The following is a 144,179-nucleotide window of genomic DNA, read 5'->3' as shown; positions in this document are numbered from 1 at the left end:
AGACCCGTCCGGGTCCTCTTGCTCCTCCTCCTCGCACCGCAACTCCTCCTCCGTCAGGCGGTGTACGTGGAGGGCGTAAGGTCCTTTGGCACACTTGTGCCGGGTAAAGGTGACCTCGTCCCCGATATAAAGGTCACGACCTCTGTGCACCTCCGGCAGATGGGACTCAACGTCTCTGCGCGTTACAAAAACGTCGCCGGGGGTGTTGTGGTCTCTGATGAAGCCCCACCCATGCTGCTGGTTGAACTTGATCACTGTCCCGATGGTGCGGGGACAATGCGCTGCACGGGGGTCTCTCCTGGCCCGGCTCTTCTGCTCCGCGCTCCTTATCTGGGCTTGTTGTTCCCGGACCCGCCTCTCTCTCCGCTCCCTCTCAAAGACCTCGAGCTGCTGGCGGCAGCACTCTGCACGCTCCGCTGCGGCTGCCCGAGTCTCTTGAGTGAACCCCATGAGATCTTCTCCGGTGGGGTCCCACTCAAACTGCGCTTCTGCTAGCGGGGGCGAGATCCTCTTAACGGGCTTTGGAGCCGGGATCAGGGGTTCACACATGGGCCTTGCCCTCTTTTGGAGCTCTTGTTCGTAGTACTCCCTGGGCCAGACAAAGGGCTGCCCGTCCGGCCATGTGTGTTGGGCGAACAGATCTTCTCCCAGATGCGGCACTTTAGGTTTTATGGGCGCGGTGGTGGTGGCGCCCGGGTTGCCCAGGCCTTGCGGCCAGGTCTGGGGCACCTGGAAGGTGAAGGGCACCGTTAATACGGCGGCGCCCTGGGCTACCTGGCCTTGCGGCCAGGCCGGAGGCTCCGCGGAGGTAGGGGGCGCTGTTGGTATTGCGGCGCCCGGGGGTACTAGGCCTTGCGACCAGGCTGGTGGTACTTCCTGCTTGGTCACGCTCGGGGTCGAGGCGTGTGACGTCACAGGGGTCGCGGCGGCGGCTTCCGGTTGGGGCCTAGTCTGCGTCGGTGACATGGCGTTTTCGGGCACAGCAGGGGGACTTTCGGGCTCTGCGACGGGGAGCTGGGGCAGGTAAGCGGTGTCCCGGCTTGGGGTGTAGACGTCCCCTTTACCTGCCTCCATGCGTTCGGCTCCCTTCTCGGCGCCGTCTCCGGCCTTTGGTCCTCCCGCGCCATCCTCAGAGGCAGTCTGTTTCCTCATCTTGGCTGGCGTGCTCCGGGTCTTGGTTTCAGCTTGCTGGGCCATCTCCCGGCTCCATTCCGCCAATATCTCTCGCTGTACCCGGGCCATCCTCCGTGCGAGGCCCTCCAGGGCAGTTTGTGCACACTCCCGGTCTCGGGGGAGCTGTGCAAGGACCTCCACTAGGCCTAGCGGGGTCGTGGTGTCTAGCAGGCTCCTGACCAACGGGTCGGTGCTGCTCTGCTCTTCTTCCAGCAGGCTCCTGGCCAGCGGGCCGGTGCTGCTCTGCTCTCTGGACATCTCCGGGTGAGCTTCTTTGCTGCTCCTCTCCAGGCTTCCTGCCTCCGGGTGCGCTCGCTCCAGACTGCTCCAGGCGGCACCCATCTTTGTTCTCTCCTTTCGTCTCCTCCCCCTTCGAGGGCGGTCCCGGGGCAACTCGGTGACTGTCAGCTCCAGGGGTAGTTCTTTCACGCTGACAGACACCTCCAGCATCACAGTCTCTGTTGGTGGGGGCGGTTTCCACTTTTGGCGCCATTTTCTGTCCCGGCCCACGATGGGAGGCGGCCTCTTGCCCTCCTTTGGCACGCCCATAATGGCGTCCGCTGCTCTTCCAAGGCGGGAAATCTTCGGATTTGGCGGGAAGCGTCGCCCAGTGGCGGGAAACTCTGCAGATGGCGGGAACAAGCTGGAAATGGCGGACAATCGGCGGGACACGACCTGTGATGGGGTCCGATGGTGTGGACCCTCCGGAACCGGCGGGAGACTTCTTTCTGAGGTAAACTTGCACTTTTCTTCAGGCACGCAGTACCCGGGTGTTGCGGGCACGTAATCCTGCCGACTACGCCAAAGTTGACGCGCCCCCTGGGACATATTCCTTTTTGAGGGGAATACCCGGCACCGGATCAGATGGGGGGTTGTAGTCTCCGAGCGGCTGTGACCCGGCCCCGTGCCCAGGGCGTCAAGCTCAGTGTTATGTGGCAGTCCTACAGATGTTATTAAGAGTTCTTTTGTGTCGACTACGCCACCCGTTGTGATGCGGTCACTGTGGCCGCCGCTGCAGCAGGGTCCGCTGAGGCTGATGATGCAGGTGCAGCTTGTGATGATAACCCCCAACGGGAGGGGTATAGCCTCAGGGGGGACAGGTGCAGAGGATGGGGGTTGTGGTGGTGCAGTGCAGACGGCAGTGAAGACAGAGTCGGGTTATGCAGTTAAGGGTGTTTACTTACTGCAGATGTTGTACTGGTCACTCCAGCTCCGAGTGACCACCCGAGCCGTGCTGCGTCCACCAGGTCCTGGATCCAGCCAACCCCCAAAGAAGTCCGGAGCGTGGCCCTGAGCTCTCCTTCTGTCCCGTTCTCTGGCCGTCCCCACCAGTGATCCACCTAGGTCCAGCTCCCTCAGGCCTTCTGTTGGGACACCCTTGGCCTTGGGTTCCCTGACCCTTCATGTGGTGTGCCTTCGGGGTGGATGTAGTGGGTGACCGTGGCAAACGCTGCCCACGGTCTCCGGTCTCTGGCTGGGGAATGTTTTTGCCCCCACCAGCTTGGGTTCCGGTACCCTGATGCCGACTCTTCACCCGGGGTTTTAATTTGGGATCTTAGAGTCCTGTTCTTCTGTGCCTCTGGGTCTCTCTCTCTCCTCTCTCACTCTGGGTCTTTCCTTCTCCTCTGCTCCTGACTTGTTCTCTGCATCTGACCCTGTTCTTAGTTGGTGCCCACCTTATATACACCCTCTATGTGTGAGCTCAGGTGACCAGCACCCAATGAGCTCCTAACTTTACCCAGGCTGCTCCCCCTATCTGCCCCTACACTACTTGGGATGTACCACCCCCCTCCCACTCCAGCCAGGAACAGACTCGGTCGTACCTGCACATTTCTAAGTGGGAGTACCGTCGGTCTGCTCCTCGGAAATGGGATGTGTGTAGTGCATGCAGCTTACTGAGCTCAGATCCACACTCCATCCTTACCCGGGAGTGGAATATCACACCTCTGGGTTGAGGTGCAATACCCCTGTAGCAGCCGAATCCTCAGGGTGCTACATATGTCACTGTTCACATGGCGGTGATTATTTGAAGACCGTGTGTTCCACCGAAAATAAAACGGGACATGTTCATTTTTGATATGAGTCACGCAACAAACTCACTGATTCAAGGCTGAAAATTTCAGAGAAAACACGGATGGATAGAAGACAATAATGTAACGCTACCGGCCACAATGATGGATAAGGGACGATGATACAATAATGCAATTTAATCGTACCCCCTGTGAGCGACAGATAAGTGCCCCAGACAATGCCCGTCCAGCAGAGACCTCCATAAAATAAACTCAGCTGCAGTCCCCAACCGCTGCCCCCAGAAAAGTGCAGCAACCGTAAGGCGAAAAGAAAGGAACAAAGAGCAAGTAACCAAAACTCCAAGGCTCTCACCTAAAGTGGAAAGGACTAGTGTTCAGTTCTTATGGGGGCTTGTGTCCCCCCACTTCCAGGAATAATGTGTAAAATCCAAATATGGTGGTGTGGTGGGCAGCGAGCCGCCAGTCTCCACATCAGGGTGCAGTAAAAATCTACTTATTAACTGCAAATAAATGACACAATATACATAAAACACATAAGCAGAGGGGCATCTCTGTATCTCGGGGTCTCCCCTTCCCCAGGATTCACCAGCATCCACTCATTATGTTAAATATCTTCATCCCTGTGCAGGGGCGTAACTGGAAGCTCAAGGGCCCCAGTGCAAAAGCACCTACAGGGCCCCCAATTATTGCAAGTTTTTAACAACGGTGGTCTTGTCATATACGTCAAAGGGACCTTCTGGGCCCCTTAGGCTCCAGGGCCCGGGTGCAATATTCTAGTTCCACCTCTGTCCCTGAGTATTTCCCGTCTCCTTCCTTCTGGTGACTCCACAAATGACGCTCCATTAAGACCATGAATATACCCCAAATAAGGAAAGGTGCTAGACGTCTTGGGCGGCCCGAAGGGGATGTATCGCTGGAAATCCCCTGTCACTGACCCTCCTAAAATGAATGCGTCCCAGATAGAAGCCCGGAGAAGGTATCACATCCTGAGGAAGGGGCAGACCCCGATATATATTGCTACCGGACCCCGATGTGGAGACTAGAGGCTCGCTGTCCACAGGGGCTCCACATTTGGATTTTACATGTTAATCATGCAAATGTCGGACACGTGCTGCCCCGTAAGGAGTGAGCGCCAGTCCTCTCCACTTGGTCAGAGCCTTGGAGCTTTTGGCTTTACTCGGGTGAAATCCTTGTAGCATCTTTGCCGTGTCTGTTTCATGTTTGCTAGAAAAGATCGGAAACCGCCGTCCATTTTATTTATGTCGTTTGCATATGGGAAAATCTGATGAAATCGATAATAATAAGTGAATTCTGAGCAAACGCTGAGGGAAATCTGATCCAAAACGCTGAGGAATTTTGGTCCATTTTTTTTTTGTGAAAGAGAAAAATCACCGACGTCTGAAAGAGTCTAAAATCAGTATAAAGTTTGTATCAAAACTGTAGAATATAATTATAATGAATTCTATTTTCATTTGATATTATAATGAATAAGTATCAAATAGAGAACAATGGTAATAATATAAAATATGTAGGAAAACCGTAAAAAAAAAGCAAAAGTTATAAATAAAAAAAATTTCCCAGAGATTACAATGTGCAATCATTGGTGTTTTCACATTAATCAGTGGTGGAATTGGCAGATTTTGAATGTGAGCCGCTGAGAAGCCGAGATAATACAGATAATTGTGTGCAGGTTCATTATTCCCTTCTATTCAGAGATTAGCCTCCATTTTCGGATGAGATCAGGCTGCAGAATCGCAGCTCAGGAGATATTATTATACCGTAGGTGTCTGGGCCATTTTCTTGGTAGGTAAAAGTCTAATAAAAAGGAAGAAATGAGACTTTGGTTACATTTAACTCCTGAGAATATAAATGGCTCCCTGCAGTGACCGCGCTGATCGCTATCGGTAAATGAAGCCTTGTTACTTCTCTGTTGAGTCGGTCATCAGATTTATCTGCATTGTTTATCTGACTTCAATTAGAGGGAAATAAAGGAAAAACGACAATAAAGGATGGAACAAATGCTTCTCTTTGTTCTCTACTGAATGTGCATTCCCATCTGCATGGAACCCATCACAATGGAGCAATGCAACAATGTAACATCAGGTCTAGCGCGCAGCACTGTAGCTTTAAGACATTTCACCACAGCTTAAAATATAGTAATGATGTCAAAAACTGACTGCGGTGATACTCACCTATCTGCAGAGCATCGCATGTCTGTTGTGTGCACATGGTGGTCTCCAGGCTAATAATGTGCACTGCTGGTGTCACTACACTATTTGGTCCTGCTGCCATCTTGAGCAAGTGTTAAGGTCCCCAGACACATTAGACTAATATCAGTCGGGATTGACAGGTCCAGCCCAGTAATGTGTGGGGGCACGGACCGTCTGATTGTCAGGGGAGATGTTGATTGCACCTGTCCAATTCTGCTGATCGCGCTGTTCCCCTTGAGATAAGCTGCTGGCCGACTTGTCTCATAGTAAATGCAGGAGCATGTGGCTGAGCGAGCGCTCCTGTGTATGGGAGAGTCGGCTGAGATGGCAGAATGATCGGATGATGACAGCCTTCTGATGTGTATGGCTTTTGCTTTCCATGTGACTAGCTGCTACTGTCACTCCTGTCCTGTGCCATGGTGAGATCATCATGTCTGCGATATAATCCAAATAGCTCATTCATTTCTTGCCTGAGTGTCAGTTCAGACCAATCTTGTCTCTCGTCCATTATAACTATTTTAATTGCCTGTTTTTGACTCTGTTCAGTTTCTAAAATTAGACTATTGATTGCTCGGTTTTTGTAATTATGCATCTAAATCTTGACCTCAGCGTTCACCTGGAATTTGTAGTTCATCTCTTGCTCCTGACTATTGGCTCTGACACCTGACTCCGTCTCACAGGTCTGTATTCATGTGATCGTGAGTCCTGTTGTCTATCATGTCCTGATGTTGGTGCTGAGTTCATCTGCAAGTTGGTAATTATTCTGGAGACTGTGAGCTGAAGATACCTGGTAACAAAGTCCAAACATTTACAACAATCCCTTAGACTTGGCACCGTATGCAGAGCCAGCCTGAGATCAGTTACACCACAGCCAAGATCGACCATCTTATCAAAATTAATAATAATAATGTAATAAAAATCCCTCAAATGACAATGGCGCCCTCCCTCCATATAGAGGAAAGAAGGTTCAATCTCCAGAGGAGATTCTTTACTGTAAGAGCAGTGACTATATGAACAGCTGACCTCAGCAGCTGGTTCTTTACTGTAAAAGTGGTGACTATACGAACAGCCGACCTCAGTAGCTGGTTCTTTACTGTAAAAGCGGTGACTATACGAACAGCCGACCTCAGTAGTTGGTTCTTTACTGTAAAAGTGGTGACTATATGAACAGCCGACCTCAGGTGCTGATTCTTTACTGTAAAAATGGTGACTATCTGAACAGCTAACTTCAGGAGCTGATTCTTTACTGTAAAAGTAGTAAGTTAATTACCTGAAGCAAAATACAAAGAAAGCTAGAAGGCTGCTATCAAATCTCCTACTTTCTACACATTACGAGAGGGGACGTCCATGCAGCGCTGACAATTTACCTTTAGGAGTCAGAGAACTTTGCTGGCCTCCCTTTTGTAATTAATATAGTTACAATTAGTGTTGAACGAACATGCTCGACACTGCTCGGTACTCGCCTGAGCATCTCACTACTCGGGATGTTCGGCGAGCACCGAGCATTTCCGGGTTACTCGGGCGGGAGCTCGGGTCTCCGTCCTGCATGTTTGGCGCTCTTTACAGAGCCAATGAACATGCAGGGATTGCCAGCCAGTCACTGTAATGCTGCAGCCATGTTGTTTGTGGGCATTACAGTGATTGGCTGGCCGCACAGCATCACCTCGAGTATTTAAAACCGGGCGCCGCCATCTTGGACACAGTCGCTCCGGATCAGACAGTGTAGGGACAGCGCTGCTGATTTAGGGAGAGATTTATACTGCGAAATAGTTAGTGTAGGGTCTGTAAAGGCTGCCAGATCAAACAAACAGTCCTTCTCAGGACTAATATCCATCCCAGGTATATCAGGCAGGCAGGCTGTATAGGAGACACAGTGGTTATACCAGCAAACGCTGCATTACAGTCCTGTGTGCTGCTCCTGTTGCTGAAATTGCTGGACTTCGCTCCAGGTCCCGGGGGCCAGGAAAAATCCTTTTTTTTTATCTAAATCCTCTTTTTTTTTCCTCCTTCACAATGTACAAATACCCATCTTATTAACCTTTTGGTGCGCCCCCCCCCCCCCAAAAAAAAAAAGTGTGCCTCTGATTTTTCAGACACAAATATATCTGTTGAAAATAGTCTGGTGTAGGCCAGAGAAATAGAAGTATGGTTTTGCAGTTCTATGGGCCATTTGTATCTAAAAAAAACAGTTTGAGTGTGTCGCTCACTGTTCAGCCGCAAATATATATATATTTTAAAAAGCCTGGTATACACCAGTAAATTATTACTGTGGTTTTGATGTTCCACGGTAAAACATCTCTATTATCCTGTTTTTGGCATTTTTTGCTGTATAAAAATAATAAGTGTCTCCCTGATTTTTCAGACACAAATATATCTGTTGAAAATAGTCTGGTGTAGGCCAGAGAGACAGAAGTGTGCTTTTGCTGTTCCACTGTAAAAAATCTCTATTATCCTGCTTTTTGCATTTTTTGCTGTAAAAAACAAACAAACAGTGTCTCCCTGATTTTTCAGACACAAATATATCTGTTGAAAATAGTCTGGTGTAGGCCCGAGAAATACAAGTGTTGTTTTGCAGTTCCACGGTACAAACCTCTGTATTATCCACTTTTGGGCCATCTAAAAAAAACAGTTTGAGTGTGTCGCTCACTGTTCAGCCGCAAATATATATATATTTTAAAAAGCCTGGTATACACCAGTAAATTTTTACTGTGGTTTTGATGTTCCACGGTAAAAAATCTCTATTATTCAGGTTTTGGTAGTTTTTTCCGTAAAGAAAAACAGTAGTGTCTCCTGACTGTTGTGACAAAAAAATATATCTGTTGAAAATAGTCTTGTGTAGGCCCGACATCCCAGTGTGGTTTCGCAGTTTCACGGGTCAAATCGCTGTACTATCCAGTTTTGGGCCTTTGGTATCTAAAAAAAATGCAGTTTGAGTGTGTCGCTCACTGTTCAGCCGCAAATATCTCTATTTAAAAAAGTGTGGTATACCCCAGTAAAAAATAACTGTGTTTTTCCTCTTCCACGTTTCTAATCTACTCTTTATTACCCTTTTTCCATTGATAGTGCGAGTGTAAGCTATTTTACTTCATTTACAATGGGCAAGGCGCGTGGCAAGGAACGTGGAAGTGGACGTTCTGGTGATGGTTCATGCAGAGGACGGGGCCGTGGCCAAGGTGAAAATGTGCCACAACCAACAGCCACATCTTCTCGCTCCCACTTCTTGACCGAATTACTAGGGAAGCACAGAACAACAACAGTATTGAGAACTGATCAGTGTGAACAGGTTATTAATTGGATAGCAGACAATACTTCCAGTTACCTGGGCACCACCACCTCCGGTCTGTCTTCCACACGGTCAACTCTTAGTAGCAGTGTGTCTCGACCGCATACTCCTCCTCACCCTGATGCTCCTTCCTCCCACCATGCCGAGTATCGTCAGACAGCAAGTGATCCCACACTTGGACACTCTGAAGAGCTGTTCACTGGTCCATTTCGATATTTGGGCCCCTCGCCTGATACGCTTGAAATGGTGGAAGAGGAGATCCCATGTTGCGATGCCCAAATATTTGAATAGCCACGGCCACAGGAAGTCGACGTTGGCAATCTGTCACAAGAGGTGGACGATGACGAGACACAATTGCCAGGAAGTGAGGAGGAGGATCGTGGTGCGCAAGTGGAAGAGGAGGAGGTGGTGGATGATCTAGTAACTGACCCAACGTGGAAGGAGGGCATGCAGAGTGAGGCCAGCAGCACACAGGGGGAGGGAGGCAGAGTACCCCAACAGGCAGGAAGAAGCAGTGTGGTGGCCGCAGACAGAAGGCAGGCAGCCGTTCCCCGTAACACCAACACGAGGGACGTTGTCAGTACAACCGGTAGGTCTTCCAGAGTCTGGAATTTTTTTAAAGACTCTGCTGATAACCCCAAAAAGGCCATATGTACCACCTGCCATGCCAGCATCAGCAGGGGTGACAAAACTACCAGCCTGACCACCACCAGCATGATCAGGCACATGGCAGCAAAGCACCCGACTTTGTGGGGCGAAACCCAGGGTCCACGACCAGTGTCAGCGGGTGTCACCACTGCTTCTTCCACTGTTGTGCGTGCATTAGAACCCCCTGTTGTGTGTGCAAGGCAATCCCCTGTCCATACTGCATGCAAAGATGCCCCCTCCTCTCAGTCTTCACTTGTTATGGCAGTTTCTCAAGAAACAGCATCAACGTCCACGTCCACGTCCCACCTCAGCATTCAATTGTCCATATCCCAGACCTTTGAACGAAAGCGGAAATTCGCAGCTAACGCCCCACAGGCCACAGTCCTAAATTCGCACATTTCACAACTGCTTGCATTGGAAATGCTGCCTTTTAGGCTGGTGGAGACGGAATCCTTCCGCAATCTTATGGCGGTGGCCGTCCCTCGGTACTCGGTCCCCAGCCGACACTATTTTGCCCGGTGTGCCATCCCCGCACTACACAAGCACGTGTCCCAAAGCATCTGCCATGCCCTCAACAACGCAGTTACTGGGAGAGTTCACCTGACAACGGACACATGGACAAGTGCTTGTGGCCAGGGACGGTACATCTCTCTGACGGCACACTGGGTAAACATAGTGGAAGCCGGGACCCAGTTGGACCTTGGGACGGAACACATCCTCCCCACACCGAGGATTGCGGGCCCTATGTCAGTCAGAGTTGCCCCCACAGTGTACAGCTCCTGCGCATCCTCCTCCTCCTCCTCCTCCTCATGTTCAGCCTCCATCTCAGATATCACCACATCAGTTACAAGCTGGAAGCACTGCAGTACTGCCTCAGCCAAGCGGCAACAGGCTGTGCTGAAACTCATAAGCTTAGGTGATAAACCTCACACTGCTTGTGAGTTGTGGACAGCTGTGAAAGAGCAGGCAGATCTGTAGCTGAGACCGCTGAACCTACATCCCGGCATGGTCGTGTGTGACAATGGCCGTAACCTGGTGGCGGCTCTGAGGCGAGGTGAGATCACACACGTACCATGCCTGGCTCATGTGCTTAACCTCGTGGTTCAGCGGTTTCTTAAATCGTACCCCGAGTTGCCAGATCTGCTCATGAAAGTATGACTCGCCCCCTGGACCGTGGGGCACTCGGATCCGGGCAATAGGGAGCGATGGGAGTAGTAGTGGCAACCCGGTTCTGTGGCTCAGGGTGGTCAGGCCAGTGGTAGTCCGTTATATTGATTATGTCCGACTACGCCACCCGTGGATTGCGGTTATTAGGAACCGCCGCTGCATGCAGACTGCTGGGGCTGATGAGGTGTGCAGCTAGGGTAGTGTGACTCCCCACGGGAAGAGTGCGGCCCCAGGGCAGTATAATGGATGGTGGGAGTGATGGTAGTGAGAGTCCCAGTGCTGATAGTGCTGGAGGAGCAAGGAGCACACAGACAACAGGTTGCAGTCCAGGGTCTTTACTAGAACAGGTAAACTGACCCACAAACAGTCCCAGCTAGGAGGGGACCTTGATGTCTGAGAGCAACGGGGAAATTGGCCCTGGTCAGGGTGAGGGTGTAGGCCTACCGTGCTTTCTGTGCTCCTTCTGGCTATCTCCTCGTTATAGGGTAACAGCCCACATTTCCGAGCTTCCGTGCTTTCTCGCCTGTATGGCCTGTGACGTGGGTTCCTTTCTGCTCCCAGCCTTGTACGGCTTCACTGGTCCCTTCGGTTGTGGCAGGGCCTCCAGGCTTCTTAGGCCAAGGAATGTACAGTCCCTTGCGGACTGGTTCTCTGCTGGGGGATGTGGAATCCTTCCAGCCTCAGACACCAAAGTCTGGTAAAGTTAAGTCTTTTCTCTGCCAAGACAGGCTCTCTTCGCCTCTTGTCTCTGGCTGGTGGCTCTCTCCTACTGCCACACTTCCTCTTAGGTGCAATCAACTTTCTGTCCCTGCTCCACTCTGGGACACGTCTCAAAGCTGAGACAGGCAATCCAGTTCTCTCTAACCCTGTCCCCAGTACCAGCTTTTATAGGGGCAGCCTGCTCCCTCTACTGGCCTGAGACAGGAGGCATTGCATGCTAATGTTCCCCTGACCAGAGAACCTCTCCTTTGCTCTCAGACACAGCTTTAATTACACTTGTGGCATCCAGGTAGGGTGACACATTCCCCCCTAGTGAAATTTAGTACTCCGGGACTAAACAATAAACAAAGACAATATGCATAACAATAAGACATTAATAGACAGACAACGCACAAATTGAGTTCTTTAGGTCACAGTGTGGTCTGTGACCGGGTGTCCATGACGCACCCCCTGGGCCAGTGCTATTAGGGAATACCCGGAGCCGGATCAGATGGGGGGTTGTAGTCTCCGAGTGGCTGTGACCCGGTCCGTGCCCAGGGTGTCAAACTCAGTGTGTGGCAGTCCTACAGATGTTATTAGAGTTCTCTGTGTCGACTACGCCACCCGTTGATTTGCGGTCAAAAGGCCGCCGCTGCAGCAGGGTCCGCTGAGGCTGTTGGTATGTGTGCAGCTTTGGTAGTATAACCCCCAACGGGAGGGGTATAGCCTCAGGGGGTCAGCCGTGGAGGATGGTGGTTGTGAAGGTGCAGCAAGGAGACTCAGAGGCATAAAATGCAGTTCCAGGGTTTTACTTACTGGTGTTGCTCGGGTCACTGTGTGCAGCAGTGACCACCCAAGCCGTGCTGCGTCCACCAGGTCCTGGACTCGGTCAACTCCCGGGCAATTCTTGAGTATGGTCCTGAGCTCCTTTCTGACTCTCCCTTCTTCTGGCCGTTCCCACCAGGGATCCACTTTTGGCCGGCTCCCTCGGGTCTCTTGGTGGTCAAGCCTCCTCTGGGCTCCCTGACCCTATGCTTGGTATGCCTTTCTAGTGGATTTGGTGAGGGTCGTGGCAGATCCTGCCCACGACCTCCGGTTCCTGGCTAAGGTGTGCTGTAGCCTCTGCCAGCTTGGGATCCGGTACCCTTTTGCTGACCCTTCACCCTTTTGTCCTTATTTTGGGATCTTGGGGTCCCCTCTGCGCCTCTGGGTCTCTCTTCCTTCTCCTCTGCTCTGCTTCTCAGGCTCTCAGACAGACTGTCTGACTGGCTGACTGACAACTGACTGACCCTGATCTAAGATGGTGCCCACCTTATATACTCCCTCTATGTGTGAGCTCAGGTGACCAGCACCCAATGAGCTCCTAGCTTTACCCAGGCTGCTCCCCCTATCTGCCCCTACACTACTGGGATGTTCCACCCCCCTCCCACTCCAGCCAGGAACAGACACTGTCGTACCTGCACATTTCTCTAGTGGGAGTACCATCGGTCTGTCCCTCGGAAATGGGATGTGTGTAGTGCATGCAGCTAACTGAGCTCAGTTCCACACTCCATCCTTACCCGGGAGTGGAATACCACACCTCTGGCTGAGGTGCAATACCCCTGTAGCAGCCGAATCCTCAGGGTGCTACATTCCCCCCTGGTAAATCACAGCACGTCCTCGGGCTGTAAGATATAAACATCCAAAACATACAATTTTTTTTTCATAAACATAAACATAGAAAACATCATATATATATCATCAGCAATAAACTTTTCATATAAATAACATTCTTGTTTCTGGTTCCTCCGGTCACGGTGCAACTTGTGACCGGGTAAAGTGCGACAGTCTCTCTTGGAAGAAAACAGTTTCCTATAAAACCGGTAGGGGGCGCTTTAGGAAGCGCAACTATATACAAGGGAAATATGGCCGCTCTCAGTCCTCGGCCAGGTATTAGGGAGGATTGACCGCTCTCAGTCCTCGGTCAGTGGGAATAGGGACACACGGGTTTCAGTTCAATCTGCTGGTCCCAACGGGGACTATATTTTAACTAGAACAGTTCTTATACCCTGACGGGTAACTATGTACAGTCTCTCTCTACCGTACTTCAACGACGGCGTCCTCCTGCTCCTTCTTTAGATTCTTCAGACCCGTCCGGGTCCTCTTGCTTCTCCTCACACCGCAGCTCCTCCTCCGTCAGGCGATGCACATGGAGGGCGTAGGGTCCTTTGGCACACTTGTGCCGGGTGAAGGTGACCTCGTCCCCTACGTACAGGTCACGACCTCTGTGTCCCTCCGGCAGATGGCTTTCTACGTCTCTGCGGGTTACAAAGACGTCGCCGGGGGTCTGATGGTCTCTGATAAAGCCCCATCCGTGCTGCATATTGAATTTTATCACAGTCCCGGTGGCACGGGGACCATGAGCTGCACGGGGTTTCCTCCTGGTCTGGCTCTTCTGCTCCGCACTTCTTATCTGCATCTGCTGTTCCCGGACCCGCCTCTCTCTCCGCTCCCTCTCGAAGACTTCGAGCTGCTGGCGGCAGCACTCTGCACGCTCCGCTGCGGCCGCCCGAGTCTCCTGAGTGAACCCCATGAGGTCTTCTCCAGTGGGGTCCCACTCGAACTGTGCCTCCTCCAGCGGGGGCGAGGTCCTCTTTACGGGCTTCGGAGCCGGAATCAGGGGCTCGCACATGGGCCTTGCTCTCTGGAGTTCCAGCTGAATGTACTCCTGGGGCCATATGAAGGGCTGCCCATCCGGGCACGTATGCTGGGCAAATAGATTTTCACCCAGGTGCGGCACTCTAGATGTTGAGGGCGCGTTGATGGTAGCGGCGCCCGGGTTAACCAGGCCTTGCGACCAGGCCTGGGGCACCTTAAAGGCAAAGGGCACCGTAAGAACGGCGGCGCCCTGGGTTATTCGGCCCTGCGACCAGGCCGGTGGCTCCGCGGAGGTAGGGGGCGCTGTTGGAATTGCGGCGCCCGGGGGTACTAGGCCTTGCGACCAGGCCGGTGGTATTTCCTGCTTTGCCGCGCTCAGGGTCGAAGCGCGTGACGTCACAGGGGTCGCGGCCGCGGCTTCCGGTTGAGGCCTAGTCTGCAGGGGTGACGATGCAGCGACGGGCACGGCAGGGGGAATTTCGGGCTCTGCGACGGGGAGCTGGGGCAGGCACGCGGTTTCCTGGCTCGGGGTAGAGATGTCCCCTTTACCTGCCTCCGTCCGTTCAGCTCCCTTCTCGGCGCCGTCTCCTGCCTTCATTCCTCCTGCGCCATCCTCAGAGGCGGTCTGTCTCCTCGTCTCAGGTGGCGTGCTCCGCTGACGGGTGCCGGTCTGCTGGGCCATCTCTCGGCTCCACTCCGCCAACGTCTCCCGCTGCACACGGGCCATCCTCCGTGCGAGGCCCTCCAGCGCGGTCTGTGCACACTCCCGGTCTCGGGGGAGCTGTGCTAGGATCTCCAGCAGGCCTTCTGGAGTGGCGACCTGCAACAGGCTCCTGACCACTGGGTCGGTGCTGCCTGACTCTCCCTCCATCTCCGGGTAGGCTCTCTCTGGACTCTCTTCCAGACGTCTTGTCTCCGGGTGCGCTCTCTCCAGACTGCTCCAGGCGACACCCATCTTTGCTCTCTTGTTCTGTCTCCGCCCACATCGAGGGTGGTCCCGGGGCAACTTTGTGATTGTCAGTTCCAGGGGCAGTTCTCTTACGCTGATGGACACTTCCAGCATCACAGTCTCTGTTGGTGGGCGCGGTTTCCGCTTTTGGCGCCATTCTTCGACCTGGCCCACGATGGGAGGTGGCCTCTTGCCACCCTCTGGCACGCCCATAATGGCGTCCGCTCTTCCAAGGCGGGAAATCTTTGGAAATGGCGGGAATCGTCTCCCAGTGGCGGGAAACTCCATGGATGGCGGGAAAAAGCTGCAAATGGCGGACAACCGGCGGGAAACGACCTGTGATGGGGCCCGATGGCGGGGACCCTCCGGAACCGGCGGGAGACTTCTTTTTAAGGTAACGGTGAACTTCTCTTCAGGCACGCAGTACCCGGTTGTTGCGGGCACGTAATCCTGCCGACTACGCCAAAGTTGACGCACCCCCTGGGCCAGTGCTATTAGGGAATACCCGGAGCCGGATCAGATGGGGGTTGTAGTCTCCGAGTGGCTGTGACCCGGTCCGTGCCCAGGGTGTCAAACTCAGTGTGTGGCAGTCCTACAGATGTTATTAGAGTTCTTTGTGTCGACTACGCCACCCGTTGATTTGCGGTCAAAAGGCCGCCGCTGCAGCAGGGTCCGCTGAGGCTGTTGGTATGTGTGCAGCTTTGGTAGTATAACCCCCAACGGGAGGGGTATAGCCTCAGGGGGTCAGCCGTGGAGGATGGTGGTTGTGAAGGTGCAGCAAGGAGACTCAGAGGCATAAAATGCAGTTCCAGGGTTTTACTTACTGGTGTTGCTCGGGTCACTGTGTGCAGCAGTGACCACCCAAGCCGTGCTGCGTCCACCAGGTCCTGGACTCGGTCAACTCCCGGGCAATTCTTGAGTATGGTCCTGAGCTCCTTTCTGACTCTCCCTTCTTCTGGCCGTTCCCACCAGGGATCCACTTTTGGCCGGCTCCCTCGGGTCTCTTGGTGGTCAAGCCTCCTCTGGGCTCCCTGACCCTATGCTTGGTATGCCTTTCTAGTGGATTTGGTGAGGGTCGTGGCAGATCCTGCCCACGACCTCCGGTTCCTGGCTAAGGTGTGCTGTAGTCTCTGCCAGCTTGGGATCCGGTACCCTTTTGCCGACCCTTCACCCTTTTGTCCTTATTTTGGGATCTTGGGGTCCCCTCTGCGCCTCTGGGTCTCTCTTCCTTCTCCTCTGCTCTGCTTCTCAGGCTCTCAGACAGACTGTCTGACTGGCTGACTGACAACTGACTGACCCTGATCTAAGATGGTGCCCACCTTATATACTCCCTCTATGTGTGAGCTCAGGTGACCAGCACCCAATGAGCTCCTAGCTTTACCCAGGCTGCTCCCCCTATCTGCCCCTACACTACTGGGATGTTCCACCCCCCTCCCACTCCAGCCAGGAACAGACACTGTCGTACCTGCACATTTCTCTAGTGGGAGTACCATCGGTCTGTCCCTCGGAAATGGGATGTGTGTAGTGCATGCAGCTAACTGAGCTCAGTTCCACACTCCATCCTTACCCGGGAGTGGAATACCACACCTCTGGCTGAGGTGCAATACCCCTGTAGCAGCCGAATCCTCAGGGTGCTACATCCATATCACCAGCACAACGGGAGCCTTAACCAGGTGGGGATCTGTCCTACCCCAAGTCCTTCACAGTCTTAGTTCATTCCTGGGTTAGGCTCCGAACGCAGTCCATACAAGGTCCCGGTTATAAAAAGTCCATAACCTGTGAATCCTTACTGTAACTGCAAGAAACTGAAACACTCTATTAATAAACATGCAGGTAACTTTGGCAAACAATTCAACATTTGGCAACAGGGTTATTTACAATTTAGTGCACCCTATATTCTCCAGCGAGCGGGTATCTGTCCCTTTGTGCTCCTGGTTGACCTCCTTTACCCACTGTCTGGTGGTGGACCAACCTGGCTTTCCCCACTAGCGTTAGGGGTACAGCTACCAGCTGGGTGTACAGGTAGGGCAGGCTCACTGTCAGCAGAGGGTTGACTCTCCTGGGCTGCTTGAACAGGCTCTTCTGCCTCTGGAACCGCTTGCTCCTCTTCACCTTCCGGCTCTGGTGTTGGTTGTTGCTGGGCCGGTTGCAGGAAATGCAGGACGGGTACCACTATGGCATCATTTATGCGAGTCCAGGACTGAGGGAACTCTCCGAGAACGGTGCTGATCATTTCTTCCTTGTCCTCTGCGGGTTCAAGGTCACTCTGATCCTCTTCTGCACTACGGAGTTGCTCGGGGCATCTTTTGAGGTGGTCCCTGGAGACGACACTAGTGGTTTCTCCTCCGTCCTTGGTGATCACGCACACCTTTGGGTTGTCGTGGTCAGACTGCAGTACGGTGTAGGGTTCCCTTTCCCACTGGTCATCCAACTTATGTAGCCTTCTTTTTCGCTTTAGGACTTGCTCACCAGGTTCTAGGGGACCAGCAGGGGCGTGTTGATTGAAGAGTCTTTCTTGCTTCTCTCTCACCTGGGCCAGGCTCTTCTCCACACTCTCCTGTACCTTCTTGTACTGCAGTTGCCTTTCCGTATCCCAGTCCGCATCCGGGGAGGTGTCCTCAGGTATTAGGACTCCCATCTCCAGGTCTACGGGCAGCTTACCTGGTCTAGCTCGCATCAGGTAAGCCGGGGTGCAGTTTGTAGCGTTCACCGGGATGTTGTTGTACATGTCTACCAGGTCCGGCAATTTTTCTGGCCACAGGCTGCATTCCTCCAGGGGCAACGTCTTCAGGAGATCAATGACTATATTGTTCATCTTCTCACACATCCCGTTGGTTTGGGGGTGGTAAGGCGTTGTCCGAACGCTGGACCCTGGTCTGTCAGGACCTGTTCCAGATACCCGTGTGGACGGCAGAAGTATTGCTGGAAGGCACGGGCCGCTGTTTGGGCTGTCAAGTCCTTTACCGGGACCACCACTAGAAAACGGGAATAGTGGTCCACGATTGTCAGGGCATAGATGTATCCGGACCGGCTTGGAGCCAATTTGACGTGGTCCAGAGCTACCAGCTCAAGAGGCTGCGTGGTGACGATGGGCCTCAAGGGTGTCTTCTGGCTGGTGCGGTCCTTCCTCCTCAGGTGACAAGGGCCACAGTCTCTGCACCACTTTTCTACTGCTCCTCTCATGCCGACCCAAAAGAACCTTCCTCTTAGTAGGAACTCCAGTTTCTTCCAACCGAAGTGTCCCGCTCTGTCATGGTAAGCTCCCAGGACCATAGCTGCATCTCGCCTTGGGACCACGACTTGCCAGGTCAGCTCGTGCGTCCGGTGGTTGACAATCCTTCTGCACAACTTGCCTTCGTAGAGGAACAGCTTGCTCTTCTCCTTCCATAGCTGCTTGGCTTCCTCTGGGGCATCTGGATCTAGGCGGGCGTCTTCCCGGGTCAGCAGATCTTTCACCAGGCGGACAGCAGGGTCACTATCTTGGGTTTCGGCCCAGCTGTGGTGAGGTAGGGGATTCATCATCACAGTTGTTAGATCCTCCTCCTTCACGCGGTGAGAGTGTTGAGCGGCTCCATACCGGTGAAACGCGGGGAGTTCTACCTCTTCCAGCTCTTCTGGGTCTTCGTCACCTTCAGGTAAGTGAGGCATTCTTGATAGGGCGTCCGCGTTGGCGTTGGTTTTGCCTGCCCGGTACTTGATCACGAAGTCATAGTTGGAGAGACGGGCCATCCACCGCTGTTCCAGGACACCCAGTCATGCATTGTCCAGGTGTGTCAACGGGTTGTTGTCCGTGTACACGGTGAACTTTGCGGAGGCCAGGTAATGCTTGAAGCGTTCCGTCACGGCCCACACCACCGCCAAGAATTCTAGCTTGAAGGAGCTGTAATTCTCCGGGTTCCTTTCGGTGGGCCTCAGCTTCCGGCTGGCGTATGCGATCACCCGTTCTCTGCCCTGTTGGTTTTGGGACAGTACGGCTCCCAGTCCCACATTACTGGCATCTGTGTGGAGAATGAAAGGCTGGCCATAATCAGGGTAGGCCAGGATCTCATCCCCAGTGAGGGCCAACTTTAGCTGGCGGAAGGACTCCTCTTCCGGTTTATCCCACTTGAAGGGTGGCTTTTGACTTCTGGACTTGGACTGTCCGATCAGGAGGTCCTGCATAGGAGCTGCCATCTTAGTGAACCCGGGGATGAACCTTCGGTAGTAGCCTACCAACCCGAGAAACTGTCTCACCTCTTTGATGTTCGAGGGGCTTGGCCAGCTCTTGATTGCCGTGACCTTGTCAGGGTCGGGGGCCACTCCTTCCGCGCTTACCACGTGCCCTAGGTACTGGACCTTTGGTTTCAGCAGGTGGCACTTTGATGGTTTCACCTTCAGGCCATAGCCTGCCAGGGCTTCGAACACCTCAGCCAGGTGCTTGAGATGGTCCTCATAGGTCTTCGAATAGACGATCATGTCGTCCAGGTAAAGGAGGACCGTCTCGAAGTTTCGGTGCCCTAGACAGCATTCCATCAGCCGCTGGAAGGTCCCTGGTGCGTTGCAGAGCCCGAAAGGCATACAGTTGAATTCGCTCAGTCCCATCGGGGTGGTGAAGGCGGTCTTCTCCTTGTCAGCCTCTGCCACAGGAACCTGCCAGTACCCGCTAGTAAGGTCCAAAGTAGAAAAGAAGTTAGCAGATTTTAGTGCGGCTAAAGACTCTTCTATTCTAGGCAGCGGATATGCGTCTTTGTGGGTGATACGGTTGATTTGTCTATAGTCCACGCACATTCTCATGGTGCCGTCTTTCTTTTTGACCAGAACCAAGGGGGCTGTCCAGGGGCTACAGCTGTCTCTAATGACGCCAGCTTCTTTCATCTCCCTTAGCATACCCTTGGCGTTCTGATAATGTGCAGGGGGTACAGGTCTGTGCCTCTCTTTTATTGGTGGGTGGCTCCCTGTGGGGATGTGGTGTTCTATCCCTTTTACTCTGCCGAAGTCTAGCGGGTGCTTACTAAAGACTCTCTCGTACTCCTGTACCACCCGGTAGACTCCTTGTTTTTGGTGCAGGGGAGTGGAGTCAGCACCCACGTGGAGTTTCTGGCACCAGTCCTCCTTTTGTTTCTGGGAGCCATTACCCTCCGCCTGTGGAGATGGAGGCAAGGGTTCCACGGCCCTGATAACTTGGTGTTCGACGACAAACAGTTTGGCGAGTGTAGCGTACCTGGGTAAGTGTACTTCCCTCTCCCCAATGTTGAGGATGCGGACGGGCACCCTCCCATGACGGACATCAACCACCCCCCGGGCTGTCAAAATGGTGGGCCTGCTGTCTGAGTACACGGGTTCTACCATGGCTTGGTAGTCTCTAACTCTCAACCCGATTGCAGTCCGACACCAGATCATCATTTCACTTTTGGGAGGCATGGAAATGGGGAATGGATCACTGAGTCTTACGCTACCGATCTCACCACCAGACAGTTCTACCTGCTGCCGTCTCATCAGGGCTTTTATCTCCTTGTTGAGGACTCTCTGTTGGCTGGAACTAGCATTCACCGCCACCTGTTGTAGAATTACAATTACCTCTGAAAGACAATTTTCAATTATGTTAGTACCCACAGTTATTTTAGGGTGACTTTCACGACGGTCAATGTCCACAATAATCACTCCCTGTGCCGGCAGTTCAACTTTACCAATTTTAATGGTCATCTCCTTGAACCCCATCTGCGGCACGGGTAAGCCATTACTGGCGATGATGCTCAAGTTACTGTCTGGATACCGTGTGATATCAGCATCAGTCCAATACTGCTTAAAAAGTACATAAGGGATTGTGGTTACTTGCGACCCAGTATCCAGCAAGGCGCTCATGGGGATACCGTCCAGCACCACGGGTAAAACCGGGCGCCCCCCAACGTACTTATCACACCAATTATAAGGGCCTGGTGATCTTATGCCTGGGGGTCGGCACTCTGCCCCAGGTTGGACCCGTTTAAATTACAGTACCTGGAAATGTGTCCGGGCTGGTTGCATCGACGGCAAATGGGCTGTCCATCCTCTGCGTAGCGGTCTGTGGGCCTCCCTCGGAACGACGGGATCCTCCTCTGTCGACGCCACGGGACATCCTCCGGACTTGAAGCCAGCTTGATGGGTCTTGACGGGTCCACTTGCAACGCCTGGACGGTCCTGGTCAACGCCGCGATGCTCCTGGTCAGCTCCTGGACTTGGCGGTGCAGGCCTTTCGACGGGGCTAGGTTCAGGGCCTGTGCATCAGCCTCCACGGAGTCCATAGAGGAGGGCGCCGCCTCCTGGTGGTAGGTGATAACAGGGCGCCGGGGGTTTATAGCGCCACTGGTTGCAGATTCACGGAGCACCCTTATGGCCCTGTCCTTAAATTGGGCAAAGGTCAGGTCGGGGTTCTCGAAGAACATGAGGCGCAGCTGGGCCCTGTGGGCGCTGGACAGCAGACCCTCTATGAATTGCTCTGTTAGCAGCTTATCGGTTTCCTGCACACTGCCAGGGTCAGTTTGTTGAATAGCCCTCAAGGCTTCCTGCAGATTTAGGGCATAGTCTCTGATGCTGTCCTGTGCCCGCTGCTTACATCCATAGAACCTCATTTTAATTTCAGCGGAGGTACGTGTATCAAAGGTACCCCGCAGCCGGGCCAGAATACCCTTCACAGTCCCTTTCTCCTCAATGGGCCATGATTTTACCTCCCTTTGGGCTGCGCCTGTTAACTGCCCTGTCAATATGCTGACCTTCTGTTCCTCTGTCAGGGGGTAAACTTGGAACAAACTATACAGTCTTTCCTTGAAGTCAGTTAGGGCATGGGGCTCCCCTGAGTACTTGGGCAGCCAGGCCGCTCCAGGGATGTAGGGCAGGGAAAAGGGCATCACCGCTGCTGCAGCTGCGTTGGTGGTAGTGGGCGCCTCTGTGTCCGACATCTTCCTCCCCCCTAGTTAAGCGTGGCCTACCTTCCGACGATCCTCTTCTGTAGGCCGCGGCTCCGCTGCTGCTGCTATGGACGAGGACCTGGCGTCGCGTCCTGATGACGTCAGCGTCGCTCTCTCTCCCTTCCAGGACCTTGCGCAGCGTCGGTGCGTGGGGCAGAGCTTCGGATCTCGAGCGGTTTTGACGTCCACGCCCCTCTTCTTCCCGCGCGGCGTCCTGAAGATGGCGTCCGATGGCGGGAAACAGCTGCGGATGGCGGGAAGACGGCAGAAGACGGCGGGAAACGGTCCAAGATGGCGTCTGATGGCGGGAATCGGCTCCGGATGGCGGGAAACGACTCCGGACGGCGGGAAACTTCGCCACAGGTAAGTTACAAAAGTTTTTTTTTCAGGCACGCAGTACCCGGTGGTTGCGGGCACGAAATCCTGCCGACTACGCCAAAGCTGACTCGCCCCCTGGGCCGTGGGGCACTCGGATCCGGGCAATAGGGAGCGATGGGAGTAGTAGTGGCAACCCGGTTCCGTGGCTCAGGGTGGTCAGGCCAGTGGTAGTCCGTTATATTGATTATGTCCGACTACGCCACCCGTGGATTGCGGTTATTAGGAACCGCCGCTGCATGCAGACCGCTGGGGCTGATAAGGTGTGCAGCTAGGGTAGTGTGACTCCCCACGGGAAGAGTGCGGCCCCAGGGCAGTATAATGGATGGTGGGAGTGATGGTAGTGAGAGTCCCAGTGCTGATAGTGCAAGGAGCACACAGACAACAGGTTGCAGTCCAGGGTCTTTACTAGAACAGGTAAACTGACCCACAAACAGTCCCAGCTAGGAGAGGACCTGGATGTCTGAGAGCAACGGGGAAATTGGCCCTGGTCAGGGTGAGGGTGTAGGCCTACCGTGCTTTCTGTGCTCCTTCTGGCTATCTCCTCGTTATAGGGTAACAGCCCACGTTTCCGAGCTTCCGTGCTTTCTCGCCTGTATGGCCTGTGACGTGGGTTCCTTTCTGCTCCCAGCCTTGTACGGCTTCACTGGTCCCTTTGGTTGTGGCAGGGCCTCCAGGCTTCTTAGGCCAAGGAATGTACAGTCCCTTGCGGACTGGTTCTCTGCTGGGGGATGTGGAATCCTTCCAGCCTCAGACACCAAAGTCTGGTAAAGTTAAGTCTTTTCTCTGCCAAGACAGGCTCACTTCGCCTCTTGTCTCTGGCTGGTGGCTCTCTCCTTCTGCCACACTTCCTCTTAGGTGCAATCAACTTTCTGTCCCTGCTCCACTCTGGGACACGTCTCAAAGCTGAGACAGGCAATCCAGTTCTCTCTAACCCTGTCCCCAGTACCAGCTTTTATAGCGGCAGCCTGCTCCCCCTACTGGCCTGAGACAGGAGGCATTGCATGCTAATGTTCCCCTGGCCAGAGAACCTCCCCCTTGCTCTCAGACACAGCTTTAATTACACTTCTGGCATCCAGGTAGGTTGACACAAGTACGCCGCCTGTCAGCTCATTTTCGCAAGTCGGCTACAGCTTCCGCTGCCCTTGCTGTGTTGCAGCAGCGTTTGCAGCTTCCGGCACACCGACTGGTGTGTGATGTCCCCACACGTTGGAACTCTACCCTCCACATGTTGCAAAGGATTTGTGAGCAGAAGAGAGCAGTTGTGGAGTACCAGCTGCAACAAGGCCGTCGATATTCAGGTCAGACTCCACACATAAGACCTCAGGAGTGGACCTGGATGTCTGACATATGTACCATCCTGACAAACTTTGAGGAGGCCACCAAGATGGTGAGTGGCGATGACGCCATCATTAGTGTCAGCATCCCACTTGTCTGTCTTTTGCAACGCTCTCTGCAGAGAATTAAAGAGGAGGCATTGCAGCCAGAGTATGATGAGATGGATCAAGAAGCCTTAGCGGGCGATTACACACAGCCCAGCCTCATCTCATCCCAACGTGCATTGGGGGACAATGAGGGAGAGGAGGAGGAGGAGGAGGAGGAGGAAGAACAGGAGCTGCTATCATGCGTTGTAGACGGTAGTACCTGTACAAGTGTCATACCGTCGGTTCAGCGTGGGTGGCTTGAGGACAGGGGGGAGGAGGAAGAGGAGGAGGAGAACATGGTCAGTCGTCATCTTGGTGAGGACACGGAAATCTTGCCCATTACCAGTCTGGCACGCATGGCTGACTTTATGTTACGCTGCCTTAACCGTGACCCTCGCGTTGTCAAAATGTTGGGTGACAGTCATTACTGGTTGGTGACACTTGTAGACCCCCGCTACAAGGAGAACTTTCACTCTCTTATTCCTGAGGTGGAGAGGTCTACAAAAATGGGGCAATACCAGAAGGCCCTTGCTGCAGAACTCTTAAAAAAATTCCCATCTAAACACGCTAGCGGCAGAGGTCACAGTTCGTTGCCCAACCAAGGCGTACAGGCGAGAGAGATGCAACTCCAATCCAGCAGAGGCAGGGGAACACTGTCAACGTTCTGGGACAGTTTTCTGACACCCACCCAGCTTACAGGCCCTGAGGCGCGGGGTACTCTCACAAGGAGTGGAAAGTTTCAAAAGATGGTGAGGGAGTACCTTGCCGATCGTACCAGCGTCCTCCGTGATTCCTCTGTGCCTTTTAATTATTGGGTATCCAAGCTGGACACTTGGAATGAACTCGCTCTGTACGCCTTGGAGGTCCTGGCCTGCCCTGCCGCTATCGTGTTATCGGAGCGTGTTTTTAGTGCCGCTGGGGGAATTATAACTGATAAGCGCACTTGCCTGTCAACTGACAATGCTGACAAGCTGACCCTTATCAAAATGAACAAGGGCTGGATTGGGCCAGACTTCTCATCACCACCAAATGACAGCAGAGTAACATAAAGTCAAATCCACTGTGTTATTTCGGGAGGTGAATTCACATGCACCGCTTCACACCCACACATGGGTATACGCTTCCTCGTTTCGGCTGTTTAATCTTCTTCTCCTTATCCTCAGCCTCCACCACCACTATACCACCAGGGTGCCAGCATTGCAAGTTCCTCCGTCCTAATTTTTGGCAGCTTTTGCTGGGAAAGCATAAGCAAATACTATGGGAGACCCACTCCCCAATAATGGGACTTATGTCTGTAATATGCTGTACTGCACGGCTCTTGTAAGGGGCATTGCAAGTTGCTCCGTCCTAATTTTTGGCAGCTTTTGCTGGGAAAGCATAAGCAAATACTATGGGAGACCCACTCCCCAATAATGGGACTTATGTTTGTAATATGCTATACTGCATGGCTCTTGTAAGGGGCATTGCAAGTTGCTCCGTCCTAATTTTTGGCAGCTTTTGCTGGGAAAGCATAAGCAAATACTATGGGAGACCCACTCCCCAATAATGGGACTTATGTTTGTAATATGCTGTACTGCATGGCTCTTGTAAGGGGCATTGCAAGTTGCTCCGTCCTAATTTTTGGCAGCTTTTGCTTGCAAGGCATAAGCAAATACTATGGGACACCCACTCCCCAATAATGGGACTTATGTTTGTAATATGCTGTACTGCATGGCTCTTGTAAGGGGCATTGCAAGTTGCTCCGTCCTAATTTTTGGCAGCTTTTGCTTGCAAGGCATAAGCAAATACTATGGGACACCCACTCCCCAATAATGGGACTTATGTTTGTAATATGCTGTACTGCATGTGACGCGCCCCCTGGGCCGTGTGTACACGTATGTGGGATACCCGGTGCCGGGTCTCTGGGGTCTGTAGTCTCCGTGGCGGTGACCCGGTCCCGTGGCTCAGGCTGGTCAAACCAGTGGCAGTCTTTCTTAGGTTTTGAGGTTAATTGTCCGACTGCGCCACCCGTGGATTGCGGTCAGGGAGTACCACCGCTGCGAGGCAGACCACTGAGGCTGGTGTTGTGTGCACAGCATAAAATGGGATAACTCCCCTCGGGAGGAGTATAGCCTCAGGGCAGTGAGTGTGGATGATGGGGGTGATGGTGCACGAGCGCAGCAGGAATGACTCAGAGTCTTTGCAGTGCAGTTCAGGGTCTTTACTGATGATTATAAGGTAGACCCTCCAGGGAGTACTGGCTAGCATAAGAGGCCTGGTCAGTCTGTGAGCAAGCAGGAGTTCCCCTGGCCAGGTGGAGTTGTAGGCCTCCCCGTCTGTCTGCACTCTTCCTGGCTACCTTGCTGTAAGCGGGTAGAAGTAGCCCACGTCCCTGAGTGTACCGTGTAGTGCTCACCCGTATGGCTGGTGACTTGGGGCCTTCTGTTAGCCTCCGCTCCACGACGGCGGTGCTGGTCCCTTGCTTGTGACTAAGCCTCCGGGCTTCTATGGCCAGAGGACCTGAAATCCCCTGCTGGCTGGTTTCTGCTGCTGGATATATAAGTCCTCACAGCTTCGGACTCCTGTGTCCGGTTCCTATTGTCTTCTGCCAGGGCGAGCTCTGCTCAGCTTCCAGCCCCTCGTCTTTAGCTCCTAGCTCCTACAGAGATCCTTGCTGTTACTTTCCCTTGCTCTCACTCTGACTCTGACTGTTCTCTGACTCACTCAACCCCGCCCCAGATCCAGTTTATAAGGGCAGAATTCTCCCCTCCCAGGATTGGGGCAGGAGGATGTTACATGTTTAAAGGATCCTGACCAGGAAACCTCCCACTTGCTCTCCGACGTAATCTCTATTACTGTGGTGACCAGACCCCTGGGGTGCCACACATGGCTCTTGTAAGGGGCATTGCAGTTCCTCATAATTTTTGGAAAGCCTTCCATTCACTGCTTAGGCCAACGGGAGACCCAGTTGCTATAAATGGAAAAAAATGTTTAGTTAATGCCCTCTGACCTCCATGTCATTTCCAAGGGGCATTGGAGTGCCTCGAAATTTTTGGTAGGCATTGCACTCACTGCATGCCCTATAACTGTGTAGCCGAACTGCTCCTTTTGTTACAGAAACATATCCTACAAGACATATCTGGTTGACTGGCCTGATATTGATGGGAATGGTCCCTGTTCCTCCTGCTCTTTCTCCTTTGCCACCACCTCATCCATCATTTATCACCTGAAGCTTTGTTTTAACGGGAGTCATAGAACTGGGATAGTAGCAGGAAAACATCCAGCAATCCTCGGAGGAGGTAGGATACGCCAAAACGCTGACCTCCTCAGGCCTAGCCGCTACTACATACATGCGCTTGCATTACAACAAAACAAAGCAGATGCTAACTTCTATCATCCTCATCATGCTCCTCACCTTGGCACTCTCAACTCCCAAGATGGAGAAGCCAGGGCCCACCGGAGGAGTCTGATAGTACCGGTGGGCTCGGCCAATGCTGCCCTAAAGCAGGCCAGGCTAAGAAAAGTGTGGGAAAGGTTACCGGTACAAATAGGGGTGGCTGGGGACCGAGTATGGACACCCGGCCACCCCCTGGAGGCTGGGAAGCAAGCGGGGACACCCGGCCACCAGGCGGCTGGGGACTGAGTATGGATACCAGGCCGCCGACACAGCCATGGCGTGGTGGCCAGATTCTGCCTCCACATGCCTAAAAGGCCCAATTTAAAGTGCAAGCAAGCAAGCAGTATGGTATTGCAGCCTGGGGGTGGGTGGGTGGCAGGCTGCATACATGCGCTTGCATTGCAAGGAATGGGAGAGGTACAATTGAACACTGCCCTGGGACAAGGACTTGAATGGGGATAGTTGCAAGTTCTGCAACGACAGGTGCAAGGTGGGAGGCATCTTCGCATGAACCATGAACAGGGGTTTGGCATGCACACACTACAGCGGAATAGGCTCTCCGTCCCACTAAATGCACTGGGGAGGGCACAGGTAATGTTTTGGTATACGCGCTTAATCTTATGTATAAGGCACACCAGGACAAATAGGGGCGGCTAGGGACTGAGTATGGATACCTCGCTGCCGAAGCAGCCATGAGGTAGTGGCCAGCTTCGGCCTCCTCTAAACTAAAAGGCCCCATTTCAAGTGCAAGCTAGCAGTATGGAATTGCAATCTGGGGGTGGGTGGGTGGCAGGCTGCACACTTACACTTGCATTAAAAGAAAACATAGCAGATGCTAACTTCTGTCATCATCATTATGCTCCTCACCTTGGCACTCTCAACTCCACCGATGGAGAAGTCAGGGCCCACCGGAGGAGTCTGGTTCTCTGGTGGGCTCGTCCAATGCTGCCTAAAGCAGGCCGGGCTAAGAAAAGTGTGTGGGGGGATGTTCCAAGGAGAAATGGGGGCGGCTGGGGACCGTTTATGGACACCCGACTGCCCCCAGGCGGCTGGGGACCGTGTGGACACTCGGCCGCGGGGCGGCTGGGGACTGAGTATGGATTCCAGGCCGCCAACACAGCAATGACGTGGTGGCCAGATTCCGCCTCCACATGCCTAAAAGGCCCAATTTCACGTTCAAGCAAGCAAGCAGTATGGTATTGCAGCCTGGGGGTGGGTGGGTGGCAGGCTGCATACTTGCGCTTGTATTGCAAGGAATGGGGGAGGTACAATTGAACACTGCCCTGGGACTAGAACTTGCATGGGGATAGTTGCAAGTCTGCATCTTCTGATGCGGTAAGGATCACTTCTGATGGGCACACTTTTAGACAGTGACCTGGGAGTCAGAGATGCTTCCAGGGGTCTTCCCCATGCAGTTCCCATGTCTTTTCAGCACTTTATGCATGTGTCACACAGCACATGGCCAGATAAGGTTGTAAAATGTTAAAATGACATTTCCCGTTGAATGCATTTGTCATAGTTGAAAGCAATACAAAAGTGCAAAAACGCATAAAAAATGCTACTTGTAAACATAGCCGAAGGTGTGGAGGAGTATTTTTGTTTTTGGTCATTTATTTTAACTTATACACAAGTCTTTTCCCTGGAAAGGATGTTCCTTAACATATTTCACAGGAAAAAAGTTTCACTTTCGTTTTATTGTGAGCCTGTAAAAGTGGCTTAATACCTCTGACCACGTTGTTGACAGCAGTGACCTGGGGGTCAGAAATGCTTCCTGGGGCGATCCCCATGCTGTCCTCATGTCATTTGAGCACTGTCATTGTCGTTTTCGGCACTTGTTAGGCTTTCTACAGACTGCCGGGGGTGCCACCGCAAAAATGCTCGGGTCTCCCATAGACTAACATTGGGCTCATTGCTCGTGTCGAGCACCCGAGTATCACGGTGAGGTCGGCCCGAGCTTCGAGCACCCGAGCATTTTAGTGCTCGCTCAACACTAGTTACAATGTCTCTCAGTTTTCACTGTATATATAATATGTATCTAAGAAAAGGCTAGTAAAGTAACAAACATCTATAAAGTATATAAGAATCTGGAAATACTTATATTTTCCTTTTATTATTCAGTCGTTCATTATTTCTTGGATTTGGGATTTTCTTCTAGAACTTGCTCAGCTGCTTTAATATAATGGCAGGTCTGATCACCCGGTGCCCGCTGCTGCTTGTGGCATTCACAAACATATTGCATGGATTTGACCTTCTCCTGCATTATACATTGTACTCAACCTTTACCGAGTTTATAGCTATTTAATTCTCGATAAAAAAAGGCGCACTGATCCCGCTTCTCTCTTTACGGGACTTTAGAAGGATTTACACCCTGACTGCTCTAAATGCCATGTTTAGCTAAATGCCAGCCCCGAACAGTGTAACTTTTCCCTGTTTCTGTTTTGATTCAAGGTTCCTTAATGATGTTCCCTTGTCCTGTGAATCATTTCTTCTTCCTTCTGTCTCCATATTTATTTGCCATTATTAGGATGGAGGACGCAGCTGAGATTTTAGGGCGCAATGTTGTGCTCTTTTCAGCTGTCACATTACCTATAGGACTATTCATTATAACCAGTGTCAGCCGTGAAGCAATCCTGCTCCATGAAAGTGATGAAAATCATTTGTATCAGCCTTTATAACCACATTGCAGATATTTATGTCCACCAAGGAGTCATCTCACTGAAGATCGGCCACAAGATTGGGTTTGGACTTCTGTGGAGGTGAAGAAGGATTGAGCAGTGGCTTAAATAGACCTCATTACTATGACACATTATTACGGAAAGGGCATCATATGAAGCCCCGGCTGGTAAATGGCCACTGTTGGGTCAACAAACTTTGCATAAATCAATAGTATCAGCAAATATACGACACTTTGTAATATATCAGAGAATTTTGCTTCTTTCTCCACTTATGAGACACTTCTGCTCCTCCATCGCCTTCTAAACTCAAATGACTCTAAAAAACAGCTAACATGATGCTCAAGACAAGACGGACTGCCCGGCCACTGAGGGATCAGGTAACAGCAGCTTGTAGGTGACTATAGACAGAAGTGTTGGAAGGAGGAGAGTGAGACACAGAGTAAAAAAGAATATTTTTTCTAGTAAGTGTTTTATCTCAACCCAGTGCTGGATTCACAGCTAAATTACTCAGTAGGTCTGTATAATTTATTCATTGCAGATTTCTAGTAAGTATTTATTCTCATGCTAGAGGTAGATTCACAACTACAATGCTTAAAATTGCTGCATAAAGTCCCTCATTGATCTGATGCTTTCTAGTAAGTGTTGTAATACTCCAGTGCTGGATTCACAGTTACATTGCTCAGCACTATTGTATAATGACGTTCATGCTTCTGTTGTTTCCTATTAAGTGTTTTTCCTCACTTCAGAGCTGAATTCAGAGTACTGCTTTATCATTATCTCCGTAATGTGTATGGGAGATCTTCACAGCAGCTAATGTCCACACAATAGCTCAGACACAACCGAAAGTTAGATACAGATGGAACCAGGAATGGGGAAAACTAGTAAAAATGCAGAATACAAGTCATATAATGGCCAGAAATAGCATTAATCCTCATGTACTCACACAGGACTGATTATTACAGAAAATCTCCTGAAATGACAAGTACATGGATATCTGGTAGTGATGAGCGAGCATGCGCACCACTGCTCGGTACTCACCCGAGCATCTCAGTACTCGAGATGCTCGGAGTTCGCCGAGTACTTTCGAGATGCTCGGGTGGGAGCTCGGTCCCCGTCCTGCATGTTTGGCGCTATTTAGAGCACCAATCATGCAGGGTTTGTCTGCCACTCACTGTAATGTCACAGCCTGGGAAGGGGGTAATACCCACGGAGCTTCCCAGGCTACTAATATCAGCCCCCAGCTGAATACCTAGCCTTTACTAGCTATTAAAATGGGGGACCCCCCCCAAAAAGTGACGTGGGGTTCCCCCTCTTTTAATAGCTAGCAAAGGCTAGGCAGACAGCTGGGGGCTGATATTAATAGCCCAGGAAGGGTGCCATGAATATTGGCCCCCTCCCAGGCTAGAAACACCAGCCGTCAGCCGCCCCAGAAATGGCGCATCCATAGGATGCACCAATTCTGGCACTTAGCCTCGCTCTTCCCACTGCCCTGGTGCGGTGGCAGTGGGGTAATAGGGCTGGGGTTGATGTCAGCTTATAATGCCAGCTGACATGAAGCCCAGGTTAGTAATGGAGAGACATCTATAAGACACCCCCATTACTAACCCCATAGGCAAAGTTAAAAAAAAACACAAACACCCAGAATAAAGTCCTTTAATTGAAATAAAGACACAATTCTTTATTGTTCTAAATTAAACCCTACTTACCATCACGCCCATTCCAGCTGAAGCCAACGATCTCCTGCAATAAAAGAAAAATAATAAAGCAACATCATCCTTACCTTTCCATGGTTCCCAGGACATCTTCAGCTCTGCTACATTGACATGACAGGCTGGATCACAGCTGAGCGCTGCCATCCAGCTTGTCATCCTTCAGAGACACTGCAGAGCGCAAGCATAAAGGATGGCATGCTGGATGGCAGCGCTCAGCTGTGATCCAGCCTGTCATCTCAATGCCATCCCAGCGTGGGGGAATTCTCCTGCTCAAGCTCTGAGCGCAGGAGAATTCTCCCACGCTGTCAGTGATGTGCATGAGGTGAGCTGAGTTCATTGGACATGAACTCGGCTCATCTGGATGCCGTCACAGCCAGACACTGAGGAGCTTCACTGAGGAGCTTCACTGAGGAGCTTCTCAGTGTCTGCGGCACGGCAAGCTGGATGGCAGCGTTCTGCTGCGATCCAGCCTGTCATGTCAATGTAGCAGAGCTGGAGCCATCCTGGGAACCATGGAAAGGTAAGGATGAGGTTGGTTTATTATTTTATTTTATTGCAGGAGATCGTTGGCTTCAGCTGGAATGGGCGTGACGGTAAGTATAGTTTAATTTAGAACATAAAAGGATTGTGTCTTTATTTCAATTAAAGGACTTTATTCTGGGTGTTTGTGTTTTTTTTAACTTTGACTATGGGGTTAGTAATGGGGGTGTCTTATAGACGCCTCTCCATTACTAACCTGGACTTGATGTCAGCTGGCATTATAAGCTGACATCAACCCCAGCCCTATTACCCCACTGCCACCGCTACAGGGCAGTGGGAAGAGCGAGGCTAAGTGCCAGAATTGGCGCATCCTATGGATGCACCATTTCTGGGGCGGCTGACGGCTGGTGTTTCTAGCCTGGGAGGGGGCCAATATTCATGGCACCCTTCCTGGGCTATTAATATCAGCCTCCAGCTGTCTGCCTAGCCTTTGCTAGCTATTAAAATAGGGGGGACCCCACATCATTTTTTTGGGGGGTCCCCCATTTTAATAGTTAGTAAAGGCTAGGTATTCAGCTGGGGGCTGATATTAGTAGCCTGGGAAGCTCCGTGGGTATTACCCCCTTCCCAGGCTTCAAACATCTGCCCCAGCCGTCTGCTTAACCTCCGCTAGAGACTAAAATTACGGGGAACCCCACGCCAATGTTTTTTTTAATAAATCCTTTAGTTTAACACTAAATGACAAGTACAGTAATCAACACTGTCACTGTACTTCATATATATGTGACTGACATGTTTCTATCTATCTAATCTATGTGTGATGCTCTATTCTTTCTGTTCTAAATTGTCGGGTACCGGTGTATGCCGCTGATGATTTGCCAGCTTTTTTAAAGAGACGGGTGAATGAAAATCGGAGGGCACTAGTGTGTTCCAAGTGCCCTGCTATGTTTTTCATGCACCCTCCTATATACCCTGCCTGCCTGGCTGCCTATATATTCTGCCTGCCTGACGTTTAATTGAGCACTGTTCCTATCAATTTGGGTAATTTTTGACCTTTTGCAGACCGCCAGGGGGGACCGCCAGAAAAATGCTCGGGTCTTCCATAGACTTACATTGGGCTCGTTGCTCGGGTCGAGCTCCCGAGTATTCCAATGTGCTCGACCCGAGCATCGAGCACCCGAGCATTTTAGTGCTCGCCCATCACTAATATCTGGCCTTGCATGTTGTAGTCGTATGTTGGATCATTTATCAGACTAAACTGGTTGATCAGAGACATGGCGGCCGATTCATCATGACTGGCATTTTGTGCACAAATCTTGATGTGGAGTCTTCTGGGGTAAGATGCATGAAATATTTTTAAATGCTGGGGTGCATTTCTTCTCTAAATTATACCACTTTTGTGAATTAAATTATAATGAATTTATTGTGTCCGTCTGTGCAATGTCAGCTGCCTCCCACTAAGCTCCACTCACAAAAGTGGCTAAAAGTTGGCGATATTTCTTCTGTTTTAATTCATTTACTATTTATTTATTTTACTCACTTATATGGCACCATCACATCCCACAGCGCTTTACAGACATCATCATCACTGTGCCCATCGGGGATCACAATCTACATTCCCTATCAGTCTTTGGAGTGTGGGAGGAAACCGGAGAACCCGGAGGAAACTCACGGGGAGAAGATACAAACTCCTTGCTGATGTCGTCCTTCATGGGATTTCCACCAGTTTTATGAAACAGGACTTTGGTGCTTTTCTTTTGGGAGTGCTCAGTAGTATGAGTCTATTAGGACATCATCCGGGCGTCACTGCAATCAATTCATCATCATCTAGCGCTGGTCCAAATCAAATAATAGCACAAACATGAACTTCTCTTGATACAATGTTGCAGGATTACATATTAAAAGACCAATGTTGTTATAGAAGAATTAGCTGTTAATTAGCTGTAAAGTTGGAATCATTTTCAAATGAGGGTGGATTGCCCAGGGGTCGTACATATATTATAATTGCTGGATGTAAGCTTCTCCATGTCTCAGTGAACGGCTTTATCCTTAACACTGAAGCAATATATTTCATTTGACACAACAATCATTTTCCCTGAGTGACAGCCATGTTCTGTCGGAGCAATGTGATATATCCCAGCTGCAATAAAGTAAAAGCACTCATCCATGTAGCACATTCTCTGAGATTTTAATTGTTGTGTCATAACATAATTGACTTTATGGCTTTTTCAATAATTAGAACGGATGTCACTGAGCAGCAGAAAAGCCCGGCCTGAAAGTAGAAGCTGGAGAGAGGAAGAAGAAAAAACTTTGCCTTTTCAATTTTTGAAAGTATTAAATTGTCCGTCCACCGTTCAAGACTATTTAACAAGTGAAAGATATTATAATACATTTACATAAAAAGTGGAGACACCATATAAATATATCACTTATCCAAGTTATATTTCAGAGCTGAGCTCACTATTCTGCTGGTGCAGTCACTGTGTACATACATTACATTACTGATCCTGAGTTACCTCCTGTATTATACTCCAGAGCTGCACTCACTATTCTGCTGGTGCAGTCACTGTGTACATACATTACATTACTGATCCTGTGTTACATCCTGTATTATACTCCAGAGCTGCACTCACTATTCTGCTGGTGCAGTCACTGTGTACATACATTACATTACTGATCCTGAGTTACATCCTGTATTATACTCCAGAGCTGCACTCACTATTCTGCTGGTGCAGTCACTGTGTACATACATTACATTACTGATGCTGAGTTACCTCCTGTATTATACTCCAGAGATGCACTCACTATTCTGCTGGTGCAGTCACTGTGTACATACATTACATTACTGATCCTGTGTTACATCCTGTATTATACTCCAGAGCTGCACTCACTATTCTGCTGGTGCAGTCACTGTGTACATACATTACATTACTGATCCTGTGTTACATCCTGTATTATACTCCAGAGCTGCACTCACTATTCTGCTGGTGCAGTCACTGTGTACATACATTACATTACTGATCCTGAGTTACATCCTGTATTATACTCCAGAGCTGCACTCACTATTCTGCTGGTGCAGTCACTGTGTACATACATTACATTACTGATGCTGAGTTACCTCCTGTATTATACTCCAGAGCTGCACTCACTATTCTGCTGGTGCAGTCACTGTGTACATACATTACATTACTGATGCTGAGTTACCTCCTGTATTATACTCCAGAGCTGCACTCACTATTCTGCTGGTGCAGTCACTGTGTACATACATTACATTACTGATCCTGTGTTACATCCTGTATTATACTCCAGAGCTGCACTCACTATTCTGCTGGTGCAGTCACTGTGTACATACATTACATTACTGATCCTGAGTTACCTCCTGTATTATACTCCAGAGATGCACTCACTATTCTGCTGGTGCAGTCACTGTGTACATACATTACATTACTGATGCTGAGTTACATCCTGTATTATACTCCAGAGCTGCCTTCGCTATTCTGCTGGTGCAGTCACTGTGTACATACATTACATTACTGATCCTGAGTTACATCCTGTATTATACCCCAGAGCTGCACTCACTATTCTGCTGGTGCAGTCACTGTGTACATACATTACATTACTGATCCTGAGTTACCTCCTGTATTATACTCCAGAGATGCACTCACTATTCTGCTGGTGCAGTCACTGTGTACATACATTACATTACTGATCCTGAGTTACATCCTGTATTATACCCCAGAGCTGCACTCACTATTCTGCTGGTGCAGTCACTGTGTACATACATTACATTACTGATCCTGAGTTACATTCTGTATTATACCCCAGAGCTGCACTCACTATTCTGCTGGTGCAGTCACTGTGTACATACATTACATTACTGATCCTGAGTTACATCCTGTATTATACTCCAGAGCTGTCTTCGCTATTCTGCTGGTGGAGTCACTGTGCACATACATTACATTACTGATCCTGAGTTACCTCCTGTATTATACTCCAGAGCTGCACTCACTATTCTGCTGGTGCAGTCACTGTGTACATACATTACATTACTGATCCTGAGTTACCTCCTGTATTATACCCCAGAGCTGCACTCACTATTCTGCTGGTGCAGTCACTGTGTACATACATTACATTACTGATCCTGAGTTACATCCTGTATTATACTCCAGAGCTGCACTCACTATTCTGCTGGTGCAGTCACTGTGTACATACATTACATTACTGATCCTGAGTTACATCCTGTATTATACTCCAGAGCAGCACTCACTATTCTGCTGGTGCAGTCACTGTGTACATACATTACATTACTGATCCTGAGTTACCTCTTATATTATACTCCAGAGCTGCGCTCACTATTCTGCTGGTGCAGTCACTGTGTACATACATTACATTACTGATCCTGAGTTATATCCTGTATTATACTCCAGAGCTGCTCTCACTATTCTGCAGGTGCAGTCACTGTGTACATACATTACATTACTGATCCTGAGTTATATCCTGTATTATACTCCAGAGCTGCTCTCACTATTCTGCAGGTGCAGTCACTGTGTATATACATTACATTACTGATCCTGAGTTACCTCCTGTATTATACTCCAGAGCTCCACTCACTATTCTGCTGGTGCAGTCACTGTGTACATACATTACATTACTGATCCTGAGTTACCTCCTGTATTATACTCCAGAGCTGCACTCACTATTCTGCTGGTGCAGTCACTGTGTACATACATTACATTACTGATCCTGTGTTACATCCTGTATTATACTCCAGAGCTGCACTCACTATTCTGCTGGTGCAGTCACTGTGTACATACATTACATTACTGATCCTGAGTTACATCCTGTATTATACTCCAGAGCTGCACTCACTATTCTGCTGGTGCAGTCACTGTGTACATACATTACATTACTGATGCTGAGTTACCTCCTGTATTATACTCCAGAGCTGCACTCACTATTCTGCTGGTGCAGTCACTGTGTACATACATTACATTACTGATGCTGAGTTACCTCCTGTATTATACTCCAGAGCTGCACTCACTATTCTGCTGGTGCAGTCACTGTGTACATACATTACATTACTGATCCTGTGTTACATCCTGTATTATACTCCAGAGCTGCACTCACTATTCTGCTGGTGCAGTCACTGTGTACATACATTACATTACTGATCCTGAGTTACCTCCTGTATTATACTCCAGAGATGCACTCACTATTCTGCTGGTGCAGTCACTGTGTACATACATTACATTACTGATCCTGAGTTACATCCTGTATTATACCCCAGAGCTGCACTCACTATTCTGCTGGTGCAGTCACTGTGTACATACATTACATTACTGATCCTGAGTTACATTCTGTATTATACCCCAGAGCTGCACTCACTATTCTGCTGGTGCAGTCACTGTGTACATACATTACATTACTGATCCTGAGTTACATCCTGTATTATACTCCAGAGCTGTCTTCGCTATTCTGCTGGTGGAGTCACTGTGCACATACATTACATTACTGATCCTGAGTTACCTCCTGTATTATACTCCAGAGCTGCACTCACTATTCTGCTGGTGCAGTCACTGTGTACATACATTACATTACTGATCCTGAGTTACCTCCTGTATTATACCCCAGAGCTGCACTCACTATTCTGCTGGTGCAGTCACTGTGTACATACATTACATTACTGATCCTGAGTTACATCCTGTATTATACTCCAGAGCTGCACTCACTATTCTGCTGGTGCAGTCACTGTGTACATACATTACATTACTGATCCTGAGTTACATCCTGTATTATACTCCAGAGCAGCACTCACTATTCTGCTGGTGCAGTCACTGTGTACATACATTACATTACTGATCCTGAGTTACCTCTTATATTATACTCCAGAGCTGCGCTCACTATTCTGCTGGTGCAGTCACTGTGTACATACATTACATTACTGATCCTGAGTTATATCCTGTATTATACTCCAGAGCTGCTCTCACTATTCTGCAGGTGCAGTCACTGTGTACATACATTACATTACTGATCCTGAGTTATATCCTGTATTATACTCCAGAGCTGCTCTCACTATTCTGCAGGTGCAGTCACTGTGTATATACATTACATTACTGATCCTGAGTTACCTCCTGTATTATACTCCAGAGCTCCACTCACTATTCTGCTGGTGCAGTCACTGTGTACATACATTACATTACTGATCCTGAGTTACCTCCTGTATTATACTCCAGAGCTGCACTCACTATTCTGCTGGTGCAGTCACTGTGTACATACATTACATTACTGATCATGAGTTACATCCTGTATTATACTCCAGAGCTGCTCTCACTATTCTGCTGGTGCAGTCACTGTGTACATACATTACATTACTGATCCTGAGTTACATCCTGTATTATACTCCAGAGCAGCACTCACTATTCTGCTGGTGCAGTCACTGTGTACATACATTACATTACTGATCCTGAGTTACCTCTTATATTATACTCCAGAGCTGCGCTCACTATTCTGCTGGTGCAGTCACTGTGTACATACATTACATTACTGATCCTGAGTTATATCCTGTATTATACTCCAGAGCTGCTCTCACTATTCTGCAGGTGCAGTCACTGTGTACATACATTACATTACTGATCCTGAGTTATATCCTGTATTATACTCCAGAGCTGCTCTCACTATTCTGCAGGTGCAGTCACTGTGTATATACATTACATTACTGATCCTGAGTTACCTCCTGTATTATACTCCAGAGCTCCACTCACTATTCTGCTGGTGCAGTCACTGTGTACATACATTACATTACTGATCCTGAGTTACCTCCTGTATTATACTCCAGAGCTGCACTCACTATTCTGCTGGTGCAGTCACTGTGTACATACATTACATTACTGATCATGAGTTACATCCTGTATTATACTCCAGAGCTGCACTCACTATTCTGCTGGTGCAGTCACTGTGTACATACATTACATTACTGATCCTGAGTTACATCCTGTATTATACTCCAGAGCTGCACTCACTATTCTGCTGGTGCAGTCACTGTGTACATACATTACATTACTGATCATGAGTTACATCCTGTATTATCCTCCAGAGCTGCTCTCACTATTCTGCAGGTGCAGTCACTGTGTACATACATTACATTACTGATCATGAGTTACATCCTGTATTATACTCCAGAGCTGCTCTCACTATTCTGCAGGTGCAGTCACTGTGTATATACATTACATTACTGATCCTGAGTTACCTCCTGTATTATACTCCAGAGCTCCACTCACTATTCTGCTGGTGCAGTCACTGTGTACATACATTACATTACTGATCCTGAGTTACATCCTGTATTATACTCCAGAGCTGCTCTCACTATTCTGCTGGTGCAGTCACTGTGTACATACATTACATTACTGATCATGAGTTACATCCTGTATTATACTCCAGAGCTGCACTCACTATTCTGCTGGTGCAGTCACTGTGTACATACATTACATTACTGATCCTGAGTTACATCCTGTATTATACCCCAGAGCTGCACTCACTATTCTGCTGGTGCAGTCACTGTGTACATACATTACATTACTGATCCTGAGTTACATCTTGTATTATACTCCAGAGCTGCCTTCGCTATTCTGCTGGTGGAGTCACTGTGCACATACATTACATTACTGATCCTGAGTTACCTCCTGTATTATACTCCAGAGATGCACTCACTATTCTGCTGGTGCAGTCACTGTGTACATACATTACATTACTGATCCTGAGTTACATTCTGTATTATACTCCAGAGCTGCTCTCACTATTCTGCTGGTGCAGTCACTGTGTACATACATTACATTACTGATCCTGAGTTACATCCTGTATTATACCCCAGAGCTGCACTCACTATTCTGCTGGTGCAGTCACTGTGTACATACATTACATTACTGATCCTGAGTTACATCCTGTATTATACTCCAGAGCTGCCTTCGCTATTCTGCTGGTGGAGTCACTGTGCACATACATTACATTACTGATCCTGAGTTACCTCCTGTATTATACTCCAGAGCTGCACTCACTATTCTGCTGGTGCAGTCACTGTGTACATACATTACATTACTGATCCTGAGTTACCTCCTGTATTATACCCCAGAGCTGCACTCACTATTCTGCTGGTGCAGTCACTGTGTACATACATTACATTACTGATCCTGAGTTACATCCTGTATTATACTCCAGAGCTGCACTCACTATTCTGCTGGTGCAGTCACTGTGTACATACATTACACTACTGATCCTGAGTTACATCCTGTATTATACTCCAGAGCTGCTCTCACTATTCTGCTGGTGCAGTCACTGTGTACATACATTACATTACTGATCCTGAGTTACATCCTGTATTATACTCCAGAGCAGCACTCACTATTCTGCTGGTGCAGTCACTGTGTACATACATTACATTACTGATCCTGAGTTACATCCTGTATTATACTCCAGAGCAGCACTCACTATTCTGCTGGTGCAGTCACTGTGTACATACATTACATTACTGATCCTGAGTTACATCCTGTATTATACTCCAGAGCTGCACTCACTATTCTGCTGGTGCAGTCACTGTGTACATACATTACATTACTGATCCTGAGTTACCTCTTATATTATACTCCAGAGCTGCGCTCACTATTCTGCTGGTGCAGTCACTGTGTACATACATTACATTACTGATCCTGAGTTATATCCTGTATTATACTCCAGAGCTGCTCTCACTATTCTGCAGGTGCAGTCACTGTGTACATACATTACATTACTGATCCTGAGTTATATCCTGTATTATACTCCAGAGCTGCTCTCACTATTCTGCTGGTGCAGTCACTGTGTACATACATTACATTACTGATCCTGAGTTACATCCTGTATTATCCTCCAGAGCTGCTCTCACTATTCTGCAGGTGCAGTCACTGTGTACATACATTACATTACTGATCATGAGTTACATCCTGTATTATACTCCAGAGCTGCACTCACTATTCTGCAGGTGCAGTCACTGTGTATATACATTACATTACTGATCCTGAGTTACCTCCTGTATTATACTCCAGAGCTCCACTCAGTATTCTGCTGGTGCAGTCACTGTGTACATACATTACATTACTGATCCTGAGTTACCTCCTGTATTATACTCCAGAGCTGCACTCACTATTCTGCTGGTGCAGTCACTGTGTACATACATTACATTACTGATCCTGAGTTACCTCCTGTATCATACTCCAGAGCTGCTCTCACTATTCTGCTGGTGCAGTCACTGTGTACATACATTACATTACTGATCATGAGTTACATCCTGTATTATACTCCAGAGCTGCACTCACTATTCTGCTGGTGCAGTCACTGTGTACATACATTACATTACTGATCCTGAGTTACATCCTGTATTATACCCCAGAGCTGCACTCACTATTCTGCTGGTGCAGTCACTGTGTACATACATTACATTACTGATCCTGAGTTACATCCTGTATTATACTCCAGAGCTGCCTTCGCTATTCTGCTGGTGGAGTCACTGTGCACATACATTACATTACTGATCCTGAGTTACCTCCTGTATTATACTCCAGAGCTGCACTCACTATTCTGCAGGTGCAGTTACTGTGTACATACATTACATTACTGATCCTGAGTTACCTCCTGTATTATACCCCAGAGCTGCACTCACTATTCTGCTGGTGCAGTCACTGTGTACATACATTACATTACAGATCCTGAGTTACATCCTGTATTATACTCCAGAGCTGCTCTCACTATTCTGCTGGTGCAGTCACTGTGTACATACATTACATTACTGATCCTGAGTTACATCCTGTATTATACTCCAGAGCTGCACTCACTATTCTGCTGGTGCAGTCACTGTGTACATACATTACATTACTGATCCTGAGTTACATCCTGTATTATACTCCAGAGCTGCACTCACTATTCTGCTGGTGCAGTCACTGTGTACATACATTACATTACTAATCCTGAGTTACCTCCTGTATTATACTCCAGAGCTGCACTCACTATTCTGCTGGTGCAGTCACTGTGTACATACATTACACTACTGATCCTGAGTTACATCCTGTATTATACTCCAGAGCTGCTCTCACTATTCTGCTGGTGCAGTCACTGTGTACATACATTACATTACTGATCCTGAGTTATCTCCTGTATTAAACTCCAGAGCTGCACTCACTATTCTGCTGGTGCAGTCATTGTGTACATACATTACATTACTGATCCTGAGTTACCTCCTATATTATACTCCAGAGCTGCGCTCACTATTCTGCTGGTGCAGTCACTGTGTACATACATTACATTACTGATCCTGAGTTACCTCCTGTATTATACCCCAGAGCTGCACTCACTATTCTGCTGGTGCAGTCACTGTGTACATACATTACATTACAGATCCTGAGTTACATCCTGTATTATACTCCAGAGCTGCACTCACTATTCTGCTGGTGCAGTCACTGTGTACATACATTACATTACTGATCCTGAGTTACATCCTGTATTATACTCCAGAGCTGCACTCACTATTCTGCTGGTGCAGTCACTGTGTGCATACATTACATTACAGATCCTGAGTTACCTCCTGTATTATACTCCAGAGCTCCACTCACTATTCTGCTGGTGCAGTCACTGTGTACATACATTACATTACTGATCATGAGTTACATCCTGTATTATACTCCAGAGCTGCACTCACTATTCTGCTGGTGCAGTCACTGTGTACATACATTACATTACTGATCCTGAGTTACATCCTGTATTATACCCCAGAGCTGCACTCACTATTCTGCTGGTGCAGTCACTGTGTACATACATTACATTACTGATCCTGAGTTACATCCTGTATTATACTCCAGAGCTGCCTTCGCTATTCTGCTGGTGGAGTCACTGTGCACATACATTACATTACTGATCCTGAGTTACCTCCTGTATTATACTCCAGAGCTGCACTCACTATTCTGCTGGTGCAGTCACTGTGTACATACATTACATTACTGATCCTGAGTTACCTCCTGTATTATACCCCAGAGCTGCACTCACTATTCTGCTGGTGCAGTCACTGTGTACATACATTACATTACAGATCCTGAGTTACATCCTGTATTATACTCCAGAGCTGCTCTCACTATTCTGCTGGTGCAGTCACTGTGTACATACATTACATTACTGATCCTGAGTTACATCCTGTATTATACTCCAGAGCTGCACTCACTATTCTGCTGGTGCAGTCACTGTGTACATACATTACATTACTGATCCTGAGTTACATCCTGTATTATACTCCAGAGCTGCTCTCACTATTCTGCTGGTGCAGTCACTGTGTACATACATTACATTACTGATCCTGAGTTACATCCTGTATTATACTCCAGAGCAGCACTCACTATTCTGCTGGTGCAGTCACTGTGTACATACATTACATTACTGATCCTGAATTATCTCCTGTATTAAACTCCAGAGCTGCACTCACTATTCTGCTGGTGCAGTCACTGTGTACATACATTACATTACTGATCCTGAGTTACCTCCTGTATTATCCTCCAGAGCTGCGCTCACTATTCTGCTGGTGCAGTCACTGTGTACATACATTACATTACTGATCCTGAGTTACATCCTGTATTATCCTCCAGAGCTGCACTCACTATTCTGCTGGTGCAGTCACTGTGTACATACATTACATTACTGATCCTGAGTTACCTCCTGTATTATACTCCAGAGCTGCACTCACTATTCTGCTGGTGCAGTCACTGTGTACATACATTACATTACTGATCCTGAGTTACATCCTGTATTATACTCCAGAGCTGCACTAACTATTCTGCTGGTGCAGTCACTGTGTACATACATTACATTACTGATCCTGAGTTACATCCTGTATTATACTCCAGAGCTGCACTCACTATTCTGCTGGTGCAGTCACTGTGTACATACATTACATTACTGATCCTGAGTTACATCCTGTATTATACTCCAGAGCTGCACTCACTATTCTGCTGGTGCAGTCACTGTGTACATACATTACATTACTGATCCTGAGTTACCTCCTGTATTATACTCCAGAGCTGCACTCACTATTCTGCTGGTGCAGTCACTGTGTACATACATTACATTACTGATCCTGAGTTACATCCTGTATTATACTCCAGAGCTGCACTCACTATTCTGCTGGTGCAGTCACTGTGTACATACATTACATTACTGATCCTGAGTTACATCCTGTATTATACTCCAGAGCTGCACTCACTATTCTGCTGGTGCAGTCACTGTGTACATACATTACATTACTGATCCTGAGTTACCTCCTGTATTATACTCCAGAGCTGCACTCACTATTCTGCTGGTGCAGTCACTGTGTACATACATTACATTACTGATCCTGAGTTATATACTGTATTATACTCCAGTGCTGCACTCACTATTCTGCATGTGCAGTCACTGTGTACATACATTACACTACTGATCCTGAGTTACATCCTGTATTATACTCCAGAGCTGCACTCACTATTCTGCTGGTGCAGTCACTGTGTACATACATTACATTACTGATCCTGAGTTACATCCTGTATTGTACCCCAGAGCTGCACTCACTATTCTGCTGGTGGAGTCACTGTGTACATACATTACATTACTGATCCTGAGTTACATCCTGTATTATACCCAGAGCTGCACTCACTATTCTGCTGGTGCAGTCACTTTGTACATACATTACACTACTGATCCTGAGTTACATCCTGTATTATACTCCAGAGCTGCACTCACTATTCTGCTGGTGCAGTCACTGTGTACATACATTACATTACTGATCCTGAGTTACATCCTGTATTGTACCCCAGAGCTGCACTCACTATTCTGCTGGTGGAGTCACTGTGTACATACATTACATTACTGATCCTGAGTTACCTCCTGTATTATACTCCAGAGCTGCACTCACTATTCTGCTGGTGCAGTCACTGTGTACATACATTACATTACTGATCCTGAGATACATCCTGTATTATACTCCAGAGCTGCACTCACTATTCTGCTGGTGCAGTCACTTTGTACATACATTACACTACTGATCCTGAGTTACATCCTGTATTATACTCCAGAGCTGCACTCACTATTCTGCTGGTGCAGTCACTGTGTACATACATTACATTACTGATCCTGAGTTACCTCCTGTATCATACTCCAGAGCTGCACTCACTATTCTGCTGGTGCAGTCACTGTGTACATACATTACATTATTGATCCTGAGTTACATCCTGTATTATACTCCAGAGCTGCACTCACTATTCTGCTTGTGCAGTCACTTTGTACATACATTACATTACTGATCCTGAGTTACATCCTGTATTATACTCCAGAGCTGCACTCACTATTCTGCTGGTGCAGTCACTGGGTACATACATTACATTACTGATCCTGAGTTACATCCTGTATTATACTCCAGAGCTGCATTCACTATTCTGCTGGTGCAGTCACTGTGTACATACATTACATTACTGATCCTGAGTTACCTCCTGTATTATCCTCCAGAGCTGCACTCACTATTCTGCTGGTGCAGTCACTGTGAACATACATTACATTACTGATCCTGAATTACCTCCTGCATTATCCTCCAGAGCTGCACTCACTATTCAGCTGGTGCAGTCACTGTGTACATACATTACATTACTGATCCTGAGTTAAATCCTGTATTATCCTCCAGAGCTGCACTCACTATTCTGCTGGTGCAGTGACTGTGTACATACATTACATTACTGATCCTGAGTTACATCCTGTATTATACCTCAGAGCTGCACTCACTATTCTGCTGGTGCAGACACTGTGTACATACATTACATTACTGATCCTGAGTTACATCCTGTATTATACCCCAGAGCTGCGCTCACTATTCTGCTGGTGCAGTCATTGTGTACATACATTACATTACTGATCCAGAGTTATATCCTGTATTATACTCCAGAGCTGCACTCACTATTCTGCTGGTGCAGTCACTGTGTACATACATTACATTACTTATTCTGAGTTACATCCTGTATTATACCCCAGAGCTGCGCTCACTATTCTGCTGGTGCAGTCATTGTGTACATACATTACATTACTAATCCAGAGTTATATCCTGTATTATACTCCAGAGCTGAACTCACTATTCTGCTGGTGCAGTCACTGTGTACATACATTACATTACTAATCCTGAGTTACTTCCTGTATTATACTCCAGAGCTGCACTCACTATTCTGCTGGTGCAGTCACTGTGTACATACATTACATTACTGATCCGGAGTTACATCCTGTATTATACTCCAGAGCTGCATTCACTATTCTGCTGGTGCAGTCACTGTGTACATACATTACATTACTGATCCTGAGTTACATCCTGTATTATACCCCAGAGCTGCGCTCACTATTCTGCTGGTGCAGTCACTGTGTACATACATTACATTACTGATCCTGAGTTACATCCTGTATTATACTCCAGAGCTGCACTCACTATTCTGCTGGTGCAGTCATTGTGTACATACATTACATTACTGATCCTGAGTTATATCCTGTATTATACTCCAGAGCTGCACTCACTATTCTGCTGGTGCAGTCACTGTGTACATACATTACATTACTGATCCTGAGTTATATCCTGTATTATACTCCAGAGCTGCACTCACTATTCTGCTGGTGCAGTCACGGTGTACATACATTACATTACTGATCCTGAGTTACATCCTGTATTATACTCCAGAGCTGCGCTCACTATTCTGCTGGTGCAGTCACTGTGTACATACATTACATTACAGATCCTGAGTTACCTCCTGTATTATACTCCAGAGCTGCGCTCACTATTCTGCTGGTGCAGTCACTGTGCAAATACATTACATTACTGATCCTGAGTAACATCCTGTATTATCCTCCAGAGCTGCACTCACTATTCTGCTGGTGCAGTCACTGTGTACATACATTACATTACTGATCCTGAGTTACCTCCTGTATTATACTCCAGAGCTGCACTCACTATTCTGCTGGTGCAGTCACTGTGTACATACATTACATTACTGATCCTGAGTTACATCCTGTATTATACTCCAGAGCTGCACTCACTATTCTGCTGGTACAGTCACTGTGTACATACATTACATTACTGATCATGAGTTACATCCTGTATTATACTCCAGAGCTGCACTCACTATTCTGCTGGTACAGTCACTGTGTACATACATTACATTACTGATCCTGAGTTACTTCCTGTATTATACTCCAGAGCTGCACTCACTATTCAGCTGGTGCAGTCACTGTGTACATACATTACATTACTGATCCTGAGTTACATCCTGTATTATACTCCAGAGCGGCACTCACTATTCTGCTGGTGCAGTCACTCTGTACATACATTACATTACTGATCCTGAGTTACCTCCTGTATTATACTCCAGAGCTGCACTCATTATTCTGCTGGTGCAGTTGTGGCACCCCAGGGGTCTGGTTTCCACAGTAACAGCAATGTTATGTCTGAGAGCAGGTGGGATGTCTCTTGGTCAGGAATCCTATGCATGCCACACCTCCTGCCCAGTCCTGGGAGGGGAAGAACTTCCCCTATATAAACCTAGGGCTGAGGCAGGGTTAGAGAGTAGAGAAGAAGTAGAGACAGAGAAGAGAAGCATATCTAGGAAAAGAACATCAGGAGCTCTGTGGGAGCAGTGCTATAAGGAGTCAGGGGCTGGCAGCTGCAGAGCTCGCCCTGACTGAGAAGCTATCACCGGACCCGGAGTCCGAGGCTGTGGGAACTAATCTTTACCCAGCAGCAGAAACCGCCCGGCAGGGGATTTCAGGTCCTCTGGCCAAGAAACCCGAAGGCACGGTCACACGCGTGGGACCAGCACCGCCGTCGTGGAGCGGACGCCACTAGAAGGCCCCGAGTCACCGGCCATACGGGTGAGCACCACACGGTACACTCAGGGACGTGGGCTACTTATACCCGCCTCTAGCAAGGTAGCCAGAAGAGTACAGTCAGTTTGGGAGGCCTACAACTCCGCCTGGCCAGGGGAGATCCCATCTGCTCAAGGACTGACCAGGCCCCGATCGCTAGCCAGTACTCCGGGAGGGTCTATCTTTATCACCAGTAAAGACCCTGAATTACACCGCATCGTCTCTGAGTGATTCCTGCTACCCCCATCATCCACGTCGGCTGCCCTGAGGCCATACCCCTCCCGTTGGGGGTGATACTATCACGCTGCACAATCCTACCACCGGCCTCAGCGGTCTGCCCTGCAGCGGCAGCTCCTTCGCTGCATTCAACGGGTGGCGTAGTCGTCCAACATCTACCGCTAATACATCGCCGCTCAGTTTGACTCCCTGGGCACGGACCGGGTCACCGCCACGAAACTGCAACCCTCAACAGATCCGGCTCCGGGTAAGCTCCCGTGCGCGCGATGCCGCGCGACGAAGGCCCAGGGGTGCGTCAACTTTTGGCGTAGTCGGCAGGATCTCGTGCCCGCAACCACCGGGTACTGCGTGCCTGAAAAAGACTGTTCAAACTTACCAGTGGTGAAGATTCCCGCCATCCGGCGCCATCTTCTGTCTTCTTCCCGCCATCCGCGAAGTTTTCCCGCCATCCGGCGCCATCTTCTGCCTTCTTCCCGCCATCCGTGGAGTTTTCCCGCCGTTGGACGCCATCTTGAAGACGCCGCGCGGGAAGAAGAGGGGCGTGAACTCCGAAAGCGCGCGAGAACTGAAGCCCCGCCTCACGTCCGGACGTTGCGTAAGGTCCTGGAAGGAGCCCAGCAGACGCCGACGTCACAGGAGCGCGACGGAAGGTCCTCAACCCTGACGATCCACTGTGGAGCCGCGGCCTACGGAAGAGGATCATCGCAAGGTAGGCCACGGTCCACTAGGGGGGAGGAAGATGTCAGATACGGAGGAGAGCTTCACTGCCTCAACCCCCGCCAGCGCCACCGCTGCTGCAGTGATGCCTTTCACCATGCCCTATATCCCGGGAGCGGCCTGGCTACCCCAGTACTCAGGGGAGTCACATACCCTGCATGACTTTAGAGAAAAGCTGGATAGCCTCTTCCAGGTGTATCCCCTCACAGAAGAGCAAAAAGTGAGCATCCTGGTGACCCAATTAACCGGGGCAGCCCAAAGGGAGGTAAAGTCCTGGCCACCTGGGGGAAGGACTGTTGCAGGGATACTAACCCGGCTGAGGGACACCTTTGATACCCGCACCTCAGCCGAGATCAAGCTTGGATTCTACGGGTGCAAGCAGCGAGCACACGAGAGTATAAGGGACTATGCCCTGAACCTACAAGAGGCCCTGAGAGCCATTAAGCAGACCGACCCTGACGGCGTGGGAGACGAGGACAGGCTGTTGACTGAACAATTTATAGAGGGTTTATATTGCAATGCCCACCGAACCCAGTTGCGCGCAATGGCCTTACAGGACCCTCATCTGGGATTTGCACAGTTCAAGGACAGAGCCATCCGGGTGCTCCGAGAACCGGCACCAGGTGGCGTTGTGACCCACAGACGCCCCACTACCACTTACCACCAGGAGGCGGCACCCTTGTCGGCAGGGCATGTGGGAGCTGATGCGCAGGCTTTGAACAATGACCCGGCTCCAGACCTGCACCATCAGGTCCAAGAGCTAGCTAAAAGCGTTGCCGCGCTAACCCGAACTGTGCAGTCTTTACAGGTTTCCACTCCAGGGAAGATCCAGCTGGCATCCGGACCGGAGGACATCCCATGGCGTCGACCAAGGAGGACCCCACCGGCCAGAGGAAGACCCAGCGACCGATACAACGAGGACGGACAACCCATCTGCCGCCGCTGCAATCAACCCGGACATATGGCAAGGTACTGTCCTTTAAACTGGCACAACCTGGGGTAGAGGGCCAAACCCCAGGAAAAAGATCATCAGGCCCATCGAACTGGCGCGACAAATATGTGGGAGGACGTCCAGTCTTGCCCGTGGTACTGGATGGCATCCCCATGAGTGCCCTACTGGACACCGGGTCACAGGTTACCACTATCCCGTACGTGCTCTTCAAGCAGTACTGGAATGACTCGGATATCACCCGCTACCCTGACGACGACTTGAGTATCATCGCCAGCAATGGTCAGCCCGTGCCACAGATTGGATTTAAAGAGGTGACCATTAAAATCGGTAGAGTCGAATTGGCGGCACAGGGACTGATCATTGTAGACATTGACAAGCGCGAGAGTCACCCAAAGATAACTCTAGGAACTAATGTAATTGAAAATTGTCTTGCAGAGGTGATTTTCCTTTTACAGCAGGTTGCCAAGAACGCCAGCTCCGGCCAGCAGCGAGTGCTCCAGAAAGAGATCCGGGCACTGATGCGACGGCAACAGATAGAACTCTCCGGTGGTGAGATTGGTAGCGTAAGAATGTGTGACCCTTTTCCTATTGCCATGCCCCCAAAAAGTGAAATGATGATTTGGTGCCGGGCAGCTATTGGTCTGAGAGGTAGAGATTACCAGGCAATGGTAGAACCAGTTTACTCAGACAGTAGGCCCACCATTTTGACAGCACGGGGGGTGGTCAATGTACGCCATGGGAGGGTGCCCGTTCGCATAATAAATATCGGGAAGAGGGAAGTGTACCTGCCCCGGTATGCCACGCTAGCCAAATTGTATACCATCAATCAAAATTCCATACAGTCCGTAGAACCCTTGCCTCCATCTTCCCCGGAGGAAAGTAACGGCTCTAAGGAAACAATGGAGGACTGGTGTCAGCAACTACATTTGGGTACTGACTCCACTCCCTCACACCAGAAACAGGGAGTCTACCGGGTGGTTCAAGAGTACGAGAGAATGTTTAGTAAACACCCGTTAGACTTCGGGCGAGTCAAGGGGGTAGAACACCACATCCCCACGGGAGACCATCCTCCCATAAAAGAGAGGTATCGACCCGTACCCCCTGCACACTACCAACACGCCAAGGGGATGCTTAGAGACATGAAGGAGGCTGGGGTAATCAGGGATAGCTGTAGCCCCTGGGCAGCTCCACTAGTCTTAGTCAAAAAGAAAGACAACACCATGAGGATGTGTGTAGATTACCGGAAAATCAACCGTATCACACACAAAGATGCGTACCCCTTACCAAGGATAGAGGAGTCTTTGGCTGCTTTAAGATCTGCTAACTTCTTCTCTACCTTGGATCTCACTAGCGGGTACTGGCAGGTTCCTGTAGCAGAGGCGGACCGGGAGAAGACCGCATTCACCACCCCGATGGGACTTAGCGAGTTTACCTGCATGCCGTTCGGACTCTGTAACGCACCAGGAACCTTTCAACGATTAATGGAGTGCTGTCTGGGCCACAGAAACTTCGAGACGGTCCTGTTGTACCTGGACGATGTCATCGTATATTCCAAGACTTATGAGGACCACCTGAAACACCTGACGGAAGTGTTCGAAGCTTTGGCAAACTACGGCCTAAAGGTAAAACCCTCCAAGTGTCACCTCCTAAAACCAAAGGTGCAGTACCTGGGACACGTGGTGAGCGCTGACGGAGTGGCTCCCGACCCTGATAAGATCAACGCAATTAAGGAATGGCCAAGTCCCTCCAGTGTAAAGGAAGTGCGGCAGTTCCTCGGGTTGATAGGCTATTACCGCAGATTCATCCCCGGTTTCACCAAAAAGGCAGCTCCTATGCAGGACCTCCTGATAGGCCAGTCCCGAAAGGCCAAGAACCAGAAGCCGCCCTTCAAATGGGAGAAGTTAGAAGAAGAGTCCTTCCGCCAGCTGAAGATGGCCCTCACGGGGGATGAAATCCTGGCGTACCCTGATTACAGCCAGCCCTTTATCCTCTACACCGACGCAAGTAACATCGGGCTAGGAGCCGTACTGTCCCAGATCCAGCAGGGGAAAGAACGAGTAATCGCTTACGCCAGTCGAAAACTGCGACCCACCGAAAGAAACCCTGAGAATTACAGCTCATTTAAGCTAGAGTTCCTGGCAGTGGTGTGGGCAGTCACCGAACGCTTTAAGCACTACCTCGCTTCTTCCCGGTTCACCGTGTACACGGATAACAACCCGTTGACACACCTGGACACGGCAAGACTCTGTGCCCTAGAGCAGAGATGGATGGCCCGTCTGTCCAACTACGAGTTCACAATCAAATACCGGGCAGGACGCTCCAATACCAACGCGGACGCCCTGTCCAGGATGCCAAACCTACCGGATGTAGGAGAAGATCCAGAGGGATTGGAAGAAGTCGAACTCCCCGCGTTCCACCGTCATGGGACTATCCAGTATTCCCATCGGGTAAGGAGTAAGCAAGCCGCTACGTTTAACCCCTTGCCTCACTACAACTGGGAGGAAACGCAAGACAGTGACCCTGCCGTCCGACTGGTGAAGGAGATGCTCACTCAGCCAGATGCCCGCCTTGACCCAGACGCTCCAGAGGAAGCCAAACAACTGTGGGCTGAGAAGAGTCGACTGTTCCTTTACAAGGGGAAGTTGTGCCGCAGAATGGTTAACTCCCGGACGCATGAACTAATCTGGCAAGTAGTGGTGCCACGAAGAGACGCAGCCATGGTGATGGAGGCATACCACGACGGGGCTGGACACTTCGGATGGAAGAAGCTGGAGTTCCTGCTGCGCGGGCGGTTCCACTGGGTAGGCATGAGGGGAACCATCGAGAGGTGGTGCAGAGACTGTGGCCCGTGCAACCTAAGAAGGAAGCCAGAAGACCCCCCTTCGGTCCATTGTCACCAAGCAGCCATTGGAACTGGTAGCCTTGGATCATGTAAAACTGACCCCAAGCAGAAGTGGCTACGTCTACGCGTTAACCATTGTGGATCATTACTCCCGGTTCTTGGTTGTCGTCCCCGTTAAGGACTTAACAGCTCAAACAGCAGCTAGAGCCTTCCAGCAGCACTTCTGCCGTCCACACGGGTACCCGGTCCAAGTGCTGACGGACCAGGGACCTGCCTTTGAAGCGGAGGTCTTCCAGGAATTCTGCAATCTGTATGGCTGCCAGAAGATAAGGACGACACCCTATCATCCGCAAACTAATGGACTTTGTGAGAAAATGAACCAGGTGGTAATGGATCTTCTGAAAACGTTGCCCCTGGAAGAACGCAGTCTGTGGCCTGAGAAGCTGCCCGACCTGGTGGACCTATATAACTACATCCCTGTAGGTTCCACCAACTGTACCCCGGCTTACCTAATGAGGGCAAGGCCTGGTAAGCTACCTGTTGACCTGGAGATGGGAGTCCTGACACCCGAGGACACTTCACCGGAAGCAGACTGGGACACAGAGAGGCAGCAGCAGTACCGGAAAGTACAGGAGAGCGTGGAGCGAAGTCTCTGTCTCGCTAGGGAAAGACAAGAGAAAAATTACAACCAGTATGCTCCCGCTGTTCCCCTGGTACCTGGAGAGCAGGTCTTGAAGAGGAAGAGACGGCTCCACAAGTTGGACGACCAGTGGGAGAAGGACCCGTACACCGTACTGCCCTCAAGCCACGACAACCCGCAGGTTTGTACCATCAGTAAAGACGGAGGGGAAACCACAGCCATTGTATCCCGGGATCACCTGAAGAAGTGTCCCGAACAGCTACGGAACCCAGAAGGAGAGCAAGAAGACCCTCGACCCGTAGAGGAAAGGGAAGATATGGTTAGTACTGTGCTCGGAGACTTCCCTCGATCCTGGACTCAAGTCAATGGTGCAGTTGTGGTACCCGTCCTCACGTTCCTCCAACCAGCATCCCAAGTGCCTACGGAGCAACAGGTAGAGCTGGAAGAGCAGCCGGTCCAGGAGGCAGCAGACTCCACACAAGCCGAACAGGAGGATCAACCCTCTGCTCATAGTGAGCCTGCCGTACCCCTAGTGAGCCAAAGAGCCCGTAGACAGCTGCCCAGTTTACCCTTGACAGCTCCTACACCCTGTAGTTCAGGGCCAGACAGTCAACTCCGTAGGTCCACTAGAGGCCAGTTACCCGCACGTTGGAGGATTTGAAGTGTTTAAATTGTTTTATTTGTGGTCACCTGTCTGTTACTTGTAAATAATTATGTGTTTCTAGTTATTTTAAGGAGTCCTTGGTGGATTTACCGGGAATCCTTGTACAATTGGTTGGAGCGTAACCCAGGAATGGACTAAAAGACTGTTAAGGACTCGGGGCAGGACAGACCCCTACCTGGTTACGTCTCCCTGTTTTGGTGAAATGGACACCTTTGTTTTCTTCAAAGACTGCACCCGGTTGCGGACACGCCGTAACCATCTTTATGTGTTTTTCTTATTGTATTATTATTGTTTATACCTTGTTATGTTTTTCTAAAAATATGTTTAGTCCCGGAGTACTAAATTTCACTAGGGGGGAATGTGGCACCCCAGGGGTCTGGTTTCCACAGTAACAGCAATGTTATGTCTGAGAGCAGGTGGGAGGTCTCTTGGTCAGGGATCCTGTGCATGCCACACCTCCTGCCCAGTCCTGGGAGGGGAAGAACTTCCCCTATATAAACCTAGGGCTGAGGCAGGGTTAGAGAGTAGAGAAAAAGTAGAGACAGAGAAGAGAAGCAGATCTAGGAAAAGAACATCAGGAGCTCTGTGGGAGCAGTGCTATAAGGATTCAGGGGCTGGCAGCTGCAGAGCTCGCCCTGACTGAGAAGCTATCACCGGACCCGGAGTCCGAGGCTGTGGGGACTAATCTTTACCCAGCAGCAGAAACCGCCCGGCAGGGGATTTCAGGTCCTCTGGCCAAGAAACCCGAAGGCACGGTCATACGCGTGGGACCAGCACCGCCGTCGTGGAGCGGACGCCACTAGAAGGCCCCGAGTCACCGGCCATACGGGTGAGCACCACACGGTACACTCAGGGACGTGGGCTACTTACACCCGCCTCTAGCAAGGTAGCCAGAAGAGTACAGTCAGTTTGGGAGGCCTACAACTCCGCCTGGCCAGGGGAGATCCCATCTGCTCAAGGACTGACCAGGCCCCGATCGCTAGCCAGTACTCCGGGAGGGTCTATCTTTATCACCAGTAAAGACCCTGAATTACACCGCATCGTCTCTGAGTGATTCCTGCTACCCCCATCATCCACGTCGGCTGCCCTGAGGCCATACCCCTCCGTTGGGGGTGATACTATCAGGCTGCACAATCCTACCACCGGCCTCAGCGGTCTGCCCTGCAGCGGCAGCTCCTTCGCTGCATTCAACGGGTGGCGTAGTCGTCCAACATCTACCGCTAATACATCGCCGCTCAGTTTGACTCCCTGGGCACGGACCGGGTCACCGCCACGAGACTACAACCCTCAACAGATCCGGCTCCGGGTAAGCTCCCGTGCACGCGATGCCGCGCGACTAAGGCCCAGGGGTGCGTCACAGTCACTGTGTACATACATTACGTTACTGATCCTGTGTTACATCCTGTATTATACTCCAGAGCTGCACTCACTATTCTGCTGGTGCAGTCACTGAGTACATACATTACATTACTGATCCTGAGTTACTTCCTGTATTATACTCCAGAGCTGCACTCACTTTTCAGCTGGTGCAGTCACTGTGTACATACATTACATTACTGATCCTGAGTTACTTCCTGTATTATACTCCAGAGCTGCACTCACTGTTCAGCTGGTGCAGTCACTGTGTACATACATTACATTACTGATCCTGAGTTACCTCCTGTATTATACTCCAGAGCTGCACTCACTATTCTGCTGGTACAGTCACTGTGTACATACATTACATTACTGATCCTGAGTTACTTCCTGTATTATACTCCAGAGCTGCACTCACTATTCTGCTGGTGCAGTCACTGTGTACATACATTACATTACTGATCCTGAGTTACATCCTGTATTATACTCCAGAGCTGCACTCACTATTCTGCTGGTGCAGTCACTGTGTATATACATTACATTACTGATCCTGAGTTACATCCTGTATTATACTCCAGAGCTGCACTCACTATTCTGCTGGTGCAGTGACTGTGTACATACATTACATTACTGATCCTGAGTTAAATTCTGTATTATACTCCAGAGCTGCACTCACTATTCTGCTGGTGCAGTCACTGTGTACATACATTACATTACTGATCCTGAGTTACATCCTGTATTATACTCCAGAGCTGCACTCACTATTCTGATGCTGCAGTCACTGTGTACATACATTACATTACTGATCCTGAGTTACATCCTGTATTATACCCCAGAGCTGCACTCACTATTCCGCTGGTGCAGTCACTGTGTACATACATTACATTACTGATCCTGAGTTACATCCTATATTATACTCCAGAGCTGCACTCACTATTCTGCTGGTGCAGTCACTGTGTACATACATTACATTACTGATCCTGAGTTACATCCTGTATTATACTCCAGAGCTGCACTCACGATTCTGCTGCTGTAGTCACTGTGTACATACATTACATTACTGATCCTGAGTTACATCCTGTATTATACCCCAGAGCTGCACTCACTATTCTGCTGGTGCAGTCACTGTGTACATATATTACATTACTGATCCTGAGTTACATCCTGTATTATACTCCAGAGCTGCACTCACTATTCTGCTGGTGCAGTCACTGTGTACATATATTACATTACTGATCCTGAGTTACATCCTGTATTATACCCCAGAGCTGCACTCACTATTCTGCTGGTGCAGTCACTGTGTACATATATTACATTACTGATCCTGAGTTACATCCTGTATTATACTCCAGAGCTGCACTCACTATTCTGCTGGTGCAGTCACTGTGTACATATATTACATTACTGATCCTGAGTTACATCCTGTATTATACTCCAGAGCTGCACTCACTATTCTGCTGGTGCAGTCACTGTGTACATACATTACATTACTGATCCTGAGTTACCTCCTGTATTATACTCCAGAGCTGCACTCACTATTCTGCTGGTGCAGTCACTGTGTACATACATTACATTACTGATCCTGAGTTACATCCTGTATTATACTCCAGAGCTGCACTCACTATTCTGCTGGTGCAGTCACTGTGTACATACATTACATTACTGATCCTGAACTACATCCTGTATTATACTCCAGAGCTGCACTCACTATTCTGCTGGTGCAGTCACTGTGTACATACATTACATTACTGATCCTGAACTACATCCTGTATTATACTCCAGAGCTGCACTCACTATTCTGCTGGTGCAGTCACTGTGTACATACATTACATTACTGATCCTGAGTTACATCCTGTATTATTCTCCAGAGCTGCACTCACTATTCAGCTGGTGCAGTCACTGTGTACATATATTACATTACTGATCCTGAGTTACATCCTGTATTATACTCCAGAGCTGCACTCACTATTCTGCTGGTGCAGTCACTGTGTACATACATTACATTACTGATCCTGAACTACATCCTGTATTATACTCCAGAGCTGCACTCACTATTCTGCTGGTGCAGTCACTGTGTACATACATTACATTACTGATCCTGAGTTACATCCTGTATTATACTCCAGAGCTGCGCTCACTATTCTGCTGGTGCAGTCACTGTGTACATACATTACATTACTGATCCTGAGCTACCTCCTGTATTATACTCCAGAGCTGCACTCACTATTCTGCTGGTGCAGTCACTGTGTACATACATTACATTACTGATCCTGAGTTACCTCCTGTATTATACTCCAGAGCTGCACTCACTATTCTGCTGGTGCAGTCACTGTGTACATACATTACATTACTGATCCTGAGTTACATCCTGTATTATACTCCAGAGCTGCACTCACTATTCTGCTGGTGCAGTCACTGTGTACATACATTACATTACTGATCCTGAGTTACATCCTGTATTATACTCCAGAGCTGCACTCACTATTCTGCTGGTGCAGTCACTGTGTACATACATTACATTACTGATCCTGAGTTACATCCTGTACTATACTCCAGAGCTGCGCTCACTATTCTGCTGGTGCAGTCACTGTGTACATACATTACATTACTGATCCTGAGCTACCTCCTGTATTATACTCCAGAGCTTCACTCACTATTCTGCTGGTGCAGTCACTGTGTACATACATTACATTACTGATCCTGAGTTACATCCTGTATTATACTCCAGAGCTGCACTCACTATTCTGCTGGTGCAGTCACTGTGTACATACATTACATTACTGATCCTGAGTTACCTCCTGTATTATACTCGAGAGCTGCACTCACTATTCTGCTGGTGCAGTCACTGTGTACATACATTACATTACTGATCCTGAGTTACATCCTGTATTATACTCCAGAGCTGCACTCACTATTCAGCTGGTGCAGTCACTGTGTACATATATTACATTACTGATCCTGAGTTACATCCTGTATTATACTCCAGAGCTGCACTCACTATTCTGCTGGTGCAGTCACTGTGTACATACATTACATTACTGATCCTGAACTACATCCTGTATTATACTCCAGAGCTGCACTCACTATTCTGCTGGTGCAGTCACTGTGTACATACATTACATTACTGATCCTGAGTTACATCCTGTATTATACTCCAGAGCTGCGCTCACTATTCTGCTGGTGCAGTCACTGTGTACATACATTACATTACTGATCCTGAGCTACCTCCTGTATTATACTCCAGAGCTGCACTCACTATTCTGCTGGTGCAGTCACTGTGTACATACATTACATTACTGATCGTGAGTTACATCCTGTATTATACTCCAGAGCTGCACTCACTATTCTGCTGGTGCAGTCACTGTGTACATACATTACATTACTGATCCTGAGTTACATCCTGTATTATACTCCAGAGCTGCACTCACTATTCTGCTGGTGCAGTCACTGTGTACATACATTACATTACTGATCCTGAGTTACATCCTGTATTATACTCCAGAGCAGCACTCACTATTCTGCTGGTCCAGCCGCTCCCTCTCTTCACACACATATTATAGATATATACACAATAATAACTACCTACACCATGACATCTGGTCCGGTTACCAAACAAATAATAACAATATAATAAACAATAACCGACAAATTATATACAACTAATATATACATTCTTTTTTTTTTTAAATAAATACTAACTATACAAATATATACAAGACAAAACAAAACCCCCCACACTCGAGCCCACCAGTCCCTCCCCGGCACTGACCTGAGAGCTGCTCCTGCGTCTCATGCCTCAGTCCATGTCCAATGTCCATAGGAGAGATCAGGCAGTGCCAATTTTTCACCCAAATAACCAGTGTCCCACAAGATGAACCCACCTCCCCCCTTTTCCCTCCACCCAACCTAACACCTTCACCCAAACCCATATATACAATATATACAGAAACAAAGAATACAATAACCACAACTGACAAAGCCCAAGTTCGGCGCCTGCAGCCCTACATCACCGTCTACTGATCAATAAAACAAAAATCTATGGTGTCAGCAGCAGCCCACCACCAGGAGAGGAGACGACCAGACTAGGGCACACTAAAAGAAAAGCCCCTCCAGAGGAGAGCGGCCCTCCGTGTACCCAGTCTCTCATACTCCAGAGAACGCACCTTCACCAGGTCACCGAGTATGGTCCTAAACACATCGTCCACTGGGAGGATTTTCCGCTGCGTCGATACTAAGCACCGTGCGTTCCACGTGTGATACCTAACCACTGCGCTAACTAGAAATAAGGTGCAGCGGTCCCGACCACCCAGGTCCCCGAATGCTCCATAGGCCCATTCCGCATAAGAGAGAACGGCCAGCCGGGGCCAGCCAATGGAGGCGCCCACCCTGTTGTACACCTCTGTGTTAAAGGGACAACGAAGCAGGAAGTGGTCCATGCTTTCAAGCATGGTACCACAATGCTCCCGAGGACAGTTCCTGTCCTCAGAGCTCCTACACTTCAGATTGTCCCTCACACACAGTTTCCCATGGAAGCAGCGCCAAGCCAAGTCCCAAACCTTCGAGGGGATCCTGATAGAATTCAAAAGATGCAGACCCACCCCAAGATCCCGACTTGGGCAATCCCTGAGCGCCAGAGGCCTCTGAAAATGGGTCAACAGAACCCTTTGGTCAAGGAGCTTCCTTGGCAGAGTCCTGACCTCCCACATTCCCAGACCCCACCGGCGAATTACCTTCAGAACCACGGTAGCGTAAGCCGGGAGATGTCCATGCGGTGTGCAGAGATCCTTCACTTGCCCTCCTGTCTCCCATTCCTGGAAGAAAGGCTGAAACCATCCCTTACAGGAGAATACCCACGGAGGAGCCCTCTCTTTCCAGAGGTTTGCAATATTGATCTTAATGAAGGTATTCACAAGGAATACCACAGGTTTGACCACACCCAACCCTCCTAGTCTCCTCGTACGGTAAGTAACCTCCCTCTTGACCAGGTTCAGTCTATTCCCCCATAACCGTTGGAAGAACAAACTGTAGACCCGAGTCCAGAGAGGCTCTGGCAAGATGCACACACTGCCCAGATAGATCAGCAAAGGGAGCAGGTAAGTTTTGATCAGGTTTACCCTTTCCCTTAGGGTCAAAGACCAACCCTTCCATTGGTTCACCTTCTGAGTGGCGATCTCTAGCCTGCTGTCCCAATTTTGTTTGGGGTAATCCCCCTGGCCAAATTCAATGCCAAGAACTTTTGCAGAGACTTTGGGTTCTGGAAGGGTGTCCGGGAGATCAAAACCAGGATCTCCTCCTCCCAGCCAGAGACTCTCACACTTATCTCGGTTGATCTTAGACCCGGATGCCTCCGAGTAGCGATTTACCTCTGACATCAGCCATTCTGCCTCCCCATCAGAGGAAACAAAAACTGTGACGTCATCGGCATTCGCCACCACTCTCAGAGTGGCTTCCGGTGCTGCCCGGTCCATCCCGATCCCAGCCAACGGTCCACGCTCCACCCTCCTAAGAAGTGGGTCAATCGCAAACACGTACAGTAGCGGGCTCAAGGGACAACCCTGGTGAACACCACACCCAACCTCAAAAGAGCTGCCAATCCAACCGTTCACAAGCGGGAAACTCTCTGCCCCAGCGTACAAGGTCTTAAGCCAATCAACAAAGTCCCCCGGCAGGCCATATCTCAGAAGGACAGACCAAAGGTACTCATGATTAACCTGATCAAACGCTTTTGCCTGGTCCAATGACAGCATGTACCCCTTCCAGTGGCCAGCCCTACCCTGCTCCACCGCCTCTCGGACATAGAGTACAGCACTAATTGTACTGCGGCCCGGAACAGAGCAATGCTGGGCCCCCGAAAGGAGCTGGGGTGAAAATTTCACCAGCCGATTAAACAGCACCTTTGCCAAAACCTTCCTGTCTGCATTGAGAAGCGCTATGGGACGCCAATTCTCAATGCAAGATGGGTCCTTACCCTTTGACAAGATGATCAGGGCAGACCTCCTCATTGACTTTGGCAGAGTGCCCGAGGAAAGACACTCATTGAATACCTCAGTCAAGAGGGGAACCAAGGCGTCCTTAAAGATCTTATAGAATTCAGATGTTAAGCCATCTGGACCGGGAGATTTCTTTAGGGCAAGCCCTTCAATCACCAACTTAACTTCCTCTTCCCTGATCATCTCTGTCAAAACACCAAGAGAGGAGTCTACCCCTGGTTCGGGGACGGCTTCAGCCAGAAAAGCCGACATCTCATCCCAATCCAGATCCCTCTTCCCCAAGAGGTGCGAGTAGAAGGATCTGACGACCTCCAGGATCCCTGATCTGGATCTTTTCAGGGACCCCGCAGTGTCAACCAGTCCTGTAACAACTTTACTATTCACTGACATCTTGCAGTTTCTGTAACGGTCGGGCGAGCGGTACTTCCCGTAATCCCTCTCAAAAAGCAAAGATGCGTGTCTATCATACTGACACCTCATTAGCAAAGATTTCACTCTGGAGATCTCCTCGCGGCTACCTCCAGTTGAGACAAGATGCTCGAGTTTCCTCCTCAGGCCCTGATACAGGCGATACCTGTCCAGGCTCCTGAGGCTCGAGAGCTGACTCTGACTTACTACTACAAAGATCCAGTAAGTGTACCTGGCTCTGAAGAAAATCCTCAAAGGACTGTCTTATCTCCGCTTCTTTCAAGAGTGATGAATTGAGCCTCCAAAAGCCTCTTCCCATCCGGGGGGTCTCTGTAACATTCAGGGAAAACAAAATCAAACAGTGATCGGAGAACTCCACCTCAACAACAGATACTGCTGAAGAGACGGCTTCCTCCTTTAAATAAAACCTGTCTATCCTGGACCTACAGTTACCTCTATGATAGGTGAACCCCTCGTGGCCTGGGGTGTGCCGGATGTGGACATCCACCAGGCGAGCCTCACTAGCTATACTATTAAGGGCGACGCTATCATAAGTCAGCTTGTCTCTGGAACCTCCTCTATCCCGGGGCCTCGTGACAGTGTTGAAGTCCCCTCTAAAGACGACCTGCCGACTCGTAAAAAGGTAGGGCTTGATCCTCGTAAAGAGACACTTCCGGTCCCACTTAGATTGGGGACCATAAATGTTAATGAGCCGAAGCTCCTGTCCCTTCATGAGGACATCTAATATCAGGCACCTCCCCATTTCTAACTCAATAACCCGTCGGCATTCTACCGGTGCGGTAAAAAGGACCGCCACTCCGCTATACGGCTCGGCCGCAAGAGACCAATAGGAGGGCCCGAGTCTCCACTCCCTCTTAGCGATAAACACCTCTGCCATATTTGGCAGCCTGGTCTCTTGCAAAACGAAAATGTCAGCTTTAACCCGGCTGAGAAAATCAAAGGCCGCAAATCTAGCCATATTTGACTTAATGCTGGCGACATTAATGGACGCCAGCGTCAACGGAGTGGGTACCGCCATCATTGGTGATTAAGTTAGACGGCTTTCCTCTTCCCACTCCCCTTATCCTCTGTCTCAGACGAGGAATCCTTCCCCCTCTTTAATGACATAGAGGTGTCCATTTCAGCATTTTTCCTTCTTTTCTCGTCCTCGTCTCCGGACTCTGCGCCAGTCCCTCCCCCCAAGGACCTTGCATCCCCAGGAGAAGGAGACTCGGCGCCCCCTGTAAGCTCCGCCGAAGCCGGAACCTCACCCTCAGCTTCCTCCTCAGAGGAAGAGATGTTATCAAGGGCTTGGAACCGGTTAGAAAGACCAACCAGAGGGGAGTCAGTTTTACCTTCCTTAGGTACCTTGGTCAGAGCGGGAGAAGATGTTTTATCTCCCTTCTTTTTCTTCTTTTTGGTGCCGAGCTTACGGTTGTTCTCTAGCCACCGCTTATTATCCTCATCCATACTTTCATAATGGGAGGATTCTGAGGCAGAGGCAGTTTCCTCCCTGTGGATCCTCCTGACCTCCTCATCCAACTTATCATCCCTCGGGGCCTCAGCAGCAAGACTGGCATCCAGGACAGGGGCTGCCTCGGTAGTCTGGGGCTCGCCCCGCTCCCTCTCCTGTCTGCGCTTGTCTAGACGCCTCAGCTGGGCAGGCGTCTTTTCATTGCTTTTCTTCCCTGGCCCCTCAGCTCCCCCACCCCTGCTAGTCCCCTCCCCAGCAGAATCGGCCTCACGACTTTCTCCCACCGGGGTCTCGACTGCATTAGCAAAGGAGCGAGGACAACGGCTGAATGGGTGACCTAACTCACCACACAGGTGGCACCTAATCTCCACACAAGAGGCAGCAAGATGGCCTACACCCCCACACAACGCGCATTTCTGCACAGTGCAGTTTGCACTGAAGTGTGTGGGGTCGCCGCACCTGTGACAGAGCTTCGGTTGCCCCTGGTAGAAGACCAGGATACGATCCCTACCCAGGAAGGCAGACGATGGAATGTGGGCAACCGTACCACCTGAGCGCTTAAGTTTTACCATAAACGTCCAGGCCCCTGACCAGATACCAAACTCGTCGCGGTTTTTCTTTGGCATCTCCACCACCTCTCCATACCGACCAAGCCACGTCATGATGTCATAGCAAGAAAGCGACTCGTTACGAGTCATCACGGTCACTTTCTTGATCTGGTTTTGGCGAGACACTGCCTGAACGGCAAAGTCTCGCCAGCCGGGCTCATTTTTTGCCAACTCATAATTCGCCCAGAAGAGCTCAAGCCCCTCCGGTCGAACAAAGCTGACATCAAACTCAGGCGTGGAATAGGGATGTATCAAGGCGTAGATGTCAATCGCCTTGAAGCCCATCCTCAGCAGGAGCTCCACAACTTTAGACCTTGGAGGACATGCATCACTGCCCCTCCACCGAAGACGGACCACATTCCTACGCACACTGCCTGGCCCGGCTGTTGGGAGGGACCACACTGTATCCCCCCCTTTTTGCTCTCGGAAGGCCCCGAGGCCATGCCTCTCTATTCAGAAGGATAGATCAACCTCTCGACCCTCTACCATTAGTGATCTCTCCCCCTTCTTTAGAGCCTCCAGAAGGAGCCGTTGCAACATGCCATCCCCAAAGCCCGGAGACGAGGAGGATGCCCTATTTGCCCCGGAGGTGACACTGGCATAACTCTGGACAGGCGTTGCCACCCCCGGGGGGGCTACCGGACCAGTGACCACATCAGCCCCAACAGCATCACCATTACCCACCTCCATCTCACCCTCCACCAAACCAGCAACCACACCACTAGACAATGAATTAGCCTCATTCACCCCCACCACCACATTCATTCTTGCTGGACCAGTAACAATGGTGGATGACATTTTGACCTACGCATCAGGCACAAGAGGCTCAGTCACCTCCATAGAGCTGGAGGCGACCTCACCCCCGGTCTTATGTGTGCCCTCCACATCATTGGTCGGTAATTTCCGCTGTTTGGCATTCGGAATAATGTGCCGCTGATCTTTAGCTGCTGTTAGGCGCCACTGATCTTTAGCATCAGGATCTTCCGGACCAGCGACGCCAACACAAAATAGCACTTTGGTGGGAGGATCGGAACGCTCAGCCCCGACAGCCCCTTCACACTGCCGCCGCTTCTCAAATAAGTGATCAGCGGCAACAGCATTCAGAGGTGCCGAGGCTACCGGAGCTGCCCCCGACACCGGGCCGCTCCCCCCTCCCACTGAGGAGCACACCACAGCATCGTGGCCTGACGGAACGCCCGCCGCCGGGCCGCCCTCACTGTCCAGCCTCTCGGCTGATGCACCTCCTGCTGCGTCCCCACTACTACAAGCAGAGACGGAGCTCTGCGCCTCACTACCGCGCTCTGTAATCTCCCTGCACCTTTGCACCGGATCCACAGCAGAACCCGGGCTGGGCTGGGCAACGGGGCTTATACAGCGAGCTGAGCCTGCCGCCGACTCAGGGGGTACAGGGAGGGGGGCATATACGTATCTTACCGATACCTGCAGCTTTGGCTTGGTCTTCTTTGCCTTTTTGTGGCCCCCAGGTGCCTCTTCTGGTAGATCGTCACCAAGATGGAAGTTTTGGAGGCACACTGGGGACTCCAGGAGCTTAATCTCCGCCATTAGCGCCCCTCCCTGGCCGCTGCTGTCACTGTCCTCCCCAGAGCCGGCAGAACTGCGATCGGATGTCACTGTCGCCTGTCCTGCAGGGAGCTCGCTGCACGTGGCCTGCGGGTGACTTTGCAGGCTGCCAGGTGGGGCTTCCTGCTGGTCATCATCACTCTCATCATCCACCTGGCTCTCAGGCTGCAGCCCCATCTGCCTTTGCTCTCTGGTATCAGCCATTTCTCTGTAGCGGTCTTCATTTATTAGTTTTTCTTTGAATGGACCACTCTGCTACCTGATGGTGGCTTTCCTTGTTTCCAGCAGGTGAATCTCGCTGGTCAGCCTCTTTACTTCAGCCTGGAGCTTGGCCTTCCTTGGTTTGGAGGCCCCCGCAGCTTTTGCGCTTGTGCAGCGCAGCTACTCCCGGAGCCTCCTGATGTGCTTACTGGCATCTGCATACTCACGGAGGTGGATCATGACCCGGGAGGCATAGGTGGACACAGACTCCCGGGGTCCCTGCAGCGCCCACCCCCCCTCAGGGAGGTCGGCCTCACCTCCATGAGCACTCAGCTTTCCTCCGGAAGGAGCGCCATCATGCACGCCGCTGTCAGGCTTTTCCTCCATGCCGGAAGCTTTGCGGCTTCTAGGGGTCTCCACAATCCCGGGGGGAGTAGGAGCCACATTGCTGCGACTCCTGGTGCAGCGTCTCACCCCCGAGTCCTCTGATGTGCAGGCCGGTTGCTGGTTTCTTCTGCCCCCCGCTGGCCTGGTTCGGGAAGCAGAAGCCTGGGACTTGGCTCCTACACTCATCCCAGAAACCCGCTCTCTCTCTGGGAAAGAGAGAGAGCAGGTCCACAGGTGGAGAGGTGTTGGTTTCTCGGAGATCAGGAGCTCACAGCAGGATCTGCAGCCACCACACCCGCAATCACCACACTGACTAGCAGCTGATCAGAGCTGCACCCAGTATGCTGCTGGTGCAGTCACTGTGTACATACATTACATTACTGATCCTGAGTTACATCCTGTATTATACTCCAGAGATGCACTCACTATTCTGCTGCTCTAGTCACTGTGTACATACATTACATTACTGATCCTGAGTTACCTCCTGTATTATACTCCAGAGCTGCACTCACTATTCTGCTGGTGCAGTCACTGTGTACATACATTACATTACTGATCCTGAGTTACATCCTATATTATACTCCAGAGCTGCACTCACTATTCTGCTGGTGCAGTCACTGTGTACATACATTACATTACTGATCCTGAGTTACATCCTGCATTATCCTCCAGAGCTGCACTCATTATTCTGCTGGTGGAGTCACTGTGTACATACATTACATTACTGATCCTGAGTTACATCCTGTATAATACTCCAGAGCTGCACTCATTATTCTGCTGGTGCAGTCACTGTGTACATACATTAAATTACTGATCCTGAGTTACATTCTGTATTATACTCCAGAGCTGCACTCACTATTCTGCTGGTGCAGTCACTGTGTACATACATTACATTACTGATCCTGAGTTACATCCTGTATTATACTCCAGAGCTGCACTCACTATTCTGCTGGTGCAGTCACTGTATACATACATTACATTACTGATCCTGAGTTACTTCCTGTATTATACCCCAGAGCTGCACTCACTATTCTGCTGGTGCAGTCACTGTGTACATACATTACATTACTGATCATGAGTTATATCCTGTATTATACTCCAGAGCTGCACTCACTATTCTGCTGGTACAGTCACTGTGTACATACATTACGTTACTGATCCTGAGTTACATCCTGTATTATACTCCAGAGCTGCACTCATTATTCTGCTGCTGCAGTCACTGTGTACATACATTACATTACTGATCCTGAGTTACATCCTGTATTATACCCCAGAGCTGCACTCACTATTCTGCTGGTGCAGTCACTGTGTACATACATTACATTACTGATCCTGAGTTACATGATGTATTATACTCCCAGAGCTGCACTCACTATTCTGCTGGTGCAGTCACTGCGTACATACATTACATTACTGATCCAGAGTTACATCCTGTAATATACTCCAGAGCTGCACTCACTATTCTGCTGGTGCAGTCACTGTGTACATACATTACGTTACTGATCCTGTGTTACATCCTGTATTATACTCCAGAGCTGCACTCACTATTCTGCTGGTGCAGTCACTGTGTACATACATTACGTTACTGATCCTGAGTTACATCCTGTATTATACTCCAGAGCTGCACTCATTATTCTGCTGGTGCAGTCACTGTATACATACATTACATTACTGATCCTGAGTTACCTCCTGTATTATACCCCAGAGCTGCACTCACTATTCTGCTGGTGCAGTCACTGTGTACATACATTACATTACTGATCATGAGTTATATCCTGTATTATACTCCAGAGCTGCACTCACTATTCTGCTGGTACAGTCACTGTGTACATACATTACGTTACTGATCCTGTGTTACATCCTGTATTATACTCCAGAGCTGCACTTGCTATTCTGCTGGTGCAGTCACTGTGTACATACATTACGTTACTGATCCTGAGTTACATCCTGTATTATACTCCAGAGCTGCACTCACTATTCTGCTGGTGCAGTCACTGTGTACATACATTACATTACTGATCCTGAGTTACATGCTGTATTATACCCCAGAGCTGCACTCACTATTCTGCTGGTGCAGTCACTGTGTACATACATTACATTACTGATCCTGAGTTACATGCTGTATTATACTCCCAGAGCTGCACTCACTATTCTGCTGGTGCAGTCACTGAGTACATACATTACATTACTGATCCAGAGTTACATCCTGTAATATACTCCAGAGCTGCACTCACTATTCTGCTGGTGCAGTCACTGTGTACATACATTACGTTACTGATCCTGTGTTACATCCTGTATTATACTCCAGAGCTGCACTCACTATTCTGCTGGTGCAGTCACTGTGTACATACATTACGTTACTGATCCTGAGTTACATCCTGTATTATACTCCAGAGCTGCACTCATTATTCTGCTGCTGCAGTCACTGTGTATATACATTACATTACTGATCCTGAGTTACATCCTATATTATACTCCAGAGCTGCACTCACTATTCTGCTGGTGCAGTCACTGTGTACATACATTACGTTACTGATCCTGTGTTACATCCTGTATTATACTCCAGAGCTGCACTCACTATTCTGCTGGTGCAGTCACTGTGTACATACATTACGTTACTGATCCTGAGTTACATCCTGTATTATACTCCAGAGCTGCACTCTTTATTCTGCTGCTGCAGTCACTGTGTACATACATTACATTACTGATCCTGAGTTACATCCTGTATTATACCCCAGAGCTGCACTCACTATTCTGCTGGTGGAGTCACTGTGTACATACATTACATTACTGATCCTGAGTTACATCCTATATTATACTCCAGAGCTGCACTCACTATTCTGCTGGTGCAGTCACTGTGTACATACATTACGTTACTGATCCTGTGTTACATCCTGTATTATACTCCAGAGCTGCACTCACTATTCTGCTGGTGCAGTCACTGTGTACATACATTACGTTACTGATCCTGAGTTACATCCTGTATTATACTCCAGAGCTGCACTCTTTATTCTGCTGCTGCAGTCACTGTGTACATACATTACATTACTGATCCTGAGTTACCTCCTGTATTATACCCCAGAGCTGCACTCACTATTCTGCTGGTGCAGTCACTGTGTACATACATTACGTTACTGATCCTGTGTTACATCCTGTATTATACTCCAGAGCTGCACTCACTATTCTGCTGGTGGAGTCACTGTGTACATACATTACATTACTGATCCTGAGTTACATCCTGTATTATACCCCAGAGCTGCACTCACTATTCTGCTGGAGCAGTCACTGTGTACATACATTACATTACTGATCCTGAGTTACATCCTGTATTATACTCCAGAGCTGCACTCACTATTCTGCTGGTGCAGTCACTGTGTACATACATTACATTACTGATCCTGAGTTACCTCCTGTATCATACTCCAGAGCAGCACTCACTATTCTGCTGGTGCAGTCACTGTGTACATACATTACATTACTGATCCTGAGTTACCTCCTGTATTATACTCCAGAGCTGCACTCACTATTCTGCTGGTGCAGTCACTGTGTACATACATTACATTACTGATCCTGAGTTACCTCCTGTATTATACTCCAGAGCTGCACTCACTATTCTGCTGGTGCAGTCACTGTGTACATACATTACATTACTGATCCTGAGTTACCTCCTGTATTATACTCCAGAGCTGCACTCACTATTCTGCTGGTGCAGTCACTGTGTACATACATTACATTACTGATCCTGAGTTACCTCCTGTATTATACTCCAGAGCTGCACTCACTATTCTGCTGGTGCAGTCACTGTGTACATACATTACATTACTGATCCTGAGTTACCTCCTGTATTATACTCCAGAGCTGCACTCACTATTCTGCTGGTGCAGTCACTGTGTACATACATTACATTACTGATCCTGAGTTACCTCCTGTATTATACTCCAGAGCTGCACTCACTATTCTGCTGGTGCAGTCACTGTGTACATACATTACATTACTGATCCTGAGTTACCTCCTGTATTATACTCCAGAGCTGCACTCACTATTCTGCTGGTGCAGTCACTGTGTACATACATTACATTACTGATCCTGAGTTACCTCCTGTATTATACCCCAGAGCTGCACTCACTATTCTGCTGGTGCAGTCACTGTGTACATACATTACATTACTGATCCTGAGTTACATCCTGTATTATACTCCAGAGCTGCACTCACTATTCTGCTTGTGCAGTCACTGTGTACATACATTACATTACTGATCCTGAGTTACATCCTGTATTATACTCCAGAGCTGCACTCACTATTCTGCTGGTGCAGTCACTGTGTACATACATTACATTACTGATCCTGAGTTACATCCTGTATTATACTCCAGAGCTGCACTCACTATTCTGCTGGTGCAGTCACTGTGTACATACATTACATTACTGATCCTGAGTTGCATCCTGTATTATACTCCAGAGCTGCACTCACTATTCTGCTGGTGCAGTCACTGTGTACATACATTACATTACTGATCCTGAGTTACATCCTGTATTATACTCCAGAGCTGCACTCACTATTCTGGTGGAGCAGTCACTGTGTACATACATTACATTACTGATCCTGAGTTACCTCCTTTATTATACTCCAGAGCTGCACTCACTTTTCTGCTGGTGCAGTCTCTGTGTACATACATTACATTACTGATCCTGAGTTACATCCTGTATTATACCCCAGAGCTGCACTCACTATTCTGCTGGTGCAGTCACTGTGTACATACATTACATTACTGATCCTGAGTTACCTCCTGTATTATACTCCAGAGCTGCACTCACTATTCTGCTGGTGCAGTCACTGTGTACATACATTACATTACTGATCCTGAGTTACATCCGGTATTATACCCCAGAGCTGCACTCACTATTCTGCTGGTGCAGTCACTGTGTACATACATTACATTACTGATCCTGAGTTACCTCCTGTATTATACTCCAGAGCTGCACTCACTATTCTGCTGGTGCAGTCACTGTGTACATACATTACATTACTGATCCTGAGTTACATCCTGTATTATACCCCAGAGCTGCACTCACTATTCTGCTGGTGCAGTCACTGTGTACATACATTACATTACTGATCCTGAGTTACCTCCTGTATTATACTCCAGAGCTGCACTCACTATTCTGCTGGTGCAGTCACTGTGTACATACATTACATTACTGATCCTGAGTTACATCCTGTATTATACCCCAGAGCTGCACTCACTATTCTGCTGGTGCAGTCACTGTGTACATACATTACATTACTGATCCTGAGTTACATCCTGTATTATACTCCAGAGCTGCACTCACTATTCTGCTGGTGCAGTCACTGTGTACATACATTACATTACTGATCCTGAGTTACATCCTGTATTATACCCCAGAGCTGCACTCACTATTCTGCTGGTGCAGTCACTGTGTACATACATTACATTACTGATCCTGAGTTACCTCCTGTATTATACTCCAGAGCTGCACTCACTATTCTGCTGGTGCAGTCACTGTGTACATACATTACATTACTGATCCTGAGTTACATCCTGTATTATACTCCAGAGCTGCACTCACTATTCTGCTGGTGCAGTCACTGTGTACATACATTACATTACTGATCGTGAGTTACGTCCTGTATTATACTCCAGAGCTGCACTCACTATTCTGCTGGTGCAGTCACTGTGTACATACATTACATTACTGATCCTGAGTTACATCCTGTATTATACTCCAGAGCTGCACTCACTATTCTGCTGGTGCAGTCACTGTGTACATACATTACATTACTGATCCTGAGTTACATCCTGTATTATACCCCAGAGCTGCACTCACTATTCTGCTGGTGCAGTCACTGTGTACATACATTACATTACTGATCCTGAGTTACATCCTGTATTATACTCCAGAGCTGCACTCACTATTCTGCTGGTCCAGCCGCTCCCTCTCCTCACACACATATTATACATATATACACAATAATAACTACCTACACCATGACATCTGGTCCGGTTACCAAACAAATAATAACAATATAATAAACAATAACCAACAAATTATATACAAACTAATATATACATTCTTTTTTTTTTTTTTTTTTAAATAAATACTAACTATACAAATATATACAAGACAAAACAAAACCCCCCACACTGGAGCCCACCAGTCCCTCCCCGGCACTGACCTGAGAGCTGGTCCTGCGTCTCATGCCTCAGTCCATGTCCAACGTCCATAGGCCAGATCAGGCAGTGCCAGTTTTTCACCCAAATAACCAGTGTCCCACAAGATGAACCCACCTCCCCCCTTTTCCCTCCACCCAACCTAACACCTACACCCAAACCCATATATACAATATATACAGAAACAAACAATACAATAACCACAACTGACAAAGCCCAAGTTCGGCGCCTGCAGCCCTACATCACTGTCTACTGATCAATAAAACAAAAATCTATGGTGTCAGCAGCAGCCCACCACCAGGAGAGGAGACGACCAGACTAGGGCACACTAAAAGAAAAGCCCCTCCAGAGGAGAGCGGCCCTCCGTGTACCCAGTCTCTCATACTCCAGAGAACGCACCTTCACCAGGTCACCGAGTATGGTCCTAAACACATCGTCCACTGGGAGGATTTTCCGCTGCGTCGATACTAAGCACCGTGCGTTCCACGTGTGATACCTAACCACTGCGCTAACTAGAAATAAGGTGCAGCGGTCCCGACCACCCAGGTCCCCGAATGCTCCATAGGCCCATTCCGCATAAGAGAGACCGGCCAGCCGGGGCCAGCCAATGGAGGCGCCCACCCTGTTGTACACCTCTGTGTTAAAGGGACAACGAAGCAGGAAGTGGTCCATGCTTTCAAGCATGGTACCACAATGCTCCCGAGGACAGTTCCTGTCCTCAGAGCTCCTACACTTCAGATTGTCCCTCACACACAGTTTCCCATGGAAGCAGTGCCAAGCCAAGTCCCAAACCTTCGAGGGGATCCTGATAGAATTCAAAAGATGCAGACCCACCCCAAGATCCCGACTTGGGCAATCCCTGAGTGCCAGAGGCCTCTGAAAATGGGTCAACAGAACCCTTTTGTCAAGGAGCTTCCTTGGCAGAGTCCTGACCTCCCACATTCCCAGACCCCACCGGCGAATTACCTTCAGAACCACGGTAGCGTAAGCCGGGAGATGTCCATGCGGTGTGCGGAGATCCTTCACTTGCCCTCCTGTCTCCCATTCCTGGAAGAAAGGCTGAAACCATCCCTTACAGGAGAATACCCACGGAGGAGCCCTCTCTTTCCAGAGGTTTGCAATATTGATCTTAATGAAGGTATTCACAAGGAATACCACAAGGTTGACCATACCCAACCCTCCTAGTCTCCTCGTACGGTAAGTAACCTCCCTCTTGACCAGGTTCAGTCTATTCCCCCATAAAAGTTGAAAGAACAAACTGTAGACCCGAGTCCAGAGAGGCTCTGGCAAGATGCACACACTGCCCAGATAGATCAGCAAAGGGAGCAGGTAAGTTTTGATCAGGTTTACCCTTTCCCTTAGGGTCAAAGACCAACCCTTCCATTGGTTCACCTTTTGAGTGGCGATCTCTAGCCTGCTGTCCCAATTTTGTTTGGGGTAATCCCCCTGGCCAAATTCGATGCCAAGAACTTTTGCAGAGACTTTGGGTTCTGGAAGGGTGTCCGGGAGATCAAAACCAGGATCTCCTCCTCCCAGCCAGAGACTCTCACACTTATCCCGGTTGATCTTAGACCCGGATGCCTCCGAGTAGCGATTTACCTCTGACATCAGCCATTCTGCCTCCCCATCAGAGGAAACAAAAACGGTGATGTCATCGGCATACGCCACCACTCTCAGAGTGGCTTCCGGTGCTGCCCGGTCCATCCCGATCCCAGCTAACGGTCCACGCTCCACCCTCCTAAGAAGTGGGTCAATCGAAAACGCGTACAGTAGCGGGCTCAAGGGACAACCCTGGCGAACACCACACCCAACCTCAAAAGAGCTGCCAATCCAACCGTTCACAAGCGGGAAACTCTCTGCCCCAGCGTACAAGGTCTTAAGCCAATCAACGAACCCCCCTGGCAGGCCATACCTCAGAAGGACAGACCAGAGGTACTCATGATTAACCCGATCAAACGCTTTTGCCTGGTCCAATGACAGCATGTACCCCTTCCAGTGGCCAGCCCTACCCTGCTCCACCGCCTCTCGGACAGAGAGTACAGCACTAATTGTACTGCGGCCTGGAACAGAGCAATGCTGGGCCCCCGAAAGGAGCTGGGGTGAAAATTTCACCAGCCGATTAAACAGCACCTTTGCCAAAACCTTCCTGTCTGCATTGAGAAGCGCTATGGGACGCCAATTCTCAATGCAAGATTGGTCCTTACCCTTTGACAAGATGATCAGGGCAGACCTCCTCATTGACTTTGGCAGAGTGCCCGAGGAAAGACACTCATTGAATACCTCAGTCAAGAGGGGAACCAAGGCGTCCTTAAAGGTCTTATAGAATTCAGACGTTAAGCCATCCGGACCGGGAGATTTCTTCAGGGCAAGCCCTTCAATCGCCAACTTAACTTCCTCTTCCCTGATCATCTCTGTCAAAACGCCAATAGGGTGGTCTACCCCTGGTTCGGGGACGGCTTCAGCCAGAAAAGCCAACATCTCATCCCAATCCAGATCCCTCTTCCCCAAGAGGTGCGAGTAGAAGGATCTGACGACCTCCAGGATCCCCGATCTGGATCTTTTCAGGGACCCCGCAGTGTCAACCAGTCCTGTAACAACTTTACTATTCACTGACATCTTGCAGTTTCTGTAAGGGTCGGGCGAGCGGTACTTCCCGTAATCCCTCTCAAAAACCAAAGATGCGTGTCTATCATACTGACACCTCATTAGCAAAGATTTCACTCTGGAGATCTCCTCGCGGCTACCTCCAGTTGAGACAAGATGCTCGAGTTTCCTCCTCAGGCCCTGATACAGGCGATACCTGTCCAGGCTCCTGAGGCTTGAGAGCTGGCGGAAGAATCTCGCCACCCTTTTCTTGAACATCTCCCACCACTCTGACTTACTACTACAAAGATCCAGTAAGGGTACCTGGCTCTGAAGAAAATCCTCAAAGGACTGTCTTATCTCCGCTTCTTCCAAGAGAGACGAATTGAGCCTCCAAAAGCCTCTTCCCATCCGGGGGGTCTCTGTAACATTCAGGGAAAACAAAATCATACAGTGATCGGAGAACTCCACCTCAACAACAGATACTGCTGAAGAGACGGCTTCCTCCTTTAAATAAAACCTGTCTATCCTGGACCTACAGTTACCTCTATGATAGGTGAACCCCTCGTGGCCTGGGGTGTGCCGGATGTGGACATCCACCAGGCGAGCCTCACTAGCTATACTATTAAGGGCGACGCTATCATAAGTCAGCTTGTCTCTGGAACCTCCTCTATCCCGGGGCCTCGTGACAGTGTTGAAGTCCCCTCCAAAGACGACCTGCCGACTCGTAAAAAGGTAGGGCTTGATCCTCGTAAAGAGACACTTCCGGTCCCACTTAGATTGGGGACCATAAATGTTAATGAGCCGAAGCTGCTGTCCCTTCATGAGGACATCTAATATCAGGCACCTCCCCATTTCTAACTCAATAACCCGTCGGCATTCTACTGGTGCGGTAAAAAGGACCGCCACTCCGCTATACGGCTCGGCCGCAAGAGACCAATAGGAGGGCCTGAGTCTCGACTCCCTCTTAGCTATAAACACCTCTGCCATATTTGGCAGCCTGGTCTCTTGCAAAAAGAAAATGTCAGCTTCAACCCGGCTGAGAAAATCAAAGGCCGCAAATCTAGCCATATTTGACTTAATGCTGGCGACATTAATGGAAGCCAGCGTCAACGGAGTGGGTACCGCCATCATTGGTGATTGAGTTAGATGGCTTTCTTCTTCCCACTCCCCTTACCCTCTGCCTCAGAGGAGGAATCCTTCCCCCTCTTTAATGACACAGAGGTGTCCATTCCCACATTTTTCCTTCTTTTCTCGTCCTCGTCTGCGGACTCTGGGCCAATCCCTCCCCCCAAGGACCCTGCATCCCCAGGAGAAGGAGACTCGGCGCCCCCTGTAAGCTCCGCTGAAGCCGGAACCTCACCCTCGGCCTCCTCCTCAGAGGAAGAGATGTTATCAAGGGCTTGGAACCGGTTAGAAAGACCAACCAGAGGGGAGTCAGTTTTACCTTCCTTAGGTACCTTGGTCAGAGCGGGAGAAGATGTTTTATCTCCCTTCTTTTTCTTCTTTTTGGTGCCGAGCTTACGCTTGTTCTCTAGCCACCGCTTATTATCCTCATCCATACTTTCATAATGGGAGGATTCTGAGGCAGAGGCAGTTTCCTCCCTGTGGATCCTCCTGACCTCCTCATCCAACTCATCATCCCTCGGGGCCTCAGCAGCAAGACTGGCATCCAGTACAGGGGCTGCCCCGGTAGTCTGGGGCTCGCCCCGCTCCCTCTCCTGTCTGCGCTTGTCTAGACCCTTAGCTGGGCAGGCGTCTTTTTATTGCTTTTCTTCCCTGGCCCCTCGGCTCCCCCACCCCTGCTAGTCCCCTCCCCAGCAGAATCGGCCTCACGGCTTACTCCCACCGGGGTCTCGACTGCATTAGCGAAGGAGCGAGGACAACGGATGAATGGGTGACCTAACTCACCACACAGGTGGCACCTAATCTCCACACAAGAGGCGGCAAGATGGCCGACACACCCACACAACGCACATTTCTGCACGGTGCAGTTTGCACTGAATTGTGTGGGGTCGCCGCACCTGTGACAGAGCTTCGGTTGCCCCTGGTAGAAGACCAGGATACGATCCCTACCCAGGAAGGCAGACGATGGAATGTGGGCAACCGTATCACCTGAACGCTTAAGTTTTACCATAAACGTCCAGGCCCCTGACCAGATACCAAACTCGTCGCGGTTTTTCTTTGGCATCTCCACCACCTCTCCATACAGACCAAGCCACGTCATGATGTCATAGCAAGAAAGCGACTCGTTACGAGTCATCACGGTCACTTTCTTGATCTGGTTTTGGCGAGACACTGCCTGAACGGCAAAGTCTCGCCAGCAGGGCTCATTTTTTGCCGGCTCATAATTCGCCCAGAAGAGCTCAAGCCCCTCCGGCCGAACAAAGCTGATATCAAACTCAAGCATGGAATAGGGATGTATCAAGGCGTAGATGTCAATCGCCTTGAAGCCCATCCTCAGCAGGAGCTCCACAACTTTAGACCTTGGAGGACATGCATCACTGCCCCTCCACCGAAGACGGACCACATTCCTACGCACACTGCCTGGCCCGGCTGTTGGGAGGGACCACACTGTATCCCCCCCTTTTTGCTCTCGGAAGGCCCCGAGGCCATGCCTCTCTATCCAGAAATATAGATCAACCTCTCGACCCTCTACCATTAGTGATCTCTCCCCCTTCTTTAGAGCCTCCAGAAGGCGCCGTTGCAACATGCCGTCCCCAAAGCCCGGAGACAAGGAGGATGCCCTATTTGCCCCGGAGGTGACACTGGCATAACTCTGGACAGGTGTTGCCACCCCCGGGGGGGCAACCGGACCAGTGACCACATCAGCCCGAACAGCAACACCATTACCCACCTCCATCTCACCCTCCACCAAACCAGCAACCACACCACTAGACAATGAATTAGCCTCATTCACCCCCACCACCACATTCATTCCTGCGGGACCAGTAACAATGGCGGATGACATTTTGACCTCTGCATCAGGCACAAGGGGCTCAGTCACCTCCATAGAACTGGAGGCGACCTCACCCCCGGTCTTATGTGTGCCCTCCACATCATTGGTCGGTAATTTCCGCTGTTTGGCATTCGGAATAATGTGCCGCTGATCTTTAGATGCTGTTAGGCGCCGCTGATCTTTAGCATCAGGATCTTCCGGACCAGCGACGCCAACACAAAATAGCACTTTCGTGGGAGGATCGGAACGCTCAGCCCCGACAGCCCCCTCACACTGCCGTCGCTTCTCAACTAAGTGATCAGCGGCAACAGCATTCAGAGGTGCCGAGGCTACCGGAGCTGCCCCCGACACCGGGCTGCTCCCCCCTCCCACTGAGGAGCGCACCACAGCATCGTGGCCTGATGGAACGCCCGCCGCCGGGCCGCCCTCACTGTCCAGCCTCTCGGCTGATGCACCTCCTGCTGCGTCCCCGCTACTATAAGCAGAGACGGAGCTCTGCGCCTCACTACCGCGCTCTGTAATCTCCCCGCGCCTTTGCACCGGATCCACAGCAGAACCCGGGCTGGGCTGGGCAATGAGGCCTATACAGCGAGCTGAGCCTGCCGCCGACTCAGGGGGTACAGGGAGGGGGGCATATACGTATCTTACCGCCTCCTGCAGCTTTGGCTTGGTCTTCTTTGCCTTTTTGTGGCCCCCAGGTGCCTCTTCTGGTAGATCGTCACCAAGATGGAAGTTTTGGAGGCACACTGGGGACTCCAGGAGCTTAATCTCCGCCATTAGCGCCCCTCCCTGGCCGCTGCTGTCACTGTCCTCCCCAGAGCCGGCAGAACTGCGACCGGATGTCACTGTCGCCTGTCCTGCCTGGAGCTCGCTGCACGTGGCCTGCGGGTGACTTTGCAAGCTGCCAGGTGGGGCTTCCTGCTGGTCATCGTCACTCTCATCATCCACCTGGCTCTCAGGCTGCAGCCCCATCTGCCTTTGCTCTCTGGTATCAGCCATTTCTCTAAAGCGGTCTTCATTTATTAGTTTTTCTTTGAAATGACCACTCTGCTCCCTGATGTCAGCTTTCCTCAGTTCCAGCAGGTGAATCTCGCTGGTCAGTCGCTTTAACTCGGCCTGGAGTTTAGCCTTGCTCTGTTTGGAGGCCCCCGCAGCTTTGGCGCTTGTGCAGCGCAGCTCCTCCCGGAGCCTCCTGATGAGCTTACTGGCATCTTCATACTCACGGAGGCGGATCATGACCCGGGAGGCATAGGTGGACACAGACTCCCGGGGTCCCTGCAGCGCCCACCCCCCCTCAGGGAGGTCGGCCTCACCTCCGTGAGCACTCCGCTTTCCTCCGGAAGGAGCACCATCATGCACGCCGCTGTCAGGCTTTACCTCCATGCTGGAAGCCTTGCGGCTTCTAGGGGTCTCCACAATCCCGGGAGGAGTAGGAGCCACATTGCTGCGACTCCTGGTGCAGCGTCTCACCCCCGAGTCCTCTGATGTGCAGACCGGTTGCTGGTTTCTTCTGCCCCCCGCCGGCCTGGTTCGGGAAGCAGAAGCCTGGGACTTGGCTCCTTCACTCATCCCAGAAACCAGCTCTCCCTCCGGGAAAGACAGAGAGCAGGTCCCCAGGTGGAGAGGTGTTGGTTCTCAGAGATCAGGAGCTCACAGCAGGATCTGCAGCCACCACACCCGTAATCACCACACTGACTAGCAGCTGATCAGAGCTGCACCCAGTATGCTGCTGGTACAGTCACTGTGTACATACATTACATTACTGATCCTGAGTTACATCCTGTATTATACTCCAGAGCTGCACTCAATATTCTGCTGGTGCAGTCACTGTGTACATCCATTACATTACTGATCCTGAGTTACATCCTGTATTATCCTCCAGAGCTGCACTCATTATTCAGCTGGTGGAGTCACTGTGTACATACATTACATTACTGATCCTGAGTTACATCCTGTATTATACTCCAGAGCTGCACTCATTATTCTGCTGGTGCAGTCACTGTGTACATACATTACATTACTGATCCTGAGTTACATTCTGTATTATATTCCAGAGCTGCACTCACTATTCTGCTGGTGCAGTCACTGTGTACATACATTACATTACTGATCCTGAGTTACATCCTGTATTATACTCCAGAGCTGCACTCACTATTCTGCTGGTGCAGTCACTGTATACATACATTACATTACTGATCCTGAGTTACCTCCTGTATTATACTCCAGAGCTGCACTCACTATTCTGCTGGTGCAGTCACTGTGTACATACATTACATTACTGATCCTGAGTTACCTACTGTATTATAATCCAGAGCTGCACTCACTATTCTGCTGGTGCCGTCACTGTGTACATACATTACATTACTGATCCTGAGTTACCTCCTGTATTATACTCCAGAGCTGCACTCACTATTCTGCTGGTGCAGTCACTGTGTACATACATTACATTACTGATCCTGAGTTACATCCTGTATTATACCCCAGAGCTGCACTCACTATTCTGCTGGTTCAGTCACTGTGTACATACATTACATTACTGATCTTGAGTTACATCCTGTATTATTCTCCAGAGCTGCACTCACTATTCTGCTGGTGGATTCACTGTGTACATACATTACATTACTGATCCTGAGTTACATCCTGTATTATACTCCAGAGCTGCACTCACTATTCTGCTGGTGCAGTCACTGTGTACATACATTACGTTACTGATCCTGAGTTACATCCTGTATTATACTCCAGAGCTGCACTCTTTATTCTGCTGCTGCAGTCACTGTGTACATACATTACATTACTGATCCTGAGTTACATCCTGTATTATACCCCAGAGCTGCACTCACTATTCTGCTGGTGCAGTCACTGTGTACATACATTACATTACTGATCCTGATTTACATCCTGTATTATACCCCAGAGCTGCACTCACTCTTCTGCTGGTGCAGTCACTGTGTACATATATTACATTACTGATCCTGAGTTACATCCTGTATTATACTCCAGAGCTGCACTCACTATTCTGCTGGTGCAGTCACTGTATACATACATTACATTACTGATCCTGAGTTACCTCCTGTATAATACTCCAGAGCAGCACTCACTATTCTGCTGGTGCAGTCACTGTGTACATACATTACATTACTGATCCTGAGTTACCTCCTGTATAATACTCCAGAGCTGCACTCACTATTCTGCTGGTGCAGTCACTGTATACATACATTACATTACTGATCCTGAGTTACCTCCTGTATTATACTCCAGAGCTGCACTCGCTATTCTGCTGGTGCAGTCACTGTGTACATACATTACATTACTGATCCTGAGTTACCTCCTGTATAATACTCCAGAGCTGCACTCACTATTCTGCTGGTGCAGTCACTGTGTACATACATTACATTACTGATCCTGAGTTACCTCCTGTATAATACTCCAGAGCAGCACTCACTATTCTGCTGGTGCAGTCACTGTGTACATACATTACATTACTGATCCTGTGTTACCTCCTGTATAATACTCCAGAGCTGCACTCACTATTCTGCTGGTGCAGTCACTGTATACATACATTACATTACTGATCCTGAGTTACCTCCTGTATTATACTCCAGAGCTGCACTCGCTATTCTGCTGGTGCAGTCACTGTGTACATACATTACATTACTGATCCTGAGTTACCTTCTGTATTATACTCCAGAGCTGCACTCACTATTCTGCTGGTGCAGTCACTGTGTACATACATTACATTACTGATCCTGAGTTACCTCCTGTATTATACTCCAGAGCTGCACTCACTATTCTGCTGGTGCAGTCACTGTGTACATACATTACATTACTGATCCTGAGTTACATCCTGTATTATACCCCAGAGCTGCACTCACTATTCTGCTGGTGCAGTCACTGCGTACATACATTACATTACTGATCCAGAGTTACATCCTGTATTATACTCCAGAGCTGCACTCACTATTCTGCTGGTGCAGTCACTGTGTACATACATTACGTTACCGATCCTGTGTTACATCCTGTATTATACTCCAGAGGTGCACTCACTATTCTGCTGGTGCAGTCACTGTGTACATACATTACATTACTGATCATGAGTTATATCCTGTATTATACTCCAGAGCTGCACTCACTATTCTGCTGGTACAGTCACTGTGTACATACATTACGTTACTGATCCTGTGTTACATCCTGTATTATACTCCAGAGCTGCACTCACTATTCTGCAGGTGCAGTCACTGTGTACATACATTACGTTACTGATCCTGAGTTACATCCTGTATTATACTCCAGAGCTGCACTCATTATTCTGCTGCTGCAGTCACTGTGTACATACATTACATTACTGATCCTGAGTTACATCCTGTATTATACCCCAGAGCTGCACTCACTATTCTGCTGGTGCAGTCACTGTGTACATACATTACATTACTGATCCTGAGTTACATGCTGTATTATACCCCAGAGCTGCACTCACTATTCTGCTGGTGCAGTCACTGCGTACATACATTACATTACTGATCCAGAGTTACATCCTGTATTATACTCCAGAGCTGCACTCACTATTCTGCTGGTGCAGTCACTGTGTACATACATTACATTACTGATCCTGAGTTACCTACTGTATTATAATCCAGAGCTGTACTCACTATTCTGCTGGTGCAGTCACTGTGTACATACATTACATTACTGATCCTGAGTTACCTCCTGTATTATACTCCAGAGCTGCATTCACTATTCTGCTGGTGCAGTCACTGTGTACATACATTACATTACTGATCCTGAGTTACATCCTGTATTATACCCCAGAGCTGCACTCACTATTCTGCTGGTGCAGTCACTGTGTACATACATTACATTACTGATCCTGAGTTACATCCTGTATTATACTCCAGAGCTGCACTCACTATTCTGCTGGTGCCGTCACTGTGTACATACATTACATTACTGATCCTGAGTTACATCCTGTATTATACTCCAGAGCTGCATTCACTATTCTGCTGGTGCAGTCACTGTGTACATACATTACATTACTGATCCTGAGTTACATCCTGTATTATACCCCAGAGCTGCACTCACTATTCTGCTGGTGCAGTCACTGTGTACATACATTACATTACTGATCCTGAGTTACATCCTGTATTATACTCCAGAGCTGCATTCACTATTCTGCTGGTGCAGTCACTGTGTACATACATTACATTACTGATCCTGAGTTACATCCTGTATTATACTCCAGAGCTGCACTCACTATTCTGCTGGTGCAGTCACTGTGTACATACATTACATTACTGATCCTGAGTTACATCCTGTATTATACTCCAGAGCTGCACTCACTATTCTGCTGGTGCCGTCACTGTGTACATACATTACATTACTGATCCTGAGTTACATCCTGTATTATACTCCAGAGCTGCACTCACTATTCTGCTGGTGCCGTCACTGTGTACATACATTACGTTACTGATCCTGAGTTACATCCTGTATTATACTCCAGAGCTGCACTCTTTATTCTGCTGCTGCAGTCACTGTGTAGATACATTACGTTACTGATCCTGAGTTACATCCTGTATTATACTCCAGAGCTGCACTCACTATTCTCCTGGTGCAGTCACTGTGTACATACATTACATTACTGATCCTGAGTTACATCCTGTATTATACTCCAGAGCTGCACTCACTATTCTGCTGGTGCAGTCACTGTGTACATATATTACATTACTGATCCTGAGTTACATCCTGTATTATACTCCAGAGCTGCACTCACTATTCTGCTGGTGCAGTCACTGTGTACATATATTACATTACTGATCCTGAGTTACATCCTGTATTATACTCCAGAGCTGCACTCACTATTCTGCTGGTGCAGTCACTGTATACATACATTACATTACTGATCCTGAGTTACATCCTGTATTATACTCCAGAGCTGCACTCACTATTCTGCTGGTGCAGTCACTGTGTACATACATTACATTACTGATCCTGAGTTACCTCCTGTATAATACTCCAGAGCAGCACTCACTATTCTGCTGGTGCAGTCACTGTGTACATTACATTACATTACTGATCCTGAGTTACCTCCTGTATTATACTCCAGAGCTGCACTCACTATTCTGCTGGTGCAGTCACTGTGTACATACATTACATTACTGATCCTGAGTTACCTCCTGTATTATACTCCAGTGCTACACTCACTATTCTGCTGGTGCAGTCACTGTGTACATACATTACATTACTGATCCTGAGTTACCTCCTGTATTATACTCCAGAGCTGCACTCACTATTCTGCTGGTGCAGTCACTGTGTACATACATTACATTACTGATTCTGAGTTACATCCTGTATTATACTCCAGAGCTGCAATCACTATTCTGCTGGTGCCGTCACTGTGTACATACATTACGTTACCGATCCTGTGTTACATCCTGTATTATACTCCAGAGCTGCACTCACTATTCTGTTGGTGCAGTCACTGTGTACATACATTACGTTACTGATCCTGAGTTACATCCTGTATTATACTCCAGAGCTGCACTCATTATTCTGCTGCTGCAGTCACTGTGTACATACATTACATTACTGATCCTGAGTTACATCCTATATTATATTCCAGAGCTGCACTCACTATTCTGCTGGTGCAGTCACTGTGTACATACATTACATTACTGATCCTGAGTTACCTCCTGTATTATACTCCAGAGCTGCACTCACTATTCTGCTGGTGCAGTCACTGTGTACATACATTACATTACTGATCCTGAGTTACATCCTGTATTATACCCCAGAGCTGCACTCACTATTCTGCTGGTGCAGTCACTGTGTACATACATTACATTACTGATCCTGAGTTACATCCTGTATTATACTCCAGAGCTGCACTCACTATTCTGCTGGTGTAGTCACTGTGTACATACATTACATTACTGATCCTGAGTTACATCCTGTATTATACTCCAGAGCTGCACTCACTATTCTGCTGGTGCAGTCACTGTGTACATACATTACATTACTGATCCTGAGTTACATCCTGTATTATACTCCAGAGCTGCACTCACTATTCTGCTGGTGCCGTCACTGTGTACATACATTACGTTACTGATCCTGAGTTACATCCTGTATTATACTCCAGAGCTGCACTCTTTATTCTGCTGCTGCAGTCACTGTGTAGATACATTACATTACTGATCCTGAGTTACATCCTGTATTATACTCCAGAGCTGCACTCACTATTCTGCTGATGCAGTTACTGTGTACATACATTACATTACTGATCCTGAGTTACCTCCTGTATTATACTCCAGAGCTGAACTCACTATTCTGCTGGTGCAGTCACTGTGTACATACATTACATTACTGATCCTGAGTTACCTCCTGTATTATACTCCAGAGCTGCACTCACTATTCTGCTGGTGCAGTCACTGTGTACATACATTACATTACTGATCCTGAGTTACCTCCTGTATTATACCCCAGAGCTGCACTCACTATTCTGCTGGTGCAGTCACTGTGTACATACATTACATTACTAATCCTGAGTTACATCCTGTATTATACTCCAGAGCAGCACTCACTATTCTGCTGGTGCAGTGACTGTGTACATACATTACTTTACTGATCCTGAGTTACATCCTGCATTATACTCCAGAGCTGCACTCACTATTCTGCTGGTGCAGTCACTGTGTACATACATTACATTACTGATCCTGAGTTACATCCTGTATTATACTCCAGAGCTGCACTCTTTATTCTGCAGCTGCAGTCACTGTGTACATACATTACATTACTGATCCTGAGTTACATCCTGTATTATACTCCAGAGCTGCACTCACTATTCTGCTGGTGCAGTCACTGTGTACATACATTACATTACTGATCCTGAGTTACATCCTGTATTATACTCCAGAGCTGCACTCTTTATTCTGCTGCTGCAGTCACTGTGTACATACATTACATTACTGATCCTGAGTTACCTCCTGTATTATACCCCAGAGCTGCACTTACTATTCTGCTGGTGCAGTCACTGTGTACATACATTACATTACTGATCCTGAGTTACATCCTGTATTATACTCCAGAGCTGCACTCACTATTCTGCTGGTGCAGTCACTGTGTACATACATTACATTACTGATCCTGTGTAATCTCCTGTATTATACTCCAGAGCTGCACTCACTATTCTGCTGGTGCAGTCACTGTGTACATACATTACATTACTGATCCTGAGTTACATCCTGTATTATACTCCAGAGCTGCACTCACTATTCTGCTGGTGCCGTCACTGTGTACATACATTACTGATCCTGAGTTACATCCTGTATTATACTCCAGAGCTGCACTCACTATTCTGCTGGTGCAGTCACTGTGTACATACATTACATTACTGATCCTGAGTTACATCCTGTATTATACTCCAGAGCTGCACTCACTATTCTGCTGGTGCAGTCACTGTGTACATACATTACATTATTGATCCTGAGTAACCTCCTGTATTATACTCCAGAGCTGCACTCCCTATTCTGCTGGTGCAGTCACTGTGTACATACATTACATTACTGATCTTGAGTTACATCCTGTATTATACTCCAGAGCTGCACTCACTTTTCTGCTGCTTCAATCACTGTGTACATACATTACATTACTGATCCTGAGTTACATCCTGTATTATACTCCAGAGCTGTGCTCACTATTCTACTAGTGCAGTCACTGTGTACATACATTACATTACTGATCCTGAGTTACATCCTGTATTATACTCCAGAGCTGCACTCACTATTCTGCTGGTGCAGTCACTGTGTACATACATTACATTACTGATCCTGAGTTACCTCCTGTATTATACTCCAGTGCTACACTCACTAGTCTGCTGATGCAGTCACTGTGTACATACATTACATTACTGATCCTGAGTTACCTCCTGTATTATACTCCAGAGCTGCACTCACTATTCTGCTGGTGCAGTCACTGTGTACATACATTACATTACTGATCCTGAGTTACCTCCTGTATTATACTCCAGAGCTGCACTCACTATTCTGCTGGTGCAGTCACTGTGTACATACATTACATTACAGATCCGGAGTTACCTCCTGTATTATACTCCAGAGCTGCACTCACTATTCTGCTGGTGCAGTCACTGTGTACATACATTACATTACTAATCCTGAGTTACATCCTGTATTATACTCCAGAGCAGCACTCACTATTCTGCTGGTGCAGTCACTGTGTACATACATTACTTTACTGATCCTGAGTTACATCCTGCATTATACTCCAGAGCTGCACTCACTATTCTGCTGGTGCAGTCACTGTGTACATACATTACATTACTGATCCTGAGTTACATCCTGTATTATACTCCAGAGCTGCACTCTTTATTCTGCAGCTGCAGTCACTGTGTACATACATTACATTACTGATCCTGAGTTACATCCTGTATTATACTCCAGAGCTGCACTCACTATTCTGCTGGTGCAGTCACTGTGTACATACATTACATTACTGATCCTGAGTTACATCCTGTATTATACTCCAGAGCTGCACTCACTATTCTGCTGGTGCCGTCACTGTGTACATACATTACGTTACTGATCCTGAGTTACATCCTGTATTATACTCCAGAGCTGCACTCTTTATTCTGCTGCTGCAGTCACTGTGTAGATACATTACATTACTGATCCTGAGTTACATCCTGTATTATACTCCAGAGCTGCACTCACTATTCTGCTGATGCAGTTACTGTGTACATACATTACATTACTGATCCTGAGTTACCTCCTGTATTATACTCCAGAGCTGAACTCACTATTCTGCTGGTGCAGTCACTGTGTACATACATTACATTACTGATCCTGAGTTACCTCCTGTATTATACTCCAGAGCTGCACTCACTATTCTGCTGGTGCAGTCACTGTGTACATACATTACATTACTGATCCGGTTACCTCCTGTATTATACCCCAGAGCTGCACTCACTATTCTGCTGGTGCAGTCACTGTGTACATACATTACATTACTAATCCTGAGTTACATCCTGTATTATACTCCAGAGCAGCACTCACTATTCTGCTGGTGCAGTGACTGTGTACATACATTACTTTACTGATCCTGAGTTACATCCTGCATTATACTCCAGAGCTGCACTCACTATTCTGCTGGTGCAGTCACTGTGTACATACATTACATTACTGATCCTGAGTTACATCCTGTATTATACTCCAGAGCTGCACTCTTTATTCTGCAGCTGCAGTCACTGTGTACATACATTACATTACTGATCCTGAGTTACATCCTGTATTATACTCCAGAGCTGCACTCACTATTCTGCTGGTGCAGTCACTGTGTACATACATTACATTACTGATCCTGAGTTACATCCTGTATTATACTCCAGAGCTGCACTCTTTATTCTGCTGCTGCAGTCACTGTGTACATACATTACATTATTGATCCTGAGTTACCTCCTGTATTATACCCCAGAGCTGCACTTACTATTCTGCTGGTGCAGTCACTGTGTACATACATTACATTACTGATCCTGAGTTACATCCTGTATTATACTCCAGAGCTGCACTCACTATTCTGCTGGTGCAGTCACTGTGTACATACATTACATTACTGATCCTGAGTAATCTCCTGTATTATACTCCAGAGCTGCACTCACTATTCTGCTGGTGCAGTCACTGTGTACATACATTACATTACTGATCCTGAGTTACATCCTGTATTATACTCCAGAGCTGCACTCACTATTCTGCTGGTGCAGTCACTGTGTACATACATTACTGATCCTGAGTTACATCCTGTATTATACTCCAGAGCTGCACTCACTATTCTGCTGGTGCAGTCACTGTGTACATACATTACATTACTGATCCTGAGTTACATCCTGTATTATACTCCAGAGCTGCACTCACTATTCTGCTGGTGCAGTCACTGTGTACATACATTACATTATTGATCCTGAGTAACCTCCTGTATTATACTCCAGAGCTGCACTCACTATTCTGCTGGTGCAGTCACTGTGTACATACATTACATTACTGATCTTGAGTTACATCCTGTATTATACTCCAGAGCTGCACTCACTTTTCTGCTGCTTCAATCACTGTGTACATACATTACATTACTGATCCTGAGTTACATCCTGTATTATACTCCAGAGCTGTGCTCACTATTCTACTAGTGCAGTCACTGTGTACATACATTACATTACTGCTCCTGAGTTACATCCTGTATTATACTCCAGAGCTGCACTCACTATTCTGCTGGTGCAGTCACTGTGTACATACATTACATTACTGATCCTGAGTTACCTCCTGTATTATACTCCAGTGCTACACTCACTAGTCTGCTGATGCAGTCACTGTGTACATACATTACATTACTGATCCTGAGTTACCTCCTGTATTATACTCCAGAGCTGCACTCACTATTCTGCTGGTGCAGTCACTGTGTACATACATTACATTACTGATCCTGAGTTACCTCCTGTATTATACTCCAGAGCTGCACTCACTATTCTGCTGGTGCAGTCACTGTGTACATACATTACATTACAGATCCGGAGTTACCTCCTGTATTATACTCCAGAGCTGCACTCACTATTCTGCTGGTGCAGTCACTGTGTACATACATTACATTACTAATCCTGAGTTACATCCTGTATTATACTCCAGAGCAGCACTCACTATTCTGCTGGTGCAGTCACTGTGTACATACATTACTTTACTGATCCTGAGTTACATCCTGCATTATACTCCAGAGCTGCACTCACTATTCTGCTGGTGCAGTCACTGTGTACATACATTACATTACTGATCCTGAGTTACATCCTGTATTATACTCCAGAGCTGCACTCTTTATTCTGCAGCTGCAGTCACTGTGTACATACATTACATTACTGATCCTGAGTTACATCCTGTATTATACTCCAGAGCTGCACTCACTATTCTGCTGGTGCAGTCACTGTGTACATACATTACATTACTGATCCTGAGTTACATCCTGTATTATACTCCAGAGCTGCACTCTTTATTCTGCTGCTGCAGTCACTGTGTACATACATTACATTACTGATCCTGAGTTACCTCCTGTATTATACCCCAGAGCTGCACTCACTATTCTGCTGGTGCAGTCACTGTGTACATATATTACATTACTGATCCTGAGTTACCTCCTGTATTATACTCCAGAGCTGCACTCACTATTCTGCTGGTGCAGTCACTATGTACATACATTACATTACTGATCCTGAGTTACCTCCTGTATTATACTCCAGTGCTACACTCACTATTCTGCTGGTGCAGTCACTGTGTACATACATTACATTACTGATCCTGAGTTACCTCCTGTATTATACTCCAGAGCTGCACTCACTATTCTGCTGGTGCAGTCACTGTGTACATACATTACATTACTGATCCTGAGTTACATCCTGTATTATACCCAGAGCTGCACTCACTATTCTGCAGGTGCAGTCACTGTGTACATACATTACATTACTGATCCGGAGTTACCTCCTGTATTATACCCCAGAGCTGCACTCACTATTCTGCTGGTGCAGTCACTTTGTACATACATTACATTACTGATCCTGAGTTACATCCTGTATTATACTCCAGAGCTGCACTCACTATTCTGCTGGTGCAGTCACTGTGTACATACATTACATTACTGATCCGGGTTACCTCCTGTATTATACCCCAGAGCTGCACTCACTATTCTGCTGGTGCAGTCACTGTGTACATACATTACATTACTAATCCTGAGTTACATCCTGTATTATACTCCAGAGCAGCACTCACTATTCTGCTGGTGCAGTCACTGTGTACATACATTACTTTACTGATCCTGAGTTACATCCTGTATTATACTCCAGAGCTGCACTCTTTATTCTGCAGCTGCAGTCACTGTGTACATACATTACATTACTGATCCTGAGTTACATCCTGTATTATACTCCAGAGCTGCACTCACTATTCTGCTGGTGCAGTCACTGTGTACATACATTACATTACTGATCCTGAGTTACATCCTGTATTATACTCCAGAGCTGCACTCTTTATTCTGCTGCTGCAGTCACTGTGTACATACATTACATTACTGATCCTGAGTTACCTCCTGTATTATACCCCAGAGCTGCACTCACTATTCTGCTGGTGCAGTCACTGTGTACATACATTACATTACTGATCCTGAGTTACCTCCTTTATTATACTCCAGAGCTGCACTCACTATTCTGCTGGTGCAGTCACTATGTACATACATTACATTACTGATCCTGAGTTACCTCCTGTATTATACTCCAGTGCTGCACTCACTATTCTGCTGGTGCAGTCACTATGTACATACATTACATTACTGATCCTGAGTTACCTCCTGTATTATACTCCAGAGCTGCACTCACTATTCTGCTGGTGCAGTCACTGTGTACATACATTACATTACTGATCCTGAGTTACATCCTGTATTATACCCAGAGCAGCACTCACTATTCTGCTGGTGCAGTCACTGTGTACATACATTACATTACTGATCCTGAGTTACATCCTGTATTATACTCCAGAGCTGCACTCACTATTCTGCTGGTGCAGTCACTGTGTACATACATTACATTACTGATCCTGAGTTACATCCTGTATTATACTCCAGAGCTGCACTCACTATTCTGCTGGTGCAGTCACTGTGTACATACATTACATTACTGATCCTGAGTAACCTCCTGTATTATACTCGAGAGCTGCACTCACTATTCTGCTGGTGCAGTCACTGTGTACATACATTACATTACTGATCCTGAGTTACATCCTGTATTATACTCCAGAGCTGCACTCACTATTCTGCTGGTACCGTCACTGTGTACATACATTACTGATCCTGAGTTACATCCTGTATTATACTCCAGAGCTGCACTCAGTATTCTGCTGGTGCAGTCACTGTGTACATACATTACATTACTGATCCTGAGTTACATCCTGTATTATACTCCAGAGCTGCACTCATTATTCTGCTGGTGCAGTCACTGTGTACATACATTACATTACTGATCCTGAGTAACCTCCTGTATTATACTCCAGAGCTGCACTCACTATTCTGCTGGTGCAGTCACTGTGTACATACATTACATTACTGATCCTGAGTTACATCCTGTATTATACTCCAGAGCTGCACTCACTATTCTGCTGGTGCAGTCACTGTGTACATGCTTTACATTACTGATCCTGAGTTACCTCCTGTATTATACCCCAGAGCTGCACTCACTATTCTGCTGGTGCAGTCACTGTGTACATACATTACATTACTGATCCTGAGTTACCTCCTGTATTATACTCCAGAGCTGCACTCACTATTCTGCTGGTGCAGTCACTGTGTACATACATTACATTACTGATCTTGAGTTACATCCTGTATTATACTCCAGAGCTGCACTCACTTTTCTGCTGCTTCAATCACTGTGTACATACATTACATTACTGATCCTGAGTTACATCCTGTATTATACTCCAGAGCTGTGCTCACTATTCTACTGGTGCAGTCACTGTGTACATACATTACATTACTGATCCTGAGTTACATCCTGTATTATACTCCAGAGCTGCACTCACTATTCTGCTGGTGCAGTCACTGTGTACATACATTACATTACTGATCCTGAGTTACATCCTGTATTATACTCCAGAGCTGCACTCACTATTCTGCTGGTGCAGTCGCTGTGTACATACATTACATTACTGATCCTGAGTTACCTCCTGTATTATACTCCAGAGCTGCACTCACTATTCTGCTGGTGCAGTCACTGTGTACATACATTACATTACTGATCCTGAGTTACATCCTGTATTATACTCCAGAGCTGCACTCACTATTCTGCTGGTGCAGTCACTGTGTACATACATTACATTACTGATCCTGAGTTACCTCCTGTATTATACCCCAGAGCTGCACTCACTATTCTGCTGGTGCAGTCACTGTGTACATACATTACATTACTGATCCTGAGTTACCTCCTGTATTATACTCCAGAGCTGCACTCACTATTCTGCTGGTGCAGTCACTGTGTACATACATTACATTACTGATCCTGAGTTACCTCCTGTATTATACTCCAGAGCTGCACTCACTTTTCTGCTGCTTCAATCACTGTGTACATACATTACATTACTGATCCTGAGTTACATCCTGTATTATACTCCAGAGCTGTGCTCACTATTCTACTGGTGCAGTCACTGTGTACATACATTACATTACTGATCCTGAGTTACATCCTGTATTATACTCCAGAGCTGCACTCACTATTCTGCTGATGCAGTCACTGTGTACATACATTACATTACTGATCCTGAGTTACCTCCTGTATTATACTCCAGAGCTGCACTCACTATTCTGCTGGTGCAGTCACTGTGTACATACATTACATTACTGATCCTGAGTTACCTCCTGTATTATACTCCAGAGCTGCACTCACTATTCTGCTGGTGCAGTCACTGTGTACATACATTACATTACAGATCCGGAGTTACCTCCTGTATTATACCCCAGAGCTGCACTCACTATTCTGCTGGTGCAGTCACTGTGTACATACATTACATTACTAATCCTGAGTTACATCCTGTATTATACTCCAGAGCAGCACTCACTATTCTGCTGGTGCAGTCACTGTGTACATACATTACTTTACTGATCCTGAGTTACATCCTGCATTATACTTCAGAGCTGCACTCACTATTCTGCTGGTGCAGTCACTGTGTACATACATTACATTACTGATCCTGAGTTACATACTGTATTATACTCCAGAGCTGCACTCTTTATTCTGCAGCTGCAGTCACTGTGTACATAGATTACATTACTGATCCTGAGTTACATCCTGTATTATACTCCAGAGCTGCACTCACTATTCTGCTGGTGCAGTCACTGTGTACATACATTACATTACTGATCCTGAGTTACATCCTGTATTATACTCCAGAGCTGCACTCTTTATTCTGCTGCTGCAGTCACTGTGTACATACATTACATTACTGATCCTGAGTTACCTCCTGTATTATACCCCAGAGCTGCACTCACTATTCTGCTGGTGCAGTCACTGTGTACATACATTACATTACTGATCCTGAGTTACCTCCTGTATTATACTCCAGAGCTGCACTCACTATTCTGCTGGTGCAGTCACTATGTACATACATTACATTACTGATCCTGAGTTACATCCTGTATTATACCCAGAGCTGCACTCACTATTCTGCTGGTGCAGTCACTGTGTACATACATTACATTACTGATCCGGAGTTACCTCCTGTATTATACCCCAGAGCTGCACTCACTATTCTGCTGGTGCAGTCACTTTGTACATACATTACATTACTGATCCTGAGTTACATCCTGTATTATACTCCAGAGCTGCACTCACTATTCTGCTGGTGCAGTCACTGTGTACATACATTACATTACTGATCCTGAGTTGCATCCTGTATTATACTCCAGAGCTGCACTCACTATTCTGCTGGTGCAGTCACTGTGTACATACATTACTTTACTGATCCTGAGTTACATCCTGTATTATACTCCAGAGCAGCACTCACTATTCTGCTGGTGCATTCACTGTGTACATACATTACATTACTGATCCTGAGTTACATCCTGTATTATACTCCAGAGCTGCACTCACTATTCTGCTGGTGCAGTCACTGTGTACATACATTACATTACTGATCCTGAGTTACATCCTGTATTATACTCCAGAGCTGCACTCACTATTCTGCTGGTGCAGTCACTGTGTACATACATTACATTACTGATCCTGAGTTACATCCTGTATTATACTCCAGAGCTGCACTCACTATTCTGCTGGTGCCGTCACTGTGTACATACATTACTGATCCTGAGTTACATCCTGTATTATACTCCAGAGCTGCACTCACTATTCTGCTGGTGCAGTCACTGTGTACATACATTACATTACTGATCCTGAGTTACATCCTGTATTATACTCCAGAGCTGCACTCACTATTCTGCTGGTGCAGTCACTGTGTACATACATTACATTACTGATCCTGAGTAACCTCCTGTATTATACTCCAGAGCTGCACTCACTATTCTGCTGGTGCAGTCACTGTGTACATACATTACATTACTGATCCTGAGTTACATCCTGTATTATACTCCAGAGCTGCACTCACTATTCTGCTGGTGCCGTCACTGTGTACATACATTACTGATCCTGAGTTACATCCTGTATTATACTCCAGAGCTGCACTCACTATTCTGCTGGTGCAGTCACTGTGTACATACATTACATTACTGATCCTGAGTTACATCCTGTATTATACTCCAGAGCTGCACTCACTATTCTGCTGGTGCAGTCACTGTGTACATACATTACATTACTGATCCTGAGTAACCTCCTGTATTATACTCAAGAGCTGCACTCACTATTCTGCTGGTGCAGTCACTGTGTACATACATTACATTACTGATCCTGAGTTACATCCTGTATTATACTCCAGAGCTGCACTCACTATTCTGCTGGTGCAGTCACTGTGTACATACATTACATTACTGATCCTGAGTTACCTCCTGTATTATACTCCAGAGCTGCACTCACTATTCTGCTGGTGCAGTCACTGTGTTCATACCTTACATTACTGATCCTGAGTTACATCCTGTATTATACTCCAGAGCTGCACTCACTATTCTGCTGCTTCAATCACTGTGTACATACATTACATTACTGATCCTGAGTTACATCCTGTATTATACTCCAGAGCTGTGCTCACTATTCTACTGGTGCAGTCACTGTGTACATACATTACATTACTGATCCTGAGTTACCTCCTGTATTATACTCCAGAGCTGCACTCACTATTCTGCTGGTGCAGTCACTGTGTACATACATTACATTACTGATCCTGAGTTACCTCCTGTATTATACTCCAGAGCTGCACTCACTATTCTGCTGGTGCAGTCACTGTGTACATACATTACATTACTGATCCTGAGTTACATCCTGTATTATACTCCAGAGCTGCACTCACTATTCTGCTGGTGCAGTCACTGTGTACATACATTACATTACTGATCCTGAGTTACCTCCTGTATTATACTCCAGAGCTGCACTCACTATTCTGCTGGTGCAGTCACTGTGTACATACATTACATTACTGATCCTGAGTTACATCCTGTATTATACTCCAGAGCTGCACTCACTATTCTGCTGGTGCAGTCACTGTGTACATACATTACATTACTGATCCTGAGTTACCTCCTGTATTATACTCCAGAGCTGCACTCACTATTCTGCTGGTGCAGTCACTGTGTATATACATTACATTACTGATCCTGAGTTACATCCTATATTATACCCCAGAGCTGCACTCACTATTCTGCTGGTGCAGTCACTGTGTACATACATTACATTACTGATCCTTAGTTACCTCCTGTATTATACTCCAGAGCTGCACTCACTATTCTGCTGGTGCAGTCACTGTGTATATACATTACATTACTGATCCTGGGCTACATCCTGTATTATACTCCAGAGCTGCACTCACTATTCTGCTGGTGGAGTCACTGTGTACATACATTACATTACTGATCCTGAGTTACATCCTGTATTATACTCCAGAGCTGCACTCACTATTCTGCTGGTGCAGTCACTGTATATATACATTACATTACTGATCCTGAGCTACATCCTGTATTATACTCCAGAGCTGCACTCACTATTCTGCTGGTGGAGTCACTGTGTACATACATTACATTACTGATCCTGAGTTACCTCCTGTATTATACTCCAGAGCTGCACTCACTATTCTGCTGGTGGAGTCACTGTGTACATACATTACATTACTGATCTTGAGTTACATCCTGTATTATACTCCAGAGCTGCACTCACTATTCTGCTGCTGCAATCACTGTGTACATACATTACATTACTGATCCTGAGTTACATCCTGTATTATACTCCAGAGCTGTGCTCACTATTCTACTGGTGCAGTCACTGTGTACATACATTACATTACTGATCCTGAGTTACATCCTGTATTATACTCCAGAGCTGCACTCACTTTTCTGCTGGTGCAGTCACTGTGTACATACATTACATTACTGATCCTGAGTTACATCCTGTATTATACTCCAGAGCTGCACTCACTATTCTGCTGGTGCAGTCACTGTGTACATACATTACATTACTGATCCTGAGTTACATCCTGTATTATACTCCAGAGCTGCACTCACTATTCCGCTGGTGCAGTCACTGTGTACATACATTACATTACTGATCCTGAGTTACCTCCTGTATTATACTCCAGAGCTGCACTCACTATTCTGCTGCTGCAATCACTGTGCAGTCACTGTTTGTTACCTAATGAGGCAGATAGAAAATCAACTTAAAGAATAATATGTATTGAATAAATAAAAATCTTAGTATCTAATAATACTATAATAATATTTTGGGGTTTGTCACTGACATCGCGGTGATAGTTCTCACATATTGCTATTAATAATCCGTCTGTTTTTATCTCGGGGCTCCTCATCAATATCGAGCGTCCGTCCTCCGGTGTCTTCCAGGCTCAGGTTAAAGCTGTGATAACACAAGGGAAGATAATGGAGATATTATTATGGTTATTGGTTAAGAAAACAAATGATGTAAAAACCTGGTCCAAGCGGTTAATAATTATCCCTAGAAGGTCACCTTTGTATAATTGAATTTTCTTCATTTCTTTCCATCTGACTTTCTCCGGCAATTATTATTCAAAGTCATGGATTCCTTGCCATGCACAGACCATTGTTTGCCGAGCTGTCGTGTTGCCCAGTTAAATGAGTGGCATTCATTTCAATCCACAGTATTAGGGACATAAAGGGGGGAAAATGTCGTTTATTCAAAGTCACCGGAAAATACATTTAATTGTTACGTTATTGCGCGGGATGTGATGGTGACAGCTGCAACAACAGGGGATTGTGGCCGTGGATCCGCAGATGCAGCAGAGCGGAATCGGTCCTTGATCTGTTCTCTTTGTGCGCTGTGTCATCTCACTGTCTTAAGATTATAAAGTAAAGTTTCCCTTCAGCCACAGATCCCACGGTCAGTGGCATAGTGTGGGTTGCCAATGCACTAGTGTTTTGCGCTCCTTGGACCATTAGACTTCTTGGAGTCACATTCACCAGTCAGGATTGAACCCCTTATCACACAACATGTCCTGTCATTTGAAGAAAATATTGCTGTATTTACATTTAGATGATACATTTTTATTATTTTTTATAGGGAAAATATATATTTTTGCACCGTGTTAGCCAGTAGATAGAAAAATATTTAGATTTGAGAGTCCCCAGTGGTTGATACCTTTTAATGGCTAACTGGAAAGATGGTAACAAATTGCAAGCTTTCCAGACTACTCCGGTCTCTTCATCAGGCTAATATAACACAAAATCTGAAGAGTCACATATTTATATAAAAATATTTATAGCCAGAACTGTTTATTTCTTCCATAATAACTCTGCTTTCCATCACCTGTCTCACCTATTGCATTATTTTTGTGTCTTATTGTGTATAAACATGTGACTCTTCAGATTTTGTGGTATACTCTGCCTGATGAAGAGACCTGAGTAGTCTCGAAAGCTTGCAATTTGTTATCATCTTTTCAGTTAGCCATTAAAAGGTATCAACCACTGAGGACTCTCAAATCTAAATATTTTTCTATTATTTTTCATGAAATCAGACATAAAATCTAGAAAATAAAAACCTTTATGTTGTTGTTTTTGTTGCTTTTTATTTGTGTAACATTTTATAATTAACAATTGTTCTACCCTCTCCATAGCGTGTCTCTAACCCCAGCCGTAAACCTAACTCTAAACTTAAAGGGGTATTCCCATCTCCAAGATCCTATTCCTATATGAGATAGGTTTAATACTAATAATATTACCAAATACCTCCAATTAGAAATGTAGTATAGTTTTTCACAGACCGGAGGCAGGCAGAGGGGTCAGGAAATCACAGACCGGAGGCAGGAGGAGGGGCCGGGGAATCATAGACCGGAGGCAGGCAGAGGGGCCCGGGAAATCAAAGACCGGAGGCAGGCAGAGGGGCCAGGAAATCACAGACCTGAGGCAGGAGGAGGGGCCGGGAAATCACAGACCGGAGGCAGGAGGAGGGGCCGGGAAATCACAGACCGGAGGCAGGCAGAGGGGCCAGGGAATCACAGACTGGAGGCAGGCAGAGGGGCCAGGAAATCACAAATCTGAGGCAGGCGAACGGGCCGGGAAATCAAAGACCGGAGGCAGGCAAAGGGGCCGGGAAATCACAGACCTGAGGCAGGAGGAGGGGCCGGGAAATCACAGACCGGAGGCAGGCAGAGGGGCCAGGAAATCACAGACTGGAGGCAGGCAAAGGGGCCGGGAAATCACAGACCTGAGGCAGGCGGAGGGGCCTGGGAATCACAGACTGGAGGCCGGCAGAGGGGCCGGGGAATCTCAGACCAGAGGCAGGCAGAGGGGTCGGGGAATCACAGACCGAAGGAGGGCAGAGGAGCCAGAAAATCACAGACCGGAGGCTGGCGGAGGGGCCGGGGAAATACAGACCTGAGGCTGGCAGAGGGGCCGGGGAAATACAGACTTGAGGCAGGCGGAGGGGTCGGAGAATCACAGACCTGAGGCAGGCAGAGGGGCCTGGAAATCACAGACCGGAGGCAGGCAGAGGGGCCAGGAAATCACAGACTGGAGGCAGGAGGAGGGGCCGGGAGATCACAGACCGGAGGCAGGCAGAGGGGCCGGGAAATCACAGACCTGAGGCAGGCGGAGGGGCCTGGGAATCACAGACTGGAGGCCGGCAGAGGGGCCGGGGAATCTCAGACCAGAGGCAGGCAGAGGGGTCGGGGAATCACAGACCGAAGGAGGGCAGAGGAGCCAGAAAATCACAGACCGGAGGCTGGCGGAGGGGCCGGGGAAATACAGACCTGAGGCCGGCAGAGGGGCCGGGGAAATACAGACTTGAGGCAGGCGGAGGGGTCGGAGAATCACAGACCTGAGGCAGGCAGAGGGGCCTGGAAATCACAGACCGGAGGCAGGAGGAGGGGCCGGGAAATCACAGACCGGAGGCAGGCAGAGGGGCCAGGAAATCACAGACTGGAGGCAGGAGGAGGGGCCGGGAAATCACAGACCGGAGGCAGGCAGAGGGGCCGGGAAATCACAGAACGGAGGCAGGCAGAGGGGCCAGGAAATCACAGATCTTAGGCCGGCGAATGGGCCGGGGAATCACAGACTGGAGGCAGGCAAAGGGGCCGTGAAATCACTGACCAAAGGAGGGCAGAGGAGCCAGAGAATCACATACTGGAAGCAGGCAGAGAGGCCAAGGAAATACAGACCTGAGGCAGGTGGAGAGATCGGAGAATCACAGACCTGAGGCAGGCAGAGGAGTCAGGAAATCACAGACCGAAGGAGGGCAGAGGAGCCAGAGAATCACAGACCGGAGGCAGGCAGATGGGCCAGGAAATCACAGATCTGAGGCAGGCGGACAGACCGGGGAATCACAGACTGGAGGCAAGCAAAGGGGCCGGGAAATCACAGACCTGAGGCAGGCGTAGGGGCCGGGGAAATACAGACCAGAGGCAGGCGGAGGGGTCGGAGAATCACAGACCGGAGGCAGGTGGGGTGGAGGGGCCGGGAAATCACAGACCAGAGGAAGGCAGAGGAGCCGGGGAATCACAGATCGGAGGCAGGCAGAGGGGCCGGGGAATCACAGACTGGAGGCAGGCGGAGGGGCCGGGAAATCACAGACTGGAGGAAGGCAGAGTAACCAGAGAATCACAGACTGGGGGCAGGCGGAGGGGCCAGGAAATTACAGACCGGAGGCAGGTGGAGGGGCCGGGAAATCACAGTGGGGCAAGGGAATCATTGTCACGGGTGTATCAGAGGTGACAAACAGTCGCCCTGCAGTTGGTTGCAGGAGATCTCTACGTTTGGCATTACAGACATCTTTTTAAAGGCTGGCTGTCTCTAGGACCCAGTGACTACCTCCCTCTGGCTAATTACCTCCCTGGCCTGAGTGTATAAATACCTGGTGTGTCTGAGAGGGAAGTGCCGGCGATATTCATTATTACTTGTGAGGCTTTAGCAAGAGCAGTACTTCGTCTTCTCTAGAGCTTGAGGCCGTGTGCGCATTTGTCTGGAGTCGTCTAAAGCTTAGTAATTCCCCTCTCTTTGTCTACCTTTGTTGTCTATAGAGTTTAGTAGAGATCGACTAGTGCTCATCTCTTACCTTCCCTAGCCTTAGCCATACGCCAGGGAAAGTCAGGGCAAGCCATGCATGCGGCGATTGATGAAGAGCCAATATAAGGACGGTAGATGAGACAGTGTGACACTAGACAAGACTAGGAGGTCTCCAAACCTCCCTTTCCCTAGTGTCTGGGCTCCCTTTCCCTCTTCCCTCTGTGTTCCACTAAGTCTTTCCCACACCCTGCTTGACATTATCTCTGGCTGAGCACGTTTTGAAAAGGAAAAAAAAAACTGACATTTTGTTGTTTTTTTTCTCTGTGTGTTTGGGCGTGGACCTTTTTTTTTCCCTATCTCCCTTGGTTTGGGATCAGTTGCAGAGCTCATAGAGCAGTTCCGCCATCTGTTTCTGGAGGTGAATGTGTGGCGCCCTGCTATGCATGAGTGCCACAGATCCTAGAAGGGTGCATGAATGGATTCCTCCACAAGAGGTCCCCACAACATACATACACCTCCACCTTCCACCTCAGACCACCAGAGGGAGCCCGTTAGGGATATAAATAGGGAAGGTGGAGCTAGGCAGTCAGTCAGACTGGAGCGCACAGAGAGTGAGGAGCTGATTGTGCTGAGCATCACGCAAGTTCCTGTTGAGGCAGTTTAGGCCTCCAGCAGTCCTGAAACCCAGTCCAGACTCACCTAGCTCAGGTTAGTGAGCTTAAGGTGTGCCGACGCCATAAGATCGGTGAAGCGCGGCAAGCTGCCGTTAGTGTGCATAGCCTAGTGAGGGCCCGAGTAGGCTGAAGGCGAGTGGAGAGTTAGTAACCTAGGGGGCAGAGGAGCTTAACCAGCTCACCCCAAAGCATTTACCAGACACCGGGTCCGAGCTTACCGGGATCTCCAAGACCCAGTAAGGCATAACCGGAATCCCTGGAGAACTACAGGTCCCAGGATCACCAAAGAGCTGATACGTAACAGAGCCAGGAGACACATAAGCCCCGCTAGCTGGGAGCGTGTACTTCAAGAGAAGGCCCTACCACAAGGTCAGTCGGTGCAGGACAGAGACAAAGCTAGGCTTAGCTCCAGGCAGGTCAGAAACTTACTACGCAAAGGCAAAAAACAGGAGGCCCTACACCCGCTCTTTGGGGAGGATCCTGAAATGCACCCTTCACCCTACAGTGCTCCGGGATGTGCCTGAATTACCACCAGTAAAAGGTACTGAAGTGACTACCATGTCCATCCCCGTTCTTGCTCGGACCCGGCTTGGTCTCGCCTGTCCTGAATCCCCCTCTCCATACACTGCCCTGAGGCCTAGCTCCACCTGTGGGGAGCTATACCATCGAGCTGCCATATCACCGGCCTCAGTGGACTGCTGCAGCGCTGGTGATTCTCACCAGAAACCACAGGTGGCGTCACGAACTTTCATAAAATTAACAAACAATCCCCTTTTAAAAGCTGACCCCAGGGTACGGGCCCGGGAGCCGACCACCACGACATTCCCAAAGGCCAGGCGAAGGCCCGGGTACTGAGTCATCCCCATCTCCTGGGCTAGTCATCTTTCTTGGCGTCACAAACAGGATCCTGTGCCAGCTGCAACGACGAAGTGTTATGCCCGTTGCTACCGGGTACTGTGCGCCTTTAATCAAAAAACTGTGTATTTCAACTGTGGTGAAGATTGCCGCCATTGTTAGGCCGCCGAGCGAGAAGAAGGGCGTACCTGCAAAAGCGCGCGAAGTCCCGGACACGCCCCACGCCTCGACGTCAAACCAGGAAGCACCAGGTCCTGGAAGGAGCGTCGCTGAACGCTCTGACGTAGGAGGCAAGTGACGCAAGGTCCTGAAGAGGACCGTCACCTGCAGAGCTGCGGCCTACCCGAAGAAAAGAAAAGAAGGTAGGCCACGGTTCGCTAGGGGGGCGCCAGAATTTCCGAGGAACAGTACGACGCCGGAATACCGGTTAACGGCCCAGATGTTCAACCCGCGCCCGATGCCGAGCAGGCCGAAACGGCCACTCCACCAGCAGCGCCTGTAACCCCTGTCATTCCCATAACTCTACCGTACATTCCTGGAGCAAAGTGGCTCCCCCAGTACAACGGCAAACCAGATACCCTGTCTGGATTCAAACGAAAGATATGCGGTATCTTGGACATGTACTCTATGACAGGCAGGCAGAGGGCCGCTGTGGTATTAGGACAATTGGTGCTGCGGAGCGAGAAGTAGAAACCTGGTCAGCCGCAGACCAGGAGTCAGTGTCCGCAATCTTTAAAAAGCTACAGACTATTTTTGAGGATCTTACTGAGGCGGACCTCCGGATGAGGTTCTACAACTGTTCTCAACAACCGGAGGACAATGTTCGGGACTATGCCTGGCGTCTACAAGGGGTCCTGCGAGCTCTGAAACAGGTTAGTCCGACCAGCATCGAAAATGAAAACAGAATTCTGAAGGAACAGTTTGTCCGGGGACTGAGGTCTCCAGAGGAGAGCAGGACTGTGCCTTGGTGGTCCTTAGATCATCCAGATGCCACCTTTGACAATCTTAAGGACATGGCTATAAATGGACTGCAGCCCCTGGAAAGAAATGCCATCCAATGTTACCAGGGTGGGGCCACCCCAGTGCCTGCTACACCCACCTTTTCCCCAGTTGCTGCTGAAGCCAAGGTTCCAGCAACATCCCCTAGAGAACTGGACAGTCTGCGCTCGGAAGTGCGTCAGTTGAGCAAAACCCTGACCATTGTGCTGAGTGCTCTGCAGCTGCGGACGGAGCCCGAGGAAGGAGGGAAAATCCTGTTAGCCGATAGCCCTGAGGATGTCCCCTGGATGCGAAGGAGGAGGAGGACAACACCACCCTCTACGAGGATCAGTGACCAGCGCCGTCCACAGAAGGACCCTACCTGCTACCGCTGCCTTAAGATCGGACACACCGCCCAGAATTGTCCTTTAAACGAGAAAACCCTGGGGCCGAGGGCCGACACCCAGGAGTAGACCCCTCAGGCCCTTCAGACTGGTACAACAGGTTCATCGGAGGAAGACCTTTCCTGTCCATTGCGCTGGACGGCATCCCGACGCACGCTCTGCTGGACACAGGATCTCAGGTAACCATTATGCCTGAAGTCCTCTACAAGAGGTTCTGGTCCATGGACGACCTAAACCCACCAGCTCCAGATCTTTCTGTTTATGCCTCAAATGGACTCCCCCTTAACCTAATCGGGGTTAAGAATGTGACAGTAAAGGTGGGGAGAGTGGAGCTGAAGGACCAGGGACTAATTGTAGTAGAGACTAATCCTGATGATACCAATCTGTATATGGTACTTGGCACTAACATTGTTGGTAACTGTTTGGGAGAAGTTGTGTTCTTGCTTCAACAGATAGCTGACACTGCCAGACCAGGACAGAGGAGGGCGCTGCAGAAGGAGTCCGAGTCCTGATGTATCAACAGCAAGTAAGGTTAACAGATGGTGAAATCGGTAATGTGCGGGTGACGAACCCCATATCCATTGTGATTCCCCCAATGAGTGAAATGCTTATCTGGTGTAGAGCCGCCATAGGTCTTAGAGGACAGAGCTACCAGGCGGTAGTAGAGCCCTTTTGCTCCAAACACAGACCCACGCTCATAACCGCCAGAGGAGAGGTAGATGTACGCAATGGGAGGGTGCCTGTCCGTCTTCTCAATTGTGGGGAAGATGAGGTCAGATTGCCACGTTATGCCACTGTTGCCAAATTACATGCTGCAAATAACAACTGCATTCACAAGGCGGAGTCCTTAACCTCACCAGACGAAGTGGAGGATGATGACCCTGCAACCCAGGTGGAGGATTGGTGCCAGCAGCTCCATGTTGGGACAGACACCACTCCAGCCCATCAGAAGCAGGGTGTACACCGGGTGGTTCAAGAATATGCGCAGGTGTTCAGTAAACATCCACTAGACTTCAGGAGGATTAAGGGGGTTCAACACCATATCCCCACAGGTGACCATCCACCCATCAAAGAACGTTACAGGCCTATACCCCCAGCTCACTACCAGAAGGCGAAAGAAATGCTGCATGACATGAGGAAGGCAGGAGTGATAAGGGATAGTTGTAGTCCCTGGGCAGCTCCCCTAGTGCTGGTTAGGAAGAAGGACTGAAGCATGAGAATGTGTGTAGACTACAGACAAATAAATAGCATTACACATAAGGATGCATAACCTTTACCACGCATAGAGGAGTCCCTAGCTGCCTTAAAGTCTGCAAATTATTTTTCCACCCTTGACCTCACTAGTGGGTACTGGCAAGTAGCTGTGGCTGAGGAGGATCGGGAGAAGATGGCCTTTACTACCCCGATGGGACTCTGCGAGTTCAACAGTATACCGTTTGGACTCTGCAACGCCCCCGGAACGTTCCAGATTGATGGAGTGCTGCCTGGGACACCGCAACTTCGAGACTGTGTTACTATACCTGGATGACGTGATAGTGTACTCCAAAACGTATGAGGACCACTTGAAGCACCTGGCGGAGGTATTTGAGTCACTGTCCCGGTACGGGATGAAGTTGAAGCCCTCAAAGTGCCACCTGCTCGAGAGAAAGATACAGTACCTGGGGCACATTGTCAGTCCAGAAGGGGTAGCACCAGATCCGGAGAAGATAACCGCCATCCAGAAGTGGCCGGAGCCGAAGAACCTCAAGGAGGTACGTCAGTTCTTGGGACTAGTAGGATACTAACGGAGGTTTGTAAAAGACTACACCATAGATAGACGGGATAAACGGGTGAGACCACCTTCTCCAGGGCCTTCTTGTCGGGGTTGTGTACCTCTGCCTGGGGAGCGGTCTGGGGTTGAGCCAGTATTGGGGGATGTGGAGGAACCCATGCAGTTAGGTGTCTCTACATCATACTGTACATCTTCCCAGAGATTCGCAAGAAAAAGGGCGTACTTTTTTTTGTGGGAAAAAGGGATATTTTGTTGGGACCTGTCCTTCAATTCCTAAACAAAAGGAGACTCGATTAACTCTTAGTAGTCTGGAGTTGAAAAAACAAGGGGTGCATTTGTGGCCAAACTGCAGTTCCCGCTTTGTTCTGACAGCAGAGGTGGTGCTAGAGAGCAAAACTGAGAAAATTTCTGTGTTTGTTGACAGTGGAGCCAGAGTCAGCATGGTTGATGCTGAGTTTGTGAAAACTCATGGTCTTGCTTGCTGGGCATCCAGGTGGTAAGGCAACCGCGGACCTCCTCTCTCGTTGTTTTTGGTGGCCGAGGTTGCATCGGGATGTAATTGAACACGTAGCTACTTGTAGTATTTGCGTGCATTTTAAGGTTTCGCACACCCGTCCGTCTGGTACTCTTCTTCCGTTACCTATCCCTAGTAGGCCATGGACACACTTGTCCATGGATTTTGTTACTGACCTAGCAGTTTCTGTAGGCAAAACGGTGGTTTTGGTGGTAGTAGATTCTGTAAAATGGTTGATTTTGTTGCATTGCCGGCACTTAAAAAATGCCAAGACACTTGCTCAGGTGTTCATAAATGAGATTGTGAAGCTTCACGGGGTTCCCTCTGATGTGGTGTCAGATTGGGGGACCCTGTTTGTTTCCAAGTTCTGGAAGGCATTCTGTTCTGGACTGGGGGTGCAGCTGTCCTTTTCCTCTGCCTTCCACCCTCAGTCGAATGGTCAGACCGAGCAGGTCAACCAGAATTAGGAGACCTACCTCAGGTGTTTCGTTTCCGAAAATCAGGAGAATTGGGCAAGCTACCTACCGCTGGCAAAATTTGCCATTAATAATAATCGTCAAGAATCCACTGGCAGGTCACCGTTCTTCGGTGCATACAGTTATCACTCACAGTTTGGTACCTTTAGTGGAGAGGAGCTTCAGGAGTTACTGAAGAGGAACGGTTTGCTTCGCCGCTCTCCTCGATATGGCAGGGTGTTCTAAGTAATTTAAAGATCATGGGAGACAGGTATAAACATATGGCTGACAGAAAACACTTGCCAAGTTCGGACCTGAATGTGACTTTGTGTGGTTGTCTACCAGGAATATAAGATTGAAAGTTCCTTTTTGGAAGCTGGGACCTAGGTTTATTGGTCCCTATAAAATAACCGCCGTCATTAACCCAGCAGCGTTTCGTCTTGAACTTCATCAGGCCCTTAAGGTCCACAACGTATGTGGAACCTCTTGAGCCTTCACCTCTACCACCGCCCCCAGTAATGTTTGATGGTAATCTGGAGGTCCAGATTTTGAGGATTGTAGATTCTCGTCTCCAGCATCGTTCTCTACAATACTAGTTGCACTGGAAGGGTTATGGTCCAGAGGAGAGGATGTGGGTTTCTGCATCAGAGGTGAATGCTCCCAGATTGGTTCGCTCATTTCACACCTCTTTTCCTGAGAAACACGGTCCTGAGTGTCTGGAGGCCACTCGTAGAGGAGGGGGGGTACTGTCACGGGTGTGTCAGAGGTGACAAACAGTCGCCCTGCAGTTGGTTACAGGAGATCTCTACGTTTGGCATTACAGACATCTTCTTATAGGCTGTCTCTAGGACCTAGCGGATACCTCCCTCTGGCTAATTAACTTCCTGGCCTGAGTGTATAAATACCTGGTGTGTCTGAGAGGGAGGTGCCGACGATATTCATTATTACGTGTGAGGCTTTAGCAAGAGCAGTACTTCATCCTCTCTGGAGCTTGAGGCCGTGTGCGCATTTGTCTGGATTCATCTAAAGCTAAGCAATCCCCCCCTGTTTGTCTACCCTTGTTGTCTATAGAGTTTAGAGGAGATCGACTAGTGCTCATCTCCTCCCTACGCTAGCCTTAGCCATACGCCACGGAAAGTCAGGGCGAGGCACGCGTGCAGCGATTGGTGATGAGCCAATATAGGGACGGTAGTTGAGACAGGTTGACACTAGACCAGATTAGGAGGTCTCCACTTCCCCCTTTCCCTAGTGTCTGGGCTCCCTTTCCCTCTTCCCTCTGTGTTGCACTAAGTCTTTCCCACACCCTGCATGACAATCATAGACCAGAGGCAGGCAGAGGGGCCGGGGAAACATAGACTGGAGGCAGGCAGAGGGGCCGGGGAATCATAGACCGGAGGCAGGCATAGAAGCTGGGGAATCATAGACCGGAGGCAGGCAGAGGGGCCGGGGTATCATAGACCGGAGGCAGGCAGAGGGGCCGGAGAATCATAGACCGGAGGCAGGAAGAGGGGCCGGGGAATCATAGACCGGAGGCAGGAAGAGGGGCCGGGGAATCATAGACCGGAGGCAGGCAGAGTGGCCGGGGAATCATAGACCGGAGGCAGGCAGAGGGGCCGGGGAATCATAGACCGGAGGCAGGCAGAGGGGCTGGGGAATCATAGACCGGAGGCAGGCAGAGGGGCCGGGGAATCATAGACTGGAGGCAGGCAGAGGGGCAGTGGAATCATAGACCGGAGGCAGGCAGAGGGGCCGGGGAATCATAGACCGGAGGCAGGCAGAGGGGCAGTGGAATCATAGACCGGAAGCAGGCAAAGGGGCCAGGGAATCATAGACCGGAGGCAGGCAGAGGGGCCGTGGAATCATAGACCGGAGGCAGGCAAAGGGGCCGGGGAATCCTAGACCGGAGGCAGGCAGAGGGGCCGGGGAATCATAGACCGGAGGCAGGCAGAGGGGCCGGGGAATCATAGACCGGAGGCAGGCAGAGGGACCGGGGAATCACAGACCGGAGGCAGGCAGAGGGGCCGGGGAATCATAGACCGGAGGCAGGCAGAGTGGCCGGGGAATCATAGACCGGAGGCAGGCAGAGGGGCCGGGGAATCATAGACCGGAGGCAGGCAGAGGGGCTGGGGAATCATAGACCGGAGGCAGGCAGAGGGGCCGGGGAATCATAGACTGGAGGCAGGCAGAGGGGCAGTGGAATCATAGACCGGAGGCAGGCAGAGGGGCCGGGGAATCATAGACCGGAGGCAGGCAGAGGGGCAGTGGAATCATAGACCGGAAGCAGGCAAAGGGGCCAGGGAATCATAGACTGGAGGCAGGCAGAGGGGCCGTGGAATCATAGACCGGAGGCAGGCAAAGGGGCCGGGGAATCCTAGACCGGAGGCAGGCAGAGGGGCCGGGGAATCATAGACCGGAGGCAGGCAGAGGGGCCGGGGAATCATAGACCGGAGGCAGGCAGAGGGACCGGGGAATCACAGACCGGAGGCAGGCAGAGGGGCCGGAGAATCACAGACCGGAGGCAGGCAAAGGGGCCGGGGAATCACAGACCGGAGGCAGGCAGAGGGGCCGGGGAATCATAGACCGGAGGCAGGCAGAGGGGCCGGGGAATCATAGACCGGAGGCAGGCAGAGGGGCCGGGGAATCATAGACCGGAGGCAGGCAGAGGGGCCGGGGAATCATAGACCGGAGGCAGGCAGAGGGGCCGGGGAATCATAGACCGGAGGCAGGCAGAGGGGCCGGGGAATCATAGACCGGAGGCAGGCAGGGGGGACGGGGAATCATAGACCGGAGGCAGGCAGAGGGGCCGGGGAATCATAGACCGGAGGCAGGCAGAGGGGCCGGGGTATCATAGACCGGAGGCAGGCAGAGGGGCCGGGGAATCATAGACCGGAGGCAGGCAGAGGGGCCGGGGAATCATAGACCGGAGGCAGGCAGAGGGGCCGGGGAATCATAGACCGGAGGCAGGCAGAGGGGCCGGGGAATCATAGACCGGAGGCAGGCAGAGGGGCCGGAGAATCACAGACAGGGAGGAGAAGATGACGCAATGTACAGTTCGGCCCCTGTGCACTGAAATTTAATTAGCAGAAAACTTCAAATGGTGATTACAGAAGAAAAAAGCAGATTTCTTCACCATAGGTATCCATTGAATCTGTATTATAGCGCCATTACAGCAATGTCTTTACATCACACAATCCTGCTGACAGGTTCTTTTTAACCATACACCTATGTCAGTTTTAGAAAAAAAAAGTAAAAAGAGCGGTTCTTAGTAATGAGTGAATACAGTAATGAGGAGCCAGTAGCGTAGCAGGGGGCAGAGTGTGTGACCGCCCTGGGCCCCCTGTTCATAGGGGCCCACACAGAGCTATGCTACTACTAACCATATCGGAGTGTGCAGCGTGCTTGTATGGTTAAACTCAGTGGTGGAGCAGGGAGACATGATCTCACCATCTCTCTGCGCTACCGCTCTCCTTTCTGTAAACCGCAGGTCGCATTAAACCCACGGTCTGCAGAACTGGCGACGCGCGCCCAGGACTTCAGGATCCCGCGGCAGTGACGTCATCACTCCACGCCGGGACTCATGTTTGATTCAGAAACAAAGCCACCCCTAACCTTGGATTTCATTTAGTAATGTGACTGAGCTTCACTGAAGTAAATAACACTGAGCTGCAGTACCAAACACAGCCTGTGGTCAAGGGTGTCACTGTTTTCAAAAGAAAGGATTTTTTAATTCCTGGCCAACACTTTTAACTTGATTGGGAACTTAAATGTAAACTGTCACTAAGTTTTTATTTCTGGGAATATTGGTACAGTTGTAAAGGCGCTTGCGTCCAATAAAAACGCTCCCTTTCTTGTAGAGATCTAACATACTAATCATGAGAAATCGAGTGTAGAAACCTGATGTAAAAACCCTTCAAATATTGCAATTTTTTTGCACAGCTCAAAACTGCGCAAATATTCAGCAACTTTTGCCAAAATGTGTGGAGCTGAGGCGGGACAAGTTGTGGTGAAGCCCACCCAGTAAATTATGCCCCATTAGCAAAGCCCTCCCAGTACAATTCATGTTAGACAACTGCGATATTCTAATGCATTATGATTTAAATATTCAAAGTAGTAAAAAGACAACAAATAACTAAATTATATAAATAATTAGTTAAAAAAACAACAACACAAAAATGAGAAAAAGACGTATTGAATAAAAGTGATGAAACATAAAAAATCTCTTTATATCTGATGTCACCATAAAAGAGTCAGATGTCATCTGTATAAATAACAGCAGAATTACACAATTACTTTAACTGTTATTTTAATTACTTTCTTACTTTTGGTAATCCCCATCAAAGAAAACACAAAAAAATATAAAGAAAAAGTTAATTCAGTAGAAAAATAAGTTATGGATATTTGTAATGCAGGAGAGAAAACGAGGAAACTTGGATAGAGACATTCCGGTCTATGTGCCACAAATTACTACATTATATAGTTAATTATAACTAAATTATAATTAATTATAACTAAATTATACAGTTAATTAATTGATAAAAAAAAATCAACACATATAAAAAACACAGATTTATTGAATAAAAAGATAAAAAAAAATCACTTTGTATCTGATTTCACCACAATTACTAGTATAAAAAAGTAAGGAATCGGATTCATCTGTACAAATAATGTGCTTTAGTTTTAAATACTTTAAATTACTTTGTTCTTTTTTTTAACCCTCAACAAGAAAGAAATAATAACTTTACAGTAGTTACTTTTAAAATACAACTCATCCGGCAGAAAAGGTCTTATATAGTTAAGTCAATGGAAAATTAAAACTATGATCTGCATGCCGAAAAGTATTAAGGTAAAGCTGGATAAAAAAAACTCCTGTCCATGTGCACTGAAAATAATCATTTATTAAACATAATAACAATGGTGATGAGAATAACAACTATAGTAATACATAAATAATAAATTGATTAATCACTTCTTTTCTTGTGCTATAAAGTACATCAGAGCATCGGACAAAACGGAGTTTAGACAACAGAAAATAAAGGTGGAAATACTTAAGATTTATTCAGACTTGTCTTTGTGAACAGACTTTGACATTAGCCCTGGTAGCCTAGGGCAATAAGGTGGTTATTGCCACTGAGTTTGGGGGTGTGGGGCAGCAAAGGGGTTAATGTTAGCTTCCCTGGTGGTCTAGGGTAGATATTAGTGTTGAGCGAGCACTAAAATGCTCGGGTGCTCGAAGCTCGGGCCGAGCTCGCCGTGATACTCGGGTGCTCGACCCGAGCAACGAGCCCAATGTTAGTCTATGGGAGACTCGAGCATTTTTGCGGCGGCACCCCCGGCAGTCTTTTAAAAGCCTAACAAGTGCCCAAAACGATAGTGACAGTGCTCAAATGACATGGGGACAGCATGGGGATCGCCCCAGGAAGCATTTCTGACCCCCAGGTCACTGCTGTCAACAACGTGGTCAGAGATATTAAGCCACTTTTACAGGATCACAATAAAACGTTCAAAAACGAAAGTGAAACTTTTTTCCTGTGAAATATGTTAAGGAACTTCCTTTCCAGGGTAAAGACTTGTGTATAAGTTAAAATAAATGACCAAAAACAAAAATACTCCTCCACACCTTCGGCTATGTTCACAAGTAGCATTTTTTATCCGTTTTTGCACTTTTGCATTGCTTTCAACTATGACAAATGCATTCACCGGGAAATGTCATTTTAACATTTTACAACCTTATCTGGCCATGTGCTGTGTGACACATGCATACAGTGCTGAAAAGACATGGGAACAGCATGGGGAAGACCCCTGGAAGCATCTCTGACTCCCAGGTCACTGTCTAAAAGTGTGCCCATCATAAGTGATCCTTACCGCATCAGAAGATGCAGACTTGCAACTATCCCCATGCAAGTTCTAGTCCCAGGGCAGTGTTCAATTGTACCTTCCCCATTCCTCGAAATACAAGCTCAAGTATGCAGGGTGTCCATAAACGGTCCCCAGCCGCCCCTATTTCTCCTTGGAATATCCCCCCACACACTTTTCTTAGCCCGGCCTGCTTTAGGCAGCATTGGACGAGCCCACCAGAGAACCAGACTCCTCCGGTGGGCCCTGACTTCTCCATCGGTGGAGTTGAGAGTGCCAAGGTGAGGAGCATGATGATGATGACAGAAGTTAGCATCTGCTATGTTTTCTTTTAATGCAAGTGTAAGTGTGCAGCCTGCCACCCACCCACCCCCAGATTGCAATGCCATACTGCTAGCTTGCACTTGAAATGGGGCCTTTTAGTTTGGAGGAGGCCAAAGCTGGCCACTACCTCATGGCTGCTTCGGCAGCGAGGTATCCATACTCAGTCCCCAGCCGCCCATATTTGTCCTGGTGTGCCTTATACATAAGATTAAGCGCGTATACCAAAACATTACCTGTGCCCTCCCCAGTGCATTTAGTGGGAAGGAGAGCCTATTCCGCTGTAGTGTGTGCATGCCAAACCCCTGTTCATGGTACATGCGAAGATGCCTCCCACCTTGCACCTGTCGTTGCAGACTTGCAACTATCCCCATTCAAGTCCTTGTCCCAGGGCAGTGTTCAATTGTACCTCTCCCATTCCTTGCAATGCAAGCGCAAGTATGCAGCCTGCCACCCACCCACCCCCAGGCTGCAATACCATACTGCTTGCTTGTTTGCACTTTAAATTGGGCCTTTTAGGCATGTGGAGGCGGAATCTGGCCACCACGCCATGGCTGTGTCGGCGGCCTGGTATCCATACTCAGTCCCCAGCCGCCTGGTGGCCAGGTGTCCCCGCTTGCTCCCCAGCCTCCAGGGGGTGGCCGGGTGTCCATACTCGGTCCCCAGCCACCCCTATTTGTCCCGGTAACCTTTCCCACACTTTTCTTAGCCTGGCCTGCTTTAGGGCAGCATTGGCCGAGCCCACCGGACTATCAGACTCCTCCGGTGGGCCCTGGCTTCTCCATCAGGGGAGTTGAGAGTGCCACGGTGAGGAGCATGATGAGGATGATAGAAGTTAGCATCTGCTTTGTTTTGTTGTAATGCAAGCGCATGTATGTAGTAGCGGCTAGGCCTGAGGTGGTCAGCGTTTTGGCGCATATCCTACCTCCTCCGAGGATTGCTGGATGTTTTCCTGCTACTATCCAAGTTCTAAGACTCCCGTTAAAACAAAGCTTCAGGTGATAAATGATGGATGAGGTAGTGGCAAAGGAGAAACAGCAGGAGGAACAGGGACCATTCACATCAATATCAGGCCAGTCAACCACACATGTCTTGTAGGATATGTTTCTGTAACAAAAGGAGCGGTTCGGCTACACAGTTATAGGGCATGCAGTGAGTGCAATGCCTACCAAAAATTTCGAGCCACTCCAACCTTTTTTTCCATTTATAGCAACTGCAATGCCCCTTACAAGAGCCATGTGTGGCACCCCAGGGGTCTGGTCACCACAGTAATAGAGATATTACGTCAGAGAGCAAGTGGGAGGTTTCCTGGTCAGGATCCCTTAAACATGTAACATCCTCCTGCCCCAATCCTGGGAGGGGAGAATTCTGCCCTTATAAACTGGATCTGGGGTGGGGTTGAGTGAGTCAGAGAACAGTCAGAGTCAGAGTGAGAGCAAGGGAAAGTAACAGCAAGGAGCTCTGTAGGAGCTAGGAGCTAAAGACCAGGGGCTGGAAGCTGAGCAGAGCTCGCCCTGGTAGACGACAATAGGAACCGGACACAGGAGTCCGAAGCTGTGAGGACTTATATATCCAGCAGCAGAAACCAGCCGGCAGGGGATTTCAGGTCCTCTGGCCATAGAAGCCCGGAGGCTCAGTCACAAGCAAGGGACCAGCACCGCCGTCGTGGAGCGGAGGCTAACAGAAGGCCCCAAGTCACCAGCCATACGGGTGAGCACTACACGGTACACTCAGGGACGTGGGCTACTTCTACCCGCTTACAGCAAGGTAGCCAGGAAGAGTGCAGACAGACGGGGAGGCCTACAACTCCACCTGGCCAGGGGAACTCCTGCTTGCTCACAGACTGACCAGGCCTCTTATGCTAGCCAGTACTGCCGGGAGGGTCTACCTTATAATCATCAGTAAAGACCCTGAACTGCACTGCACGGACTCTGAGTTATTCCTGCTGCGCTCGTGCACCATCACTCCCATCATCCACACTCACTGCCCTGAGGCTATACTCCTCCCGAGGGGAGTTATCCCATTCTATGCTGCGCACACAACACCAGCCTCAGCGGTCTGCCTCGAAGCGGTGGTACTCCCTGACCGCAATCCACGGGTGGCGCAGTCGGACAATTAACCTCAAAACCTAAGAAAGACTGCCACTGGTTTGACCAGCCTGAGCCACGGGACCGGGTCACCGCCACGGAGACTATAGACCCCAGAGACCCGGCACCGGGTATCCCACACACGTGTACACACGGCCCAGGGGGCGCGTCACATGCAGTACAGCATATTACAAACATAAGACCCATTATTGGGGAGTGGGTGTCCCATGGTATTTGCTTATGCTTTCCAAGCAAAAGCTGCCAAAAATTAGGACGGAGCAACTTGCAATGCCCCTTACAAGAACCATGCAGTACAGCATATTACAAACATAAGTCCCATTATTGGGGAGTGGGTGTCCCATAGTATTTGCTTATGCTTTCCCAGCAAAAGCTGCCAAAACTTAGGACGGAGCAACTTGCAATGCCCCTTACAAGAGCCATGCAGTACAGCATATTACAAACATAAGTCCCATTATTGGGGAGTGGGTCTCCCATAGTATTTGCTTATGCCTTGCAAGCAAAAGCTGCCAAAAATTAGGACGGAGCAACTTGCAATGCCCCTTACAAGAGCCATGCAGTACAGCATATTACAAACATAAGACCCATTATTGGGGAGTGGGTCTCCCATAGTATTTGCTTATGCCTTGCAAGCAAAAGCTGCCAAAAATTAGGACGGAGCAACTTGCAATGCCCCTTACAAGAGCCATGCAGTACAGCATATTACAAACATAAGTCCCATTATTGGGGAGTGGGTGTCCCATAGTATTTGCTTATGCTTTCCCAGCAAAAGCTGCCAAAAATTAGGACGGAGCAATTTGCAATGCCCTTTACAAGAGCCATGCAGTACAGCATATTACAAACATAAGTCCCATTATTGGGGAGTGGGTCTCCCATAGTATTTGCTTATGCTTTCCCAGCAAAAGCTGCCAAAAATTAGGACGGAGCAACTTGCAATGCCCCTTACAAGAGCCATGCAGTACAGCATATTACAAACATAAGTCCCATTATTGGGGAGTGGGTGTCCCATAGTATTTGCTTATGCCTTGCAAGCAAAAGCTGCCAAAAATAAGGACGGAGGAACTTGCAATGCTGGCACCCTGGTGGTATAGTGGTGGTGGAGGCTGAGGATAAGGAGAAGAAGATTAAACAGCCGAAACGAGGAAGCGTATACCCATGTGTGGGTGTGAAGCGATGCATGTGAATGCACCTCCCGAAATAGCACAGTGGATTTGACTTTATGTTACTCTGCTGTCATTTGGTGGTGATGAGAAATCTGGCCCAATCCAGCCCTTGTTCATTTTGATAAGGGTCAGCTTGTCAGCATTGTCAGTTGACAGGCGAGTGTGCTTATCAGTTATAATTCCCCCAGCGGCACTAAAAACACGCTCCGATAACATGCTAGCGGCAGGGCAGGCCAGGACCTCCAAGGCGTACAGAGCGAGTTCATTCCAAGTGTCCAGCTTGGATACCCAATAATTAAAAGGCACAGAGGAATCACGGAGGACGCTGGTACGATCGGCAAGGTACTCCCTCACCATCTTTTGAAACTTTCCACTCCTTGTGAGAGTACCCCGCGCCTCAGGACCTGTAAGCTGGGCGGGTGTCAGAATACTGTCCCAGAACGTTGACAGTGTTCCCCTGCCTCTGCTGGATTGGAGTTGCCTCTCTCTCGCCTGTACGCCTTGGTTGGGCAACGAACTGTGACCTCTGCCCCTAGCGTGTTCAGATGGAAATTTTTTTAAGAGTTCTGCAGCAAGAGCCTTCTGGTATTGCCCCATTTTTGTAGACCTCTCCACCTCAGGAATAAGAGAGTGAAAGTTCTCCTTGTAGCGGGGGTCTACAAGTGTCACCAACCAGTAATGACTGTCACCCAACATTTTGACAACGCGAGGGTCACGGTTAAGGCAGCGTAACATAAAGTCAGCCATGAGTGCCAGACTGGTAACGGGCAAGATTTCCGTGTCCTCACCAAGATGACGACTGACCATGCTCTCCTCCTCCTCCTCCCCCCTGTCCTCAGGCCACCCACGCTGAACCGACGGTATGACACTTGTACAGGTACTACCGTCTACAACGCATGATAGCAGCTCCTGTTCTTCCTCCTCCTCCTCCTCCTCCTCCTCTCCCTCATTGTCCCCCAGTTCACGTTGGGATGAGATGAGGCTGGGCTGTGTGTAATTGCCCGCTACGGGTTCTTGATCCATCTCATCATACTCTGGCTGCAATGCCTCCTCTTTAATTCTCTGCAGAGAGCGTTGCAAAAGACAGACAAGTGGGATGCTGACACTAATTATGGCGTCATCGCCACTCACCATCTTGGTGGCCTCCTCAAAGTTTGTCAGGATGGTACATATGTCAGACATCCAGGTCCACTCCTGAGGTCTTATGTGTGGAGTCTGACCTGAATATCGACGGCCTTGTTGCAGCTGGTACTCCACAACTGCTCTCTTCTGCTCACAAATCCTTTGCAACATGTGGAGGGTAGAGTTCCAACGTGTGGGGACATCACACACCAGTCGGTGTGCCGGAAGCTGCAAACGCTGCTGCAACACAGCAAGGGCGGCGGAAGCTGTAGCCGACTGGCGAAAATGAGCTGACAGGCGGCGTACTTTCACGAGCAGATCTGGCAACTCGGGGTACGATTTAAGAAACCGCTGAACCACGAGGTTAAGCACTTGAGCCAGGCATGGTACGTGTGTGATCTCACCTCGCCTCAGAGCCGCCACCAGGTTACGGCCATTGTCGCACACGGCCATGCCGGGATGTAGGTTCAGTGGTCTCAGCCACAGATCTGCCTGCTCTTTCACAGCTGTCCACAACTCACAAGCAGTGTGAGGTTTATCACCTAAGCTTATGAGTTTCAGCACAGCCTGTTGCCACTTGGCGGAGGCAGTACTGCAGTGCTTCCAGCTTGTAACTGATGTGGTGATATCTGAGATGGAGGCTGAACATGAGGAGGAGGAGGAGGAGGAGGATGCGCAGGAGCTGTACACTGTGGGGGCAACTCTGACTGACATAGGGCCCGCTATCCTCGGTGTGGGGAGGATGTGTTCTGTCCCAAGGTCCGACAGGGTCCCGGCTTCCACTATGTTTACCCAGTGTGCCGTCAGAGAGATGTACCGTCCCTGGCCACAAGCACTTGTCCACGTGTCTGTTGTCAGGTGGACTCTCCCAGTAACTGCGTTGTTGAGGGCACGGCAGATGCTTTGGGACACGTGCTTGTGTAGTTCGGGGATGGCACACCGGGCAAAATAGTGTCGGCTGGGGACCGAGTACCGAGGGACAGCCACCGCCATAAGGTTGCGGAAGGATTCCGTCTCCACCAGCCTAAAAGGCAGCATTTCCAACGCAAGCAGTCGTGAAATGTGCGAATTTAGGACTGTGGCCTGTGGGGCATTAGCTGCGAATTTCCGCTTTCGTTCAAAGGTCTGGGATATGGACAATTGAACGCTGCGGTGGGACGTGGACATGGACGTTGATGCTGTTTCTTGAGAAACTGCCATAACAAGTGAAGACTGAGAGGAGGGGGCATCTTTACATGCAGTATGGACAGGGGATTGTCTTGCACACACAACAGGGGGTTCTATTGCACGCACAACAGTGGAAGAAGCAGTGGTGACTCCTGCTGACACTGGTCGTGGACCCGGGGTTTCGCCCCACAAAGTCGGGTGCTTTGCTGCCATGTGCCTGATCATGCTGGTGGTGGTTAGGCTGGTAGTTTTGTCACCCCTGCTGATGCTGGCATGGCAGGTGGAACATATGGCCTTTTTGGGGTTATCAGCAGAGTCTTTAAAAAAATTCCAGACTCTGGAAGACCTACCGCTTGTACTGGCAACGTCCCTCGTGTTGGTGTTACGGGGAACGGTTGCCTGCCTTCTGTCTGCGGCCACCACACTGCTTCTTCCTGCCTGTTGGGGTACTCTGCCTCCCTCCCCCTGTGTGCTGCTGGCCTCGCTCTGTGTGTCCTTCTTCCACGTTGGGTCAGTTACTAGATCATCCACCACCTCCTCCTCTTCCACTTGCGCACCACGATCCTCCTCCTCACTTCCTGGCAATTGTGTCTCGTCATCGTCCACCTCTTGTGACAGATTGCCAACGTCGACTTCCTGTGGCCGTGGCTGTTCAAATATTTGGCATCGCAACATGGGATCTCCTCTTCCACCACTTCAAGTGTATCAGGCGAGGGGCCCAAATCTGGAAATGGACCAGTGAACAGCTCTTCAGAGTGTCCAAGTGTGGGATCACTTGCTGTCTGACGACACTCGGCATGGTGCGAGGAAGAAGCATCAGGGTGAGGAGGAGTATGCGGTCGAGACTCACGGCTACTAAGAGTTGACCGTGTGGAAGACAGACCGGAGGTGGTGGTGCCCAGGTAACTGGAAGTATTATCTGCTATCCAATTAATAACCTGTTCACACTGATCAGTTCTCAATACTGGTGTTGTTCTGTGCTTCCCTAGTAATTCGGTAAAGAAGTGGGAGCGAGAAGATGTGGCTGTTGGTTGTGGCACATTTTCACCTTGGCCACGGCCCCGTCCTCTGCATGAACCATCACCAGAACGTCCACTTCCACGTCCCTTGCCACGCGCCTTGCCCATTGTAAATGAAGTAAAATAGCTTACACTCGCACTATCAATGGAAAAAGGGTAATAAATAGTAGATTAGAACCGTGGAAGAGGAAAACCACAGTTATTGTTTACTGGGGTATACCACACTTTTTTAAATAGAGATATTTGCGGCTGAACAGTGAGCAACACACTCAAACTGCATTTTTTTTAGATACCAAAGGCCCAAAACTGGATAATACAGAGGTTTGAACTGTGGAAGTGCAAAACCACACTTCTGTTTCTCTAGCCTACACCAGACTATTTTCAACAGTTATATTTGTGTCTGAAAAATCAGAGACACGCTTTTTTTTGGGGGGGGGGGGACACACCAAAAGGTTAATAAGACGGGTATTTGTACAGTGTGAAGGAGGAAAAAAAAAAGAGGATTTAGATGAAAAAAAAAAAGGATTTTTCCTGGCCCCCGACACCTGGTGCTAAGTCCAGCAATTTCAGCAACAGGAGCAGCACACAGGACTGTAATGCAGCGTTTGCTGGTATAGCCACTGCGTCTCCTATACAGCCTGCCTGCCTGCCTGCCTGGTATCTGGGATGGATATTAGTCCTCAGAAGGACTGTTTGTTTGATCTGGCAGCCTTTACAGACCCTACACTAACTATTTTGCAGGATATATCTCTCCCTAAATCAGCAGCACTGACCCTACACTGTCTGATCCGGAGCGACTGTGTCCAAGATGGCGGCGCCCGGTTTTAAATACTCGAGGTGACGCTGTGCGGCCAGCCAATCACTGTAATGCCCACAACCAACATGGCTGCAGCATTACAGTGACTGGCTGGCAATCCCTGCATGTTCATTGGCTCTGTAAAGAGCGCCAAACATGCAGGGCGGAGACCCCAGCTCCCGCCCGAGTAACCCGGAAATGCTCGGTGCTCGCCGAACATCCCGAGTAGTGAGATGCTCAGGCGAGTACCGAGCAGTGTCGAGCATGTTCGCTCAACACTAGTAGATATACAGTTCGCCCTGCATCATGCAAGTGTAGCATTTAAGTGTGATGCACTGAATTAGACCAGAATTTAATACTATGTATACAGACTGCATCTTGTCACCTACTGTATAACCATCACACTCTAACCATCATGTCTACTTATCTATTCTTCTTACAGGTATGTCACCCAGCTTTCCAAACTATGTGATACATCTCACCTCTCCTGTATGCATTAACCCTTTATGTTTGTAAGCTGACCACTGCACGACCCCCGCTCACCGCTTTTCTTTATGACCATCCTGTTTTACTTTAGTTGTTTTATATCCTGCATCCGGCTCAGTTGTAATCTATATATATAATCGTCTTATACCGTCTTTCTGTCTGTCCTGGAAATGCCGCGTCGCTCATTGGTCCGGCAGCGGCCAATTAGCGCCGCGGGATTTCTGAAAAAAGATTTCAGCCGTTAGCGGCTCATCTGCGGGACGGAGACTCAGCCGGGAGATCAGCGGCGCGAGGCGCTCATCTCCCGGCCGGTAGCAGCGGAAGGACCCCGACCGCCGGCATCGTTGACCTCCATGCGGAAGGGAGGACCGGGGAGCGGCGCTGCGGGTCGGGATACTTCTACTGCGAGCGCCCGCTCATGTCCCCGGTTCTCGCAGCGGAAGCTCTGCTAATTGGTCGCGGTTGCCAGTTGCGACCAATCAGCGAGATTGGCGCCAAATTTAAACAACGCTCTGCTGATTGGTCGCGGATGACAGCCGACCGCGACCAATCAGCGAGATTGGCGCCAAATTTAAACAACGCTCTGCTGATTGGTCGCGGACGCCAGACGCGACCAATCAGCAAGATTGGCGCCAAATTTAAACAACGCTCTGCTGATTGGTCGCGGATGACTGCCGACCGCGACCAATCAGCAAGATTAGCGCAAAACTTAAACAACGCTCTATTGATTGGTTGCGGCCACCAGCCGCGACCAATCAGCGAGATTGGCGCCAAATTTAAACAACGCTCTGCTGATTGGTTGCGGCCGCCAGCCGACTGCGACCAATCAGCGAGATTGGCGCCTAATTTAAACAGCGCTATGATCTCCCGACGGCAAGTGTGAACGGAGGACCGAGGAGCGGCGCTGCCGGTCGGGATGCTTCTGCTGCGAGCAGCCGCTCATCTCCCAGCTGCTCGCAGCGGAAGTACCCGCACAGGCAGCGCCGCTGCCCGGTCCTCACTAATACGACGCTGATTGGTTGCGGCCACCGGCCCCGACCAATCATCGATATGGGCGGCAAATATAAACCCCGCTCTGCTGATTGGTTTCAGTGGCCGGCCCCGACCAATCAGCGATTTTGGTGGCAAATTGAAACACCGCTCTGCTGATTGGTCGCTACCGCCAGCCGCGACCAATCAGCGATTTTGGCGCAAAATTTAAACAATGCTTTGTTAACTGGTCGCGGTCGCCGGCCGCGAACAATCAGCAGTATTGGCGCAAAATTTAAACCCCGCTCTGCTGATTGGTCGCGACCGCCGGGCGTGACCAATCAGCGATTTTGGCGCCAAATGTAAACCCCCCTTTGCTGATTGGTCGTGGTGGCCGGCCACGACGAATCAGCAATTTTGGTGCTAAATTTAAACAACGCTCTGCTGATTGGTCGTGGTGGCCGGCCACGACGAATCAGCAATTTTGGTGCCAAATTTAAACACCGCTTCGCTGATTGGTCGCGGTGGCCGGCCGCGACCAATCAGCGATATTGGCGCCATATTTAAACACCGCTCTGCTCATTTGTCGCAGTTACCGGTCACGAATAACCAGCATTATTGGCGACAAATTTAAACACCGCTCTGCTGATTGGTCGCGGCCGTGACCAATCACCATTATTGGCGCCAAATTTAAATACCGCTCTGCTGATTGGTCGCGACCGCCGGCTGCAAACAATCAGCATTATTGCCGCCAAATTTAAACCCAGCTCTGCTGATGGGTCGCGTTCGCTGGGGCCATCATCTAGTAGTAATGTAATGAAGAGAATAATGTCTACTTCTCTGATGATTTAATGTGAAGAAGGGGGCTGTTACATGGTGGTCTCTGGCTTTCCCCCCTCTCTGTAGAAATATATCCTGCTGTGACTTGTCCATACAGCAGTCGGGGGTGCAGCAGGTACCGTCGTGCCCCCTGGTTTGAGTCTTTATGGTGCTCACACATTGACCTTTGATCTGAATGTTCAGGATGTGATTTTGTTATTTAGTTGTTTCCATGTCAGGAACCTTTACAATGTATCAATTCTTTCTGCTGAAATCACAAATCCTTGGTTTCTCAGCACATTCTCTGAAATCTCGGAGGCCGAGGGCTTTTTTTTTTATGTGTCGCTAAAATGTCTGAGTTCAGTTTAATCTAAGACTTCCAGAACTGGAAACTGTAGTATAAAACCGCCTGACGGAAGCCGCGTCAAGCGCAATATGGATATCACACGCTGAATACATCAACACCCGGACAGGGATGATGCTCCCAGGTATTGGAAATCCGCCACCATCTGAATGTGTGAGTACTGATAGCGGAGGAGGAAACATCCCAAACACCAGGAAAGCAGAATGTGTGTGACCGGAGGAGGCTGGCCGGCACAGTAGATGGGGCAGCCGGATGGGAGATGTGAGTACTGATAGCGGAGGAGGAAACATCCCAAACACCAGGAAAGCAGAATGTGTGTGCCCGGAGGAGGCTGGCCGGCACTGTATATGGGGCAGCCGGATGGGAGTTGTGAGTACTGATAGGGGAGGAGGAAACATCCCAAACACCAGGAAAGCAGAATGTGTGTGCCCGGAGGAGGCTGGCCGGCACTGTATATGGGCTGCCCCATATACAGTGCCGGGAAGCCTCCTCCGGTCACACACATTCTGCTTTCCTGGTGTTTGGGATGTTTCCTCGCTCCGCTCTCAGTGCTCACATCTCACATCAGGCTGCCCCATATACAGTGCCGGGAAGCCTCCTCCGGTCACACACATTCTGCTTTCCTGGTGTTTGGGATGTTTCCTCCTCCGCTCTCAGTACTCACATCTCCCATCCGGCTGCCCCATATACAGTACCGGGAAGCCTCCTCCGGTCACACACATTCTGCTTTCCTGGTGTTTGGGATGTTTCCTCGCTCCGCTCTCAGTGCTCACATCTCACATCAGGCTGCCCCATATACAGTGTCGGCAGCCTCCTCTGGTCACACACATTCTGCTTTCCTGATGTTTGGGATGTTTCCTCGCTCCGCTCTCAGTACACACATCTCCCATCCGGCTGCCCCATATACAGTGCCGGCAGCCTCCTCCGGGCACATACATTCTGCTTTCCTGGTGTTTGGGATGTTTCCTCGCTCCGCTCTCAGTACTCACATCTCACATCCGGCTGCCCCATATACAGTGCCGGGAAGCCTCCTCCGGTCACACACATTCTGTTTTCCTGGTGTTTGGGATGTTTCCTCCTCCGCTCTCAGTACTCACATCTCACATCCAGCTGCCCCATATACAGTGCCGGGAAGCCTCCTCCGGTCACACACATTCTGCTTTCCTGGTGTTTGGGATGTTTCCTCCTCCGCTCTCAGTACTCACATCTCCCATCCGGCTGCCCCATATACAGTGCCGGGAAGCCTCCTCCGGTCACACACATTCTGCTTTCCTGGTGTTTGGGATGTTTCCTCGCTCCGCTCTCAGTGCTCACATCTCACATCAGGCTGCCCCATATACAGTGCCGGCCAGCCTCCTCTGGTCACACACATTCTGCTTTCCTGGTGTTTGGGATGTTTCCTCGCTCCGCTCTCAGTACTCACATCTCCCATCCGGCTGCCCCATATACAGTGCCGGCAGCCTCCTCCGGGCACATACATTCTGCTTTCCAGGTGTTTGGGATGTTTCCTCGCTCCGCTCTCAGTACTCACATCTCCCATCCGGCTGCCCCATATACAGTGCCGGGCAGCCTCCTCCCAAACACCAGGAAAGCAGAATGTGTGTGACCAGAGGAGGCTTCCCGGCACTGTATATGGGGCAGCCGGATGTGAGATGTGAGTACTGAGAGCGGAGGAGGAAACATCCCAAACACCAGGAAAGCAGAATGTGTGTGACCGGAGGAGGCTGCCCGGCACTGTATATGGGGCAGCCGGATGTGAGATGTGAGTACTGAGAGCGGAGCGATGAAACATCCCAAACACCAGGAAAGCAGAATGTGTGTGACCGGAGGAGGCTGGCGGGCACTGTATATGGGGCAGCCGGATGTGAGTACTGGGAGCGGAGCGAGGAAACATCCCAAACACGAGGAAAGCAGAATGTGTGTGACCGGTGGAGGCTGTCCGGCACTGTATATGGGGCAGCCGGATGGGAGATGTGAGTACTGAGAGCGGAGCGAGGAAACATCCCAAACACCAGGAAAGCAGAATGTGTGTGACCGGAGGAGGCTTCCCGGCACTGTATATGGGGCAGCCGGATGGGAGATGTGAGTACTGAGAGCGGAGGAGGAAACATCCCAAACACCAGGAAAGCAGAATGTGTGTGACCGGAGGAGGCTTCCCGGCACTGTATATGGGGCAGCCGCATGGGAGATGTGAGTACTGAGAGCGGAGCGAGGAAACATCCCAAACACCAGGAAAGCAGAATGTATGTGCCCGGAGGAGGCTTTCCGGCACTGTATATGGGGCAGCCGGATGTGAGATGTGAGTACTGAGAGCGGAGCAAGGAAACATCTCAAACACCAGGAAAGCAGAATGTGTGTGCCCGGAGGAGGCTGTCCGGCACTGTATATGGGGCAGCCGGATGTGAGATGTGAGAACTGAGAGCGGAGCGAGGAAACATCCCAAACACCAGGAAAGCAGAATGTGTGTGACCAGAGGAGGCTGGCCGGCACTGTATATGGGGCAGCCGGATGGGAGATGTGAGTACTGAGAGCGGAGCGAGGAAACATCCCAAACACCAGGAAAGCAGAATGTGTGTGACCAGAGGAGGCTGGCCGGCACTGTATATGGGGCAGCCGGATGTGAGATGTGAGTACTGAGAGCGGAGCGAGGAGACATCCCAAACACCAGGAAAGCAGAATGTGTGTGACCGGAGGAGGCTGTCCGGCACTGTATATGGGGCAGCCGGATGTGAGATGTGAGTACTGAGAGCGGAGCGAGGAAACATCCCAAACACCAGGAAAGCAGAATGTGTGTGACCGGAGGAAGCTTCCCGGCACTGTATATGGGGCAGCCGGATGTGAGATGTGAGCACTGAAAGCGGAGGAGGAAACATCCCAAACACCAGGAAAGCAGAATGTGTGTGACCGGAGGAGGCTGTCGGCACTGTATATGGGGCAGCCGGATGTGAGATGTGAGTACTGAGAGCGGAGCGAGGAAACATCCCAAACACTAGGAAAGCAGAATGTGTGTGACCGGAGGAGGCTGGCCGGCACTGTATATGGGGCAGCCGGATGGGAGATGTGAGTACTGAGAGCGGAGCGAGGAAACATCCCAAACACCAGGAAAGCAGAATGTGTGTGACCAGAGGAGGCTGGCCGGCACTGTATATGGGGCAGCCGGATGTGAGATGTGAGTACTGAGAGAGGAGCGAGGAAACATCCCAAACACCAGGAAAGCAGAATGTGTGTGACCGGAGGAGGCTGTCCGGCACTGTATATGGGGCAGCCGGATGTGAGATGTGAGTACTGAGAGCGGAGCGAGAAGACATCCCAAACACCAGGAAAGCAGAATGTGTGTGACCGGAGGAGGCTTCCCGGCACTGTATATGGGGCAGCCGGATGTGAGATGTGAGTACTGAGAGCAGAGCGAGGAAACATCCCAAACACCAGGAAAGCAGAATGTGTGTGACCGGAGTAAGCTGCCCGTCACTGTATATGGTGCAGCCGGATGTGAGATGTGAGTACTGAGAGCGGAGCGAGGAAACATCCCAAACACCAGGAAAGCAGAATGTCTGTGAACGGAGGAGGCTGTCCGGCACTGTATATGGGGCAGACGGATGGGAGATGTGAGTACTGAGAGCGGAGCGAGGAAACATCCCAAACACCAGGAAAGCAGAATGTGTGTGACCGAAGGAGGCTGTCCGGCACTGTATATGGGGCAGCCGGATGTGAGATGTGAGTACTGAGAGCGGAGCGAGGAGACATCCCAAACACCAGGAAAGCAGAATGTGTGTGACCGGAGGAGGCTTTCCGGCACTGTATATGGGGCAGCCGGATGTGAGATGTGAGTACTGAGAGCGGAGCGAGGAAACATCCCAAACACCAGGAAAGCAGAATGTGTGTGACCAGAGGAGGCTGGCCGACACTGTATATGGGGCAGCCGGATGGGAGATGTGAGTACTGAGAGCGGAGCGAGGAAACATCCCAAACACCAGGAAAGCAGAATGTGTGTGACCAGACGAGGCTTCCCGGCACTGCATATGGGGCAGCCGGATGTGAGATGTGAGTACTGAGAGTGGAGCGAGGAAACATCCCAAACACCAGGAAAGCAGAATGTGTGTGACCGGAGGAGGCTTCCCGGCACTGTATATGGGGCAGCCGGATGTGAGTACTGAGAGTGGAGCGAGGAGATATCCCAAACACCAGGAAAGCAGAATGTGTGTGCCCGGAAAAGGCTTCCCGGCACTGTATATGGGGCAGCCGGATGTGAGATGTGAGTACTGAGAGCGGAGCGAGGAAACATCCCAAACACCAGGAAAGCAGAATGTGTGTGCCCGGAAGAGGCTTCCCGGCACTGTATATGGGGCAGCCGGATGTGAGATGTGAGTACTGAGAGCGGAGCGAGAAGACATCCCAAACACCAGGAAAGCAGAATGTGTGTGACCGGAGGAGGCTTCCCGGCACTGTATATGGGGCAGCCGGATGTGAGATGTGAGTACTGAGAGCGGAGCGAGGAAACATCCCAAACACCAGGAAAGCAGAATGTGTGTGACCGGAGTAAGCTGCCCGGCACTGTATATGGGGCAGCCGGATGTGAGATGTGAGTACTGAGAGCGGAGCGAGGAAACATCCCAAACACCAGGAAAGCAGAATGTGTGTGAACGGAGGAGGCTGCCCGGCACTGTATATGGGGCAGACGGATGGGAGATGTGAGTACTGAGAGCGGAGCGAGGAAACATCCCAAACTCCAGGAAAGCAGAATGTGTGTGACCGAAGGAGGCTGTCCGGCACTGTATATGGGGCAGCCGGATGTGAGATGTGAGTACTGAGAGCGGAGCGAGGAGACATCCCAAACACCAGGAAAGCAGAATGTGTGTGACCGGAGGAGGCTTCCCGGCACTGTATATGGGGCAGCCGGATGTGAGATGTGAGTACTGAGAGCGGAGCGAGGAAACATCCCAAACACCAGGAAAGCAGAATGTGTGTGACCAGAGGAGGCTGGCCGGCACTGTATATGGGGCAGCCGGATGGGAGATGTGAGTACTGAGAGCGGAGCGAGGAAACATCCCAAACACCAGGAAAACCGAATGTGTGTGCCCGGAAGAGGCTTCCCGGCACTGTATATGGGGCAGCCGGATGTGAGATGTGAGTACTGAAAGCGGAGGAGGAAACATCCCAAACACCAGGAAAGCAGAATGTGTGTGACCGGAGGAGGCTTTCCGGCACTGTATATGGGGCAGCTTGATGTGAGTACTGAGAGCAGAGCGAGGAAACATCCCAAACACCAGGAAAGCAGAATGTATGTGCCCGGAGGAGGCTTCCCGGCACTGTATATGGGGCAGCCGGATGTGAGATGTGAGTACTGAGAGCGGAGCGAGGAAACATCCCAAACACCAGGAAAGCAGAATGTGTGTGACCAGACGAGGCTTCCCGGCACTGCATATGGGGCAGCCGGATGTGAGATGTGAGTACTGAGAGCGGAGCGAGGAAACATCCCAAACACCAGGAAAGCAGAATGTGTGTGACCGGAGGAGGCTTCCCGGCACTGTATATGGGGCAGCCGGATGTGAGATGTGAGTACTGAGAGTGGAGCGAGGAGATATCCCAAACACCAGGAAAGCAGAATGTGTGTGACCGGAGTAAGCTTCCCGGCACTGTATATGGGGCAGCCGGATGTGAGATGTGAGTACTGAGAGCGGAGCGAGGAAACATCCCAAACACCAGGAAAGCAGAATGTGTGTGACCGGAGGAGGCTGTCCGGCACTGTATATGGGGCAGCCGGATGTGAGATGTGAGCACTGAAAGCGGAGGAGGAAACATCCCAAACACCAGGAAAGCAGAATGTGTGTGACCGGAGGAGGCTGTCCGGCACTGTATATGGGGCAGCCGGATGTGAGATGTGAGTACTGATAGCGGAGGAGGAAACATCCCAAACACCAGGAAAGCAGAATGTGTGTGCCCGGAGGAGGCTGGCCGGCACTGTATATGGGGCAGCCGGATGGGAGTTGTGAGTACTGATAGGGGAGGAGGAAACATCCCAAACACCAGGAAAGCAGAATGTGTGTGCCCGGAGGAGGCTGGCCGGCACTGTATATGGGCTGCCCCATATACAGTGCCGGGAAGCCTCCTCCGGTCACACACATTCTGCTTTCCTGGTGTTTGGGATGTTTCCTCGCTCCGCTCTCAGTGCTCACATCTCACATCAGGCTGCCCCATATACAGTGCCGGGAAGCCTCCTCCGGTCACACACATTCTGCTTTCCTGGTGTTTGGGATGTTTCCTCCTCCGCTCTCAGTACTCACATCTCCCATCCGGCTGCCCCATATACAGTACCGGGAAGCCTCCTCCGGTCACACACATTCTGCTTTCCTGGTGTTTGGGATGTTTCCTCGCTCCGCTCTCAGTGCTCACATCTCACATCAGGCTGCCCCATATACAGTGTCGGCAGCCTCCTCTGGTCACACACATTCTGCTTTCCTGATGTTTGGGATGTTTCCTCGCTCCGCTCTCAGTACACACATCTCCCATCCGGCTGCCCCATATACAGTGCCGGCAGCCTCCTCCGGGCACATACATTCTGCTTTCCTGGTGTTTGGGATGTTTCCTCGCTCCGCTCTCAGTACTCACATCTCACATCCGGCTGCCCCATATACAGTGCCGGGAAGCCTCCTCCGGTCACACACATTCTGTTTTCCTGGTGTTTGGGATGTTTCCTCCTCCGCTCTCAGTACTCACATCTCACATCCAGCTGCCCCATATACAGTGCCGGGAAGCCTCCTCCGGTCACACACATTCTGCTTTCCTGGTGTTTGGGATGTTTCCTCCTCCGCTCTCAGTACTCACATCTCCCATCCGGCTGCCCCATATACAGTGCCGGGAAGCCTCCTCCGGTCACACACATTCTGCTTTCCTGGTGTTTGGGATGTTTCCTCGCTCCGCTCTCAGTGCTCACATCTCACATCAGGCTGCCCCATATACAGTGCCGGCCAGCCTCCTCTGGTCACACACATTCTGCTTTCCTGGTGTTTGGGATGTTTCCTCGCTCCGCTCTCAGTACTCACATCTCCCATCCGGCTGCCCCATATACAGTGCCGGCAGCCTCCTCCGGGCACATACATTCTGCTTTCCAGGTGTTTGGGATGTTTCCTCGCTCCGCTCTCAGTACTCACATCTCCCATCCGGCTGCCCCATATACAGTGCCGGGAAGCCTCCTCCCAAACACCAGGAAAGCAGAATGTGTGTGACCAGAGGAGGCTTCCCGGCACTGTATATGGGGCAGCCGGATGTGAGATGTGAGTACTGAGAGCGGAGGAGGAAACATCCCAAACACCAGGAAAGCAGAATGTGTGTGACCGGAGGAGGCTGTCCGGCACTGTATATGGGGCAGCCGGATGTGAGATGTGAGTACTGAGAGCGGAGCGATGAAACATCCCAAACACCAGGAAAGCAGAATGTGTGTGACCGGAGGAGGCTGGCGGGCACTGTATATGGGGCAGCCGGATGTGAGTACTGGGAGCGGAGCGAGGAAACATCCCAAACACGAGGAAAGCAGAATGTGTGTGACCGGTGGAGGCTGTCCGGCACTGTATATGGGGCAGCCGGATGGGAGATGTGAGTACTGAGAGCGGAGCGAGGAAACATCCCAAACACCAGGAAAGCAGAATGTGTGTGACCGGAGGAGGCTTCCCGGCACTGTATATGGGGCAGCCGGATGGGAGATGTGAGTACTGAGAGCGGAGGAGGAAACATCCCAAACACCAGGAAAGCAGAATGTGTGTGACCGGAGGAGGCTTCCCGGCACTGTATATGGGGCAGCCGCATGGGAGATGTGAGTACTGAGAGCGGAGCGAGGAAACATCCCAAACACCAGGAAAGCAGAATGTATGTGCCCGGAGGAGGCTTTCCGGCACTGTATATGGGGCAGCCGGATGTGAGATGTGAGTACTGAGAGCGGAGCAAGGAAACATCTCAAACACCAGGAAAGCAGAATGTGTGTGCCCGGAGGAGGCTGCCCGGCACTGTATATGGGGCAGCCGGATGTGAGATGTGAGAACTGAGAGCGGAGCGAGGAAACATCCCAAACACCAGGAAAGCAGAATGTGTGTGACCAGAGGAGGCTGGCCGGCACTGTATATGGGGCAGCCGGATGGGAGATGTGAGTACTGAGAGCGGAGCGAGGAAACATCCCAAACACCAGGAAAGCAGAATGTGTGTGACCAGAGGAGGCTGGCCGGCACTGTATATGGGGCAGCCGGATGTGAGATGTGAGTACTGAGAGCGGAGCGAGGAGACATCCCAAACACCAGGAAAGCAGAATGTGTGTGACCGGAGGAGGCTGTCCGGCACTGTATATGGGGCAGCCGGATGTGAGATGTGAGTACTGAGAGCGGAGCGAGGAAACATCCCAAACACCAGGAAAGCAGAATGTGTGTGACCGGAGGAAGCTTCCCGGCACTGTATATGGGGCAGCCGGATGTGAGATGTGAGCACTGAAAGCGGAGGAGGAAACATCCCAAACACCAGGAAAGCAGAATGTGTGTGACCGGAGGAGGCTGTCGGCACTGTATATGGGGCAGCCGGATGTGAGATGTGAGTACTGAGAGCGGAGCGAGGAAACATCCCAAACACTAGGAAAGCAGAATGTGTGTGACCGGAGGAGGCTGGCCGGCACTGTATATGGGGCAGCCGGATGGGAGATGTGAGTACTGAGAGCGGAGCGAGGAAACATCCCAAACACCAGGAAAGCAGAATGTGTGTGACCAGAGGAGGCTGGCCGGCACTGTATATGGGGCAGCCGGATGTGAGATGTGAGTACTGAGAGAGGAGCGAGGAAACATCCCAAACACCAGGAAAGCAGAATGTGTGTGACCGGAGGAGGCTGTCCGGCACTGTATATGGGGCAGCCGGATGTGAGATGTGAGTACTGAGAGCGGAGCGAGAAGACATCCCAAACACCAGGAAAGCAGAATGTGTGTGACCGGAGGAGGCTTCCCGGCACTGTATATGGGGCAGCCGGATGTGAGATGTGAGTACTGAGAGCAGAGCGAGGAAACATCCCAAACACCAGGAAAGCAGAATGTGTGTGACCGGAGTAAGCTGCCCGTCACTGTATATGGTGCAGCCGGATGTGAGATGTGAGTACTGAGAGCGGAGCGAGGAAACATCCCAAACACCAGGAAAGCAGAATGTCTGTGAACGGAGGAGGCTGTCCGGCACTGTATATGGGGCAGACGGATGGGAGATGTGAGTACTGAGAGCGGAGCGAGGAAACATCCCAAACACCAGGAAAGCAGAATGTGTGTGACCGAAGGAGGCTGTCCGGCACTGTATATGGGGCAGCCGGATGTGAGATGTGAGTACTGAGAGCGGAGCGAGGAGACATCCCAAACACCAGGAAAGCAGAATGTGTGTGACCGGAGGAGGCTTTCCGGCACTGTATATGGGGCAGCCGGATGTGAGATGTGAGTACTGAGAGCGGAGCGAGGAAACATCCCAAACACCAGGAAAGCAGAATGTGTGTGACCAGAGGAGGCTGGCCGACACTGTATATGGGGCAGCCGGATGGGAGATGTGAGTACTGAGAGCGGAGCGAGGAAACATCCCAAACACCAGGAAAGCAGAATGTGTGTGACCAGACGAGGCTTCCCGGCACTGCATATGGGGCAGCCGGATGTGAGATGTGAGTACTGAGAGTGGAGCGAGGAAACATCCCAAACACCAGGAAAGCAGAATGTGTGTGACCGGAGGAGGCTTCCCGGCACTGTATATGGGGCAGCCGGATGTGAGTACTGAGAGTGGAGCGAGGAGATATCCCAAACACCAGGAAAGCAGAATGTGTGTGCCCGGAAAAGGCTTCCCGGCACTGTATATGGGGCAGCCGGATGTGAGATGTGAGTACTGAGAGCGGAGCGAGGAAACATCCCAAACACCAGGAAAGCAGAATGTGTGTGCCCGGAAGAGGCTTCCCGGCACTGTATATGGGGCAGCCGGATGTGAGATGTGAGTACTGAGAGCGGAGCGAGAAGACATCCCAAACACCAGGAAAGCAGAATGTGTGTGACCGGAGGAGGCTTCCCGGCACTGTATATGGGGCAGCCGGATGTGAGATGTGAGTACTGAGAGCGGAGCGAGGAAACATCCCAAACACCAGGAAAGCAGAATGTGTGTGACCGGAGTAAGCTGCCCGGCACTGTATATGGGGCAGCCGGATGTGAGATGTGAGTACTGAGAGCGGAGCGAGGAAACATCCCAAACACCAGGAAAGCAGAATGTGTGTGAACGGAGGAGGCTGCCCGGCACTGTATATGGGGCAGACGGATGGGAGATGTGAGTACTGAGAGCGGAGCGAGGAAACATCCCAAACTCCAGGAAAGCAGAATGTGTGTGACCGAAGGAGGCTGTCCGGCACTGTATATGGGGCAGCCGGATGTGAGATGTGAGTACTGAGAGCGGAGCGAGGAGACATCCCAAACACCAGGAAAGCAGAATGTGTGTGACCGGAGGAGGCTTCCCGGCACTGTATATGGGGCAGCCGGATGTGAGATGTGAGTACTGAGAGCGGAGCGAGGAAACATCCCAAACACCAGGAAAGCAGAATGTGTGTGACCAGAGGAGGCTGGCCGGCACTGTATATGGGGCAGCCGGATGGGAGATGTGAGTACTGAGAGCGGAGCGAGGAAACATCCCAAACACCAGGAAAACCGAATGTGTGTGCCCGGAAGAGGCTTCCCGGCACTGTATATGGGGCAGCCGGATGTGAGATGTGAGTACTGAAAGCGGAGGAGGAAACATCCCAAACACCAGGAAAGCAGAATGTGTGTGACCGGAGGAGGCTTTCCGGCACTGTATATGGGGCAGCTTGATGTGAGTACTGAGAGCAGAGCGAGGAAACATCCCAAACACCAGGAAAGCAGAATGTATGTGCCCGGAGGAGGCTTCCCGGCACTGTATATGGGGCAGCCGGATGTGAGATGTGAGTACTGAGAGCGGAGCGAGGAAACATCCCAAACACCAGGAAAGCAGAATGTGTGTGACCAGACGAGGCTTCCCGGCACTGCATATGGGGCAGCCGGATGTGAGATGTGAGTACTGAGAGCGGAGCGAGGAAACATCCCAAACACCAGGAAAGCAGAATGTGTGTGACCGGAGGAGGCTTCCCGGCACTGTATATGGGGCAGCCGGATGTGAGATGTGAGTACTGAGAGTGGAGCGAGGAGATATCCCAAACACCAGGAAAGCAGAATGTGTGTGACCGGAGTAAGCTTCCCGGCACTGTATATGGGGCAGCCGGATGTGAGATGTGAGTACTGAGAGCGGAGCGAGGAAACATCCCAAACACCAGGAAAGCAGAATGTGTGTGACCGGAGGAGGCTGTCCGGCACTGTATATGGGGCAGCCGGATGTGAGATGTGAGCACTGAAAGCGGAGGAGGAAACATCCCAAACACCAGGAAAGCAGAATGTGTGTGACCGGAGGAGGCTGTCCGGCACTGTATATGGGGCAGCCGGATGTGAGATGTGAGTACTGAGAGCGGAGCGAGGAAACATCCCAAACACCAGGAAAGCAGAATGTGTGTGACCAGAGGAGGCTGGCCGGCACTGTATATGGGGCAGACGGATGGGAGATGTGAGTACTGAGAGCGGAGCGAGGAAACATCCCAAACACCAGGAAAGCAGAATGTGTGTGACCGAAGGAGGCTGTCCGGCACTGTATATGGGGCAGCCGGATGTGAGATGTGAGTACTGAGAGCGGAGCAAGGAGACATCCCAAACACCAGGAAAGCAGAATGTGTGTGACCGGAGGAGGCTTCCCGGCACTGTAAATGGGGCAGCCGGATGTGAGATGTGAGTACTGAGAGCGGAGCGAGGAAACATCCCAAACACCAGGAAAGCAGAATGTGTGTGACCAGAGGAGGCTGGTCGGCACTGTATATGGGGCAGCCGGATGTGAGATGTGAGTACTGAGAGCGGAGCGAGGAAACATCTCAAACACCAGGAAAACCGAATGTGTGTGCCCGGAAGAGGCTTCCCGGCACTGTATATGGGGCAGCCGGATTTGAGATGTGAGTACTGAAAGCGGAGGAGGAAACATCCCAAACACCAGGAAAGCAGAATGTGTGTGACCGGAGGAGGCTTCCCGGCACTGTATATGGGGCAGCTTGATGTGAGATGTGAGAACTGAGAGCGGAGCGAGGAAACATCCCAAACACCAGGAAAGCAGAATGTGTGTGCCCGGAAAAGGCTTCCCGGCACTGTATATGGGGCAGCCGGATGTGAGATGTGAGTACTGAGAGCGGAGCGAGGAAACATCCCAAACACCAGGAAAGCAGAATGTATGTGCCCGGAGGAGGCTGCCGGCACTGTATATGGGGCAGCCGGATGTGAGATGTGAGTACTGAGAGCGGAGCGAGGAAACATCCCAAACACCAGGAAAGCAGAATGTGTGTGCCCGGAAGAGGCTTCCCGGCACTGTATATGGGGCAGCCGGATGGGAGATGTGAGTACTGTGAGCGGAGGGAGGAAACATCCCAAACACCAGGAAAGCAGAATGTGTGTGACCAGAGGAGGCTGGCCGGCACTGTATATGGGGCAGCCGGATGGGAGATGTGAGTACTGAGAGCGGAGCGAGGAAACATCCCAAACACCAGGAAAGCAGAATGTGTGTGACCTGAGGAGGCTGCTGGCACTGTATATGGGGCAGCCGGATGTGAGATGTGAGTACTGAGAGCGGAGCGAGGAGACATCCCAAACACCAGGAAAGCAGAATGTGTGTGACCGGAGGAGGCTGTCCGGCACTGTATATGGGGCAGCCGGATGTGAGATGTGAGTACTGAGAGCGGAGCGAGGAGACATCCCAAACACCAGGAAAGCAGAATGTGTGTGACCGGAGGAGGCTTCCCGGCACTGTATATGGGGCAGCCGGATGTGAGATGTGAGTACTGAGAGCGGAGCGAGGAAACATCCCAAACACCAGGAAAGGAGAATGTATGTGCCCGGAGGAGGCTTCCCGGCACTGTATATGGCGCAGCCGGATGTGAGATGTGAGTACTGAGAGCGGAGCGAGGAAACATCCCAAACACCAGGAAAGCAGAATGTGTGTGACCAGAGGAGGCTGGCCGGCACTGTATATGGGGCAGCCGGATGTGAGATGTGAGTACTGAGAGCGGAGCGAGGAAACATCCCAAACACCAGGAAAGCAGAATGTGTGTGACCGGAGGAGGCTTCCCGGCACTGTATATGGGGCAGCCGGATGTGAGATGTGAGTACTGTGAGCGGAGCGAGGAAACATCCCAAACACCAGGAAAGCAGAATGTGTGTGCCCGGAAGAGGCTTCCCGGCACTGTATATGGGGCAGCCGGATGTGAGATGTGAGTACTGAGAGCGGAGGTGGAAACATCCCAAACACCAGGAAAGCAGAATGTGTGTGACCGGAGGAGGCTGCTGGCACTGTATATGGGGCAGCCGGATGTGAGATGTGAGTACTGAGAGCGGAGGTGGAAACAACCCAAACACCAGGAAAGCAGAATGTGTGTGACCGGAGGAGGCTGGCCGGCACTGTATATGGGGCAGCCGGATGTGAGATGTGAGTACTGAGAGCGGAGGTGGAAACATCCCAAACACCAGGAAAGCAGAATGTGTGTGACCGGAGGAGGCTGGCCGGCACTGTATATGGGGCAGCCGGATGTGAGATGTGAGTACTGAGAGCGGAGCGAGGAGACATCCCAAACACCAGGAAAGCAGAATGTGTGTGACCAGAGGATGCTTCCCGGCACTGTATATGGGGCAGCCGGATGGGAGATGTGAGTACTGAAAGCGGAGGAGGAAATATCCCAAACACCAGGAAAGAAGAATGTGTGTGACCGGAGGAGGCTTCCCGGCACTGTATATGGGGCAGCCGGATGTGAGATGTGAGTACTGAGAGCTGAGCGAGGAAACATCCCAAACACCAGGAAAGCAGAATGTGTGTGCCCGGAAGAGGTTTCCCGGCACTGTATATGGGGCAGCCGGATGTGAGATGTGAGTACTGAAAGCGGAGGAGGAAATATCCCAAACACCAGGAAAGAAGAATGTGTGTGACCGGAGGAGGCTGGACGGCACTGTATATGGGGCAGCCGGATGTGAGATGTGAGTACTGAGAGCGGAGCGAGGAAACATCCCAAACACCAGGAAAGCAGAATGTATGTGCCCGGAGGAGGCTGCCGGCACTGTATATGGGGCAGCCGGATGTGAGATGTGAGTACTGAGAGCGGAGCGAGGAAACATCCCAAACACCAGGAAAGCAGAATGTGTGTGCCCGGAAAAGGCTTCCCGGCACTGTATATTGGGCAGCCGGATGTGAGATGTGAGTACTGAGAGCGGAGCGAGGAAACATCCCAAACACCAGGAAAGCAGAATGTATGTGCCCGGAGGAGGCTGCCGGCACTGTATATGGGGCAGCCGGATGTGAGATGTGAGTACTGTGAGCGGAGCGAGGAAACATCCCAAACACCAGGAAAGCAGAATGTGTGTGACCAGAGGAGGCTGGCCGGCACTGTATATGGGGCAGCCGGATGGGAGATGTGAGTACTGAGAGCGGAGCGAGGAGACATCCCAAACCCTAGGAAAGCAGAATGTGTGTGACCGGAAGAGGCTTCCCGGCACTGTATATGGGGCAGCCGGATGTGAGATGTGAGTACTGAGAGCGGAGCGAGGAGACATCCCAAACACCAGGAAAGCAGAATGTGTGTGACCGGAAGAGGCTTCCCGGCACTGTATATGGGGCAGCCGGATGTGAGTACTGAGAGCGGAGCGAGGAAACATCCCAAACACCAGGAAAGCAGAATGTGTGTGCCCGGAAGAGGCTTTCCGGCACTGTATATGGGGCAGCCGGATGTGAGATGTGAGTACTGAGAGCGGAGGTGGAAACATCCCAAACACCAGTAAAGCAGAATGTGTGTGACCGGAGGAGGCTGCCCGGCACTGTATATGGGACAGCCGGATGTGAGATGTGAGTACTGAGAGCGGAGCGAGGAAACATCCCAAACACCAGGAAAGCAGAATGTATGTGCCCGGAGGAGGCTTCCCGGCACTGTATATGGGGCAGCCGGATGTGAGATGTGAGTACTGAGAGCGGAGCGAGGAAACATCCCAAACACCAGGAAAGCAGAATGTGTGTGACCAGAGGAGGCTGGCCGGCACTGTATATGGGGCAGCCGGATGTGAGATGTGAGTACTGAGAGCGGAGCGAGGAAACATCCCAAACACCAGGAAAGCAGAATGTGTGTGACCAGAGGAGGCTGGCCGGCACTGTATATGGGGCAGCCGGATGTGAGATGTGAGTACTGAGAGCGGAGCGAGGAAACATCCCAAACACCAGGAAAGCAGAATGTGTGTGACCGGAGGAGGCTGCTGGCACAGTATATGGGGCAGCCGGATGTGAGATGTGAGTACTGAGAGCGGAGCGAGGAAACATCCCAAACACCAGGAAAGCAGAATGTGTGTGACCGGAGGAGGCTTCCCGGCACTGTATATGTGGCAGCCGGATGTGAGATGTGAGTACTGAGAGCGGAGCGAGGAAACATCCCAAACACCAGGAAAGCAGAATGTGTGTGACCGGAGGAGGCTTCCCGGCACTGTATATGTGGCAGCCGGATGTGAGATGTGAGTACTGAGAGCGGAGCGAGGAAACATCCCAAACACCAGGAAAGCAGAATGTGTGTGACCAGAGTAGGCTGCCCAGCACTGTATATGGGGCAGCGGGATGTGAGATGTGAGCACTGAAAGCGGAGGAGGAAACATCCCAAACACCAGGAAAGCAGAATGTGTGTGACCGGAGGAGGCTGTCCGGCACTGTATATGGGGCAGCCGGATGGGAGATGTGAGTACTGAGAGCGGAGCGAGGAGACATCCCAAACACCAGGAAAGCAGAATGTGTGTGACCGGAGGAGGCTTCCCGGCACTGTAAATGGGGCAGCCGGATGTGAGATGTGAGTACTGAGAGAGGAGCGAGGAAACATCCCAAACACCAGGAAAGCAGAATGTGTGTGACCAGAGGAGGCTGTCCGGCACTGTATATGGGGCAGCCGGATGTGAGATGTGAGTACTGAGAGCGGAGCGAGGAAACATCTCAAACACCAGGAAAACCGAATGTGTGTGCCCGGAAGAGGCTTCCCGGCACTGTATATGGGGCAGCCGGATGTGAGATGTGAGTACTGAAAGCGGAGGAGGAAACATCCCAAACACCAGGAAAGCAGAATGTGTGTGACCGGAGGAGGCTTCCCGGCACTGTATATGGGGCAGCTTGATGTGAGATGTGAGTACTGAGAGCGGAGCGAGGAAACATCCCAAACACCAGGAAAGCAGAATGTGTGTGCCCGGAAAATGCTTCCCGGCACTGTATATGGGGCAGCCGGATGTGAGATGTGAGTACTGAGAGCGGAGCGAGGAAACATCCCAAACACCAGGAAAGCAGAATGTATGTGCCCGGAGGAGGCTGCCGGCACTGTATATGGGGCAGCCGGATGTGAGATGTGAGTACTGAGAGCGGAGCGAGGAAACATCCCAAACACCAGGAAAGCAGAATGTGTGTGACCGGAAGAGGCTTCCCGGCACTGTATATGGGGCAGCCGGATGGGAGATGTGAGTACTGTGAGCGGAGCGAGGAAACATCCCAAACACCAGGAAAGCAGAATGTGTGTGCCCGGAAGAGGCTTCCCGGCACTGTATATGGGGCAGCCGGATGTGAGATGTGAGTACTGAGAGCGGAGGTGGAAACATCCCAAACACCAGGAAAGCAGAATGTGTGTGACCGGAGGAGGCTGCTGGCACTGTATATGGGGCAGCCGGATGTGAGATGTGAGTACTGAGAGCGGAGGTGGAAACAACCCAAACACCAGGAAAGCAGAATGTGTGTGACCGGAGGAGGCTGGCCGGCACTGTATATGGGGCAGCCGGATGTGAGATGTGAGTACTGAGAGCGGAGGTGGAAACATCCCAAACACCAGGAAAGCAGAATGTGTGTGACCGGAGGAGGCTGGCCGGCACTGTATATGGGGCAGCCGGATGTGAGATGTGAGTACTGAGAGCGGAGCGAGGAGACATCCCAAACACCAGGAAAGCAGAATGTGTGTGACCAGAGGATGCTTCCCGGCACTGTATATGGGGCAGCCGGATGGGAGATGTGAGTACTGAAAGCGGAGGAGGAAATATCCCAAACACCAGGAAAGAAGAATGTGTGTGACCGGAGGAGGCTTCCCGGCACTGTATATGGGGCAGCCGGATGTGAGATGTGAGTACTGAGAGCTGAGCGAGGAAACATCCCAAACACCAGGAAAGCAGAATGTGTGTGCCCGGAAGAGGTTTCCCGGCACTGTATATGGGGCAGCCGGATGTGAGATGTGAGTACTGAAAGCGGAGGAGGAAATATCCCAAACACCAGGAAAGAAGAATGTGTGTGACCGGAGGAGGCTGGACGGCACTGTATATGGGGCAGCCGGATGTGAGATGTGAGTACTGAGAGCGGAGCGAGGAAACATCCCAAACACCAGGAAAGCAGAATGTATGTGCCCGGAGGAGGCTGCCGGCACTGTATATGGGGCAGCCCGATGTGAGATGTGAGTACTGAGAGCGGAGCGAGGAAACATCCCAAACACCAGGAAAGCAGAATGTGTGTGACCGGAGGAGGCTGACCGGCACTGTATATGGGGCAGCCGGATGTGAGATGTGAGCACTGAAAGCGGAGGAGGAAACATCCCAAACACCAGGAAAGCAGAATGTGTGTGACCGGAGGAGGCTTCCCGGCACTGTATATGGGGCAGCCGGATGTGAGTTGTGAGTACTGAGAGCGGAGCGAGGAAACATCCCAAGCACCAGGAAAGCAGAATGTGTGTGACCAGAGGAGGCTGGCCGGCACTGTATATGGGGCAGCCGGATGTGAGATGTGAGTACTGAGAGCGGAGCGAGGAAACATCTCAAACACCAGGAAAACTGAATGTGTGTGCCCGGAAGAGGCTTCCCGGCACTGTATATGGGGCAGCCGGATTTGAGATGTGAGTACTGAAAGCGGAGGAGGAAACATCCCAAACAACAGGAAAGCAGAATGTATGTGACCGGAGGAGGCTTCCCGGCACTGTATATGGGGCAGCTTGATGTGAGATGTGAGTACTGAGAGCGGAGCGAGGAAACATCCCAAACACCAGGAAAGCAGAATGTGTGTGCCCGGAAAAGGCTTCCCGGCACTGTATATTGGGCAGCCGGATGTGAGATGTGAGTACTGAGAGCGGAGCGAGGAAACATCCCAAACACCAGGAAAGCAGAATGTATGTGCCCGGAGGAGGCTGCCGGCACTGTATATGGGGCAGCCGGATGTGAGATGTGAGTACTGTGAGCGGAGCGAGGAAACATCCCAAACACCAGGAAAGCAGAATGTGTGTGACCAGAGGAGGCTGGCCGGCACTGTATATGGGGCAGCCGGATGGGAGATGTGAGTACTGAGAGCGGAGCGAGGAGACATCCCAAACCCTAGGAAAGCAGAATGTGTGTGACCGGAAGAGGCTTCCCGGCACTGTATATGGGGCAGCCGGATGTGAGATGTGAGTACTGAGAGCGGAGCGAGGAGACATCCCAAACACCAGGAAAGCAGAATGTGTGTGACCGGAAGAGGCTTCCCGGCACTGTATATGGGGCAGCCGGATGTGAGTACTGAGAGCGGAGCGAGGAAACATCCCAAACACCAGGAAAGCAGAATGTGTGTGCCCGGAAGAGGCTTCCCGGCACTGTATATGGGGCAGCCGGATGTGAGATGTGAGTACTGAGAGCGGAGGTGGAAACATCCCAAACACCAGTAAAGCAGAATGTGTGTGACCGGAGGAGGCTGCCCGGCACTGTATATGGGACAGCCGGATGTGAGATGTGAGTACTGAGAGCGGAGCGAGGAAACATCCCAAACACCAGGAAAGCAGAATGTATGTGCCCGGAGGAGGCTTCCCGGCACTGTATATGGGGCAGCCGGATGTGAGATGTGAGTACTGAGAGCGGAGCGAGGAAACATCCCAAACACCAGGAAAGCAGAATGTGTGTGACCGGAGGAGGCTTCCCGGCACTGTATATGGGGCAGCCGGATGTGAGATGTGAGTACTGAGAGCGGAGCGAGGAAACATCCCAAACACCAGGAAAGCAGAATGTGTGTGACCAGAGGAGGCTGTCCGGCACTGTATATGGGGCAGCCGGATGGGAGATGTGAGTACTGAGAGCGGAGCGAGGAAACATCCCAAACACCAGGAAAGCAGAATGTGTGTGACCGGAGGAGGCTTCCCGGCACTGTATATGTGGCAGCCGGATGTGAGATGTGAGTACTGAGAGCGGAGCGAGGAAACATCCCAAACACCAGGAAAGCAGAATGTGTGTGACCGGAGGAGGCTTCCCGGCACTGTATATGTGGCAGCCGGATGTGAGATGTGAGTACTGAGAGCGGAGCGAGGAAACATCCCAAACACCAGGAAAGCAGAATGTGTGTGACCAGAGTAGGCTGCCCGGCACTGTATATGGGGCAGCGGGATGTGAGATGTGAGCACTGAAAGCGGAGGAGGAAACATCCCAAACACCAGGAAAGCAGAATGTGTGTGACCGGAGGAGGCTGTCCGGCACTGTATATGGGGCAGCCGGATGGGAGATGTGAGTACTGAGAGCGGAGCGAGGAGACATCCCAAACACCAGGAAAGCAGAATGTGTGTGACCGGAGGAGGCTTCCCGGCACTGTAAATGGGGCAGCCGGATGTGAGATGTGAGTACTGAGAGAGGAGCGAGGAAACATCCCAAACACCAGGAAAGCAGAATGTGTGTGACCAGAGGAGGCTGCCGGCACTGTATATGGGGCAGCCGGATGTGAGATGTGAGTACTGAGAGCGGAGCGAGGAAACATCTCAAACACCAGGAAAACCGAATGTGTGTGCCCGGAAGAGGCTTCCCGGCACTGTATATGGGGCAGCCGGATGTGAGATGTGAGTACTGAAAGCGGAGGAGGAAACATCCCAAACACCAGGAAAGCAGAATGTGTGTGACCGGAGGAGGCTTCCCGGCACTGTATATGGGGCAGCTTGATGTGAGATGTGAGTACTGAGAGCGGAGCGAGGAAACATCCCAAACACCAGGAAAGCAGAATGTGTGTGCCCGGAAAATGCTTCCCGGCACTGTATATGGGGCAGCCGGATGTGAGATGTGAGTACTGAGAGCGGAGCGAGGAAACATCCCAAACACCAGGAAAGCAGAATGTATGTGCCCGGAGGAGGCTGCCGGCACTGTATATGGGGCAGCCGGATGTGAGATGTGAGTACTGAGAGCGGAGCGAGGAAACATCCCAAACACCAGGAAAGCAGAATGTGTGTGACCGGAAGAGGCTTCCCGGCACTGTATATGGGGCAGCCGGATGGGAGATGTGAGTACTGTGAGCGGAGCGAGGAAACATCCCAAACACCAGGAAAGCAGAATGTGTGTGCCCGGAAGAGGCTTCCCGGCACTGTATATGGGGCAGCCGGATGTGAGATGTGAGTACTGAGAGCGGAGGTGGAAACATCCCAAACACCAGGAAAGCAGAATGTGTGTGACCGGAGGAGGCTGCTGGCACTGTATATGGGGCAGCCGGATGTGAGATGTGAGTACTGAGAGCGGAGGTGGAAACAACCCAAACACCAGGAAAGCAGAATGTGTGTGACCGGAGGAGGCTGGCCGGCACTGTATATGGGGCAGCCGGATGTGAGATGTGAGTACTGAGAGCGGAGGTGGAAACATCCCAAACACCAGGAAAGCAGAATGTGTGTGACCGGAGGAGGCTGGCCGGCACTGTATATGGGGCAGCCGGATGTGAGATGTGAGTACTGAGAGCGGAGCGAGGAGACATCCCAAACACCAGGAAAGCAGAATGTGTGTGACCAGAGGATGCTTCCCGGCACTGTATATGGGGCAGCCGGATGGGAGATGTGAGTACTGAAAGCGGAGGAGGAAATATCCCAAACACCAGGAAAGAAGAATGTGTGTGACCGGAGGAGGCTTCCCGGCACTGTATATGGGGCAGCCGGATGTGAGATGTGAGTACTGAGAGCTGAGCGAGGAAACATCCCAAACACCAGGAAAGCAGAATGTGTGTGCCCGGAAGAGGTTTCCCGGCACTGTATATGGGGCAGCCGGATGTGAGATGTGAGTACTGAAAGCGGAGGAGGAAATATCCCAAACACCAGGAAAGAAGAATGTGTGTGACCGGAGGAGGCTGGACGGCACTGTGTATGGGGCAGCCGGATGTGAGATGTGAGTACTGAGAGCGGAGCGAGGAAACATCCCAAACACCAGGAAAGCAGAATGTATGTGCCCGGAGGAGGCTGCCGGCACTGTATATGGGGCAGCCCGATGTGAGATGTGAGTACTGAGAGCGGAGCGAGGAAACATCCCAAACACCAGGAAAGCAGAATGTGTGTGACCGGAGGAGGCTGACCGGCACTGTATATGGGGCAGCCGGATGTGAGATGTGAGCACTGAAAGCGGAGGAGGAAACATCCCAAACACCAGGAAAGCAGAATGTGTGTGACCGGAGGAGGCTTCCCGGCACTGTATATGGGGCAGCCGGATGTGAGTTGTGAGTACTGAGAGCGGAGCGAGGAAACATCCCAAGCACCAGGAAAGCAGAATGTGTGTGACCAGAGGAGGCTGGCCGGCACTGTA

The sequence above is a fragment of the Phyllobates terribilis genome, unplaced genomic scaffold, assembly GCF_046119375.1.
Source record: "Phyllobates terribilis strain yellow unplaced genomic scaffold, ASM4611937v1 Scaffold_7__3_contigs__length_470593459, whole genome shotgun sequence".
Lineage (NCBI taxonomy): Eukaryota > Metazoa > Chordata > Amphibia > Anura > Dendrobatidae > Phyllobates > Phyllobates terribilis.
This window is presented reverse-complemented; position numbering follows the sequence as displayed.